At 38.5% G+C, this 144,179-nt stretch overlaps 1 long non-coding RNA gene across 1 annotated transcript; it reads right to left on the bottom strand.

Moving 5' to 3' along the window:
• Positions 1 to 54,568: 54,568 nt before the first annotated feature.
• On the bottom strand, positions 54,569 to 125,206 carry LOC140697893 (uncharacterized). The gene is made up of 6 exons (XR_012075273.1): positions 125,147 to 125,206; positions 116,330 to 116,450; positions 113,556 to 113,664; positions 98,633 to 99,264; positions 96,803 to 96,976; positions 54,569 to 54,686 (listed from the first exon to the last, which is right to left on the bottom strand). It is a non-coding gene; the product is annotated as an uncharacterized lncRNA (long non-coding RNA).
• Between the last annotated feature and the right edge of the window lie 18,973 nt (positions 125,207 to 144,179).

Genomic DNA, 144,179 nt, shown 5'->3' with positions numbered 1-144,179 from the left:
CTGCCTTAGAGGACCCCTGAATTTCTTTAACAGCAACTTTGGGAACACGTTCCCTCTGTGCAACATTTATTGAACAATTTTTGAACATAGTGGTTCAAACCCTGAGGTTTGGAATCAAGAAGAAGAGAATTTGTCTCTTATCAGAAGTGAGACCTAGGATGAGCTATTTAATGCCTCTAAGCTTATCTCCTCACCTGTAAGATGTGGGGATCAGCAGTTATCATTTATTCTCTCTAGGGTGCTGTGCTTCCTTACACTAATGCTTATTCTTCAGCATTTAAGTGGCACTCTACAAAGCCCTTAGCACCTTGGCAACACACAGAATCCCTTTATCCACACAATAATGATTACATTGTTTTAAAAAATACAGGCAATAAAGCTATTCAATGCATTTGTCATACCTTAAAATATAGCAAATCAAGCTGTATATAGCCAATATGCAAGGAAAATATTCTTGTTTTGTTTACAACTCCATCTCTCCAACCCATCAGAGCAAATCACAGCAGAGTAAAAGGAGTATGAAGTAAAGTGAGCAGATCCACACGTCTAGTCCCTTGAAAGTGCCCATCTACAAGACAGAAGACCCAGTGTTCTGAGAATTCCATCAGTCTGTCACTGTGGCCATGCATCCCCCCTCCCAGCTGTCTTTTCCATTCCCTCATGCTCAGGCTCTTGACCTCTCATACAGCCATCACTCAGTCTATGTTCTTACCTTATGCAGATCAGCTGCAGCTTCAAAACCACACCTCCCTCAACTGTGATTACTCTCTAAATACCCTTGATGGGCTCTTGGTCCTTGCCTGACTTCTGAAGGTTTCTGGTGGGAGAGAAGAGGTCACCTCACTCTCCACTCTGTCCTTCACAGTACCCTCCTACTCTGAGAGGACTTTGTATGACATAACGAATATGTAATGATACAGTCTGAGGCATTTGTATTTGGATTACTTTACCATATCCCAGCTTCTCCAACACTAGTAAGTGAATATTCTTTCCATAATTATATGACTATGGGTGATTGGTTCCCTTCTAAAGAAAGACAGTATGCTCCAAGATAACTTGCCATCTTTATCTGCAGCTAAGTTTTGCCATCAGTTTTAATGCAACTGTTTCAGAAAGGGCAATAGGTAAATAGCTAGGCAGATGGAGAGAACAGCTATAGACCTAGGTCTATTAGCTGTACAGATGTGCACATCGATCCTAAATATAATTACGGCTAAAGAGAGTTCAAGATTACCTTCTGCCTCATCAATCATGGACTAGGTCAGAGTGGAGAAGGCTTCTGTGAAGATTGAGCAAGGGCCATGGGGGCCTCTGCTATATGGTGCTGGAGGAGTCCTCTAATGGAGGCACAGAAACAATTTTTGCAGCCCAAGTAGTTCTCTAGACTCATAAGAAACTGGTTTTCCTGCTCAGTATGTTAATATATTGTTCTAATTGTAGATAAACTTAGAAATGAGGATGATTTAGCCACATGTAGAAGGCAAATGAGTGATCATATAAAGATGCATGGTAAGGAAACTACTAAAAGAATATTTGCCATAAAAATATTTGCACCAAGTCAATATAGTCTGGTAATTTACCTTTGTACTCTAAGGATATTTATATCTCAAGGACATTTTGGCCCAGGGACACCCTGCATGAGCAGATAAGGCTGTGACTGAGGCTGCATCATAGCTCCACATTTTCCTCTGCTCCATCTGACTTTTATGTAAACTATACATAAAATATGTATTATTTCCCCTATATTATATTCCATTTGTTTTTCATGTATACCTGTCTGTGATGTTCTATTCAATACCTATCCATTCTTTTCCCCTTTTCTCTAAAGTCTGTTCACTTTGAAGACTGTCTCTGTTGAAACAAGGAACATCTAAACTCATCATTTTAAAAGTGGATCGTTCCACAGGTTTCATTATGGAGTTTTGGAATTGATGCTGATTGCACTGGTTATCTTAATTAATGGAACTATTTTCATTTTACAGATTTAGACTTAGAGCCTCTTGAACTTGGTAGACACATCTGAGCAAAAACATTTGTACGTTTTTCATTTTCATTAGGAAATGAGAGCACTTGAAGAAAGGCCCATGGCAATGGCTACCCATAAAGAAAATAATCCAAACATCGATGGAACAGAGATTCTGAAAATAAAAGGAAGTTAAGATATTTACCCAAGGTCAGGAAGCACATTTGTTGTAGTGCTGAGAATGGAACGTCACCTAACTCCTTGGCCAGCATGCTATGCAATAGATCCCTCTGGTCAGTATTTCTTATCTTGCTGTGAAGGGTAGTAGACAGAATCTCTTTAATATAATAAATGTGAATCCTGGTGCCTTGGCTGTTTACTTAAATTTACTTCTATCCTTAAAATCTCCTTTCAATCCATTCTCAGGAGTACTTCAGTCTTAAGCTTTTTGCTATTTGAAAAAATTATTTACATTTTTTGAGTTTAAGGAAATGACAGGTAGCCCTCATTTTACAAATCAGTCACATGTATGAAATTTCTATCATAATTCTAAGGCACTGTTCAAATACTGAACAATTCTTGTTATTCTTTCTCCAAAATACCCAAATTAATTATCTGCCCTCCATAATCCCATAATTTTTATCTTATTTATTTTAATTATCTGTGCGTCTGGTTTCTTTAAATGCAGGTGATTTTCCTTATTAATATTTGAATCTCTAGTTTTTAGTACTTTCCTGGTATAAGTGTGAATTTAATAAACGCTAAGAGAAAAAAAAAACTGTAAGATATTTTTGTTTTAGTTTCTGTTATATTTCCAAGATGTATCATAGCAGAAAGAAATGGAAATCCAATGAGGCAACCCATAATAAATATCACACTTAGGGCTTCCCCCGTGTGCACTTTCTATGGCATTTTCTCTTGTAATTATGCAGCATGGAAAGAAAAATCCCTTGGCTCTGCCAATGATGGGGGAAAGTGGTGGAGCATCGGTAGGACAGAGGAAGGAAGAAGCCTCTATGTCTTGACTATTTCTTTGTAACAGATGAGACAGAATCATTTATTCAGCTGCTACCCATTGTTTTCCCTGGGAGTGCAAAAAAATACTGTAGGGTTCAGAGGAAAAGATGAAAATGGAGGGAGAGGGAAGGACTTCAGATGTTACTAAAATTTCAGGATTGAGGCTCTCCAGTAGGGGCAGAGCGTATTTTAATTTATTTCTGAGATTCGCAGGGCAAATTCAGAGCCATTTGGACATCACTAGGTGGGTGGTTCTTCGTGCTTCTGCAGACCTGAGAGGGCTGCTACATGGAGGTAAACTGTAACTCGTGTCTGATGAAGGAGCTGGAGTAGGTAGTTCACATCTAGCAGCAGATCTGAGGGGTGAAAGTAGAACTGAGGCAGGGTTCAAAGCAAGAAGGCAAAAGGTTGCCAGCCTGAGTGATATGGAAGACAGTAGTCTAAGCTGCCATCTGTGACCCCACAGCCACGTCCCATGCTGTCTGTCCTTTAAAAGGAATGAAGAACTACAGTGCCAGCTCTACCACGAGGTAATCTGCAGCATCTGACCAATTATGAAACCTTAATCGCTGAAGTTTTTCCCAGCTCCAAAGTCATTTGTTGAGGAGACTTGTGTCTCTGTGATGACACAATATTTGATTCAGATCAGTCTTCCCACCAAGAAGATCTATAAGGACTGAATAACACATTTAAAAAGTAGCTGTTTGAAAAAAATAAGAAAGCAACTAAGGCAGCCAGGACTTAAGGACAAAAGATCCTGGAAAGCCATGAGCTTAGCATCCTGCACCACTTTTTTCCTCAAGGTATTTGCTTATTTTTGAGCTGCAAGAGGCAAGAGTGGATATTTTAACTGGATGATTATGAAAAATATGACATAACATAGTTAATCTGATGCAGCTAAAACTACACTTACAGGAAAATTGATATACTTAAATAAATGTATTATAAACAAAGAAAATCTGAAACTTACCTAAGTGTCCACCTCAAGAGGTTAGGAAGACAATGGTAAATTAAATATGAAGAAGTAGAAGAAAATAGTAACTGTAAGGATAGAATTAACTGAAATAGAAACAAGTGTATAATAGAAAAAATTAACTAAACCTAGACTTGGTCTTCAAAGAATAATAAAATGAGTAAACCCTGGTAAGAAAGATTAAGGAAAAAAATGAGAAAGTAGGAACAAATTATAAATACTACCAATAATTATATAATTATTATTTATATTACATAGTTAATAATTTAACTGTATAAAGTTACATAAATGATATAAATACACATCTATGTACATTAAAAATATGAGAACATACTATTAATATTGTGACAATACGTTTGAAAATTCAGATAAAATTCCTTGAAAAATATAAACATCAAGACTGACACAAGAACAATTTATATTTTTAACAAATACACATAAAATTCTGAATTTAAAACCTTCCAACAAAGAAAATTCCAGGTTCAAGTAGTATCGGTAGGAAATTACTTATCACATAGACAAATAAACCAGTTTAGCAGAACCGAGTACCATATATGGAAATTTATTTATGACAAAGTTGACAATAAAGTACAATGGGGTTTGAATGGCCTTTACAACATACAGAACAGACTAATTGGATGTCCATATTGAAAAATTGGAATTTTGATCTCTACCTCATACCAAACAAAAATGTCATTTTTAGGTAGCTTGAAGAATGAAATGTGAATGGTAAAGCAGTAAAATAGACATAGAAGGGTATCTTCTTTATTTTGAGATAAGCAAAGTTGTCGTAAACAAAGCACAAAAAGCACTAACTATAAAGGAAAAGACTGATAAATTAAATGTTATTGAAATCAAGCTCTGTTCATCAAAAGATACAATTAAGAGGGTGAAATGGCAAGTCATAGAATGGGAGAAGGTATTGGCAGTGTATACACCTTAAAAGGGCTTTGTGTCTGAAAATACATACGAACTCCTACAGGTCAATAAGAAAGAGACTGCAGCTCATCAGGCTAGCCAGACCAGTCTCCAGTGCAGACGGAGCATAAGGCTATATTTGGGGTATGGTTTCACTAATGGCCAACTACCACCCTGACAAAACTTACTTCCCCATCAGCAACTACAGTCCCTAAAATTCATGCCAGCAGGTCAAGACAGCAGTTTCTAAAAGTGGGTCTGAGATTTCCAATAGAATTTTCTAATTTTGTTTGTTCTTTTATTTACATGAAAATCTTTGAATACTCTGTCATTATAAAGACTAAATTTCTCTTTGACAGTGATGATTTTCAACCCAAAAATATTATTGGAGACTAAGACTTAATAATTTCTTAAACTGGTGTGTGTGGATCTCTTGAAGTCATGCTACTCACTCTCCAAGGTCCAAAAAAAATTTTTTTACCTGTAAAGGGACTGTCTCCAGAATGCTGCAACTAATGTAAAATTAAACTACCAAAGGAGGCTAATTTATTTATTTTTTTGCCAAGTCAGTCAATTTTTTTAATACAAACAAACAATAAAAAAATCCTTCATGTTTCACAATTGCATCTGAAAAAATTTCTTTTTGAAAAGAAAAGAGAGAACTTTGGAAAAGAATGTTGTTTCTAGGAAAAACCCTTCCTAAATTCCTAATTTTCCTAATATATATGAAACAACTTTCCCTGCAATCACAATGAAAATCAACTTCAATCAGATTTGGTAGAAAATTTTATTGTCCTCAAGAAGGCTAATTTCTTAACTATTACTATATATTATCATATTATCATGTTAGCCTAGATAAAGTGTCAGCAAACTATTGTTCATAGAACAAGTCCTGGCCAATGCCTGTTGCTGCAAATAGTTTTATTGGAAAACAATCATGCCCTTTCATTTACATATCGTCTGTGACTGCTTTCAAACCACAGTGACAGAGCTGTGTAGTTGCAGCAGAGAACACTTGCGGCCTACAAAGTCTAAAATATCTACCATCTGGTCCCATGCAGAACGGATTTGCCAGCCACCGGCCTAGATTTAGGTATTACCTTCCTTATCTCAGGAGAAAGCATGGTCCTATGAGAATAAAACTCAAAATATGTACTTTTTTAAATGCCAGAATCAATTAAGTTGAGATGGAGAGCTATCAGAAAGATCAAGACTGAGCAAACAGCACAGCAAGGGGCACTGCTCACATGGAGAGTCAAGCAAGCCCAGCAGACATTCCTGATGTGGAAGGATGCTGATTCTTTTGTAGATAAAAAAAAAATATACTATTAGACAGAAATATTTCCAAAAGGTATGGTTTTCCTCTAATGTCCTAAATGGTACAGTGAATATGATAACTAAGTGCAATGTCTGATACTTAACTGGATCTTAGACTGAAAAAAAAACATAAAGACATTATTGAGATTAATGTGGAAATGTTAATATGTTCTATAAATTACATAATAACATAAAACCAATGTTAAATAATTGCATTGTAGTTTTGTAGGCATTCATCAGAGGACTGAAGGTTCGTGATTATCTGCAACTGATGTTAAAATAGCACATCAAATAATCGGAGAGAGGTTGAAAGGGAAAAAGAAAATGTTAACAATTGGTGAATCTAAGTAAATGACATATGGGTGTTGATTGTACTATTCTTGCAAATTTTCTGTAGGTTTGACAGTTTTCAAAATAGACTGTCAGAGGAAAGTCTTTTAAAAATAGATGTTGAAAGTGTTTTCCTCCAATACTTGTGGAAAGAATGGAAGAGAAAAGATAAAGAAGATCTCTTTTTTATTTTTTTTTAACTGAGAAGCTAAATTTGTCATTAGCAAATTTATTTAGATATTCACACAAGATTATATTTCCTTTTCTTTTTACCAAGTTTTATCTCAGGCTCACTGCATCCCTAAACTTTTCATTTGATTTCCTACACAGAAGAAAAAATTGTGTTACATAGTTTCTCTAGGAAAATATTATACATATTACACATGAGTATACCTAAAGCACACATTACAACCATATCCCTCAAATAAACATTCCCTCTAGTTAAACAAACCTTTGTTTTAAAGTCTTTTGAGGAATTTGTCACATTATGACACAAACAGAAGATAAACAAACCAGCTCCAAAGGGATCTCCAACACATGTCCCTCATTGCTTCTCAGAAATATGGTAGCAGGTAACCTTCCAAGACTGACACATTCATAGACGACAGTAGAGAATTACCAAGGAGAATACAGCTACTTCTGGCATCATAATTTATGTTGTTGCCAACTACTGACAGATATTCCACATGGGGTTTAGCTATTGTGGCTTTAATATGAATTTTGAATTGTATTTGAGAGTCTACACCTCTTGAGAAATAAGAGCAGTTTTCTCACTGTCCTTCACAGCCATCCCTAAATGTTAACGTGGCCACCTGCAAAGAGAAATATGATCAGCGGCCTCTTGGATACCAAACGTCTTGTAGAGAAGGGGGCCACTGCCCAGGTAGCTCAGACCTCACCTGAGTTGTTAAAGATACAACAGTATAGGTCTCTGGTTCCTAAACCAACAGCCGATGTCAAAAACTAGGCAACTCTGTCTAGGTTCTTAATTTGAATTCAGTTCTTCTGTGCAGAAGACATTTTACTTAACTGACTTGGAGAAGCAATCTTCCTATCCTCTAGTTCTAACTTTCACTTTTTAAAAAAATTTCAGGGCTTTCCAGTAGACACCACATTTCCTTAGAGTTGACAGCTGGAGCAGAAGTACACAACAGCATTACACAGGTGGTCAAGATAAATCGAAGGAGAGGAACAGGGAAGGAGTTTTAAGTGGAACTGAGTGAGCAGTAAAAGCTCTATATGTGTCTAATGAGGCTAAAATTGATAGGTTGCTTATGTATGTCAAGTGAGCCAATATATCAGAATGACAAATTTTGCCCTGCTGCATGGTAAGACTACAACGTGGACAAATGGGCCACGAAGTCATAACATTAAACTGTCACAACAGTACGAAAGAGCAAGGATGCTCTGTTACTTCATAGTTGCTGTTCCTGTTCCAAATGTAAAATGAACAATCCTAATAATAAACACCTGTTTGATGAGGTGGTCAGCAAGGTGTATCCTTTCTGGGTTAAAATACTGAGAGCATTTCAAGGCAATATACTCCTTTTTTAAGACAGAGGAAGTAATTCTTTATCTTAAACATAAAGTTTGTGGATTATTTTCTTACCTTCCAAAATTATCGAGGTAAGAACTAAGTGCTTGTATTGATATAGGCAGATAGTCAGGATAATGATAAAAGATGCCATCTAAACTCCTACTTATTTGCCAGTTACACTGTGGGAAGAATAAAACACAATGTTGTTTCAGTGGGGAGGGGCTCAGAGCTAATTCAAATAAGCCAAAAAATTATGTGGCTTCTTCAAAGGCAGAATAGTAGAATACTGCTCTTTGAAAATAAAAGAGAAGATTTTGTAAGTCAGGTCATGGGTACTAAATAGGAGAGAACTGTTGAATATCATCATTTAAGTTTTCTTCTCTATTTCTTCAGCCAAAATGTCTAAGATCAAAACAATTCCTACCTTCTCCACTGCCCACCTTTTTTTTTTAAGAGCTTCCAAATAACAGATACTGTTCATGACTTATAAGGACAAGAAATGAGATTAAGAAATTAGTCTGAAAGCCTTGGGAAAGCAAAAGATGTAAGATATAAGTGAAGTCATTATTTGTTCTAACATGAATCCTTGGGAACAATTACCACCTTGTTCAAAGAAATAAATATGAAACTGTAAAACCTGCATCAGGAGCTATCTGCACCTGTTGGCAGACTTTTGTCAGCAGCCAACAAAAGAATATGCAGACCAAAGTCTCTTTAGAATTGCCTGCAGTAGATAAATCTCTACCTCAAGTTAATTGTTCTCATAATTGGAGAGGAAATGAGACCTATTAAAAAAAGAAGGCAAGACTCCAGAGTGGGCTGACTAGCTGACTGACAATGAAATAGTCTATGTTTTGTTTAAAACTTGAGCTCATGACAAAGGTTCGATTTTGATGATTTACCACATTACTAGCATTGATCACAGAATTCACCCTATCCACAATATTCACCCCTTTCTCAAGACCCTATCCTATCTAGCTTGGAGCCCTGTACATAGTAGGCACTCATGAAATGTTTAATGAAATTAGGAAGGTGGGGGCGGGGGGTAAGTGAATATGTGAGTGAGTGAATATGTGAGTGAATAAAGAAATAAATGCTGAACTGATATGAAATACAACTTGAGAAAAATCATTCACATTAACAAATATCACAGCTTCATTATAAGAATTTGTGGACTGTTCAGTCATTTGTAACAGGGAGATTAATTGCTTAAGGTATAAAAAAAATACATATATTGTGCCTGGACTTTAGAAAAACAAAGCTTGGAAAACTGTGTCTATCATTGCTGTCAGTTCAAAAAGTGCCGTGAGCAAAACTGAATGAGAATTTTCACAACCTCTCATCATGAAAGATTTGGTTTGCATGACTAATTTGTCTCGCTAGGTCAGATCACTGCCCTTGACTTCTGAAGGAGATGCCATGGGCACCAAGCTCTGTCTGGAATCGCGGTGGGAGGCGGCAACGGAGGGGTGCTACCCAGATCAGAGAATAACCAGCTACCCTTCTCAAGCATTCGTGTTCATTTCAGGCTTTTGTGTTGGAGTGGTTGTTTGTTTGCTCGCTTGCTTGCTTGTTTTACAGAGCCTTTAGCTCTTTGGGTAGCCTGCCTTCTCATCAGATATGGTGCTGATGTTTTGATCCAAAATATTTCATAACAGTCTCCCATGATACTTCTGTGCAGCAATTTGCATTTCTTAGCCTGAGAGTTGTCTGATTTCTTTTTCTTTGCTTGGTGTTTGGGTTTCGTTTGTTTTACTGTCAAAGAAAGAAACTGCACAATCTGGTAAATCTCCTAAGAAAAGCCACAGAAGCATCAGCAATCTACTTTAGAGAGCATATGGGTGATCAGATATGGTTTTCCACACAGTTAACGGCAGCACTGAGAAGACTGAGGAGTCCGTACCTGAAGATGCCATCCAATAGCTTTTCAGCCTTGATCTTGACTTAATCTCTCTAAATCTCCTTTTCCTTCATCCTAAATGGTTGGGGGAGTGAGGGGAAAGGAGAAGTGTGAAGAAAGGGTGGCAGCTAACTTCCTATCTTAATTCCAGGGACCACTGTGGAGATTAAAACTGTGAAAGGATTTTGAAACAAGAAAGGGCCTTACCAATCTCATTGGGGTTGTTTTCAGTTGGCAGGCATTACTCACTCTTTGCCTGCCGTATTCTCCCTAACGATGGTGCCTACTGCTGCTCATCCTTTAGATTCTTGGCCTATAAAAAAGGCTGAAATTCCCCCCACATTCACACAGTGTCAGGCAGGAGATCTGTAGCTTCCGAACTGGTCTGTTTTTATTTGGGAGTATGAATAAACCTCAGGAGAGAGGTGACCTAAACTGGGGCACTTCAGGTGACCCACCTGACCTCATCTCTATTACTCTGTCCCTTGCCCACTGTACTATATCCATCACTCCATTAAGGGTGATGAGCAGAAATTGGCCTGGATATTTAGGTGACAATTTTGTGGTAACAGGACTTTCCTTCAAGGATACTATTGATCAAGACAAGACCAAAACATTTCTTTCCTCTCCAGGTACAAGTGGTTAAGAATCTCAGCTCATAAATGCCCACAGCCATGTCCGCACTGTGTGGAGAAATTACTCTGAGCTAAAGAAGATGACCACAGAGAGAAATCAATGGGAGAGACTGAGAAAAAGTGTCCTGCCTGAGACCAGCATTGCCCTGACTCTTTTCAGTTTAGTTTCATGATTTTTTTTTAACTTAAGCTAGTTTGAATTGGATTTCTCTCACCTGCAACCAAAGGCTGGCTGACAGAACAACATCCAAGTTTGCAACACTTAGAAGAAATCAGAGTGTTTACTGAGCCATCTCCTTATCTCACACCTCCAGATGCAATCCATCAGTAAGTTCCAGCTCATTCCTCAGCAGATACCCAGGATCCCCCTACTTCTCATTTCCAGTCACCATCACCCTTCCTCTGGATTTCTGCCTACCACCAGGTCTCTTGTTTCCACTCATTCTCTGCTATATTCTTCTCACAATGGCCAGAGCAATCCTTTGAAAACAATCACTTCTTCAATCAAAATACTTCAATGACTTTTCATCTCACCCAAAATAAAATCCAAAATACTTACTATGGCCTCTAAGACCCTCCATGATTTAGCCCCTTCTGATCCCTGTGACCTCATCTCTATTACTCTGTCCGTTGCCCACTGCACTATATCCATACTGGCCTCTTTAATGCTCCTAGAACGCACCAAATGCTCTCCCACCTTAGGGCCTGAGCTACCTCTGCCAGGAAGGCTCTTCTCCCAGATAGCTGCACGCCTCCCCCTACTTCTCACTCAGATCTCTGCTCAAACACTGGCAGAGAGACATTCACTGCCCACCCCAACTAAAACAGAATCATCCCAAGAGCTCCTGCCCTACTTCCGTCTCTATCATCTTTACACTGCCGCATTTTTTTTCTGGTTTGGATTATGTATTTATTATCAAGTAGTAAAATAGAACTAATTCTTGACTTACTTCTATTCTATGCATTGTCTTTTTTTTTTAGTTTTGAATTTTTGTGTTTTTTCAACATTTTTTATTGATTTATAATCTTTTTACAATGTTGTATCAAATTCCAGTGTAGAGCACACTGCCTCATTTTTAAATAACACTTAGCACTATTTATTATATTAAACATGCACTTATTTATTTTCTTTCTCTCCCTGGACTGGAACCTCGGTCGTCTGGCTCACTGCCGCATCGTCAGCACCCAGAACAGCTCCCGGCATCCAGGAGTGCTCCGGGGGTATGAGTTCATCGCGCACGCACACAAGGCTGAGCAAATCCCTGTGCTCACTCCAGAGAGAGATCGAACTACAGACAACTGGCCTATGAAAGTAAGCAAGTGCAATCAGACCTTCGTCAGTTACTGCACATTAATCCCTGGGAGGAGCCCTGGGAAACGTGCCACTCTGTGGACAGCATGAGTGATGCTGGTCTCAGGAAACACTCCTCAGTCTCTCCCAGGAGGACAGTGGGCAGTAAGTTATCCAGCCTACCCAGGTGACAGTAATAACAGTAATAACAATGATCATAATGCAAGATCACTGACTGAGCACTTGCTTTACACCAGGCACTGTTTTAAGTGCTTTACTTTTGTTAACTTCTTTAAACGACCACAATAACCCTGTAAGAAAGGTCCTGTTATTTCACTTATTTAAGATTAAGAAATTATGTCATAAGTGACCTGAATAACTTGCCCAAAGTCCCAAAACTACTTAGTTGCATAGCTGGGGTTTGAACTATCACACGCTGGTGCACAAATTCAGATTAACCACGCCACCACTGGTCTGCAGATGCTCTTTACCACGACCTACATTTTGAAACATAGTTCTCATTGTCTCTTAGTACACACACGCGCACACACACACAATGTATAAATAAAGTAAAAGCTTCACAAAACAATGCTTGCCCGCCAATGGATTATGGCCAGCAATACAAAGAATAAAGCAAAGGGCACTGTTTGAGGTCCTCTCCACTCCCCATCACACCCACCTCCACCTCCAGTCCTGCTTTTCAACAGGTTGCAGGGAGGAATTACACTTAAATCCCCACTGGCTCAGTGAAGTACCTTATTAGACAGCTCACTCAAAAGGAAAAGGACACATCTAGGAAGACCCACCTAGACAGAGGAGGGGAAAACATACAAAAAGAGCAAGGAGGAGATATTAACTGCTATTACACAATTTTGCCTAAGGCTAGCCCCACCCTACCCCTTGGGGAATCTGCCTTCTACAGAAGTGAGGTCAACCACTATTGTGTAAATAGAAAGGTTACTTCAGCTGAGGCTTATTAACATTCCTCCAGGCGTCATTCAGCCCAGCTCCCTTTTTGCCACTCAGAGGGCGGTGCCAACAGACACTGAGGTACCCTGCTGAGAGAGGACTGGACAGTCAACTATGTTTTTCTTTAACTTCAGTTATCTAATTGGGGTTTTATCCTGCTGTTCTTAGCATTACTACTAGACCTTTTAAATATTTTAATTAATTGCTTTGAATCTTTCATGTTTGTGCCTTAAAACAGTTTATAGATGAGCACTTTTAAAACAGCTAAATAAATGATGAACCTCTAAACAGAGTATCAGTTTTTATAAAACCACCCCTGGTTTTCATTTGTACAGTCACTGTGTCCCCAAGACAGTTTTAAAGTCCATTCCTAGATGTTCCAGAATACAAAGTATACTTTATCTGAATGGCAGCTGTTAATGAGAATATTGGGATACATTAATAGGCTTTATAACTCACCATCCTAAAGCTCGATCCAAAGAATCAAATCAAAAAATCAAGAATCTACTTGGAAAATATTTATCTAGTTGTATTTATGGCTAGCTGGATTTATGGCTTTTCGTCCATTTTTGGCTGATTTCCCAAAAATGGCACAGGGCCTGCAAAGACCCCAAATTCTGATTCTAGGTACTATGCAGAAGTGTCTTTTGTGTTGCTTCGGCTTTCTTTTCCCCCTAATATTTCACCATCTACTTTTAAATTCCCAGGGGCCCTCTTAAAAGACCAACCCTGGCTGACTTCCAACTCACAGCTTGCCTCCGAGTTACAATCAATCCCCAGTTACAAACACCCTGAGAACCTAGTCCTAAATTTAATTTGTTATTTCCTCTGAATATGCAAAGTCCCTTAGAAAGTTTTTTTGGAAGCTCTAGAATTAGCTCTTAAATTATTCCTCCTTCCAAAATAGATCTGAGTACACAGTGAAAACTTTAACCATCTTGGTGGCACTGAACTGAGTAAAACTGTGTGGTCTTGAAAAGAACAGAACTCAAAAGCTCAGAGTTCACATCTCGGATCTACTACTCATGAGCCATGTGAGCTCCAGCCAGTTCCTCCATTGTCGTGAGCCTCTCATTTCTCACCTAGAAATGGACGGTAGTAACACCTCCTTCACAGCTGTGGCCAGTATCAGCAAAATCACACGGAAGGCACCTGGTGCATGTGCTCAATTAGATGACAGGGTGCAAAGGAGCCTGGTTCTAAGTGGACAGATTCTAGAACAAGCCCAGGTTTGAACACTCCCTCTACTGCTTAACAATGGTGGAGCCTTGAGCAAGTTATTTCACTCCTTCGTGCTTCCATTCTTGCATCCATAAAATGAGGATGATAATAACAAAAGCGTATAAATCACATGAAGGTTAAAAATATTTTTAAACATTCAAAACACTTCAACAAATCCTGTCACACAGCAAACAAAAAGATGTTAGCTATTAGATCCTAATAAATAATAATCCATATTCCTCGATGCACTCCAGGGATAACTTGAGGGACTTGAATATCTTCTTCAAAATACAGAAATTACATTTATTTTTCTCCCCAAAGAGGCATTAAAAAGAGAAACACTGAAGGAAAAATTTCTCTGCATCTCTTTTCTGTGTTTGTTTCCTGAACATAAGGCCATTAAAATCATTTAAGTTTACAGAATGTTAAAATATATACTAGGCCAAGGGAAATGCTGATGGTGAAAACATTTGCTTCCATTATTTTGCTGCTTAAATAAAAGAAGCGTTTGGTTTAGCCAGTGAAATACTGCTCCCTCAGAGAATGCAGGGAAGATTAATTACCCAAATGCCCCCAAAAGTTGCCTCTGCATAAATCCAATCTATCCTAGGGGCATAACTGACAGCAGAAAAAAAAATTTTTTTAGCAAAAGCTGAGCTTAATGTGTACTCTACCTGGTGGTAAATAATTTAACTAATCTCCCAGTTTTTGAGAATCATGAGAGGAAAAGTTTTATTGTGAGTATGACAAGGTTTAGTTAAGCATGAGTGAAAGCTAAGAATATTTTCTCCCTTTGGCAATAATAGAAATGTTCTAGGTTAACTGATTTAGAACACCTAGGGAAATGTTTTTGTATTTGTACTAGCTTAGCTTTACTTCTGCCATCATAGTACAATACACATTTAGGACTTTAAAAAAGTACTGTACACTGGTATGTTTTTGAATAGCAAGAAATATTAGAAGAACCGAGTTAAGCTGCAAAGAAAAACTAATCTCATTAAAAGCTGAGAAGAAAAACTAACCTCATTAAAAGTATAATTTAAACTATTATCTTATGTGTTTTCAAATTACATGCTTTATGCTCTCAGAGCATTATTACCATAAACTGAAAATGACTAGAAGCAGTGTTGTAGGCCAATATGCTGTTTCACCTTCTTGTGGGTTTGACTTGGCATTTGCTTCCGTCTTATCTGGAGCCTGTGGAATGGGCTATATGATTCCGGAAGGTCCCCGCCTGGCCTAAGCAGACTTGGCTCCTTCTGTCATGAACAAAGGTTAGAACCTGAAGGATCTCTACAAGGATGGTGGTCACTGGAGTCCCATGTGTATCCTAAGCCCCGCCTACTCTCAGAAAGCTCTCATTATTTCCCACTGCTGCCTCTACCTGATCTCACCGAACCCTGCACTCCAGATCTGACCTTGTGTGCCTAATGGTATACCTGATGCAAAGCTGAAACATTTAGGTAAGACTCTCTTAAACTCTTAGCCATAACAAAAGGAAAAGGAAAAAAATCCTTAGAGTAACATGACTGCAGATACTTCTACTTAATAGATATTACTTGCTTTCTGGGGCTTTTAGTATCTAACCCATCCTCTTTCTGGCTTCACTTCCCCACAGTGAGTACCAGAATATCCTCCAAGTCTGCTGGGGACATAGAACCAGATACATACATTCTTCTGTTTAGAACAACGAGAAAAGACTGAGAGAGACGAAAGTTGTATTCTCTCCCCTGTACCTAAGATTTACCTTCACAGTCTTTATTTCGTATCTAAGAACCTCCTCCTGCTCTTGTAATTGACATCAGAACAACCATTCCCTTAAAAGAGGCCGTAAACTCTCTACAAAGGGGAGCAGCCTGACCGCCATGGATCTCAACTGAACAAGCATCTCTCAGCACGTTATGCCTCCTGCACGAGAACCAGCACACATATTTTATTTCACCCTTACAGCACCCCCTTGATTTGAACCATTGGCCTTTTTTAACTAGTAGATTTTTACATTCTAGAGGTTAAAGCCTGTACCACTTTGGAAGAACTGAAAAAGTTCTGTGATACTAACCTAGGAAACGTACTTCAAAAGGAATTTGCTATCAAATAAAACTTTTTACACCATAATATCTTGTTTGGTATTAAGTCATAGCACTATGCATGTATCATTTAATATAAACTAAAAAGATCAATAGAAAAAAACACCTTCTTTTCCCAGGCACATATCAGTATTGCTTTGATAGGAACTGGGTGTTTGGGTGGGAGGTGCCAAATTTCTGCTTTGTCTGTCTCTTCAGTGTTCTGGAGCTGACGAGAGATGGAAGCCAACTCTTGGCAGCCTTCTGTGACTTGATGCTCCTGACGGAACTAGATCCCAGGGCTCTGAGAAGTACCAGGAGTCACCTTCCGCTCACAAACAACAATCAGATTTGGGCATGACTTTATCACGGCTCTGCAAGGCCAGCAGCTCACATTTGTGGCCCCTGACTGTCACATTGCCATATGGGCAATATCAAATGATTGAAAGATTGAAAGCCTCAGCATCTACAGTCTAGGTTCCTAAAATATTCAGATTTAGAGAACAAATTGAAAGAATGTATATGGAAATGCTATTTATAACTTACAAATTATGACATGAATATGAAAATATTATTCTCACTTTTGACTTTCTACAGTTTCTATTTCCTAGATTTCACTGTATATTACCCATCACTAAAAATACTTGGGGGTTAAGCCCCAATAGTTAGAGAAACATAACTTAGAGAGATACACTAAAGATTAGCTTATAAAACTTTGTGCTTTTTCTTTTTAAGATAAAGAAGTTTTTACTCCAGGCCTTGGCTATGATGAAATCAAATTATACTGAAAATACCATGATATGATTACCAAGACCACAGGGGAAACCTGGAAATAATTCTTAAGAAAGAAAGAGAAAGTGAGAGAGGGAAAAAAAGAAAATGAATTCATGAAGTTTCTAGATGTACTTCATAATTGAGGTATATTATTAACTAAACTGTAGTTTGCAGTTGTTCCTTGTTATGGTTTCTGATTCATTTACTTCTGGTTAATTTGCTTGTCATAAATTCTAGAGCCGCAGAGTTACTGCAAACACACTGCTGAATCGCTTTTTGCCACAGTAACCTTCTACCTCACTGCTTGAGGCGTATATTTTTATGATGTAGATTTGTCTGGGATAACACCAAGTAACGCAGACATAGCACAGGCTCAGTGGCAGCCAATGAACTCTGTAGAATTCAGACAACTTCCTACTGCCTTTAGCCCCATTCTTCCCCTAAATCCACCATCTACTCATTTTCTTTGCCATCCTCACTCACCTTCCTTTATCATCAACACTTATCCTCTGATGCCCGAACTCTGGGGACTACGAAACTACTTAACATGTTCAACCAGAGAATCCTTCCTTCTTTTATTCCTCCCTCCTTTCCTTCCTTTTCCCTTTCTTTGCATCAATCCTTCCTTCTTCAGTGAATATGGAGAACCAACAATTGGACAGATCCTGTGCTATGCCTAATAGATACACATACACCTGTGACACAGCCTCCGCCATAGAAGATTTTACAGTCTGATGGAGAAGACAGACCTAACATATGATTACAGTGAATTATTACAAAGATGCATGAACACACTGCTTTGGGAGCATGGACACTGGTGGTCATGTAACTCTGGAAACAAGAAGACTTGTTTCCAGGGTGTGGGACATTTGAGCCAGTAGGAGAGGTGGTGCTGCAGAGGCAGACAGGGGCAAGACCATGGGGAGATCAACTGTACCAAGGGGAGTATCCTTTCTCCTGCGGACTAGAGGTCAGCAATCATGGCCCTTGGGACAAATCCCCAGCCTGCCACCTATTTTTGTAAATAGTTTGGTTGGAACACAGTATTCAGTATTGTCTTTGGCAGCTTTCATGCTATAATGGCAGGGTTTAGTTGAGACCAAGACCATATGGCCCTCAGAGCCTAATTATTACTACCTGGTCCTTTACAGAAGTTTGCTGACCTCTGCAATAGAGCAATGTTTACCAACATTTTTCCTCCTACATCATGGTACGCAAGAAAAATGATAACATTAGAACAGTAAGTTGCCTTAAACGGAGATGCTGCTTATTGCCAGAGGCAACCAGGCTGTGACCCTGAGTGACCCAGAGCCCTCTGTGAGCAGTCTTAAGCTGGAATGAGGGTCAGTATTTTATCAGGCTGGGACCTGTTATTAGCACATGGGGTGGAAAAAAAAATCCTTTGAAATGACAAGTCACTAGAGAATATTTTAAGCAAAAATGTACATATGTAATATTTAACCCCCCCTCCAGAATGCAATGGAAAATTCAAAAGTAATTTCCTTAGGGAAACCAGAGGTTCAAGGATTTATAGTTCTAACCAGCAAGTTGAAATCAATCAAGCGAAAAAAGTACTTATTTAATAACTTCTATCTGGAAAAATATTTTGTTAGGTTCTGATAAGAAACAAAGACATGGGCCTGAAATCACAAAGCTTGAGTCCATGCTTCCCTCAGAGGACTGGAAAGAAGAGTGCCCCCTGGCGGCCGGCGTGTTCTGGAGCTGACGAGAGATGGAAGCCAACTCTTGGCAGCCTTCTGTGACTTGATGCTCCTGACGGAACTAGATCCCAGGGCTCTGAGAAGTACCAGGAGTCACCTTCCGCTCACAAACAACAATCAGATTTGGGCATGACTTTATCACGGCTCTGCAAGGCCAGCAGCTCACATTTGTGGCCCCTGACTGTCACATTGCCAGAAATTCTGTCATTAGAAATTCTAACTTGAAGAATCTCTTATTAAATTGTAAACACCCCTAACCCCAGAAGTGGCTGAGATACTTTCATCTAACAGTTTATTGAAGCTTCATTCACTCATGAAAGATTTATTGAGCAGCTTCACTATTCCAGGTGCTGGGCTAAGCCCGGGACACAAGTTAAAATCAGCGGCCCCAGCTTAGGTGAAAAATAGCTAAATCAGGATCTGTAGGAATACGATCCAGGACAGCTGCTGCTGGAGGAGGGGGGGGGGATAGCAAGGTCTTTAGATGAGAGGTAGAAACAGGTGCAGAAGCACATTTCTGCCTCAGGTAAGCCCTGTAAAATAATTTCTTTTTATAACATGTCACAAGAAGCAGCACCACCCATGCCTCACATGCCTGCATGAAACATATGTATTTTCATCAGTTTTGTTCTCTGATGCCCAATTACTAATTTCCTACTTTAAAAACCTGTGCATTCTGACAGCAAACCAGGAAAACGACAGAAACAAGAGCAACAGTCTTATCTTGGCAACTGACACACAAAGCCAAAATGGCACTTTGATCAACAGCTGATGAGCAACTTGGTGACACAATGGCCTTCGAGGTGCCATTCTGACCATCATCATTCCTCTCCATCTTTAGAGCTGCCCTGTTTCTGGTTTTAGGATGATAAAACAAAACTTGCCAAAAAAACCTGATTTCTCAAAGGGTAGTATTTCAGCAGCTTTTGAACAACCACTTCAGGGACTTCAAAAATAATGTGTCATAAATGCTGTGATGCACTTGACTTACAGGTCTTTCCAGCTGAATCCGTTTGTAGTCTATCTTCATTGTCATGAGACACATAAGATGCATTCTGATTCGTAGCCTGTTTCTTTGCCAGGAGTAAATTTGGTGTCACGTTCCTTGCAGGTGTGGGCCATTAAGACTAGATTGTTTTCAAGATTATTTACCTGATAAATGAATTCCATCATACTCCAGCAATATAGCCAATCCTTTATACAACTGCACGGTTACAAAGGGAGCAATTTAAAGTCTTTGCCAGCATAGGTGTATCCAATTCGATGACTAAATTTATTTGGAGTCTTCACCATACCTTGTTGGTTGTCCTTCAATCCCACTCATAGTTATTGCACCTAAATTCTCCTAAATGTGTCCATTTTAGTGTGCCAGCTTTTTCCTATTGACACTGTGACTCTGATTCACAAACATTCAACAAAATCTCCTCTTCTCCTACTTTAATAAAAATAAAATAATTTTGGAATACAGAGTACACTGGAATCCAATGAGTTGGTCACTATTTCCTGGTGTCTATGAATTTTTTTACAGGTAAATTCTCTTCAATGACAGCATGTTTACAAAAAAAAAAAATTTTCCAAAAAGTTTTAGAGCAAAAAGGCAACTGATTAATCATCCAGTTCAATCATGATCCAACACAATTTTCACGTTGAGGAAATTAAAAGTAGAGAGCTGAAAGGACCACACAGGATTATACACATAGTGTTAAGACCGATTCTTAAAAACATGTTAAACTTTAAATTGTTAAGGAAAACTTTATGTCTTAAAATCAATGATTTCAAAAAATATCTTGGATAAGGAGACTTGTTCTGAACAGTGTGTGTAAGAGCTGATATAGTCATTCTGCAGACAAAAGGTGATCTCACTGATGAACTCCTGCTCACTGAATGAGCCAAAACTGTATTTTACTCTGCTTGCTCTAGTTACAAGTATTTTATTCCAAAGTATTGGCAGCTCGCCCTCTCAGCATAAGTGCATATTCATCTGCCCAAAGGCCTATAAGTGCCCAAACACAGAGACTTCCTCCTACCATGATATAATACAATTAACAGATAATGACATCCATGCCTTGGGTGGTGGTCAAATAACTAGTAAAACTGCACAACTGGTTTCCATCTTTGCTTATTTTTAATCTGGTTTATCAGTATCAGAAGCCATATTAACATTTATAATTTCTGATAAGTTAGGTAAGCCTATCTGTTATGGACTGAACATTTGTGTCCCGCCCCCAAAATTCATATGCTGAAATCCTAACTCCCAATGTTATTCTGTTAGGAGGTGAGGCCTTTGGGAGACAATTAGGCCATAAGGGAAGAGCCTTCATGAATGGGATTAGTGTCTTATAAAGGGCTGAAGAAATGAGAATTCTCCCCTTCTGCTATGCGAGGACACAGCAAGCACCAGGACGCAGGACCTCATCAGACACCAAATCTGCTGATGCCTTGATCTTGGACTTCCCAACCTCCACAGCTGTGAGAAATCAGTGTTTGTTATACACCACCCAGACTCTGGTATTTCTGTTACAGAATCTTGAATGAACCTATCTAAAATAGAAACTGTTTCCAAATAGAAATCTTAATACAGCTGTAATAGTTCACATCTGGGAAATTCTCTTTCGTTAATGTTTTCAGGAATTTGGAGCAGACACATGTGACGCTGTATCGCGTAATTGAGAACCCAGGGTAGACTTTTTTAGAGATCTATAAAATATTTGTCCAAAAGAATGCAACAGCCACCCACACTCAAGTCTCATAACCCACTGAACAGCTGACAGGCCTCCCTGCGATACTCCTGTGCTGCCTGGATCAAAACCACTGAAGCTGAAGCTGCTGTACTACACTTGCTAATCCCTGAACCAGGCAGCCCTCCCTCCCTGTAAAAGAGCTTTTTCTAGCTTCCCGAAGTCTCCAGGGGAAAAGAGTTCATTTAGATTTAGATAAGGCTGAGAATCCACCTGAGCCCCAGAGCCGCAGGAGGCGGAGGCCCCAGGCGCCTGCCTCTCAGTGCCCCCGGGAAAAGGGGATGCAGCTCCAGCTGAGCGGGTCATAGTGGCTCCTCTCCTTCCCTCCCTCCTCCAGGGTCCTGCCGCTCCTGCCACACACTTTGTCAGTACAGATTAAAAACTTGTAATTCCATTTTTAGTTAAACTGTATTTTGTCAGCTCCCATGTTTCCTCCCAGACACCTGAGTGGAGGTGAGCTTGTGATTTATCATCAAGTCCTGCACAGGGTAACAGGAAAGAGAGTTTCTGAAGCTGACCTTCAGTGCAGTGCATTAGGCTGCTTTCTGGGAAGAAATGAGTGATCATTTAACATAAAGGAAACGGCCATTGGCCTTTGCTTCTTTATCCCGAGACTGCCCTGAAATCAACCTCCACAGAAGATATGATGCTGGCATCGTGAGAAGCCCAGCACATGTTCCAGGAGGACAAGAACCACACCTGTGTTGTTTCAAATGCTCTAATCAGGTAGGAAGAAAGGAAGGAAGAAAAAAAAAAAAGAGGAAGAAAGGAATGGAGTGAGAGGGAAGAAGGAAAGAACAAAAGAGGGATGGAGGGAGCTCACATTTTCATACAATTCATTTATCTGACTTTCCTAAAAAAAACTGACCACTGCGATAAGACCAAGCCAACTAGACTGTACCTCTCCAACCTGCTGAAGGGGAAGGAAGCTAGCATGCTGAGTGTTTGCCGCAGGTTGGGTGCTTCTGCTTCACATATTCTCTAAGAAAAATATTAGCTAACATTTCATTTATTAGGCTCTATGTCAGGCATTATTGGGACACAGTTTATATACATTATCTCATTTAATGCTTACAGCCATCCAAGTACTGTTTCATCTCTGTTTAAAGAGGATACCCTAGGACTTCACTAAGTGCCCAAACTGAAATTTGGACATGGAGCACTACAAAGTCCATCACCTTTAAGTTTAAAAACTCCTTACTGCCTTAAGAATATTTAGTCCTGCTTTAAAACAGAACAAGAAAACTGAGATTGAATACAGTTATAACTCTTTCAAAATCAGGTTTCCACTGAGTGGTGGGAACAGGATCTGAACCCAGTTCTATACAACGCCCAAAGCCAAGTCCCATCCACTGCACCATTTTACCTCTTGAACTCTGACTGAGATCCAGATATTTATAATCATCTAAAAGGTGCTGGGTGATGGAACCTTTGAATTGCAGTGTTCTCTGGCTGGCCCCACTCCCACCCTACTCCTCCTGCCCTCTCCCATATACAAAGTCCTGCAATGATCTTGTTACCGCAAAAAGGGAAGGGGAAAGACCCCAGTACTTGTCTTACCCAAAAGGTAAGAATTCAGACAGGAGATACAGTATTGTGTAGCGAAAGATTTTAAAGGATTTATTTAGCAAATGAAAGTTCACCTCCAAGAACAGGAGGTGGGCTGATCCAAAGGAGAAAAAAGCAGCAGTCTTCATTTGTCCCTTCTCTTATACCCTAGCTTAGAGGTGGTCTTTTGATTGATTGATGGCTCTTGCCCCTGGAATGCTTGGTCATGTTTGTCCCCTTTGCCCATGTCTTCACCCATGATGCACACAGAAAAATCCACAGGGCTCCTAAACCACAATGTTAATTATATTACAACAAGCATTGGGTCATATCCGGTTAGGTCCTTACAGCTACCACGCACTTGCATCTGTCAGGTTCTGACCAGTTTCTTGCTGGCACTCATTTAGAGAAAGTAAAGCCCCTTTATGCTGAAGGTGGGCATAACACCATCTTCCAGACCATTGTCCCTCTCCTCAGCCTATCTGCCCGGTGCCCCCATTTATCTACCTAACAAGTTGAACTTTACCTCACCTTTACGGCCCCCTGGGTGCCACTCTTCACCCTGCTGGTGTTCTGACTCTCGTTGGTAAGACTGTGATGTCCAGTACCCAAGGAAGGAAGGTTCCACCAGTCATTCAGCAGTTTTGCCCTACGGTAGATGCCAGGCATGTGGCAGTCCTGGCATTTCTCATGAATTCATTCCACAAACATCTATTGATTATTCCAATATGAACTATGAAAAGTCTTAAGGCTACAGAAATGTATATAGTGCAGTGAGATCTCCTGTCTGCAAGAAAACTCAATGTCCACATGCTAACCAAACAATTATAAAAAATAAATGCTTGAGGGGCTTTAAGTCAAATCTAGATGCTATAAATTAGACCTAAGTGGACATAGACCAAAAAAAAGTACTGAAGTTGTTTTATGGGAGTCCCAGAGAAGTAAGCAACTAACCCACCTTGAAGGAAAACCAAGAGTTTGCCAGACCTAAAGCAGAAGCACCAGGCAGAGGCCCTAGCATATGCAAAGGCAGAAGTAAAGGAACACAGAAGATTCTGGAAATGCTATAGTTCTATGATTGGGGTAGGATATAGGAAGAGTGGCAGGATCTTGTTCCGTGAAAAGTTTTTTATTGTATTTTATAGGCTGCTGAGTCATTAAAGACTCTAAATGCCTGGTTGCAGGTCAAGAGGACTGAATCGGTCATCAGCCCTGCCTGAGGGCAGGGCGTGGGCTCTCTGAGACGGGGTGTTTCGCTGCTGTCCAGCTTCATCTCCCTTGGGTCTGAGCGGAGGGGATGGGACCAGACGTCCCATAGCCTCTCACCCTTCCAGTATGCTAGAACTTCCCAAAGTGTCCACTGGCCATCATAGCTTCTTTGGCTGGGCTCCCCTCTCTCTCTCTCCTCCCAGCAACATTTTGAATCTAAAATAAAACCAGCTTCTGCCCAGTGTAAATAATTACAATAATAATGGTATTTCTAAGAGCTTTTAGTCTCCCTCTCCCTTCTGTCCAAAAGAGGCCTCAAGGGATTAATAAACTCAGCAAATTTTACATGATGTGAAAACCAAATCATTTATCCAAAAGCTGCCTAACGAGGTTGCTTTGGAAAGGAACACCAGCCAGAAAACAAATCAAAATGCCAAAAGTCAGAGAGAGAAATGTTTCAGTAGCTGCATTCCTGCCACCCACAGGCAAGGAAATACGAAAGGACAGGTGATACTAAAAGTTATCAAAATCATGATGTTATTTAAGGCAGATCATCCCACAGATGAGACTATAAATAAGAATACCTCTTTACATTTCCAGAGCAGCATAGCTCTTAGCTTTTCCCAAAATGTTTTCACAAACATCATCTCAGTTGAGGATCACAACTGTTGTGCAGAGGATGCATGCTCAGAGAAACCAGGCGTCGGAGTGTTTGAATAATTGCCCAAAGTCATGTGACCTATTGGTGGTAAAGCCTGGACAGAACACAAACTTCCTGCCTCATGGTCAGCATTCTTAGAATAAGCTGAATTTGATTTTTATTCCCCTGGAAGAAGCTTATATTATTTCACAAACATGTTAACATAGTGCTGATTGTATGCCAGTCAATATTCTAAGTGTTCAGTGATATTGATACAATTAACCCTGATAATATTCCTTGGGGCCCAGAGTCAGTAACTCGTCCAGGCTGCCACAGCAGAGCCAGGATTTGAAGCCCTGTGGTTGGATTCCAGAAATAGTGCTCTTAACCATTACATTATGCTGCTTCTCTGAGTTCATATTTATAATTTTTTTTAAAACTTTTAATTACATCTATTTACATATGAAGAAACTGAACTTCAGAAACATCAGAATCATATAGTGGACAGGGCTTAGCTTTTTCTTTTTTTAACGAAGGAAAATGGTTCATCTCTAACCTATTCTCTATTAACTTTCTAAAGATTGATTGACATTTTAGAGGTTCATTCTTGAAAGTTCTTCAAAGTTAGTGCATTTTAATGTCTTAGACCAGAGGTCCTCAAATTCCTTTCATGGGATCTGTGAGGTTAAAACTATTTTAATAATAACACCAAAACATTATTTGCCTGTTCACTCTCATTCCATACACAAGGGTACAGCGGAGTTTTCCAGAGGTTACCTAATGTATGACAGTGCAGTAAGCTGCCTGCAGAAGCAGGTATGATCATGTAGCTCTCACCTGTTAAGCCAGGCATTAAAGTAATTGGCAAAAATGCAGAACAATGCCACTCTTCTCACTACATTGTTTTATTTAGGAAAACAATTTTTGTTCATAAAAAAATGTTAGCACGTAATAGATCTCTTATTGTTTCTCAAATAAGTTTATTTAAAATTTTTCATTTTTCATTTCTAATAAGGTAAATATCAAAATTTAATTCACATAAGCATAAGTTCCTTGGGGTCCTCAATGATTTAAATAGTATAAAGGGCTCCTGAGACCAAAAAGTGAGAATTCCTGTCCTAGACGTTTAAAACCCACCATCGTAGGACCTAGTAACAAAGAGCTTCAGAACAAAGTTGAAGAGGTGTTAATATTGTAACGTTTTGGAAGTGACGTCTTCACTGTCATATCTACTCCTACTCATTTCTTTATTAATAAAGAAACCGAGGCCCAAACTGACTAAGGGCTTGTACATTAAGTACAAAACTGGTACTAAAAACCATATTTTCATCGTAAATTAAACTGAATTATGTTCAAACTTTTGTTGAATAACAAGTTTGAAGGCAGAATGGGAAATTAGAAAATAATAGTAGGCAAAATGAAGCATATGGGTTGTACTTTAGAGTTTCCCAAGTGCTTCTGTTCTCGTATGTTCCAGCACACACACACTCACAATGTGATTCTTAGGCAGAGTAGATACCCCTATTTGGGGGGATTTTTAACTTAATTTTTATTTTTATCAAATAAATAAATACATTAAGCTTTAAAAATATTTAGCTTTAAATATATTTAGCTTTAAAAGTGAAACAGTACTATAAAACTTTCAACAAGTAACAGGGGGCCCCATCTCACCTACCCCTATTCTTCATATCTTACTTTCTAGCAACAACTACTTTTATCTCTTCGGGTTATTTCTTCTTATATTTATACTCATGTTTCTAAACTCTGAGTTTATACTTCTATTTCTTGGTTTGTGCATACTCTGTTCTTTGACTTCCAATTATGGAAAATAAGAATTTAGCACTTGTTTGGCTCACCCATTGCCTTATTAAAATCTACCCCCAAAACATAAATGCTTAATGCAGTCATCAGTTCTAATCTACTTCTCACAGTTCTGTGGTTCCACTAGGCTCAGGTGGGCTTGTCTAGGTGTCTCACGGTCCTTCGTGTGGCTGCAGGCAGATGGTGGCTGAGGCTGGAGTCATCTTGGAAGAGGTATCTTCTGCAGTCATGTATCTAATTTTTGCTGCAACAGCTAACACGGCTGAGGGCTGCTCCAGCTGAGAGGCTTGTGGACCTCTACACAGTCTCTTCAACACTGTGGTCTCAGGGTAAGCAGACCTCTTACATGGAAGGTAAAGTTTCTAAAAGCAGGAATTCCAAGAGAACAAGACAAAAGGAACACGATCTTTTCTGACCTGGTTTCAGAAGTCATTTAGCATTGTTCCACCGTATTTTGTTGGTAGCAATTGGGTCCTAAGGCCAGAGGGGAATAAGACTCCATCTCTGGATGGGAGATTGGCAAGATCACATAGTAGCAGAGCACATGGTGGGGGGGGGGGGAGCACTGATAGAGCCATCTTTGGAAAACACAATTGGCCATGGCTCTCTTATTCCACCCTGGATATCCACCCTTCCCTCCACTGTCTTCACAAAATTCAGTGTTCACATAATTATTCCCATGTAAGCATTTTCCACAGCTGAGCCATGTATATACAATGATTATCACTTTTACATGATTTAGTTTTTGTGGGTTAGTGATTTGAACTTTCTCCTTTTTTTTTCTTAATTTCTCTGTTCCTATCATTAACTCTTTTCCAAATCTTCAACAGAACTGCAAAATTCACCACACCATGCAGTCAAACACCTCAGGGACTCTAACGTGTCCATTTTTTTTCTTTTTACAGATTCTTCTAGAGCTTAGGCCCTTCTGACCCAAGGTGTGCTGTGAGCTAGTCGCTCGCTCTCTCCCTGACATCCAGTAGGCTACATGGGGACTTCCTTTAATCATTACCTCCTTTCCTTTCTCCTGTGTTGAATCATCTGTTTTATGGATGATATGCCTTCCTCTTTGTTGGCTTAGTGAGTAATTGTTCCATTAGCTTGACAAGCAGGGCTGAATGAGAGGTAACATTTTTTGAGAGAGAACTTGCCTATATGAAAATGAATTTATGTGATACTTACACTAGTTTTTCTGTACACAAAATTTCAGGTTAGGAGGAATTTTCCCTTGGTGCTTTTAAAGTCATTGTTCATGATCTTTTAGCTTTAATCTATTGTTGAAAAGTCAGGTGTCAATCTGATGGTCAGTCCTTTGTGTGAGCCCTAGTTTCCTTTCTTCTCTTCAGCTATTTTCTGATATTGTATGATGATGGAAGTCCTCTCGTATTCATTGTGCTGGACACACGGTGGGTCCTTTCAATGTGAAATCATATTCTCTATTATTTCTTTGATAACAACCTCCAACCTTCACTATCACTTTATTTATGATTTTTAAAAATTTATACTAATCAGATATTGTGCCTTCTTCATTGTTCCTGTAAATTTTTATTTCTTTAATTTTCATCTCTGATTTTAGCACTACTTTCTGGAAGATTTTACCAATTTTTGCATTCCATACTTCTAAGGATCTCTTTGAAATTTATACCATCATGTTTTTTATTTTTAAAAGTTCTTTCTAGTTCCAACTACTTTTTTTCAGGATTCTCTTCTCAGTTAATGGAAACAATATACTCTGTGAAGAATATCAACTATAGGTTTTTAGGTAACATTAGTTTCCTGTTTTTTCTTATTTATTTTTCTGAATTTTTTTTGTTTATTTTAGTTACTTTCATGTTGGAAGATTTCCTCAAGCATCCAGTACATTTGGTTTTTCATTCATACTTGAGAATGCGGTACTACAAATTCAACAATTGCTTTTCTGTATGGTGACTGAGAAGGAATGAAGTTCTTTTCTGAGGGTGATACCCAAGTGACCATATCTATTGGGTTTTTTCCTTAGCTGGTAAAGAAAAGCTGAAGGTCATAAACCTGGTAGCCAGCACTTTGGGAACAAGGTGGAAAGAAGATGGAGCAGGGAAAATAACATTTCTATTGCAGATTTTTCTTTAATCCCTTGGGTTTTTTTTTGTTTGTTTTGTTTTGTTTTGTTTTAGCATTTTACTCCTGCTTTTCAGTTTTCCAGGTGCTATATGCTACTGTTTCTTTTTTATTTAGTTTGAAGTCATTTTTCTCCTTTGTTTTTATTTGTTTGGTTTTTGGTTTTGCTTTATTTTCTGGATCAAATACATAGCTTGTTTTTAATGCAACTGGAAAAAGTTTAGTTATGCCAGCTCAATGCATAGGTCTGTGTAGAAACAAGAATATGGTTGAATGGACAAATGTGCTGATCTTGCACCTGAGTGATGCTCTCCTGAAGCCGTGATGATACAGAGTCAAACAAATGAGAAAAACACTTTTTTTTTTTTTGGAAAAAGGTACTTACTGGTTTTGACTATAATAAATGCCACTCAGGAGGTGGTGGATGGTATAATATGAAAGGCTTCTGATGGCACTAGTTTTAAGGGATGAGAAACAGAACAGTTACAAGGGATTTTCCCAACAAAGACAAAAATCTATCAGCTGAACTATGGTTAAAGAACTAACTGGCCTTTGGCTCTATTTAATAATGTCTGTTTTATAATATAAGAGATTGCTTTTTCACTAAGCTGAAAGTACCTAGTTGAGTAGTGGGGAGAAAAAAAGAACAGTGCAATCAAGTATTATTTTCTCCTCTGAATGATGACTTAATTATAAATTTTTAAAAATTATTTTCTTGCTCTAATTAGACTAGATTTAGATTACACTAATCTAAGTGTACAATTCAATGAATTTTTCATGTGTGTGTACCTGTGCAACCTCTACCTTGTAAAGATAGAGAATATCCCCAGAATCCTAGAAGTCTGCCATATGTCCCCTCCTAGTCAAATACTCACTCAGAGGTTATCACTACGTTGACTTCTAAATCCGTAGCTTAGCTTTGCTTATTCTTGGAAGTCATAAAAATGTAATCAAACAGTCTGAACTGTTTTGTTTCTGGCTTCTCTCACTGTCACACTGTATCTATGAAATTTATCTACGTTATTGCATGTATCTGGAGCTTCTTCTTCTTGTATTTGTTTCTATTTAGTGTTCCATTGTATGAATATTCCACAATTTATTTCCATTTCTATTGATGGAGATTTTGATTGTTGTTTCCAGTTAGGTTATTACGAATAAAGTTGCTATGAATATTGTTGCACATGTGTTTTTGTGGGTGCATGCATTCATTCTCTGGAGCGTACCCATAGGAGTAGTATTGCTGAGTTGTAGGTTAGGCATATGTTAATTTTGGTAGATACTGCCAAATCGCATTCCAAATACAATTGGTATGTTTTTCACTCTTACCAGCAATGTAAGAGACTTTCAGCTACTCTACATCTTCTCTAATATCTTTTTAAAATATTCATTTATTCTCATGTTCCAAAATTATTCTATCAATTGATCTTACTCCATCAAATTTAAATTAAGACCAATTGATCGAAATGTCCTGATTTTAATGATTACTGTAGGATAAGTTTGCCGTATTAGTACCTATCATCCACTCTCTGAAAGCTAGAGTTACTTATAATACCTCCTACATGACTTCTGGGGCTTTTTTAGGCCCGGCACTTGCTACTCCCTACCCTTTTCAGTGTTACAGTTAATTCCCTGAACTGTCCTTGAACACTTTTCATAGAAGAACTTTTTGAGACTAAGTCACAATCTTTAAACCTAAATCACTATTTCTCAACAAGCAACTTCTTATTTCTTGGTCACTGAGCCAATTTTTTAAGTTGATTCAGTTACTTGAAAGAGTAAGGAAGAAACTGTGATTTATTGACCAAATGAGAGACTGTAGATCAGGAACAAAAAACCCCTTAATACTCAATACGCTTTTATTTAACATTAAAGGGGAATTATTCCTATAAAAAGTGCTCTGCAGAGTGAAGATCTGTCCTATTACCTGGGAGAGATTATCTATTCCATGTTCAAATTGACTTCTTTCTATTGTTCCTCTTTCTCACTTTACATGTAAAATTATAAACCTGAATTTAATTCCAATAGAGTCTGATTATTTTTTATTTGGGTTGAATGAGCTCATGAAGAGGGGGCAGTTACTTGGATCAAATTAAAATTATAAAACATTATTTAGAAACAACTCTGTTATAGGTGAATTGCTCTTTTTTTTTTGAAGTGTATTTTATTAATACGTTCAAAATGTCCCCAAAAGAGTCACACAGGTAATTCTCCTTGAACCTGTATGAGTAACTATAAATACTGAAGGAAAATCTCATGGCAATATCAAAACGTCATCAAGAAATGGACTTAACTGTGCATTTACAAGAGGTCAACTAATTCAAAAGTACACAACAAGACCCAGTTTGTGATCCTAGCTTTTAAGCCAGGCATTTTGATTTTGTCAGCACACAGAGAGTAAATTCATCTCTAAGGACTAATTCATAAAAAAAGAAGCTCACAAAAGACTTGTGCAAAAAACAGAATTATAATTTATGAATTAAAAATGAGCAGCATAACTGTTTTAGTGCCTAGAACACATCAGCATTTTCAGTGCATTTTCTCCCAGTAGACACAAATGATAATCATGATGCTGTCTCAAGAGCAAGTGAGTAAGTTAAATGTTTCAATGGCATCAGACTCTGCTAATTCAATGCATACATTTCCAGGAGGAGAAGAGCAAGTTGCATACTTTATCCCCAGCTCTAGTTGTGCAAATAAAAAGATCTATTCTAGCTAGCTTAAGCAGAATAACTATTTATTAAAAGGCATTAGTTAGTTGATGGAATCTTGAAAGGGCCAGAGACTTGGAGGCTATGAGTCAGGGGCAACACCTATCACCCCATGCAAGAGCTCTGATGATGTCACGGCTTCTGCCCTCACTGGGCACAGACACTGCTGCTCACACTGCTGATACTGGGCATGAAAATCTAACCCACTGATTTCCAAGAAAACAAACCTACTCCACCACCTCCCACACTAGGAAAATGGAACCTGCTTAGCACCTGCTTCCTCATGTCACATTCTTCTGATGGAAGCTTTGCAGACGCATTTGACTGGTGAAGCCAAGGTGACATGATTGCATCCTAGCTGCAAGGAAGGCTGGGAAAGTGAATACATAGCTTATACCTTGGAAGATGGGAGTCATAATGTGGGAAGTTCCCAAAGATCAGAAGGTGTTCAACAAAAGTTGGGTAGACATATAACATGACAAGATCTCTGGAGAGGACATTGCCAAAGTTTGGTTAACCCTATGACTTCCTGCTAAGAATTATTTTTAACTCATTATTTTTATCTAAAAATTAACTAATGCTTATTGCATAAAATTTAGTAAATATACATACTTTGCACATTGAACAACAGGAATCAATAAAATACAGTCTGAAGATAACTTTATTCTTCTCCCTACTGTCTATTCAAGTTCATTTCTGTGGCTGCTTCTTCCTTACACCTTTAGTAAAATCTAAGGCAGGTTCTGTGAAATTTGTTATCACTTTCAATTAATAAAAAAGGTTCCAATCACTTTTAGTCACAATGATTGCCTCATTGCAGTGATGTAAGTGCACAGGTCTGTGTAATGATCAAAATCCTAAGCTTTTTTAATATATAAATCTCTCCTCTCATGCTTGCAGTTGGAAACCTGTAGTAAGTGATGGGATGAGGTGGTTGACTTCTCTCTTTTGCTTCCATCTCCTCGCATTTTTTCCCTTCACTGCCCAGCTAAGGCACCTGGTGCCTCTGAGGTCAGAGAGGCAGAAGAAGGAAGGGTCAGAAAGCCCTGCCCTGAGTGATCCCAATGCAATTGCTGATGATTTCTTCCAGGCCTGGTGGGTGATAAAAGCTGACCCTTTTTCTCAGGGGCACTCTTCATGGATTCTTTTGAGTCCCACTAGGACTATTAGACTGTGTTTTTTAATAAATCAGTGATGTTTTCCTTGAATTGGTCACTAATTTTTCTCCCCCTGGTCCTGAGAATCCAGCTGTTTCCCTCGCCAGCTAGTTCCTGCAGTCTTTTAGGGGAGAATGTAAATGGCCTCAGGCCACCATCAATTTCCCCAGGGTAACCCACTAAGCTAAATGTAGAAGCATCCTTGCCCCCCTATTGGTGGACATGGACCCAATTCTCAGTGTGACCTTGTCCCACCCTATCCCTGCTCTGCCATCTTGGGCCACAGCTTCGCACCTTTAGATTCCTTCAGCTTGTTTCAGACATTGGATGGCTGTGACAAGTATGAAGTTTTTCAAGTGTTCTTTATGAATCTTCTCTCATGAATCTTGAGGTTTGGAGAAAATCACTCCTCATCCTGCTGTAGGAGGAGATACCTATCCCCATATAAATACTCTTGCTTATTTCCAACCTTCCAAGGTAGTTTGCCTTCAACCCTTTTATAGGCAAAATGTGGTGAGGGTACCCATAGTCATGGCCTGACTCCATCTATCCTCATACTTCAAAGTCTTTTAATCAAAACTGAAATAGAGTCTCATTTCAATATCCTTTCATGCACAATCCTGTCTATTGTCCTACCATCTGAATAAGCGAGTCAATTCTTTCTTACATTTTTTTCTAATCTTTATTTCTGTACAGGTGAAATTTTTTTTAATTGTTACCAAACTTTATCTTACTTGTGTTACCTGATTTTTAAAATTAATTCTTTATTTTTAATATTTTTTAATGTCATTACACTTCAAAAATATGATTTAAAAAGAAAAAGATGAAATTTCATTCACAATAAGTCCAACACCTAGAAACAACTCAAATATCTACCAACAGTATAGATTAATAAGTTTTGATACATATGTAAATCAAACACTATGCATGAAAGAAAATGAATAAGCTATAATCACATTCAGTCACATTATAGATAGCAGACACAAAAGACCGCGTACTGTGCAATTCCATTTACATAAAGTTAAAGAACAAGTAAATCTAATCAATGATGATAAAAATCACAATAGTGGCTACCTTTGGGGAGTGATATTGACTAGGAGGGAGCATGAGGAGTCCTCTGATGTACACTTTCTATCAGGGAGGTGGTTATGGATGTGGCTTTAAAAATATATAAAATTTGTTAAATTTTTAATTTAAGATTGGTACACTCTATATATGTTATAGCTCAATTTCAAATTATAAATGATGAGCAAGAAAAAATATGCCTTAATTTTTAAGGGCTGGATGTTATTTCACCATGACTCTTTATTAATTCATTCCTTAAGTGATTAATTTTTATTTGCCCATATTTCTAGTCTTTTAGGGGAGACCAAAAAAGTTATTTTCTTGTTTTAATCTGCACTTTCTGATAACCAGTCCTGTAAACATCTGTGAATGAATATGAAAAATGAATATGAATGTGAAAATGCTTTCTTTACTGTTAGTATATGTCACCCAGAGAGTAGAGTACAGCCACGTCATTTATTCTATTCTCATGAGATGGCTTATATAAATCTTAATAAGAGAGAAAAATGATAGTGTAATCTGTTCTTCAGGCTTCATCTTGTCATAAAAATTTTCAGGTCTGTGCAACTTCATATCTCTGTTGGAAGACTGAGGAAACCTACCTCCAATGCTTTAAAAACAAAAAAGGAAAGTTGTATTTGATGACATCACTAACTGTCTTCTGGTCCTTGAAGAGGGAGGCAGGTCCCTCTGGAGGAGAGGCTGTGATTACACTCTCACAGGAGATGGAGGAATAAATCTCCAGATTTCCTCAGACATTTAATAGAATTCCAGGAAAAAGTTACCATCAACAGAGGGCTGAGAAATCAATTCAAGTGATACTTTATTTTAACTTAATATCCTATTAGGGAGAAAATCAAATAACTTTGTTGAAAAATCCTTCAAACTGATGTCTGCCTGATAATTCTCACATTTTCATTTATTTCCCTATAAAAAAGACTTAACTCAATTAATTTGGGACCTGGCAAGGAGAAGAGACACTCCTTGATATTTAAACAACAATAAAAATTCCTGAAACAGTTATTCTCACCTATAAACTTTCCCTAAAACTTTATGATCATTTGTCAAGTTAAAAAAGAGAAGCCATACGAATTTTAACTGTAGTAGTGTTATAATATTAAAGAAGCATTTATACCTTTAAAATAGTGAGTCCTTCCATTCAGCTAAAAACCCAATCTCATTTTGTATCATTCTTAAGCTTTTATAATTTTCTTCGTATGGGACCTACACATCTCTTTGTATTTGATTTGTTAGTTAATGGGGTTGGGGTGCTATTGTAAATGGAATTTTTTTCCATTATGTTTGCTTACCAGTTGTTGCTGGTATAAAGAGGTATTGACTTTTGTGCATTTTTCCTGATTCAGATGCTTTTTCAACTGTCGTTAATTTAAAATCTTTCAGCTGATTCTCCTGGATTTTCCAAGACAATTTTAGATGTATTGATGCTGAAGGCAGGTCAGTCTCCTGCTTTAAGATGACTCTGCCTCACTCTGTTCTGAGCCATTCCATCCTCATTTTTACAACAGTCTCATTTCAAAGCTAGTTGACCCTTGATGTGCTCACCCACACTGAATACACATGTGTGTGTACACACACACACACACACAATCTTGCCCAAACAATACCTAAGAGATTTACAACATGATAGCACCAAGAATATTCTTTATCCCCATCAGGTCCAGTTTTAGGTCAAGTGTCATCCAGTAGCCCTGACACTGTCACCCAGGGCCTAGTTTCTCTGTCTACTTTGCATAGTGTCTGTTTTACCCCACACTGAGATCCCTACTCCCTCCTCCAAGAGCTCCAAGTTTTCTTCCTCTGGAAGCCAGAGCCGAAAGCAATCAAAACAAATTAAAATTTAAAAACAAAAAATAGCAATAATAAAAGACAGCATCAATTCTGGAACTTCCTTACGCTTTTCAAAGAAGAGAGAAAGAAAAGAAGTTTCTTTCTTATAAAAACTTCTTCCCTGTAGCTGCTTCAGCAAATGTCTTCTCACATTTATTTCTGTCCCCTGTATGACATGAATATCCCTGAACCAGTCACTCTCCTGAGGGAAAGGGACACACTGATAGATTCAAGACCATCAAGACCATCCCTGGACACAACAGTGAGGTCAAAACCAGCCCCTTGATGGCTGAGAATGGAGAGTGGGGGTCAAAGGAAACTTAGGAGAGAGGACGAATGCTAGGCAGCAAACAACGGATATTCACCAGGGGTGGTAGCTGCTGGCTATGATTTTGTTTAGTTCCTACAGTCTACATATCTATACCCAGCCCATGCTGTCTTAAGGCAGAGTCCCTCGCAAGAATTAAAGTCCCCAAATTAGTGCTCAACCAGCATTAATTCATAGTTACTGGGACTCACACTGAACAGAGCCACAGTATTAGGATGTGTTTATGACTCCCCAATTCCTGTCTCGCCTCTTCTGAGGAAGTGAAGACAGAAGGCTTTATAATTTGGGCGTCTTTGGATTCGCTCTCCACGACAGCCTCAGACTGCAGCACTGCCCCTGCTATGCCCCAGTTCCCAGAGCCTGGGAGAGACCAATAACTCAATTCACCACCCACTACTGAAAACATAAATAATCACCCTCTCCTGCTTCCCACGGGAATGCCTCTCATTATAAAGAAAACACTGCTTTTAAATAAGAGTGTGGGCTTGTTTAATTCATGATCAATTTCTACCTCTACCCTTGAAGATGTCACCAATCCCTTCCAGATGCAGCTATTCCCTCTGTGATGTGGGACCCCATTCCTGGAACCACCCCTTACTTTTAGGTCTGATCATTTCCCATCAGGTTGTGCAGCTGATTCTGGACAGGCTTTATCTCAGGATCTTTGCCTGATTCATCTGTGTCTTCTCCACAATACTTTTGACAATGCTATAAACATTCTATGCACTCAATCAATATTTTTAATGGCTTGACAATTTCATTCTCTTGGGAGAACGAAATCCCCCTTGAAGTGGAATAAAGCAAGCCGAGACTACATTTCCATGGAATGTTTCCCATATTAGTCATTTTTCAGTAAACTTCCTCATACTTCAATATGGAAACTTCATAAAACACACATATCTTTAAACACAATGTTTTCCTGTCAATAATGATAAAGGAAAAATTTATGTCATCAAAACTCAGTGCAACATTATTAAGAACATGAATGTGCATATAAAAGTCTTAAGTTATATTCAAAATACAGCATCACACAGAGCATAAAGGGTGTGGGAATACCTTGGTTACTGCAGGTATAAGTGGGTCCTAGGAGAGGATCATAGCACAGGGGGTCATGTAGCTGCAATGACAAACATTATGCTGAAACATATTGCTGATATGACAAGAATCCTTCTTGAAAAACTTGTTTCTTTTAACTAAGCAAAGATGGTTGCTTTTAGTGTATTTGCATCCTAAAACCTCAACCAGATCCTCGAAGGCTGATCAAAGTCTCCTGTTCAGGAACCTTTAGAGCAGCCTCAGATATGTGGTGGCTCTCTACCAGTTCCTCTGATTCTGATAATTTGCCTGAAATTGCCTTTTTCACCTAGTCATGCCGACCCCGTACACCACCTCCTTCCATGACCCTTGATAAACAATGGCTTCAACCCTTCTCCTCAATTCCATTCTCAACTCTTTGCAACATGCAAATAACAAAGAGTTAGCTACAAGAAGTAAACTTTTTATCGTAAATTTTTGTTTGCTTTTCTGCCCCTAACAACTATATTTATTGCTGTGTATTCATTTCTATGTCCTATCACAAACTTAGTATTTATGACATGGAGTAAAAAACTGTACATGTTGCTGCATAAAAAGCATTATTAATAGTCTTACTAAGTATTTGCTGATCAGGAAAGGATGGTTAATCTTTGTATTTCTTAATACGGTAGTTACTTCTACCTAGACCTTTTTGTGGGTTTTAGTTACATTTCAGAAAGTAGGTTGGTGGTTTTGTGTTGACATGTAATGGATTACAATTTTTATCCTTTTAAAATAATGGGCAATAGGATTTCGTTAGCCTTTTCATGCAAAATGCCTGACGTTCAGAAAAAGATTCCTGTAATTATCATCTTATTATATTAGATTGGACAAAACAATTTTCAGCATTTTTGAAGTTTCTACCATACTCAAAGCACTGGGTTGGTGATACAGGGAACTCCAGGTGATCATTATGTGATTCCCCCACCCTCCAATAGCCCCAGAATAGGAGAGGAGATAAACATCTATTCATCAAACTACAACATAGGTCTAATTGTGGTAAGCAATACAACTGAAGCAGAAACAAAGCTCTCTGTGAGCAGAGAGATGCAGTAATTCCAATTGGAACAAAGGATAGAGATTTGAAAATGAAGCCTAGAACTATCAAGTTAAAAAAGAGAGTTTACAAGCATTAGCAAATGTGTTTGTGCATATTGATCACAGCATTAGACTCTGAAGAGAATGGAAAATACGACAAATTCTCACTTATCCCCCCAGTAGCAGGGATGAGGTAAAATTCTGCATTGCTGATGAGAAGGGAAGTCTACTTAAAAAACAAACAGAGTAAGCAAGAATATGAATGAAACATCTACTTCCTAAGCAAGAAAGTGCTTGGATTATTTAAAAATTATACTTTAGTCATATGACCTTGAACAAGAACTTAACTTCTGTTGGCATCATTTTTCTCATCTGTAAAATCAGGACTTGAACTAAATGATTTCTGAATGTCTCATAAGGTTGAAAATGCTATAATTATATTATTTTCATACAATTCAAATTTTTATTGGGTGCCTGCCATGTATACAATGCCATGTGCATTGGAAAATATTAAATAAACATAATGCCCAGCCTCTGACCTCAAGAAACACAATCTCTGTGGAGAGGTCCATCAGGGTCAGGCTCCATATGCCTCAGTGCCAAAAGGCAGGATCCCAATAACAAGCAACTTGGGAACTGAGAGAACACGAGGGTCTTGGAGCCAAGGGAAGCATCCTGGCAGAAAAAAAAAAAAGTTCTTAAAATACGTCACAAAAGAAGTTAGAATTTGAGGAGGAAGTTAAGAGGAAGAAGGCATCCAATTCCCCTACTTCCCACCCCTGACCAAAGGCAACCTCAGAGGGAGCTCATTAGAGCTCCAGATCACTGTTTTGAAAATACTACCTTATCATTCAGCAGTTACCCACTGAATGTAAGTATCTAGGCCACACATTAGAGCAACCTGTAAGGGCTGGTTTTCAAGGCTTCTGTAATATGTTAACTCACAATCTGTTACATCTGTGAGTACTGTTCTTAGTTTTATATGGTCATCAATTCAAACTCTGAAAATAAATCTATAGTCTGAGCAACAGCAGTAATGATGAAAACCTTATTACCTTATTCCCAGTGTTTATTATTAATGACGGGAAGGTCTGTTCAATGAGTCATACACCTTCCTCCCCGAGTGCTCAAGGCTGCTATTAGCTCATTGTTATGGGTATTGTCACTGGGCATAGTATTCTATGAAGTGTAATGGTCTTCTGATTATTATATTGTGGCATGTGAATAATGTACTCCAGCGTTTCATAGATTATCTTAAGTGAGAGTCTATTACTATTACTTAAGATTTCTTAGGAAATGAAAATGAAATTTTAATACCAGAAATGCTTTCTGTTAAGCACAGTGACTTGTTCCCAACACAGTAATCACATACATTCATTGCATATAACAAGTTGGGAAAACTGAAAAAAAAAATATAAAGTTACCTGTGTTATTTTTTGTGTAAAAGTACATTTTAAAACATTCACCAAAAAAGTAAATCAAATTATGCAAGGGTTTTGCAGGCTTTATGCACAGTTACAAAGATAGTCTATTTTACAACATACGTACTCAACACTGTAATTTTTTACAACTCACTGCCTGTGTGGCCTTTGCCAACCTTCCCTATACACTGTGGACTTATGACTAGTTACTTCCTGTCAGTCTGTCTTTTCTTCCAACTTCATAAATCACCATCATTACAAACACCTCTAGAGATTGTAAAATAAGGAAGGTTTTTATTAATATAAAAGGGATCTGAGAGCACTCAGCTGTTCATGTAAACATATTACTTCACTGTGTAGATCCAGTGAAGTTGATCAAATTCTACCTTGAGGGACTATGCATCATGAGGACAGGTCTAGCTAATGGCTGGATCCCACTACATACCATGACTAGTTCCCTTTGAGCTCTGAATTTAATTCAAGGCTTGTTCCTGATTTTTTAATCTCCAAACCTTAAATCCACCTTAGAAAAAGTAAGTGGAAATGGAAGACTAAGATTTCAAAGGTAGCAACAGCTGTAGTCCTATTCCAGCCCCCTTGTGTTAATTTCTAATTCGACAGGAAGCACCAAAACCCCTTTCCCTGGATAAAGGGAAAAGCTTGAGGATTAGAAAGAAATTTGGGAACAAGGTGCCATTCATCTGAACTGTGGAAGCAATGTCAATTAACGTCTGCTTTCACTGAGATTAAAGGTGGAGGGATGTCTGAAAAACGAGGTAACCATGTGCTTTTGTACAGTAAAAAGGCCAAGCCTTTTATTTCATAAAAAGTGTGACTAAGATTTGTTAAAAGAAGGAGTACATGTTTCTGATGAAAACTAGACTTGGGTGATTTTTTGAACAAAAGAAATTGATTCTCATAATCTCCATACTGTTTGTGTGGAAAACTTGAGAAGATGAACCCATGATGGCTCCATCACTGGGCAGAGGTGTACCAAGAGTTGTGTGCCTTCCATTCTCTCCGCTCCAACTTCCGTACGACCAGTGGGCGCCCCTCAGCCACGAGGAGATTTTAGAGCAGGTGAAGCGCCACTGACGTTCAGCTAAGACACCTGAGAACTGGACAGGAAAGGCTCATGAGCAAGGCCTCTGAACATCCTGATGTGTCCAGAGGGAGACTGTGGAGACACTAAGTTGAAAAGGGTTACAGAGAGCTGCGTGGGAGGGTTAGAACACGGTAAGAATTGTCACGGAGAAGGCTAGCAGTATGGAAGTAAGGAGCATCTATGTGAGTCACCCTCTGAAGGCAGATCTACTGAGAGAGGCCCTGTGCTATACCAGGACTTAATTGCAAATCCTCACACTCTGCTCTGGTTCAGGACGCTGATGAAGGAATCTGTAAAAGGGCAACTCAAACCTCCTTTGGAGACTAGTGTGTATTCATTTGAGGAAAACGGGCAAGGAGGTAGTATCTGGAGGGCACTGGCCAGCTCCAAGAAGTGTGCCAATCTGGATTCCTCCACCCAGCCTGAGGGATTTTACCTCTGATGTCTCAGACTCTTCACCGTTCCCCTGCACAGAGGACTCTCAGGAACCACTCTCCAAATATCAAAAGACCTGGTGCAGGAACATACATTCCAGTCTATTTGGTGATGTTCAAGCAAATCTTAAAACAATCATGTCTTACAGTATTTTAGAATAAATTCACACATGGTAGGAATTTGAACTGGATAACTTCTTTGTGTAATTATTCTATAACTTCATTGGGTAAAATCAGGGTCCTCTTGAGGAGCTCTCGTAATTCTGCACAGGCACAAGGAAGAAGTAGCAGGAGGAGGAGGAGGAAGAGAATGAGGAGGAGAAGGAAGAGGGAGAGGAAAACACAGCACAACCACATGAGAGTACTTTATTTAGCCTTAAAAATCCCAATGTTCCAAAGTCTATGAAAATTAGGTCACTTCCCTTCTCTAGGCAAGATGGTACTTTGACTCTTACTTACTGCGCTGAGCTTGAAAACCCAGAGCACCAAGAGAAAGTGAAAAGGGTTCCACTGAGCCTTTATTTCCTATCAAATGTAAACCAATTAACATCCAGAAATAACTTTTACTGCCTGAAGGTTGGATTTTCTAATTGTCCAAACCATCTTCAACCCACATAGAGAGATTTTTCAGTGAACTTCCTGATACCAGGGACAGCAAAACAGTCAGCAGTTTCTTTCAGGAAATCTCTCCTAAATTCAGCATGTCCTCTCTCAACTGGCCTTGGTGGCTTGGAGGCGATGGTAGTAGTTCTTTCTCCTCCTCTATGGCACCCTCAACTGACTTTCTGGGCACTGATTAACCAATTTAAAAAGAAATGCCACGTCTGGGTGCTGATGGGAAATGAGAAGGCCTGGAACTGTCTACACCACTGCACCCACATCCCGTACGTTTGGAAATAACGTGCTTCCTAAGGTAAATGGCACTGCTACCCAGCTTCCTGTGGGTCACTGTTGTCTAACACTCATGTCAATGAATTAAACACAGGTTTTCACACTAAAGTCTCCATGCAATTTCCCTATACTGCCTCCCTTTAGGGTCATGATTTTTAACCTCATTATGAATTTGATTAAACAATCAATCTCTCTATAGAGAAAAAGTGAACAGATGCAAAAATACACACTATTTCAGGGGGTTTCTGGGCTCCCTGAAGCTCATGGACTGATCCCCTAGGGGTCCAAGGACATTTAGTTACTAACTCCTATGTAACCACATTGCTTCTGGAAATACCCACACCATTAAGTTTTCTGCAGTTAAGCTCTGAAAAATTAGCAGCTCTGACTCATTTAAAAACCTTCAGTCACTTGCTTTGGTGCAAATGTGTCTTTGAGATGAGGAGATGACATTCTCCTAGAGAATGGAAGGAAATTGCCCTAAATGTCAGTAACCAGACTTTAAGCATTACATGCAGTATCACAAGAAACTGAGTGATAGGACTGCAAAAGGATGCATGCCACAGATGCTTGGGATTACATTTAGATGAAATCTGTGTTTTACTGTACTTTACATATATTTGACATCATTGAGATTCTCAAGAATTACAAATACTTGTCATACTTTATACAGTGCAAATATGTATTATTATACAGCCAATGTAGAGAAGGTCTTCACAGAACTACTTTACTCTAGCACTAAATCTCACTTTATAATAAAACATGAAGCTCAACTTCAATAGCAGGGTTTTAGCTGTATTTCTGTATTATGTTGACGCTAAGCAATCAAGTCAATAACACAATATCTTAAAATAGCAAAGAACAAGAATACACACAATCAACTGGAAAAGAAAGGAGAGAAAGTGAATCCAGAAAGAGAAAAATGTCAGATACAGAAAAACACGTGACTCTGGTCCTTTAGACCCTAGAAAAATGGACTTATTCCAAAACTAGGAAGGTATGACATATATATGAGGAGCTTAATCCTCTAAAACAAACCTCAATATTACCATAAAGCTCTTGGAAGGATTTTCGTGGAGAATCAATTTAACTTGTAATTTAAGGTGAAATTTAGAATTGAGGAAAAGCTGACAACCAAAATTCTTTCCTCAAGTTGGTATCAGATTTCATAACTTTCTAATGAAGAAGACCATCTGGCTTGCTTTATTTATGTTTGCAATCTTTTCAGATGTGGCACTCCTTGCTTCTGCTTAATTTTGTAATATTCTCTTTTCTTCCCGTACAGCTTTCTTTTCAAGTATGCCTTAGAGAACAACATTCTCTAGACTATTGCTGAATTGCATGAATTCTGAGATTCTTAGGGAAACACTTCATTGTTTTTACTATGAGAAAACTTTTGAAGAAAGTTATTAGTGTAGTACATTAAAAACAATAAATATTTATTAGCCCAAGTGAGTAGGAAGCTGGACTAGAGTTTTACACAAGAATGTTTTATATAAGAATCTATGGCTCTATCACATGTAGGTTGGAAAAGATTCTTCCTGTGTTCAGCAGGCTTCCAATCTGGCCATCAGAAAGAATAAACAGTTTTGAAATTTAAGGCAGGAGATGATCAGCGTCAAGTAAGTGGTACACACAAGTGTACAGAGAAAGCAGGGAATTGTGCAGGGTTGGGGTGATCATGAAAAAGTTCAAGGATCAGGTAGGAACTGGCTGCTCTCCACGTAGATACCTGAATAAGATAGAGCTGGATGAAACATACTGATTACAATGACAGAGACACTGAACCTCGTTTCTTAGTCATTTTCCTAGTTCAACTGCTTGTACTCTTGGTGGCGAGTTCTACATATCTACCCAGAGAGCCAAATTCCAATACAATTATGGGAATTGAGAAATTCACATTAAAGTCAACCTTACACTTGCTCACTTACTTGATATAATAAACACAACATGAGAGAAGGGAAAAAAAGACAGTGGGAAAAATATACTAAATGGTGCATACTTAATTATATTCCATTAGCCGTTTTTCCCTTCTCAGATGATGCTAAGAGGCTCTGGGAATAAAAGGTTATAGTGACTTAGTTTTTTTTTTTTTAAGCTTTGTAAATTTGTTGATTCGGCAACATATCATCTTACTATTAGTGTACTAGTGTTTTGAGACTCAATGAAAAATGGCTTCACTACTTATTTTATAACAAGGGGAATGTCAATCTTTCTTACACAGTGGTGGACCACCTAATGGATGAATGGTAACTAGAAATGGCTCTGGACAAAGGAATTTAAGAAAAGCCAAAAATACTCATGAAGACTTGAATAGGATGATAGAGAAACATATACATCTTCTGTACTCTGCTACTCCCTTTTGAAATTTTTCAGTTTGGTGATTTCTGTTTTTTGACCCAGATTGAATGTAGCTGGTCTAATGAATAGAAGAAAATGGATCCAGTCAACTCAGTATGTCAGGAAGATATTTGTAGACTCCTTGTCCTGGGTGCATATTCTAGTTTATTTCTAACAGGAAAGTGTCTAGGAAACAAATTTGGTTAAAATACTATAAAATACTTTGTAATTATAGAATTAATATGTTTGTCCCAGAAAGGTCTTTTACTATCATCAAGTAAAATTTACCAGGTTTCAAGGGGACGCACAGATAAACTAGGAGCAATAGTGCAAAGTAAGATGCTAACTCATGCTTCCTACTCCACATCTCCGTCCCGCCTTCCATCTTCTACCATCTGGCCCTTGCGGGGAAACGTGGCCATGTAAACCTCAGCTGACACCTTCACTAAAAACTACCTGCAGCTGAGGCACTGAGGCTCCGATGTCCTGGAATCCAAGGCACTGAATTTATAATCCCCATTCCTAAGATCTGAGGCAAGTAGTAGCTCTTCTCACCAAGGTACATTCACCTGGGAAAAGAAAACCAGACCCCCAAGGCATCTGACATCCAAAGTCAATGCAATTCATACAACACTACTTTCAGTAGGTTGGGATTCCGAGCATCCCTGTGAGTAGCGATGGGGTGGTGGGCATTTCCAACAAGTTCCCAGGTGATGCTGGTGCTGCTGCTGCTGCTGCTGCTCAGGAGACTCCCTTTGAAAACCACTGGTCTATCAATAAACCCCCTTTTTCCCATCATGTCCTCAGCCTTCTAATACTTCTTTTTGCAGACGAGCTAACCAAGTCATTCACTACTGCCCATGTGTTTAATATGTTTCATCCTTGAGCCACAAAGTAAAAGACTGGATGCACTGCCTGATGTTCTACCCATTGGGAGGGCTTTTTATCACCGCTTTTTTTCAGGAATATGCCTGAACGGCACTACAGTGCAACCACTGTTCATTTTCAGCTGACCCTCTCATTAACCATGCTTAGGCTTTTCCCTCTTCTGTCACCTGGTATAAAAGATGACCCACGTTACCAGAGGCAGACTGAAAGAGAGCCACCTAGGACAACAGTGGTAGAGAAAGTAGGCATCTGGCCTACATGCGAGTGCAGACTGCTTGTGCCCCTAGTTCTGTTTATGACCCAAGATAAATGTCTCCCTTCCTATGAATGGTTAGTTGGTAGATGTACCTGACCTTACCACATAATGGGTCTGATAAAATCCAGTTCATAATGGACAGTTATGTCCAAATGAGTGTTTGGTGTCCCACGGTCAGGTGTTCTGTCTCCACTAGGGTAATACGCCAGGAGCTATTTTCCAAAAAATGTATAATTCTCTGTGTCAAATGGCATAGCCTTTCTCCAATGCTCTGTGGACCTGTGTTGTGGTTTCCCCCAGTAAGCACTTACCATAAATTCCACATGGTATGGCTTTCCACCACCAACGTCCATCATACCACTATATGGCCTGACAGATCACATGGGTCAAGTGGCAGGGTACTGGCACTGCAGCCCAGACTTGCTGCAGAACTCTTTCTTGCCCAGGGCCTAATTCAAAGTTGGCAGCCTTTTGTATCACCCAATACATAGATCAGAGCAGTATTCCCAAGTGTGGAATATGCTGCATCTAAAACTCAAAAAGGCCCACCAAGCACTGGGTTTTCTTCTTTAATGGCAGAAGTTGCAAAATGAATAACCTGTCCTTTGCTTTGGAGGAGATGTACTGATGTGGAGGATGTGAAGAGTCCCTGAATGTCTGTTGCCTTTAGTCCACATTCTCCAGAGAACATGAGTCCTTATCTAGTTCTCCAGCATGCTAGCCATTTCTTGCTTATCCATTCTGTTTTATATGATAGCATCAGTATAGTGGGCCCAGTGTAATGTTCTATAGGGTGTTCATCTGGTCCACATTATGACAGCTGAACACAGAGTTGATATAACACTGGAAAAATGGTAAATACTACTGTCCAAAGTGAATACAAACTCCTTCTGTTTCTCTTTTTGGATAGAAATGGGAAAGAATGCTAAGGAAGAATTCCTAAGGAAGACTGATGGCTGAGGGTCATCTTCTGTCAGCCCATCAGCTAGGAATACGCACTCCAGGAGAGAAGGATTCTGGGCAAGACCATAAAATATGCACTACACAAAAATTAATATTCTAAGAATTACTAGTATTAAAACTATTTTTAATAAATAATGTTAATCAAGACACCTTACTATTCATGAAGTATTTTGAAGAAATTACATTTTTCTTCACAACAACTCTGTGAGGTCATCAGATTGAGTATTATCTTTAATTTACAGATTTTAAAATTTTTGAGACTCAGGGAATTAAAATTTATTTCTTCTATTAGAAAAATTATCACTCACTTGATGTTTGATGTTTTCACAAATATCAAACATTTGATATTAGTATAATTACCAAGTGATTACAAAAACACACACAACCCGACTTCAAGTTAAGAGTGCTTTCCATTTTTCCACCAAGGATTCTTATATGATAAATAAGATGAGAGGTTCATTAATAAGAGTATAACATCAAGCTTTCCCTCTAGAATAGGTGAATGAATTTTTTAAAACTTTTCATTACAGTTCTGATCTTTTACACTAAGAAATAATTATAAGAATTGACACTCAAAAAACAGGTCAATCGGTGAATAAAAAAGGGATTATTTTTTAAAGTAAGAGTACTTGACAGTTCTTGTGGGCTGGAGGGAAGCATCTCTTCAAACTCTGAAATAAAATAAATACCTTCTCTGAGATTTAAAAAAAATCAATGCCTAAAGGATTAGAAAAGAATTAAGCAAATTCATCTAAGAAAGACTAGTACCTAGGCCCGCAAATTTCAACTATAATCAGAATGAAAATACAGTTAAATCTAAAGAAAAATAGCAAGCCATATTAAAGGGGCTTAGTTAGCCAGGGAAGGAAAGAATGAGTAGCTTCAGTGGCAATAATGGCATTACCAAGCCAACCCTGTCCCTATTAGAGTGTGTCCAGCCCAAGAACCAACCACCCAGCCCCCCCGGGAGGCAGGTTCAAAAGGTGAAGATAGATGTATTAGGCCATTTTCTCTTGACATCATCAAATATCTTTATAAAAATAAACTACGCTGATGTTGGTGATGATGATGTTAAAAACCTACGGCTAGTAAAAATCCACTACTAAAATTCTACTGTCAGGGCTCCTTGTGCCTACCTCTCAACCAAAAAAGAAAAAAAAAAAAAAAGGTTATTAAGCCATCATGTCTTTTTTGCACAGCAGCCAAAACATTGGTGGAAACTCCCCAGCTACTGAAATTTTTAGACTCCTAATTTTTCACTCAGTTTGTTCTTGGCACCTAGAGAGGAGGAGCAATAACTATCATAAGACCCATATGGCAGGAGAAGGCCATTTGCTTTACACAGACTGATGGATGGGCTTATTCCAGAAAGCTTCAATTTCCAGGCAAAATGACAAGCCCAAATCTGTATTATTCTCTTCTGAGGTAGTCAGGATTTCTTTAACAATACCCAACCATCACAAAAACCCTATAGCAGGAAGATCATGTGCTCACCGCTGGACTGGACCTAGGAAGAGTGAGGTTGCAGAAAAGCTTCTCCTTCAGAAGGTTCTCCTTTCATCGCAGCCCCACTAAGGATTCTCCTAACTAGAATCATAAACGTACAATATCCCAACTGTATGGCTCCTCCTCCAGCTCAGCCCCTAGTCAAGGCTCATGCTCTATAATCAGCCAGGTTCTGGCAAGGAGTACTCTATACAAGCTGTTTCAGTGGCTGTAGTGTCCTCTGCCGATTTGTAGCTGTGGGCTAAGGAGTATCAGAGGCAGCAGCCCCACCTAATGGTGATTGTTAAACGCCATCCCTTGGCTTCCTCAGCTACAGCTTAACACCTCAGGCTATTCCAACATTCTTCACCAAAAGGGAAGCACAGTGACACAATAAAATAAGCCAGTCAGGGGGAAGAAAGGAAATACTTAACGCCCTTTTTGCTACCTCCTCTATGCCATTTACCATATAATTTGATTACTTATATTAGTGCATGATAATTACATGTTTAATGTTGTCTCTCCCCACAAGGCTGTGAATTCCTTGAGGAGCTAGGGAAATAAACACAGACAACTCTAATGAAAACAAGCAAAGTTTATCTATTTAGAGCTTGCTATAGCAAAAGAGTCAGCAATCACCACTTGTACTCTGTAGAAACTCAAATGCAGGCAAGGGAAGAGAGAAAGCTTTATAAAACCAAAAATGGAAGGCCTCAAGTATGCTCTGATTAGAACCTCTTGTAATGAGGAAGCAGAGGTAGGCTAAACAGAAGTGGCATCTTATATGACTAGTTTGGAGAACATGTATGGCTTTCTGGTTGCTCTTGATTTGGAAGAAGCAGCAAAAAACAGGGAAGCTGGCACTCACAGATGAGGTCCTGACCACTCCTGGCTGACTGCTACAGAGCCTGTGTGTTAGAATTCTATCATCGTATGTAGTCTGGTCATTGTGTATTTGTAGATCAGTCTCTCAGTCTCCCCATTTTATCACTGACTTTTTTGCAGAAGGTTGACCAGTTCAGAAAAGGTAGACATCAAGATCTTCACCTTCACTGCCGGAGGATTGTTCAGTTTTCTCCATGGTCTGTACAGCATTGCAAAATATTTTGACTTCCTGTTGTCATATCATCATGACAATAATCTTAGTAGGTTGTGCAGAAATATTTAAGACTCTGGATAAACTACAACAAACTAGCATCATGACTACTATGACAAAAACAAGAATAATAAATAGTTCCTGTTAGATGAATCAGAATTAGAATCAGGACCCCTAGCTGCCTAACCCAGGCCAGGAGAATAAAACCTATATGCTATGAAGATCAGCCTTAGAGAGCCAAGTAAATTTTTCCTTAAGGCTTTTTCCTTAAGCCTGGTCTACCTTCCTTGTACCTATTTCATTGATCCAAGTATAGCAAGAAGTATTAGCAACATCACAGATGCCACCACAATTAGCCAACAAGAAGCAGCAATAGAATTGTGCATCACTACTCATGCCAACCAACTGAAGCCGATCTGTTTTCCATCTAACGTAGAGGTGGTACTGTTAATAATGTTTGGCTATTTGTCTATTTGTCTGATTTCTACCATTGTGAATACTGTTCTGTTTGCATAACAATCAATTTATGCAACAATTCTTCCAGGTATAGTGTCTGAATAACTATGAGTGTCCTCATTTAGGAACTCACATCTGATTTGTAGAATTATAAATAATATAAAATTTCATTATTTATAGATTTGTAGTAATACAATGTCTTCTCTCCAGCCTTGGTGACTTAGAGAATTAAGTTATTTGTGTACAGAAAATTCTCAGAATATTATTCCTGAAGTAAATGAGATGTTAGTGTGAAGCAAACAGGACCAGTGTCGCAGCCACAAAGGAAATAGTATCATATACGGGCACATGGAGATTCAGGGGAAAAAGGAATCATTTATGACACAAAGTTGGAACCAAGTCATTACATTACCTGAGTTAAATATTTGGATCTCTGTTAGTCTTTTCCAAATGACAAGTGTTTGGCCATTGCCCTTCAAAGGTTGCCAATTTAAAATTTAGAATTATCTAGGATCTGATCAAGAGATTATAATAATTGGTTCTTTTTTCTGGAAGAGAAGGACACTAGCAAAGTCACAGGTTGATTTTTTAGGGTCATCTGTTCATGTAGATGCAAGTGGAAACATCACCAGCTGTAATTCCCTATGGTCTCATTTGATGAGACCAGAATTGCCCAGAGGTTTTGATGATAGGGGTCAGGTGATAGATGGCATATCTAGCAGTCAGTAAGATTGAGAGGATAGAATTTGGGGTAATTTAAGAATGGCATTAGGGTGCAATCTAACTAACAACTATTATTAGGAAGAAAGGAAAAAAGAAAAATAGCCACAAGTAGTCAAAAATCAGTGATCTTTAGAAAATGAGAAAAAGAGTCACTATACACAAGCAAAACAAAAACAAAGTGAGAATTAGGCAGGTGTTTTGGTCCAGTGTCCTGGGGAAATCTATACATTATTTGAGGTCATCGGTTTGTTTCAAAGGTCTTGGGTTAGTGTCTACTTCAGAAAACAAGGCTGTCCTTAAAGGATTTCTGAGAATCCTTGGTTTGAGGTCCACTATTCAAGTAGTGCTCCAATTATGTGAAATTTTGAATTGCCTCTTTAGCTGTGAAATGTGAACCTAAAGATTGACTCTCTGGAGTTTCACTGCTGTATCTGTTGTTAACACTATCTGATAAGGCTACTTCCAGGGAGGTTCAAGGATAGTTTTTCTTTGATATCTTTTCCAATATATGAAACCTTCTGGTTGAATATCATAAAGAAGCTCTTTGGGAAGATGTTGTAGGAAAGTGGCTTTAACCTGTTGGTGACAGGGGATGGGTATAGTACATGAGTCCCTTACAACATTTTGTCCTATTTGCATGCAGCAGGGAACAGTTTAGTATTGAAGATGAAATCACTAAATGTGTGAGCCTTCTAGTTCCCAATGCATCCCTGAGAGAGTAGATCAAGTGCCCATAAGAACTAGTGAGAACAACTTTGGCCAAGGAGCTCAAGGGTTTCTGAAGCTTCTCCTAATTTTAATTTAAGAAAGCCTTTGGTTCTTTCAACCTTTCCAGAAGACTATAGGTGGTAAGGACACTATACGTTTTGAGAAAGGAGTAACATTTTACAGAGTTCTTTTTTTACTGTTTTTCATAGAGTGTGTGCCTTGGCCACTGACATAAAAGTTGATATGCCACAGGTTGGAAACACAAATTCAAGCAGATTTTTAGCAACTGTAGAGGCTGTAGCTTTTCAGCAACGAAATGCTTCATCCCATTCTGAAAACAGACATGCAATCACTAAAACATATTCAAATCCCATGGAGGTGGAAGCTGGTAAAATGCATTTGAGGGTGTTCAAAAAGCCCCTGAGGCTTTGCTTTCTGACCATGTCCTACCCTCATCATCTTCCCAGCATTATGTTGTTGACAGGTGGCACATGACCCCCAAATAGTCTCAGCACAGACAAAAGGGCTTTCTGTAGTTCATGATGTCTAAGTAAGGCTGTTGAAGAGCCCTCTTCAGGTTACAGAAGGCCTGTTAATGTTTAGAAAGTCTCTCTACAGGGAGACTTTCTTACTGTAGATTTAGTCAACTCCTAAAAAGCTGTTGACATTTCAGTAAAATTTGGCACCCATTGTTTATTATATCCAGTTAAACTTAGAAATTCTCCTAATAATTATTTTTGAAGGATCTAGGGAAGGTTTAGATTATTTTTAGTCTATTAGGAGAGAGTGTTTCTTCCCTTATTATGTAGGTCATACCCTAAATAACAAATTGCACTTTAGAAAAATGTATCTTTTGAAACTGTGCATCCCTTTTCTGCTAAGGCTGAGAGAATGTAACTTGAATACATTTTATGAGTTTCCTTGTTCTCTGAACAAGGTAGGAGACCATCCACATACTTTTCACAATTGAAACACAAGGAAAGTTTAATCTTTTAAGTACTGATTTGAGGAAAAAACCCTGAGATATGATTGTCCAGGTGTATTGTTGTTCTACTCAGGTAAAGGCAAAAAGATATTGCCTATTCTGGTCTAAAGCCACACTGAAAAAGGCAGAGCAACGATCCAATACAGTAAAGCAAGTGGCTTCAGGCAGAATTAATGACAGGATGGTATTTACAGTTGGTTCTATCAGGAATCAAAGGATAACAATTTTACTGATGGCCCTGAGGTCTGAACAAACTGATATCCTCATCTGTCTAGTTTCTTTACTGGCAGCAAAGGAGTATTACAAAGGCTACTGTGTAGTATAAGACCTTTGGATATAAAGCTTTTAACTGTAGGTTTGATCCTTTTTTTTGATTCTGGTTTCAAGAGATACTGAGGAAGTCTGGGTAATAGTTTGGTAGGATCTACCTGAATTTTGCTAGGTTCTGCTTCTATCATTTTTCCTTTGTCAGCTGAAATTTTAGCTCATAGTGTCAGGGATGATGTAAAGACCTTTTTCTAGTTTACATATCAAATATAATGAAGAAGACAAACAAATATCCAGAGAAGATACAACTTGATTATGAATAAAGGTTTCTTCAAGAAATGGTCCCTCTGGTGTGTATTTAATATTATAGTCTCATTTGCAAAGTAAATTCTTCCCTATTAAGTTTTCAGGGATAGTATCACAGTACAAGAAGGAATATTTTTAGTCAAGGGCCAAAGGGTTACAGTTAAGGGCTGAGAGATAGGGAACATTTGTGGTTATCTGAAATACCTACCATCTAGATGGTATGTTTTCTCTCAGGAAGAGGGTAAGCAAACATGGCAGAGTTTCACGTAGAAAGAGAAGTGTCTATATCCACCAGTAATTGATGAGGTTGACTATCTATATTTATATTTAATTCACTATGAATATTTAAGGTTAAGACAAAATACTGAGCTATTTTTCCTTCTTGAAGCAGCCCTCATTCATCTGACTTAAAAGAATTTTTCTTTGCCTTTTCTTTGGTTGGATGGGACTGCCTTTTTTTCCAATATCATTTCTATTTATAAATATCTGAAAGTGTCCTTGTCAACAGGTGGTTAGTTGGAAGGTGGCCACCTGACTGTTTGATCTATAGGACCTTGAGGTTATTTTGGGTTCCATCTTGGTTTTTTGTTCCAAAGCCCTTTCAAAATTTTCTGTCAGGTGTAATTCAGGTAGAAGGACTATTTATCATTCCAATTTCATTTTTGAATTCGATCTCTAATTTCATGTTTAACTCCATTGTCAAAATGAGATGAAACGCCTGCCCCTCCTTTAATTACCAATATTTTTGGAAGGTATTTTCTAATCTTTCCAAAAATCTTCCATTATTTTCTCTCTTTTCTGTTTGCATGATTAAACCATGGTTCTATCAGATTTTAAAATGTCTGAACATTTTTTTCTTAAATTTTAAATTGTGGTTAAAAAAACACATAACATAAAAACTTTCTTAGCCATTTTCAGGTGTATAGTTTAATAGTGTTAAATACAGATTGTCAACTGATTTTTATTGGAAATATTATGAGTATGGCTTTTAGGAGAGTTTACTACTCTATTAGAGGGGGACACATTGTTTTGACTCTCAAGTTTATTGTGGAAGGAAGGATCCTGTAGTTCCCTTTCTGGTTTAGTCCAATCACCTTCTGGAATTCAAAATTCAGCATCTGAGGTTCCAACTAACATGTGTACAACTTAATATAGATCAGGTAACTAATGCACCTCGAAGAATTTTAAATTCTATGAATATTTGCTGGTCTTGTCTGAGTTTAAGGAAATTCACAGTTTTAGCTCTTGATTTATTTTCATTCCAAAGTTTAAATTCTACAGTTGCCTACATACTTGACTAATGAGAGGGATGGCTCTCCAGAGGAAACTGGAGTTTGGATTCTTAAAAAAATTAGGTGATCTGGACAAGAGAAAGAGAAGGAAGGAGTCAAAAGAGGTATAGAAGGGAGATCAGAAGGGAAATAAAACAGGAATATTTCAATAGTGGGAGGCAACTAGAGGACAAGGATGGGGACAATTTACCTGAGGAATGGGTCTAATCTTTTGTTATATAAGTTTGTCAAACTGCTCATTAGAGTTGGCCAAAGAATTTCCAGTGAAGAAATTATTGATAAGAATTTTATTTAGAGGCCTTTGCTACCAATAAAAAAATGTTGCCCATTGGGCCTGAGAAATATTATTCCCTTTCTAAGGTGTCCCTCAAATGAACAATTGTGTTCAAGTCAAATGTTCCCTAGAGTGCCACTGAAAGTCAAATCATCCTCAGTGAAGTTATGCCATTAGAGAATAGGTACAAGAATTAAGAGAGTGTCTATAAGCAGAAATTTTTCCAACAAAAAGAAATGATTTAGACTTTGACAGCATGAAAGCAATGGTTGCTCAAAAGTGATAATTTTGCACCTCATGCCTTGGATGGACCCTAGCTAATGTCTCCAAACACAGACTTGACAGTCTGCACCTATCCCAACATGCAGAAAACTCTCTAAAAGCCACATTCTCAAATTAAAAGTCAAAAATGGAAAGAGAACCTTACCTGGTTTTATTGTTGACATACAGCAACGTTCTTTCCAAATGTACACTGGCTTGATAAGAAAACATACATTCAACGGTCGATGAAGCTGGCTTTTGAACAACAGGCTTATATCCTATAAAGGTCTATGCCTGTTTTCTATTTGGTGAGTCTCCTTCTGATCACAACAGTTTTAGACACATAATAAAAAATGGAAGCACAAAGGAGAGCAAAAGGGGCTGAAAAGGAATGGCTTGATCCCACCAAGGATGCCAAACCAATGGGAACCAATAACAAAACCTTGGTACCAAACTGAGAATAAATAGCCAAGTAACACAAAATGAGCCAAGGTCAGACCAAGTGCTGACTTACCGCAATGGCATGGATCCAACAAGCCTCAAGCAGCAAAGCACAGGGGCCTCCATGACTATCACACTTGGTCAAAGTGATGGGCAGTGCAGAGTGGGTCTCAGTGGAACCTCCGGGGAAACTGTGGAAATAAACAAAAACCATCCAAGTGAGAACAAATGGGCCTACTCATCCTGGAGCTTACTATAGCAAGGGAGTCCGTCACCATCACTTGTGCTTGACGGAGACTCAAAGGCAGGCAAAGGAGTGAAAAACTTTACAGTGCAAAAAGAAAGGCTCTAAATATGCTCTGACTGGAGGGTTTTTGGCACAGGGAAGCAGGAGGTGGGCTAACTAGAAGACAGATATGTTATGTGATTGGTTTAGAGAGCATATTTGGCTTTCTCTTGTTGGTCCTGAGTTGGAAGCAGCGACAGAAAAAGAGGGAAGCTGGCACTCATAGACCAAGTCCTGACCGTTCCTGGCTGATTGCTGCATAAGTGGTGATTTGATTTTCCTGGCTGGTTGCTGCAGAAGTCTACTGCCATATATGGTCTATACATTGCCCATTTGTATGTTTAGTCTCTCAGGGAAAATCCTATGACTTGTTTTTCTCAATGGCCTCTAGCCCCATTCCTGGTAAATAATAGAAGCTCAATAAATATTTGATACAAAGAAAGGGAATGAGGGAGAGAAATAAAAGGACCAAATAGCAGTGAACCCTAATTAAGTATGATAAGCTAAAGGAAGTGTCCATGTGATGAAGTCATTGGCGAAGGTTATAGGAAGCATGCCTTCAGGTGGCACTGCTTGAGCTGTGACTCACAGGAACAGCAGTAGAAACTTTGCAGCGTGGTATGCGGCAATCCAAAACGACGTCACTTAATCAGAGACAAGCTATCAGACACCAGGTGAAAATGAAAAGAGTCACAATTACTGACAAAAATATTACCCTCCCAGGTAAAAGGGATGATCTTTGAGGTAATGTCCTGTGGGACTATCTGCTCAAGTGTCTTAAATCACTTGCCTCTGAGGAGCGAGCGCTGTCAGAAACTTCTGAGACTTAGTAATAAACAAGAAGTGGCTGTTTACTTCTCGATAAAACTTTATATTGCTCTCATAGGTACCTGAGGCAGATAGGACATTACATGACATTAATCCAATGCCTTGCTTTGCACCTACGCCTGCATACACGTACACTGCCCACCCCTGTGCCCCTCAACCCACACACAAGAGACAGAGAATTTAAATAGATTCTAACATTACCTGGAGAAAAACAGTTATGGGCTCTTGAAAAAGAAACTAATCAGTGCCTAAGGTATTTGTCAGAGGCCAAGTTAAGAAGCTGGAAGTAAGCCAGGGGAGGTTAGCAAAGAAATAAATTGTATGTTAATTTCAAATTAGCATTTACACTGGTTCCAGGCTTCAAAGGGTAAAGATCTGAGGAAGAGGAAGTAGTCAGAGGAGGAAAATTACTCGTCCTAATTGAAAAAGGGCAGTCTTGAGGGATTTACACTGGGGAGGCAGGCTCTCAGGAGTGTTGTAATTACCTGTACCCCATTTTTAGCAGAGCTGCGTGGAGCAAAATAAAGCCATCTCCTCTGGGCAAAAAAACTGAGAAGCTGACTAGCCCTTCAAAACAAGCAATGGTCAAGGGCATTAAGAGATACTAGTGTTTAACTCAGAGCTAAAAGAAAACCAAGGAAGTTTTAATGCCTGGCACAGCCAAGAGCGATCTTAAAGTGTTGGAACCATAGAAACCAGAGACTACAAAAGACTAAAATGATACGAAAAGTAGGAGAGGAAAAATAATTTTCCCTCTACCTTTCTGAGTTCTTGACCAAGACCCCTGTAATAAAAGAGATTATTAACAAGAGAAAAACAAATAAATTTGTTGACATGTATACCTCATGTATGCCTGGGAGATACCCAGGGAAAACTGAGTAGCTCAAAGCGATGGCTTAAAACTCCAGCTTATACAGCATCTTCAACTAAGAACAACAAATCTGTGGAGAGATGACAAGAGAAAAGAAAGCAGCTTTTGACTTCCAAAGGCGGCAAACTGTGGAAAGGTAGATCTATGGAAGGAAACTAGGTGTAGACACAGGTGAGTTAGTGAAGTTTGTTATGTAGGTTCCTCTGGGGCCTTCTGCTAGCTGATAGGGTCTCAAGTTGTTTCTGGTGATTAATTTTTGTCCTTCCTGGTAGAGAGGAAAAGAGGGACACATTCACATGCTGCAAAATGTATTTAGGCAAATAGGGGGAGGGCAGGGAGCTTTCCTGTATCTGTTTCTTCTCAGTTGCCTCAGCTCAAAACAATTCTTATGCCAAAATGGCATATTTGGGGGTGGCATGTTCTGCTACCCTTCAAGGGTGAAGGATTCTTTATGCCTTATACTGGGTTAAATAGTGACCCCCAAAATTCATGTCTACCCAGAACCTTTGCAGATGTAATCAAGCTAAGATGAGGTTATACTGTAAGGGTGGGCCTTAATCCAATGACTGGTGTCTTATTAAGAAGAGGGAACATGACAGTCACAGGGGAGTAGGACAGAGGCAGAGAACCTGCAGTGATGCAAGGCAAAGAATGACAAGGATTGACAGCAAACACCAGAAGCAAGGAGGAAAAACGGAGGGACCGTCCTCTGCAGTCCTCTGAGAGAGTATGGGCCTACCAACATCTTGATTTTGGACTTCTAGCCTCCAGAACTATGAGAAAACATATTTCTGTTGTTTTAAGCCACCCAGTTTGTAGTAATTTGTTACAGCAGTCCTGGAAAACTAATACAGGCCTGAAGAGAAAACTGGATGAAAAGTTCAAAAATGGATGCCAGACAAGTTCAGCTGTGCACCTCTTTACTGCACATTAACTATGCCCCAAATTGGGGCACCAGAGAATACGAAGATATTTATGACCAGATCCTCCTTTGGAGGAGCTTAGAATCAAAACTTCCACGGACTTTGACCAAAAAAGATAAAAGAAGAAAAGTTTTCTTTTCTTTCCAATAAACCTGTCAGGTTAGCCACATAGGTGGAAGGATGACCCAAGAGGATCAAAGCTGTACGTACTCGGCAGGTGGGCCATACTGTGAAATGGCTTTGTAAACCAATGCAGACGAAATAAGGATAATGATAACTTCAGGACAGAAAGGTACAGTGCAAGTCAGCTGTAGAGAAACTCCACAACTCTAGCTCTGCAGAGGAAAGTAAACTTTCTGAACTAATTTTTGTTGGATTCCTTTCTTTTCCTTAATTAAGAAGCCAACATGCAGCAGCAGGAAGCAAAGTGTTGGTGGGGAGGTAACCACTAACAGCAACATCAGTGCTGACACTTGCTGGAAAAAAACCTCTGGCATTTTTTACCTGTAACAAACCTGTCATCAGTGAGGGCACTTAAGAGAGCTTCCTTGCTAGTCTTCCAAACACTAGAAAATAATTATGGTAACGTAAGACATTTAACAAACATTTTGTGAATGAAAAACTGGACTCTTCTTTTGCCCAGTTCCTTCCCAAATTATTGGTTCCTAGGGATGGAAGCTGACTTCTCTTTTCCCCCAAATAATCAAATTAGAACAATTTCATCTAGTTTTAAATCCCTGAAATTAAAAAAATAATAATAATTTATAAAGCCTGGAACTGACTATTCCTGGAGTTAATTCTTCAAGTGAACTGCCACATCTCCTTATGTAGATCTCTTTCCAACACGGTGTGCCTTTGGGGTATGTGAGAGAAAAACTGCACGGCATGGAGTTAAATAGGTAATGAGGACTGTTTTCAATACTACCTCAATAGAGGCCAAGACTACTGCAATAGGGGAGAGAGACTGAATGCAACTCTGAATCCAGCCAGCGGCCCCTGGGTAGTTGTAGCCAGTGGGCAGGGTGAGGGAGTGGATGGAAAGTTATTAAGAGGAACTCGGTTTGATATCAAGAATAGAAAGACTCCTGCTAAACTGGATTGGCAGGATTCTTGCTGAACTAAGCTGGCAGGCCAGGGATGAGGGCTCAGAGCAGCCTGACTAAAGTTTGGCCCAGGAGTGAGAGCCCTTGTCAGCGGATACACCCAAGCAGCCTCTGCACTAATGGAAGTATGTTAACTCACGATCTGAGAAATGACCCACCCACACATTTGGTTGTGTTTGTTTTATTTTATTTTGATTTATTGGTCAACTGTTCAAGATATTGTAAGGCATAATTTAGAAATCACCTGAGTAATTTGTACTAATTGGTATTTGTGAATTTATAGAAAGGCTGCAATTCAAAGAATTCATATGCTCATATCAATAAAACCGAAACCATTAACAACAGCTTTCAATGTAAGTTTGTTTTGTTTCTTGTTGTTCAATGGTTAGGATACATAAAGGAGAAAAGAAAGAGAAAGAGTAGACATGAATCAGGAACAAGGTCTCCTGAGGTGCACACACAGCTATGTCCTGAAGGCTTTCTGATTCCTCCCATTAGGAGAGCTTCAAATTCAACGCCTGACTTGCTCAAGGTCAAGTGTAGAAGTCAGGATTTGAAGCCAGATCTGTCTGACTCCAAGATAAGATTCTTTCCATTACACAAACACTTCACAAGGCCTTGGATGTGGGCCAGCTCAAAATTAAGTTATAAGCTGTCAGAAGTAAAATGAAAAATATAAGGACAATGTAGTGTGTTTTTTATAATACAAATTGGAATTCAATTTAAAGCACGGTTCTTTTTTCTGAGTTTATGGCCTACTTGTGGTGTTAAAAATGTTCTGTCTATTATGAAATAATATTGGTTATGGTGGTAATTATTTGTTTTGTGTGTTTTGTTCTAATGTCCTTATGGGATAAAATTTAAAACTTGGCCAAGCTATAAATGGCACATGAATGTTTCTGATATTTTGGTCAATCACGGCATTCCAGAGCCTAGAAACCAGGACTGCCAAAAGGTAAATTCCCATGAAACAGAGGAAATAGGCAGGTGGGCATGTTCACTCTGTGACTCCCCACCTCCATGTTCACTTCAAGCTCTGAAACTTCGAAATCATTCCAATTAGAAGTTAACATCTCTAATTGTGATCAGGGAACCAAGGACAGAAACCAAGGCACAGCTAGAAAGGATGATTCTAAGCAGGAGAAGAAAACAAGAAATGCCAAAGGATATTGCTCAGACTGAGTAGAAATACTACACTCTCGCTCCCATGGAAAGAATAAGCAAAATCATTGTCATTTATGGAATCTACCTTGTTCTTTACCTCTCCAGGGTTTTGCCCGCTGTGGGGATGCTTGCTTTCACCAGTAAGGGTGCATCTTCCTCCACGAACAGGCAGCAGAAGTGCGGGCAGATTAGCATTCCTGAATGTGCAGGAAGGTCTTACTTCCCAGGTTCCCATTTTCAAAGGTGACCACTCTTAAATTCTTAGGCGACCATTTTTAAAGATAACCAAATGTCACCGACAGAACAGGAGGTGTCCTATTTTTCCACTTTTGCCCACTTGCTTACTTGAAGCAGTTGGATAAATAAAGGAGAGAAAGCTCTTGTTATATGTCATGTTTAAAACTTACAGTCAAGAAAACCGGGTGTGTAATGGCCCACGTTCCGTGGGTAACTCAGGACAGTTCTCTAAACTCTTGATGTCTCTGTTTCCTTGCCTGTAAAGTGTGAATAATAATATCCCCCACTTCATAGAGTTCCTGTGAGAACTGAAATATGTCTGTTCAGGACTACATGGACCTCCAGGTGTATTTAGTAAATGTTAGCTATTATTATGTGGATTATGTTTAATGTAAGTAGGATAGCTGACATGTCCCAACTCAAAATAAATAATAAGCATGTACTGTTAAAGAGAACCTATTGACTAAACTTGAGGTAAAAAATAAAAAATTGTTCACTACATCAGCAACATACCGAGGGCCTAGCAAGCACCTCTAACTGTTGTTCTGACTCCCCCACTGACGACAGCTACAGAGGAACAGGAATGACCTCCATCCCACCCCCTTCCTCCTCACTCCAGAGGCTCAATCTTTAACACAGCCCCCAGGGTTTCCACATTGGCATTGGGGGCAGTGTGCAGTGTTAGCGCTGTGCCTCAAGAACTCTAAGAGTGTTGGTCCACTCTAAGCAGTAAAAAGCACTGTCCCAAAGGCAGTAACTCTGTCCTTAGGTTGACTCAGACCCTGAGAGAGGGAACACCATGACAGATGAGGGCTAGGGCATGGGCAGTATTATTCCTGAGACTGGACAGATAGCTCAATCCTTGTCCTAGGTTTTGGTTGGGCTTTTTTGAGGGAATCCATTTTCCAAAGCTGTTTCAAATTCTAGGTAGTTCTTCCAAGTTTATTTCTAACTATCAGTGTCTTATTGCTTCTGGATTATCTCATACACAACCTTTATTTCTTTTTAAGATATCATCAGAATTCATTTTAAGCCAAATTTTCTTTTTCTTATTAATTTTTTTCCTTGTAAACTTGATAATCTTATCAATGTTAGAAGATTTATGAAGTAAAGTTGGATTACTACTGGAGGTCATCTAAAGCCAGATTCCTGAAGTCAGGGGTCACTATACTACAGCCAGCTGGCCAAATGGGGCTGCAGTCTGATTTTGCAAATATGCTTTTATTGGAACACAGTCATACCCATCTATTTACAAATTCTCTGTTGCTGCTTTCATACTATAAGGGCAGAGTTAAACAACTGAAACAGAGATTATATGGTCTCCAAAGCTGCAAATATTTACTATCTGGCCCCTAACAGAAAAATTTACTGTTTCCCTACTTTATGGAGTCAGACCACTGTAAGAAAAGTTGGTCAACTCTCAGAAAAGTTAGTCAGCTGTCATCATGATAATTAAGTCAACAGTTTTGCACCAAATTTTCCAAGATAGCAACATGTCATAAGGAGATTTGACACTAAAAAACATTTTCTATTTTGATGGTTCAAAATGGGGCCACAATTGCTATCTTCCAGTGGGCATTACGCAGATTCTTCTATATGAAGCATCCTCCTCCAGAAATTACCTCCAGTTAATTAACGTTGAATACCTAAAAAGCCGAATGTACTCCAACAGGGGGTAATTTGGGTGGGAAAATAAGAGGATGGGACAGTCATAAGTCTAGATTACATTTAGTGACTGGGAAGAAAGTTCCAAATTTGAAAATCTTTGGAAGAAAACTTAATGAAAAGTTTAGTTAAAAATAAAGTTCCTGTCTCTTTTCTCCTCACAAGAAGCCAATGGTACCTCACAGGGGCATCAGCAGTAATATTTCTGAGCCAGTTCTGAAACCAAATAACAAGCAGTTGGTATTAATTTGCATTAATAATAGAAGTATATTCTTGATGGGTTGCTTCGTTTGCTGAATAAGAAGCAAAGTTTGGGGAAATGAGAACATGAGATGGAAAGCCAGGGAAGTTATTTCTGGCTCCCTATGCAAATTTTTAAACTTTAAAATAAATAAGGCATACTTAAATTAAAGAACCAGAGAGAATTATATTCTATTAAAAACAAAGCTTTCGAATACATTTTTATTTGCTTATTTAGCCACACGTTCCATGCATTTCTCCTTTTCTGTGTGTGGGTTGTGTACAGCTGGGTCCCACACATTCTGAATGAAGTTTAGCTTTCACTGACTTTCCTTAATTCAATCATCGATGAAATTTGCCACCCAGTTAAGTGTCATATCCCTCGTGGAAAGCAATTTGGAAAAACATTTTAAGAGACAAGAGAATGTTCACAGCCTTTGACCCAGTTATCTCACTGCTGGGAATTTATCTTAAGAAAATAATTCAGAAGAAGGAAAAAAAATTCTTATTAACTGAAGAATTATTTATAATGACAAAAAACACTTTACATCCAAAAATATGAGAATAAATAAATGAATTATGATACATCAACTAGAGGAATTGTTAGTTATACAGTCATTAAAATAATTATGGAAACTACATAACAATACAGAAAGTATTTATGGCATAATGTGAAAGTAGAAGAGTAGAATGCAGAGTTATATCTGCACCATGATTACAACATGAAAAATGATGTCTGTACAGGAACTAGGACTGGAAGAAACAAAAAACGATCTTTCATGAATTGAAACAGAGGATTACTTAGGGTGGTGGGATGAAGGCTGCATTTCTTTAATAAATATTTATTTCGATGGTGTTGTTTATAATCTTAAAAACAGAGAACATCTCATTTTACCCTTCCTTTTAATATTTAAAATAAGTACGGAACTGTATCAGTCATGGTCTAGTTTCAAAGAAGAGAAACCATTCCAACTAGATTAAGCAGAATGGCATTTATTTCTGGATCAAGGCAGTGGTTAAGGAAACAGACTCTAGGCTGAGCTTCCAGGAATAATTCTCAAGGCTCCAACACAGAACTAGGCGCCCCAAAGAGCTGCTTCTTCTGCCATGATCAGGAAGCAGCTTGCGAAGCTAGAAAGCTCTGCTTACAACTGTTAGCTCCCAGAGAACATTGCCTTTGTTTGATCTGCACCAAGAACATTGTGCTTCACACTTTCTTCTCTTACTGTGTAACCCAGTTCTGAATTTAAGTCTTGGACAAGTGTATCAGATCAACAATACCTAAATCATATGCAAAATGCTTTACAGCTTCCATGGTACAGGGAGCCACAAAAAGGAGGCTGACCAGGTAGCGAACAAGCCAGTCTCGTATCTGCCACACAGAATCCCCAGATAAAATATGACACCCAGTCAAATTAGAATTTCAGATAAACAACAAATAATTCTTAGGATTTCCAAAATATTGCAAGAGGCATACTGATACTAAAAAAGTATTCATAGCTTACCTGAAAATTAGACTTACTTGGGCATCCTGCTTTTTTTGTTTTTCTAAATATTGCAATCCTACTGCAATAGAAACCAATAGCAACTGAAATTACTTCCAGTTTATACAAAACTTTGGTAATATTTATTCTCAGATAAGGATTTCGGAAACAGAGTAGCCACAAATATCTAATGGTAGCATTTTCTTTTTTTAAGCTAATAAACATTCTCTATATTCTTTATAATTTCTCCAAAAATAGGGAGCAAACAGGTATATGTTGATTAGACTCTTATAACCAATCAGAAGGTATCAGTGCTAGATGGCCCCTAGAATGACTGTATTCCTTAGAGATAATTTTTTCTTTCACCTTCATTTAACAGCCAAGAAGCTGTTAGAACAGGGTCAGAGTTAGAACCCAGGGCTCCCAGACTTGACCCTTTCAGTTAGGTGCCTCTGAAAAGAATAAACTTCCCTTTTCAGTTGTGATTTAGATTCAAACTTTGCTACCACAAAAACATGGAGTCCTGATTAACCTCTCATGACAAGTGATTGCCAGGGAAAGCATGAGTTGCTACTCAAGAACTGTAGTAGGGAAATCTCTGGACCAGGATGGCCTGGATTTTAGCCCTGGATAGGTCTCTACTCGGTAAGCTTGAGCATGTGATAATTTCTCTGAGTCACAGCTCCCTCATCCTTAAAATGAAGTTATTGATACTTTTCCTGTTTCCTTTACACATTTTCCATAAGGATCAAATAAGTTCACATCTGCAAAATAATCTCAAATGTAAGAAGTGCCATATAAGAAACTTCACATAGTCTCATGATTGAAAGTTACTAAAGTTTAAAATATTCAATATTCCAACCATTGTCCATCTCCAGTGGGCTTCTTATATGCAATACTTTCAATTCTTGCTCATTTTACCCTTGAACAAAGTAGGTTTAAACAGCGACAGAAGCCTCAAAGTAGGAATGGTTTAAACAAGATAAATAATTATTTCTTGCTGAAGTAAATGAACCCTGGAGGTAAGTATATCCATGGGACTTAATGATCCTCAGGGACTCTGGTTTCTTCTATTTAGTTCCTCTGTCATTCTCACCATACAGGTTCCACCTAATTGCCCAAGATGCTGATCAACTCCAGCCATCACACCTGCATTCCAACCATGAGAGGGGAAAAGTTGTGAAGAAGGCATACATCTTCTTTTTGAGTTGAACATGCTTCCTGGAATGTGAACACTATTTCCACTTACATCCTTCTGCCATAACGTCATCAAGTGGCCACATCTAATTATAGAAAGTAGAGAAATGAAGTTGTAATTTCAGGCAGCCATGTTCTTATCTATAATTAAGACCTCTACAGCTGAGCTGGTCAACAGTCTCTACCATGGTAGGTAAAAGCGAAATATATTTCCTCATGAATTAGAGACAGTCTTAGTCTGGGCTGCTATAACAAAGCATCATAGACCAGGTAGCATATAAACAGCAGAAATTTATTTCTCACAGTTCTGGATGCTGAAGTCCAAGATCAGGCTGCCATCATGGTCTGCTTCTGATAAAAGTCCTTTTCCAGGTTGCAGATTGCCTCCTTCCTGTTGTATTCTTCCAAGATGGGAAGAAACTGAAAGAGCTTTCAGGGGTCCCTTTTATAAGGGCACTAATCCCATTCATGAGGGCTCCACCCTTATGACCCAATTACTGCCCAGATGCCCCAGCTCCTAATAGCATCACAGTGGGAGTTAGGATTTCAACAAATGAATTGGGGGGGGCAGGGGGATACACAAACATTCAGTTCATTGCAGAGGGTGATCAATTAAAGATTAGAATCGTTTTTGTTTAAATGCAGGCATGGACTGGAAAAGCCAAATAAAAGTTGCTTTAATCATATGATTAAATCATTGTCTAGCTAGATTATAAGCTCCATGTAATAATAGTACAGTACCTGCCACATATCTGATCATTTATAAATATTTGAAGGAAAAAAAGCTGCTAGAGGCTAAGAGGGAAGAATCACAAATTTTATCTCTCCAGAATCAAGGTTGTCAAAAATGAAATTATTTTGTTATCAAGAATTGAAACAGAAAAAAAACCTGCAAAACTGTCTTCTGACAAAACAGGTAAACTATACCAAACTGTGGTACACAAGAAAATTATTTAAGCTCAAATTTCTCACCTCATTCAGTCCCCATATGTTCCAAGATAAAACCACAAACTAATTTAACTTTGCCTGGATTTATAAAATCTCTAACTGAAAACCTCCCTAGTTATAAATTCTGACCAGTTCTGGGGAATCCCAGATGTGCGATCACCTCCAGCCACTAACAAGTACATTTCCCTAACTCCCTCTTTTCTGAAATGCTCTACAGTTACTCTGGTATGTATCAATAATAACGCTAATGAATTTAACTTTGATACAGGTGTATTTCTAATGTTCTTTGGTCAGTAGCAATAGATCACATTTTATCCAATGTCACACTTATTAATGTCTGTTTTCATAGATTTTTCTTGAGCAGTAGACATGTCTTCATATTGTGTACTGGACAATTTAAAACCTTTCTGGAATAAGACAGTGTACTAATATGGATAGATAATCAGCATGAGAAATAAAGAAGTTTTTTGTAACATAAGTTATATATTATTTAAATATCCCTGATATAAGAGGGAAGAAGTGGGCTGAGACATAGTATCTGTTCAAAAGACAAGGTCAGGAGAGGGAGCAGGTTCAACAAAGAAATATTTTGCAATCACTAAATGAATCAACAAATGTCAGTACAGAAATAAGATAAATTTTATCCTTTTGAAAAATATTGCACTCCAACACATTTGGTCTATTCCACAAGCCTGAAAGTCTTATAACTTTAACACCAGGTTTGCACTCAGAATATATTAGGATACAATTTAATTTTGTTCCTTATAATATATGACTTGGGGCATATATTCTCTAAGTTTTAATTATTTTGTTTATAAAGTGGAGATATTATATTACATTTAACTTTGGATGTTCAACCAAATGGCTCTCTTTTTCATAATTAAAAACACTATAAAATCCATCTTATATTGGCATACTTCATTAAATATAATCATACTGCATACATTGTATACTGGTGATATCCACATTACTATGTATACTTGTATACACAAAACCATGTTTATTACACTTTATGAGCAATTCAAACAATTTTTCTCATATAGTTTTGACTATATGCAGTATTTGCCTGATGTGCTGATTCTAGAAATGAATCATCAAGTAATTTTTATTCCACTGCAATACCTACAACACAGATGGGTTGATATAAACACATCAAAAGAAAAAAGTGGTGAAGCTGTCACCATGCAGCCAGTTCTCCATTTTGTTGATCAAATCTGAATTTTTATTCCTGAAGCCTAAGACAAGCATATTTTAATGATATAAACAGTTAATAGAGTAATCTGTATAGTAAAGAAAATGACTATGCTAATTATGGTCACCTCACTACACTGAAGGGCATCAGAAGATGGCAGTCTCATTTCTTCAAGGACTAGGATGACTGAGACAAATGGCTGGGATATGAGACGACAGACAGAGTGCAAGATGAAATTGTTCAGGTCGCTGCTGGTTACTGCCTATAGGTGTAATTCTTTCCCCAGGTAAGGCCAATGAACTCTTTGCAGGAACTGCCAGAAACTAAAAATCCTGACTTTCAATGCTATGGATTACACCACAAAAGATTATATAAGGAGAATAAGAAAGAGTTCATAGATCATCTTTTGAAACTTTTTCACCACTAGCTTTTTCTCATCTTTCTTGGCACGTTCCCCTTTCACGCTGTCAGGATACATGAGTGCTAAGATAAAACCTAGGGCATTTCTCTGCTGTTTTTTCTAGACTCATTGATTGAAAGAGAATATAGATTAACTGTGGTCAAGAAGTGACACTGAGGCCAATTATCTAGTCATATCCATGTCCTTTAAAGAAGGTATCCCAAACTGAAAAAGTCTAAATCCAAAAAATATATATATTGATCAATCTCTTTCCCAGCCCCAAGGAGTTAGGCATTAAGGCAGCAGACTGGTCCTTCATGCTGTGTGTCTTCAAAAACCCTCTCATTGATTTTTGTGACTTTCAGATGCACCACCATGAGCAATAGGCTAAGCACGAAGAAATCAAAAATTCTAAATTGAAATTCTATAATAGTTACCCTGCTCTTTTATTTCCTGCCTTTTGATAAGCTGCTTCTCTCCAACCTATGCATACAGAACAGAAACAATTTGCTTTGCCCTTGAAGAATCCCTCCCCCACCAAAAAAGAACACTGGCATTATTCACATTTTCCCAATGTGGATTCACGTAATGTCATTTTTTTTTCCAGTTCCATTTTGAAGGCTTGGAGAGTGGTGAAAGCTCACATTAATAAGAATAACCATTTAATTTCCAAAATTAATGAATGGAGCTCAACAGATTGAGTGCATTGTACTGGAATATCTGATTCCTTTGGAATTGCTCTGAAACTCAGAGAGGGTATGATGACCAAATGGTGCTAAACTAATGATCTTTTCATATTAGGGTATGAAAAGAGAGAAGCAAATATTGTAGCATGCATAGCAATACTGTTTCAATTTGTTGATGACAAAACACATTTCATCTCAATTAGCAAGTAGACTTTTTACGAAGTGCTAGCCAGATTGCTAATAATTAAAGACTTAATGTGTCTTCAGTCATTACAATAGGACAGTGATGAGAGGCTGTAAAAAACATTTGAATTCTATTTGCTCTGTTTATTTGAGGAAAGAAAAAAAAATCCCTATCTTCATCACAATGAATTAGGAAATAGCGCATATGATTATTCTGAATCTTTCGGAAAAGCTGAGATATCATTTCTCAGTGTTTGCTAATAATGATACCCCAGTACAGAAATGATCTTCGGAAAATCTCAGGCCAGTTCAGATCCCCTTCCCCAAACAATTAACTCCCTGGCCCTTGCTCTATAACCGGGAAGAACAAATCCGACCCCATACTGGATTTGTTTCTTTAACTTTTGTATTCTGTTGCTTCTGCCACAAGTTGAGAATGTTGCCTTAGCGTGAAATATACAGGTCCATTCTTAAGGCTCTGACCTTTCCATTAAGGCTCTGATTTTTCCATTCATATAGAGATAAAAACAGAGATAAAAGGCGGAACAGATAATAACATTTGTCATGTTAGAGGTTTGCAACAACCTGACTTATCATGGATAGCTGCAAGAACAAAGGACTCTGACACCAAGAAGTTTGCAACAACCAACCACACCTCTTCCCCTTTTAATATAAAATAAGCCTGAATTCTAATTCAAGTTAGGTGGTTCTTTGGGACACTAGTTCACCATCTTCTCAGCCTGCTGGCTTTCTGGATAAAGTTGCTATTCCTTGCCCCAGCAACTCATCTCTTGATTACTGGCCTGTAGTGCAACAAGCAGTATGAGCTTGAACTCGGTAACAGTTCCAAATTCCTGTCCCCTCCAAATCTTCATAATAGACTCACTTTAAAAAAAAAATTGAGAATGTAATATATTTATGCTTTCTCAAACCTGTTAGATTCTTGGGTAACTGGCCTATATGGCCAGTTTTACTGTTTGTTTTGATTTGGACAATCTAATTGCTTTAACATCTCATGTTGAGGTTAGTCACCCATTTCGTCCTTCTTATCCTGCACTTTAGGCATGTGGGCATAATTCCATGCATTCAAATTATCACTGGCATCAATTCTTTTAAACCCAAATCAGTTTAAGATGTTTGTTTCTAATATATTTTATGCTGAAGCCAATTGCTAATGACTTGATATATATTGAAGACCTTCTTCCCCCTAAGATTTTTAAATAATGAACAATATTTGCCACTTCAAACTCCATGTTGTGATGTGGCTTCTTCATATCTTCTGAATGGGCTTTCATTCACCACCATAACCACAACAAAGAAAATGGACTGACCGACACATGCTGCCCACCCATGACAGGTGCTGTGTACAAAAAGTCCAAAGAAGTGCTCTTTGACCCCTCAGGGCTTTCTTTTAGAGATGAATTAGATTTCAAATAGGATTACAAAATGACCATTCCTGGCTGAAAAATGCAGACTGAATTTTCTGGCACAAAAATTGCTTAAATTTACTTTTATGCTGATCCAGAGCTCATTCTCTTACAAAAAAAAAAAAAAATGAAGAGATCAGCAAATGTTAAGGATGTTTTTTACCAGAGTTAGACAGCCATTGTATTTAATTTTCATTCACATTATACACATTGCATTTCCCACTTAATCCCAAACACAGAAAATTTGCCAGTGAGTGATTCTAATTGACAAGTATGACAAGACTGGGTTTTCTATACTCATGCTGATATTTAATACAATTGGGTGAAGAACTGATCCAGAACATAAAATTTTAAACTATAATAATCATGGTTCAATCTATGTGGAGTTTTATTTAAAGGGCCAGAAGCATATCCCAATGTTCTCGTTTATTTATTTTCTCCAATCGCCTAGAATTGCAGAAGGGAAACTGTAATTGATTTTGACTTGTGTTTTTCTCACTGGCCTTGTGTGGCACGATTTAGTTTAGTTGACTTGCAGTGGTTGTTCATTCACGACATGGATTTGATCAATATGTATTGAGCACTTATTTCATGCCAGGGACTGTGCTACATGCTAAGGATAGAGCACTGAACAAAACAGACACAGTCCCTACTCCTGAGAAGCTTTCAGATACGTTTATAGCCAACTGGAAATGAACTCTAGAGATGCAATTCCTTACATTTCTGATCGTTTCTTTATCCAGTAAGATATGATTACCTAATAGATTTAATTACTGAATTGAATTTAATTATCTGATGTTTCCTCAGCTCTCAGTAGGGTGTAGAAAATGTTCAGATATCATTAATTCAGTAGCAAAAATGCTATGAACTGTGATCATGTTCTGAAAGTAGAGTTCACAATCCTAGTTAAAAAGTTTTGTTGTTTTTTCTATTGGCTCTTAACTGAATGAATAAAAATGAGAAATCTTTAATTTCCCCATAGGAAAATTAAGAAAATATCCTTGGCTCAAAAACTTTTTTTTATCATGCAGATGTCTTTTAAGAAATATCTTGGGCATTATAGCCAGCTAGTAAATGGCTTTTTGAATGAATGTAAGATCAATAACAAGAGAGACTTTTCCACTTTCCTCCACTTAGCTGTTTCCAGCACATAAAACTGAGTGCCTACTATGTGCTGGAAACAGAGAAGTGAATTTATTTATATTTAATGAATAAATATGGCCTCATGATAGCAGAAGACTAATTTTTACTATTTAATTGGAAAAGAAAAAAAATCACATGAAATTCCTCAGTGAAGAAAATTTCTGTGACAGTTTCAGTCTACTAAATTTTACTGTAAATACTGGCTCATTTAGATTTATTTCAACCAGTGTATTTGCACTTTCCATTCTGTTTTTATGTTCCAGGCATTTTTTTCCTCTTTTCTCTCCTTGTTGTTGAGAAATCTGCTGTCAGTTAATAAGAGAGGCTGCATCGTAAGTAATCTGTCTTTTCTTTCTGGCTGCTTTTAAGGCCTCTGGTGTTTTACAGTTTCATTACAATGTGTTTATGTGAAGATTCCTTTTTTTAAATGTACTCTGCTTAGGACTATCTTTATTTTGTATTTGTATCTCTCGTCAATTCTGGAAAATTCTCACTCATTATCTCTTTGAATATTGCCTCTCATTTCTTCAGTTTCCTATATCTGGATATAAGTTAAATGTATGTGAGAGCTTGTCATTCCCTTCCCCTTTTTTAAGTCTCCCTCTCAGGTTTATCTGTCTCTTTTTGCTATATTCTGATGAATTTTATTATGTCTAGCTTTTAGTTTGCAAATTCTTTCTTCACTCTGAGTTGAAGGTAAAGAAGAGAGAATGGGCAAACGTTTACCAGGTGCTGGGACATCTGTACTCCTGCCAGAAAAGACATCAACTTGCAGGCTCCTCTCCTAATGGCACTGCTGCCTGTACTGCAGGGTGTGACAAGAGTGAAGACTGCACACGTACAGATTCACACTGCTGATCAGCCTATGTGTATGTTACTGAATATTTATTCCCTCTCTTGTTAATATTTCTGTCTGCCTTTCTGGTGTCCCCTTGACTTGCAATCCTCTTTGAATCAAGGACTTTTTTCTTGAGAAAAAGAATCAGATCTCATCCAGTCTGAGTAGCACAGACACACTCATTATAGGACCATACCCACAGACTAGGAGGACAAACTCCTAAGTCATTCAGAGAGAGACAATACGTTCCTCTTTTCAAGCACCTATTTTCCTCCAACCAATTTCAAGTTAAAGAGCATGTTTTTGTTGTTTAAAAGGAAGCTATGTGCTTTAAAGATAGGAATAGCTGTGAAAAGAAGAAAAACCAGTCTTTAAAAACATCTTCCGGAATGGAAGACTCCCACAGCATTTGGAAGTCATTCAGTGATCCTGACAAGTTAAATCAGTGGCCTAATTATTTTTGCAGAGGAAAGAGGATAGGTGACTTAGAATGAAAGAGGAATGCTTACATAAATCTGCATATTTATCTTATTCTTAAGCTTAATCTTTTCAACTCCTACTCTCATATTTATGGACAAAGGAAAGGGTGAAAAAAGAATTTAAAAGGCCACATGATGTACAGGCCGATTAAAAGTGAAAGCCAGATCTGCTGATAGATGACAAAAGATCAGGTAGTCATTTATTTAATTGGACTTCAAGTGACATGAAGGAGAGATGATTATCAAGGAGATGAGCCTTTTGTCCCAGCCTCACTGTTTAAGTCATTTCAAATAGACAAGGAACTTTTTCAATTTCTCCAGGACACCAGCCTGAAGAGATTTTTCAATGTTAATCCAGGTAATCAGGATCAGGAATACTATTTGCCTCCCTCACAGAAAGAAAAGATTATGGGCCCCTGAAATGGAAGCACTGGGAATGCTGACGGTATTACCTCAGCTGAATGTCAATGAGACACAGGGAAGTGAATAATCAGTCTGTGCAGGTTGGTTCTTTCCAGTTTTGTTCAGTGGCATAAAAATACAGTTCAAAAGAGAAACCCCCAACTTCCTCCCTATCATCAGTGACCTAGAGAAGAATTTATTTTCACTTTACAACTGTTAGAATTCTGACCCAGGAGCATTAGGGTTCTGGTACACAAAAACTGGATACTGGATATAAACATACAAACATATTTTCATCTTCTTTGCATTAGATTTATGAGAGAGAAAAGAATTAAAACATACTGAGTACCCAAGCAATGTGTAAGGCACATTACATCTTTTATTACACTCTCACAATAACCCTGTCGTAAGAAGAAAATATCCCAACACTTCATATGGCTAAAAATACTTTGAAGACACTGTTATTCATGTCTCCAGTACTCTGGGGTTCAATTTAAAGAAAAGAAATAGAATCAACTTCAAGTCAGAGTGATGCAATGGTCTCCACTTAAAGTTCAAGTATTGGTCACTCTGAGCAAAAATGGCTGCCCTCAAGGGAATGTTAAACATCTGCAATGCAGATCAAGTCACTAGCAATTCCTACCAGCTAAGGGCACCTTCAGAAAAGCAGAAAGCGGGGACCCATACTATGATCCTCTCATGACAGGTGACATGGTAGCGTCCCACCACACGAGATAATTCATTTCCGCAATATAGGCTTGGAATACTTCTGGATAGGCTACATCAGAATGGAAGCAAAAAAAGATTTGGAAGAGTGTTGCAGTATCAAGTGATTAGTAATGGCATCAAGTTCTATGATGAAAATAAGCAGGGCACATTAAAAAAAATATATGATCAGAGAAGGACTGGAATGGAGCCAATCCTTAAAGAATGAGATGGAGCCAACCATAAGAAAGCTACAAGCAAAGGCACATAGCAAAACAAATAATGCCAGATGAGTCCGAGTGAGATGCTATTTTTATTTTCCACACTGAAATCATAAAGTTATATTCCTGTCTATTCCAAGGAACTTCCATCAATGAAAGAAACTTTCAAATTCAATAAATTATCTTCTTGTTATTCTACAATTCTGGAAGTCAATGTTGGGCTATTACCTTTAATATAAGTTTCTTGCATTATCCTGTTTCTTTCCAAATTAGTCATCAAATTTATTTCTTGTTCCATATCCACCTACCTTGATAGATTCCATGTTAAAAGAGAATAAAGATCATGACTGTCTTATCTCTTATCATAAAATAGATGTTCAAATATCATTTGTTAGGTGGTTAACTTATTTTTCTGAATAATTATTTTGGCCCTCAGGGATCTGAGCAAAACACTATAGCATCTACTACAAATATCTTCCTTTTGGTTGATATAATCTTCATATCCAGGATATTTGCTTTACTTTGCTTTTAACTATGAACGATATATGTGTCATTGATTTGGGTCACAAAATTTAAATAGATACAAACACAATTTGTAAGTTAGTTAATATCTAATGATATTCTTTAAAACTGAGGTAATAGAGTCCATGGGTATATCCCTTTCTTTAATTAGAAAAATATTCAAGGTGATGAATGTGCTTTGAAAACCTTTAGTGTAGGATTATTGTGGCATATATTTTATGAGCAGTGTTCTCGGTAAGTACGAATATACAATTTTTCAAAGAAGGACCAATGATTGAATAAAAGTCACTTACATCTCAGAGTGAAAGGATGGGTGACCAAAAAAATAACCAAGTCTGGCTGATTCAAAAACTACTGTTTCGAGGGAAACTAAGACAAAGACAAAAAAAGAACAATAGAGGAAGAAATTTAATCATAGCAGATAACTTAAAGCAAAGAGAACTCCAAATGGACCACTGGACTCTTTTGTTCAATGGATTCCCTGTAGAATAAGTGCTTCTGAGCCATGGTCAGACTCTGCTGAATCTCTGTTGAACAAAACATTTCTAAGACGCATTTGCTCGACTCACACTTCACAGAGAAGAGCCCTCTCAGCTCTTCTGGATGAAAGAAACCTGAGAAAGTCTTTCTGACTCCTTTGAACAGACTGCCATCTCCCTAGAATGGTGTTTTGTAACACAACTGTCACCTCCAAGTCTTCAACAACCTCCTGGGGTGAAATGGCTTTGGGGAACCGAGGCCGACAAGCAATGCATATGAGGACTGGGCTCTGAACGGAAGAGGCTGAGGACGTTTGGTGTGTTTGGTGTTTTATTACTGTTGCCTTCTTTTCAGATTTCCACAAAATTCACTGTATCCCACAGAGCAGGAAAAAAACAGCGATCTGGGGCCATGAGTAAAGTATACGCAAACTGCTACACCTAAGCGTGAGCAGATGGCAGGATGTGACACAGACAGGGGCATGGCGGGGAAACACTGACACTGTTCACGCTGGCTTAAAAACTAAGCTCAGGAATCCACAGCCAACGATTGTGACACTTCTTCTCAGCCAAGTAACTGACAAACAGGAGAATGAACTAACACTTACAGGGAAAGACGTCTCATAACTAACAGGCCACTCTGCCATATTAGAATTTATCAACTGATCAAAAGTGCTGTCATTTTCTAAAGTCAAACAAAAGCAAAGCAAATATATTTGGGATTTTCAAAACTGCCATAAAATAAACAGAAGAAATTCTGACAAATATCCTAGGTTCAAAGCTGACTTTTTTGATGGTGTGTGTGAGTGTGCTTGCATGTGAATGTATATATGTGTGTGTATATATATATGTGCGTAAACTATGTATGTGTGTTGTGTGTGTGTGTATAAATATATATATATATTTATTTATTATTACTATTTTTTAATGATCCCTCAGTTGGTATTGCGGTATTCCTTTGGCCGAATGAACATGTGGTCTGTATATACTTTTGCCACCATTTTATCCCTTAATCTTATGAGATGCATGGTGTCAGAATTCAGATGTGGAATTTCAAATGCACTGATGTCCTGGGAACACAGAAATTCCTGAGTACTTGCTTAACAGTGAGGTGTCCTCTCGGTAAATCTCTTTAGAGGGGCATATATGAGAAACTGAATCTGACTCAGAGTATGACTCATCCATTCCAGCAGCTGAGTCAAAAACTCCCAGCACTTGAACAATATCCCCCACAGCAAGGCTGCTTTTTAAAACACTGTGTTAAGCACAAAGCTCAGACCTTGAGGACTAAGTGCTATCTTTCACTAACTCTCTCCAAATCTGACTCTTAAAGCTACCAAGTTCATTTATTTCTAGAGAGACAGGGAATAGCCGCCTGCCCAAGGTAAGCCGGGTCCTGAGTACTCCTCTAACCTCTTAAGGAGAGGAAGGAAGCAGGAGGTGCAGGTTCTGGAGAGAACCAGAAAATCTTCATGTGTGTTTTAACACAGAATGACTCTGATTCCCAGTCAGAAGGTGGTTTAGAATGCTAGCCTTTGGCACAGCTAATGCTTTTCCCCACTAGGAAAGCTGGTAAAACGCATGCGCTTACACAGAAAAAGGATAGAAAAGATTTACAAATAAAATTTTAAAAGTGGCTTTCTCTTGGTGGTGAGATTATAGCTACATTTTTATATTTTCTGTGCTCTTCTGTATTTTTCCCAGTGGAACTATATCATTTTTAATCAGGAAAAAACTTTTGTTAATTCTCCTTTTTCTTATTATCTTTGACTTTTAGTTTATAGTCATGTTAAAATGATATTCTAAGAATCTTGCGAAAGACATTATGACTTTTTAATTGCAGTTTTTACTTTCAATCAGGCAGGGAAACAAATATTGATGAACTCTTTAGTTCCATATTGTTAATATAAATCTTTCACAGGTACAGGAGTTCTGATTTTTTCAAAGTCTTATCAGCAGCTTCTGGTTACAAATTTTTTTTTTTTAAATATTTTCTTGAAAAGAAGGAAAAGTATTCAAAATTCATTATTTCATTTATTCCATTATTGAGTTCATTTACTGACTACTACAAGATGGGTTTACAGAAATGAACAAAATATAGTCCCAAGAATAAGAGTTAACTTGGCATTCTAGAAGGGTATAGATCCGTCCAGAAAAAAGGAGTGTTTGCAAAGACATCAATCGATGAAATACTTTGGGGTATTTAGGAAATTTTCACTAATTCAGAATGGTTGAAATAAGGAGCATATGTGAGTATGACAGAAGATGAGCCTGGAATTAGGTCACAAAGATTGTATAAATCCATTTTGAAGAAACTTGATTGAACTCTTTGGCAATGGGAAGCCATCAAATACTTTTAAACTTAGAAATCTCAAAATCATTTTAAATTCAATGCATCCAAACTCAATATATCTAGTTTCCCTCCAAAACTAGCTCTCATCTGATATTCCATATTCCAGTGAATGTCACCATCATCTGTGCTGTTTCATAAGCCAAAAATACATACATAGCATCCTTGATATTAAATGTCTTTATCCCCATTTTCATCCTGTCACCGAACCACTACTTAAATGTCTCTCTAATCCATCAATTTATCTGCTCTTCCACTGTTGCCACCCTAATCGAAGTTACGACTATCTCTCATCTGGACGATAGCAGTAAAGCACTATCCAATCTCCCCTAAGTCACTGATTCTCCTGCAATTTGATACTTTCATCAAAGCCAGATCTGCTCAAAACGCAAACCTAATCCCATAGTTACCATGTTGAAAACCTTTGCTATGCTCTTATGATGAAAAAAAACCAAAGACCTTAAAAAGGGCCTACAAGCACCTGCATAGTTAGGCTCTTGCTACTTCTCCCAACTCTTCTCACCTCTCTCTCTCTGAACTACAGCCATTCCAGCCTAATCTCAGCTTTGCAAACATATCATGCTTCCTCTCCCACACTCCTGTTGTACATGCTGTTTCCTTTGTCTAGATTAACCTCCCTTTTCTTCTCTCTGCTTCTCACTCCTCTCCTCTATTGTCAGGCTAACTTTCCTGACATCCCTGTGTAGGTCCTATGTCCTTTCGTGTGATTACTTGATTTTATGCCTTTCCCATTGAACTTTTTTGCCAATTGTATTTCTGGCATCTAAGATAGTGTTTGACAAACAGTTGGTGCTCAATCTTTCTAAATAAATGAATGAATAACATTTAACAATTTTTTATTTTAAAAGTTCATTCTGATAGCAATACAAAAAAATTTGCATGAATAAGATGAAGGGTAAGGAGAGGGTTAAGAAGTAAGTTTTATAATCAGACTAGAGATGATAGTTGTTTGAGCCACACATGGCAGTGAGAATGGAGGAGAGAGCAAATCTGAGCCCTATCAAGAAGTCAGAATCATCCTGTGTGGCTAAGATTTCATTTTGAAACCAGAAAATATCTATGGGTATTTTAGAAATTTTAGGAATTGCTAGATGGCTGTACAGAAATATTTAAATGCTTCTAGGTCTTTGGATCAGGAATATTTCCTCAAAGCAGAAAGCTTGATTCATTTTTCATGTCTAAGGTTCTTTTAACAATTACAAGAATTATCCTAAAGTAAATTCAAGTTGGTTGTATTCTGGGAGGGGTGCAGTGGAGAAAGAAGAGCGATTTCAAAGCATGTGTATTTCAAAGGGTTTCTTGTGTGATATTGATATAACCTCACTCCTACTTCTCCGTCCCTTTATTGGCCTCTGATCTAAGCGATCTTGATTCAATCAGTTGGGGGGTCAGAGATGACTATTACCAGGATGCTACCTATAGCTTCACAAACATGTCAATGTTGAGGATCTAGAGTTTTTAATATTGTAAAGAGCTTATTTTAGATGAATAGAATGATATCCTGTCTCATGTCTGTGTCAGATGTCTTAGAAAAGACTCGGCCTCCATAGTGTGGTCTTTAGGCCACGGTGAATTCCTCAAAAAACCTGGCACTGTAGTAATCTATTTCAAAGGACTTAGAACAAAACAGTCGTCCTTATAATTTTCAGGAGAGACTCTGAAGACTTGACTATGACAACTCCATGTTCTCACTCACAAATGTTAAAAACCAAATTCAACCAAGTAAATATGAAGATTGTATTGGCTTCATTCAGTGATTCATGCGTCAGGCAGCATCCCACGCAGCAACCAGAAGAGTGCTCCCAGAGGCTGTGCCAGTAGGAAAGGTTTTATAGGAGGAAGGAAGGGGCAAGAGAGCTATTAGCAAAAGCAAAGAAAGGATCATTTTTAGGTCAAGACGTCTCTTTTGGTGAGAGTAGGAGAAAGGCAAGGGTTTTATCATACAGATCACCTCTTCTTCCCCTGGGGAAGCGGGAATGGAGAGGGTCGGCCTGACAGATTACTTTATTGGTGCCTACTAGAAAATTTCACACTGGTTGATTAACATTACATTTCTGGTGAAGGTCTAAACTGCAGTCAGGTCATTTATTACAGCTAGGTTTGGGATAATGAGTTTAGCACAAGTGACGCAATTTTGGGCCAGCAGGTTTTTTTCATTTAACACAACCAATCACAAGCATTGATTCAGCTCTTGCATATACATCTTTAGGAATTTTCACTATGCTTTGTAAGCCATGAATGTGGCTATTACCAACCATTTGCAGAAATTTCTCTTTCAGTTAGTGTGCTTCTCTGTGAATGGGCTCATCTTCTCAAACGTGGAAAAACATTAGAGCCATTCAGAGTCTGTATGATGTCCATTAGGGATGCAAATGTGCAGGATGTGAATAAAACCAGTAGCTCTACTTGTGAAATGGTTGCATTAAGAGAATTTAACTTCGAAAGCACTGCTGCTTGAGAAATTTGAGAAAAGATTTTTAATTTTCATTTCTGCATATTCGGACTCCATTTCCTCCCTTAACCCCAGATGTGGTTATGCATTTAGTCCCTGGCATTCTAACTTTCTTGTTCTACACAGTGTCGCTCAGAGCTCTCAGTCACTTACTTAGCCTCACTATTAACCTTCCATTTAATCTTGATAATGAGTCTCTCAGGTCAGTTCTGTGATCACCATCCCACTTTGCACAAAAGGGAACAGCAAGGTTGATCCGCTTGCCCCAGGTCACAGTTGGTGGGTGGCAGGGCCTGGTCCAGAACCGGCACCCTTAACCTCTGACTTTTAATTTACATCTGCTCCTTGAAGACTTAGTCCAACATCTTCAACTGCACGCTAAAAATTTTCAACTCACGCTTAAGCCATACACCAAGCATATCATCTTTCACCTACCCCACACAGAGGAACATTTTCTATCAGTGGTAATAAACTTGGTGTCAGCCTTCAATTAACCTTTCCATGTTGCCTCATTCAGATGGGTAATCAAGTGCTACTGACTTTCTCACCACCTCCTACTACTTCTCAAACCTATCCTTATCCACCAGCATTCCCTTAACCTTACTAATCATTTTCCCCGCTGACAACCTGGCCATGGATTTCTGGTTCTCTAACCTTCATCAGAAACACTTATCAATACCCCACCTCCCTCACTCTCAACAGAGGTCCAGGCTGTCTATCACAAGCCCCTTCAGCTTCCCTACTCTCCATCTCCAAATCTTTCTCTACCTATAAGTATGTTACTCCCTATTTCAAAATAAGTATTTTACATTTTCACTATTGTATCCACTCCCTGTGCTCCGAACCCTGTTTTTGCTCACTTTTCCCAGTATTTAATTCTATCACTTAATCTCTGTAGTGTCTTCATTTTCATTTATTCAGTATCCATTGGTGTTTTTTCCTTAATCTACAAATTTGATTAGATCTTAACATATCCTAAAAAGTAAAAAGTCACCTATTATACTCTTTTAGCTACTGTTCTAACTCTGCCTTTCATTTCCAAAAAAAAAATTCTACAATTAAATTATCTCTAGATACTTTAATCTCAATTTTTCCTTCATCTAAGTAAACATTTGTCAATACGTGATCAGCCATTACACCACACTTTCAAGATCATCAATAAACTCCTTATCACCAAACTCAATAACCTTTTTCAGTCTTCCCTTCCCTTGACTACCCTGTATTACTTACCATTTAATTATTTTTTCCTTCTTTAACTCTTTTACCTGGTTTCCAAGACATAGCCCTCACTGCTAACCAGATCTTTTCCCTAACTTTGACTAATCTTTCTAATCCTTTATTGGTACCCTAAAAGTCTGTCTCAGTGGCCTCAAGTTTTTCTCCATAACATTTTATTTTCCTTCATTTTCTACACATTCTTGCTTAATAATTTTTCTATTCCCATTGCTTCTACTTCAGGACTTACTTCCATGTAAACAGATCTCAAGTTTTGTGTACCCAATCCCAATCCTCTTCCCATACTTTAGCCAATGATTCTGTAGTGGTCTATGTTTTCTCAAATTCTACATCTCTAAAACCAAACTTACTATCTACATCAAATGTTTCCATGTTTGCAGTGGCCCCAGGATTTTTCCAATTCCCCAATTACTAAGCGTATTTATTCAACAAACATTTACTAAGCTCTTACTCTATCAATTTGAGGATCCAAACAGGAAACAATAGACCGCTCAAAATGCTTTACACAGAGAGGACTTAATACAGGAAATTGGTTACACAAGTGATAAAAGCCAAACAGGGGATGATGAGGCAACCCATAGATTAGCAATAGCTAATCCTGGCTAGAAGAATGAGGAGAGGAGGTTTTGGCAGAAAGCTTAAGATTTAAGGTCACCCAGAAGAAGCTGCAAGCATAGCAGAAGCTACAGCAACAACAACAACAACAAAGACGCAGCTGGTGCCAGAGATGCTGCTCAAGCAGGAAGAGTCAGAAATACCCAGGAGTCTCACTTCTCCTTGTCCTCCAGTGTCTGCTAGTGCCTCCTTCTGGTAAAACTGATCCAGAAGCCAATGGTCATTTTAATCTGGAAAATGCAATCCATAGAAGTTACCCCTCTCCCCACAACCTCAGGGGAGGTCATATAGAGCAGAGTCAAAGAAGAGTGAAGAATGGATTTGAGAGCAAAAAAGCAAGCCAAAGACGGACCACGTTATATCTATTCTTGCCTTTCTACCATATTTTATTTCCATACAACACCATCAAGCTTCCATCTAACACGTTGCAACTCTTCTCTGTAGAAAGTTGTTCTCATCCTCCCCTCAAAGAAAGGAGACACAAAGTCTCATCAGTTATTATTTTCGTCTCAATATTTACTGAACTCTGGGTAATATCCAGTCATCTAACATCTCTTTTGGATACGACTTCTCATTGGTCTAATTATTTGTGAACTAAATTGTACAGTTTAGCACCACACACTTCATTTTATAAAAAAAAAAAAAGAAAAAGAAAAAGTATAGAATGGAAAAGGAAAAGGAGAAAGAGAATATCCGTAGCTCCTACAGTCCTCATTTCTGTAACTGGTGCCAAGACCATAGCTGATTTTTTAAAAATAGCAGTTTTATTGAGATATAATTCACATAGTGTACAATTCACCCACTGGAAATACACAATTAGATGGCTTTCAATATAGTCACAGAAACACACATGCAACTGTCAGCACAATCAGTTTTAGAACATTTTCACCAACCCCCCAGAAGAAACCCTATATTCATTAATAGATACTCCCTATTTCCTCCCATCCCTTGTTGAACATCCCTCCATTTCTTTGAAGATCAATTTAAGACCCAGTTACCCCAGCTTTCAGGCACTACTCCAGATGCTGAAATTGGAAACATTTACTGTCTGGACTATTCATCTGGATTTCCCATAGTGCTATTCATCTTTCTATGTATATGCTCTGTTTCCCCAATTAGATTATAAGTCTCGTAAGAACAAGACCCTTGTCTTGATTGAAGAGATGGAAAACACATTTAGATATGTAGCTCCCTCATTGAATTTAATCCTGTTTTATTTGTTCTTTGATTAACTCATATTACTGAGAACTTTTCCCTTAATAGAGATTTTCTTCCTTAATCATTTTCCCCAAGAAAATAATTCAAAACTGATGGCATAGCTTTAACCAGCAAATTTGAGTTTGTTAAAACACAAAAATGGAACAGCTGAAAAAACACATCAGAAATTATTTGTTATTCTCATCTATTGCCAATATACATTTAAGATGTTCTGGAAAATGCTAATGTTTCTTTTATTTCCACATTACAACAATGCCCTTTCACTGCAGTATATTACAAAATGTGATACTAACAAAGGCAGGGAATAAAACAGTTTCATTTCCTCTAATAAATGTTAAATTTACAAGTTAAGTATGTGGTGTTAGATCTAGTGCACTTTAAAGTAATTATTTCGAATATATAAATATTTATATATGGTTTTAAATATGTAAAGATACCTTTCAGTTTCCTGAACTACAACACTTGAATAATTAACACTTTATAAAATTTCCTTATTTTTTAAAATAAATATCAGTGTATTGGATACGTAAACTTTCTTTTCTGTATCTACCTTTTTCTTTCTCTTCCTTTTCCTTCATTCTTTCCTCATTTTTTCCTTTTCTCTTTTCTGTTCTTACTTCCCTCCCACTCCTTTCATTCCCCTTAGGAAGACATTAATACAACTTCTTATATTTGTTAGGAACAATCTTGAAAAGCTAAGAGAATTAAAATAACTGTGGAAGAGGAAGTTCATATAAAATTAGTATCAGGTTCTCCCCATCTCTACATCTTATGGTCATCATGAAAATAATAATAGGTCATGTATCCTGGTTTATATTAAGCTCTGAAATATATCCTTATGTTGAACAGCATTTTGAAATAAACAAAAACTTCCAGATTAGACAACATCAGGTAACATTTCAACATGACTTATTTTTTGTCTAGAATTGTGTAAATGTTGGGATGTTTCACAATCTAGTAGAAAAAGACATATAAGTGAACTAATGACAACACAGTGATAAAAACGCTGTGCAAAGTACCATGGGCGCACTGAGCACAGTCATTCGTTCCACCAGTATTTCTGAATGCCATGTTTGTGCCAGGTACTATTTTAAACGCTGAGAACACAAAGTATGTTCCCTCAAGCAAGTCATGGTTAATACAAAATTACCCTACAGTGTAATAATCAATTGCCAGGTTAAAGCTGAATACAGAACACCATGGAAACTGGAGGGTAGAACCAGGACAGAGGGAGAGGTTTCAGGAGTGTCAGGAGAATTTTTGAAAGCAGTTCACTGCAAAGTGGAATCTTAAATGATGAGAAGGAGTAGAATATACTCCATCTCATAAGAAAAAGGGTGTGTGGAGATGGGAAGGGTAAGGAAAAGGCACTCCACGCAGAAAAGATCTTTTCAGAGAAGCAAACAATGTGCTGCCTTAAAGGGCCGAAAATTGGCATCTCTGAATTTCAAGGTGCTCCTGAGGAATCTGCAAGAGGTAAGACTGCAAGCAGGACTGAGAAGCAAGCAAGAATCAGGTCAATTAGGTCATGAAATCCTTCTGTGCCATGCTTAGGGACCACAGATTATATCCTGAAGACAGCAGAGAGTCACTGAAGAATTAAAACAGGAATAATGATCAGCTTTGATTTTCTGAAGAATCAGTCTACCTCTGCAGTGACAGGATATGTTGGTGGATTGAGGGTTGGGGGGAAGCTGGGGGGAACAAAAGGAGACCCACAAAGAGTCCCTTTTTGCGGCTTTCCGGGTGAGAAACAGTATGTGCCTGAATTGAGGCCGTGGTAATGGGTATGGAGAAGAGAGTAAGGCGGCTAGAGAGAATTTAGAAACAACAGTGCTTGTCTCTAATTGTGTAAAAAGGGTATAGAGGAGGGGAAACTTAAGGATAATTCTCATACGTCTGGCTTGCGCAGTTTGTAAGGAATTGCGCAGAGGAATATTTGGGGTGGAGGAAAAATTACTTAAATTTTGAACATACTATACTTAACACTGTAAGAGAACATTAAGAAAGAGGTTGGTACTGGATCCATGTGTGATGCGATACGGATGAGACCACTAAGACCAGCAGAGAGAATATACAGAAGAAGAGAAGAGAAGAGAAGGAGATTTGAACCAAAAAAGGACCCCAAGATTTCCACAGAGGAAGAAAGAACTGATAATGGGCAGGTAAGGAGTTAGAAGGAAAACCAGAGAGAGTGCTAGAACCACATGAGTAGTTTCAGGGCATAGGTGATCATGTCAAATTCCACAAGGAGATACATATTTATTCCTTTTCACTTCTCTGTTTTCTACATTTTTCTACCCTGAGCCTGTGTTTTAATACATAAAAACTCTCATATATAACCACTAGCGCTCCGTCTTTATTCTATCAGGAAAATTATTTTATTAGGAAAAAAATCTATTTTGAAAGCCATGTGGGATGACAAAATTTATGCTTTAGAAAGTCATTCTAATTGAGAGCAGTTTGGAGGCTCTAATAATAGTCCCAGAGACAACAGAGAAAAGGGAATGTTTATTGAATTGATAGGATTTTATATTCAAACTAGAGGTAAAGAGTGAAGGAGATGAAAGAGTACCACAGATATTTAGAGATACCAGGCTTGAGTTACCTGGAGAAGTGAGACTTGGAAAACAATGCAGGTAGGCATGGGGCTGGGAAAGGGAAAGGCAGAAGATAATGACAGGCAACACAGTGTGTTCTCCTATGTGTATTCTATTTGCCTTTCACTCCAGACATCATCTGGTAGTGACTGGAGCTGCTCATCACTATCTCTGGCCTCCACCTCCCCAGCATAAGGCAGAATTGTACTTCTTGCCCACACAGGTGGATGAGTGCACCTCATGATAAGCTGTACCAAATAAATTGTGAGCTAAAGGACCTCGGATTACCTGCAGACCAGCACAGTTTCTTGTTTATGTGAGACTCCCCAGAGCCCCTTCCCTTGTGACACTATAACTGACCACCATTTAAGTCGGCAGCTCTTCAGGCAGCCTGAGGACTAAATGATAACAATGAGCTGCTAACCCATCAGAGACGCATATCAAGAATCACAACTTTGTTGCTTAAACCCACTAAGTCTTGGGGATACCTCAGCATAACCTAGCCTGTCCTGACATACACATACTCCCTGGGTAATTTCATAAACTCCCATATCTCCAGCTGTCACTTATGCACTGATGAAATCAGGTCCACAACTTTAGCTCTCACTCCTGCCTTATTTCTAGCTGCCCTTAGGATGTCACAAGCATTTCAAGTTGACCATGTTAAGACTGAACTCAATACTAACTAACATATATAAATAGATAAACAAGAAGTTTATACTGCATAGCACTGGGAACCATATTCAATATCTTGTAGTAACTTATGGTGAAGAAGAATATGAGAATCAATGTATGTATGTTCCTGTGTGACTGAAGCATTGTGCTATACACCAGAAACTGACACAACATTGTAAACTGACTACCCTTCAATAAAAATGTATTTAAAAAAAAAACTGAACTCATTAATAGTGACTATATTTTTTGTCCAAGCACCTACTCCGTCCCAAGTGTTTGTCATACCTTTTATGTAAATTGTATCATTTCATTCACACAATAAATCCAAGGGCAACATACCATTATATCACAGCTTTAGACTGTAAATCCTAAGAAGGGGAATTGGTAAAGGAGATGGAGTAGGTGCTGTTAGAGCAGGAGAAGGAGAACCAAGAGAGTCAAAAGAAAAGGGAGTGATAACTAACGCTGACTACTACAGAGAAGTTAAAGGAGGCAGAAATAAAGTGATCTCAATTGCAATTAGGAATTCACTGGTGACTTTTAAAGGAAAATTCATACTGCAGTGAGGTATGGAGCAAAGGAGACAGGAGAGGGTGGAGAGTGAATACGGAAAACTCAAGAACCTTGATGATACTTAAGGGAACAGAGGAGAAAAGGTATCAGCTGGAAGAAGGCTCAAGGCCGAAAGGTTTAATTTGGGGATTGTTTTTAAAGAAATGCAAGCATGTTTATAGGCTGAGAATTTAAATGTATCACAGAGAAAATGAAAGAAGAGCTGATGGTGCAGATTACAGGAAGACCTAGACAGAGTTGGCACCATAAGCACAGATGAAGGATTTACAGTTAGGCAGGAAGAAGAATTTCTATTCCTCTGAGGTTAAGTAAGAAAGGATACAGGCAGGGTTCAGTCAAGGGAGGGACAGGGTTTTAAACAGTTCATGCTGATGGTCTCCAGAATCCTTGTAATATGGCAAGGACATCTGCTCAGAGTTCCAGGAGGAAGGAGCAGGGGGTACACTTAAAATATTTATTTGAACTTAGAAAAATAATGAGGTTAAAAATAAAATGTTACAGATGCAAATTGGAAAAACGCTTTTTTAGAGAATAGTAAACCTCATAATGACTGAAAAGTGAGTGCTGATTCTTGGCCGTGACCACCTTCTATTTAACGATTCATGAAGCTGTGTATCACAGGATGATTGGAGCTTACAAGTGATCTTGAACTTCACTGTTGTCAATAGTTTAAATTTTCTCTAGGAATAAGTTTTTTATTAGAGCTACTGATTTGTCCCTGATTTGTGATTTAAGTGGTTTCTCAAAATGGAAGAAGATCAGTCAGGTAGAAAGATCACGGAACAAAGAATTAACAGATCTCACCTCTAAACCTAGTTCTACCACCAGCTAGTCATCATTGCCTGAAAACTGCCTCACTTCTTCATCTGTGTAGTTATCCATAAATCCATCCCAGCTCTAACTACTTCTACTCCATCACCTCATCTATCATCTCCATGTATCGCAAAAGGGCTCCTTACCTTTTAAAAAACATAAGACTCAAGAGAGCAAAGCATTTCTCAATAAATCCAAACACTGCAACATCAGTCTTTGCTAACCGAGAACAACTTCTCCTAACTGTAAAAATGCCCTCAAAGGCCCAAAGAGGTCTTGGACTCAGTCAGAACGGCTATCAACAAAAAGAACACAAATAACAAAGGTTGGCAAGGACGTGAAGGAAAGAAGACCCCTGTACACTATTGGCAGGGATGTAAATTAGTGTTGCCACTGTGGAAAACAGTGTGGAGATCTCTTAAAAAACTAAAAATAGGAGGCATGTGCAGTTCAGTGGTAAAGTGTGTGCTTAGCATGCACAAGGTCCTGGGTTCAATCCCAAGTACCTCCATTTAAATAAGTACATAAACAAAACTAATTATGCCCCCTTCCCCTCCCACCCACCCCCAAAAATCTAAAAATAGACCTACCACATGACCCAGCAATTTCACTCCTCAGTATACATCCAAAAAAACCAAAAACATTAATTTGAAAAGATACATGCACCCCAATGTTCCTAGCAGCATTATTTACAATAGCCAAGATATGGAAGAAACCTAAGTGTCCATCAGCAGATGACTGGATAAAGAAAACGTAGTATAAAGGAGCTTTAAGTAGACGCAAGAAGGAGACAAGGTCTTAAATCAGGGAATGCTCATTGATGTGGGAACTACTGATTGCACTTTGTTAGAAGAAACAGTTTGGGTTTATTTCCTTCCATTTGCACAACATTCCAATCAACAGACCCAGTGAGGTAGGGTTTAATGTGGTTTTTTGGAAGAATACCAGTATTGTTAACATGTCCAATATCTGTACTTCTTAAGGTTGATTCAGAAAAGCTTGCCCTTTTGTCCCAATAAAATAAAGCTTTTCAGGGAAAAAAAAAAGATGTGTATATATATATATATATATATATATACATTTACACACACACACACACACAATGAAATACTACTTAGCCTTAAAAAAGAATAAAATTTTACCATCTGCAGCAACATGTATGGGCTTGAAGGGCATTATGCTAGTGAAATAAGTCAGACAGACAAAGACAAATACTGTATGATATCATTTTTATATGTGGAATCAAAAATAAAACAAACTAATAAATATAACAAAAAAGAAGCAGACTCAGAGCTATAGAGAACAAACTGATGGTTACAAGTGGGGAGAGGGAAGGAAAGAGGGGCAACACTGGAGTAGGGGATTAAGAGGTACAACTGTTAGGTATAAAATAAGCTACAAGGATATATTGTACAACGTGGGGAATAGAGCCAATATTTTATAATAACTATAAATGGAGCACAGCATTTATAATAACTATAAAATTGTGAATCACTATATTGTACACCTGTAATTTACATAACATGCAGTAATTATATTTCAATAAAAGAAAAAAAAGGGAAGTGTGTGTGACTTATGTGTAGGTATGTGGCTGAGAGTAGTTGTGTATATGCATGTATGGTGTCTGTATATGAGGTATGCATTAGTATGGTACAAAGTGCTATAATAAATAAACTCTACATTGTAGTGGCTTAACATAAAAGTCATTTCTTTTTTCCCATGACCCAGTGCAGGTATTCCCAGCTGGTGGATGTTTTTCCCTTGTGCAGTGAGTAGTTCAGAAACCCTCACTCCTTACATTTTGTGGCTCTGCTATTCCCTAAGGTCTCATGTTCACTGCATCCAGGCAGAAGGGGAAAGAGAGGGTAGATAAGGCAATTCTTAAACAGGAAACGATACAGTTTAAGAAATGATACACATCACTTCCTTGGTAAAGTACTGATTATGCGACCTAACCTTGAAGTGAGGCAGGTAACAATGGCCCTTAGCAAGGCACCATTTCCCAGCAACAATACAGAAGGTGAAGCACAGAGATTTATGGACAGCAAGCCATCTCTGCACAGCCTGTCCCTCTGGCACGCCCTCCTCCACATACATAAAACACATTCACTGTCTCCCCGAAGACGTCAACTCAACTCCCCATCCAGTCACTGTATCTAGGACCAAGTGCAGATACAGTACTGTGTGGTGTTCTTCACCAGGGACAGGAGTGTCTCCTTGTGGGCCAGTGACCCCCCAGCTCACTTAAAACGTCTTTTGTGCAAAGGGAACAATGGGGGTACTTAACAGCCATGGCCCACAACAAGGAATATTTCCAGGAAGAAATAATTAAGACACTTTGCCTCAGCAATGGGAGGAGCTCCATGCTTTGACTGCTTCTGCTTTTTCTGAGAAACTCCCTTGTCCACAGCCTCCATGGCCTCTGGTTCTGTTCCCTTGGCGTTTCCTTTTGTCTATTATCCTCCATGGTCACCTCTGAACTGAGCGTTGGGAAATCCCTCCTTGGGGGCTACACAGCTTCTTCAGCCCATGTCCTGAAGGCACCTTCAGGCTGATTTATAAGCACAAGGCTTTTTCAGTCCAGGCTTGTGACAACTTTGACAGTACCATTCCCTTAAAAGCTTACTAGGCTTCTGATACAATTGCTTCTATTCAGCTCCACGTGCCAAGGGCCTGTGACATTATTAGTCAGCATTGCTTAATTTTATGACTTTCTTGCCCCTATGTAATGGAAGCCTCTTTGAGGCCACCTAAAAAATAGATTTGAGTGAGAAATATCCTTAATAAGTTCTCTGTTGCAAGAGTAAGGTTTCTGTTTAACCACAAAAATCCTTGTGTCTTTGTTCAAACTTCTTTTCATTCTCACTACTTAGTGTTTCAAGTCCAAAAACATTAGATTTTCCAATCCTGAAAGTCCCCAAATTTTGAGACTCTTCCCTATTATTTCTGCTCAAAAACTCCAGGTCTTGCCTATGCTCATCTATTAGCTTCTGATGGCTGTGGCAATCCTTGACTTGTGGCTGCATCACTCCAGTCTCTGTCTCTGTAGCCATGTTGCTTCCTCCTCTTGTTTGTGTGTGTGTGTGTGTGTGTGTATGTGTCTGTATGTGTGTGTAAGATTTCTTGCAATCTCCCTTCAGCATTTCTTTCACTTCCATCATGACTAATATTTGACCACAAAACCCTACACAATCCAGATTTGGTCACAATCTAAAATAATAAAAGGAGGATCATTCTCAGGGCTTTCAGCTATGAGGCTCTCAGCCCCAGAATCCTTATTAATTAAACAGTTTCCTATTTTCTTATGCTGCAGAAGGGATCTTTCTACCCCTCCCTGCCTCGATGTCTCCTTGAGGGCTTTGGGAACTTATCAGATAAGATTGCTCACCCTGGCCTCCTACTAAGAACTCAAGAGTGAGACAGTTTTTGGGACAGAACTCTAAGCTTTGCCCTTGAGTGAAATAGACGAAGTTATCCCAACCCTGTAGTTGCCTTATTAAGGAGGTAAACAAAGTGAATGAGTGGACTGGGGCTCTGAGAGGAGGGGGAATGAGGAGAATGCCTGCTTGCTTTGTTTTCTCTACTTTGGTAAAGCAAACAAAAGCCCAAGATTTTCATATACATGAGGTTGTCTTTGTTGCAATATCTTGTCAAATAAATTGAGTCTTTAATGTGCAGTATATTTCCCGCCCTCTCTCAAACTTTCACTATCAAGAAGACACAGTATCAAAGTCGCACGCACTCAATTTCACGAACCAATAAACACAGCTTTTGCATTAATTATCATTTTCAGCTCCTTGGAAAAGAGTGACAAGAGTTATCAGGATGATGTTCATTATTGCCAGGCTTTATCAGATGGTAATGGAAGTCTAGCCAGTCACAAATTGAAGATCCCCGAATGAGGACCGGTTCTCAATTGAGAGATGGGGCTGGCTGCTCCCAGATAGTTCCTCATACATTTTATTAGCAAGCACAGCTACAGGTAAAATTTCTCCTTTGTGCAGCTTTCACTCCACTGGCCGCCTCACTCAACAAGATGCCAGCACCTCTGGTTCTGATCCTGATACCCAGTTCAGATGTCTGTTGGTCATGACCATCCTCTGTGACCTGTACCCTGGGCCATCACTGGAAGATCCAGGCAAGGAAGGGCTCAATTTTGCCCAAACTGGACCAATCATAGGCTGTCTCCTAAGTCTAGTGGTGAGGTTTGGGGACTGACATTCATCGGAGCTGACCTGAGGTGACGGCAAGAATTGAAGACAGAAAAGACGTTAATTTCTGCATCTGAGACTCTGGAGTTGCACTAGGACCATTCCTGCCAAACTCTAGGATGTTCACTTTTTTCTTTAATTTCATGAGCTTCCCTAATAACTTTTCAATTAAGTCCTTTTTTTTTCTTTAAATTAGAAAGGATTGGTTTTTGTTTCTTGCAACTTAAAGAAATCAAATAAATATTTCCTTTGGAATGTAGCTTTGAAACCACCAAGCTCATTATATTTTCAGCATATTGCTGAAAATGAGCCCTAAATTCTCCTGGAGAAGGGCCTCAATATTTTCAGCATATATATTACCTTCCTCACTCTCTTCTTAGTTCCCCTGACTCTTCAAAAATGGAATTTATCACACTCTACGTAGAGACTTGACCTGTTTCATATTAGAGTACAGCTGGAGCCAGTGACACCTAGCAGAAGACAGTACATTAACTAGAGCACAGGGTGAGAGAGAAACCTGTGTTCTGGATGCATATCCAGAAACCTCCCCTGACACCCCTTCCCCATGTACCGCCCAAGGCAGCTTCACAATAAATTCCCCTGGAACCTCTGGATTGCTAGCAAAAGAAGCTACAAGCATGACTTCTACGCCACCCAGTGAACCAAGTCATGCCCTCTCCAGTGAGCTCTGGATCTCAGTACTGGAGGGTCCTTTTCTGCAGAAAATATAAAATAGGTCTCAGCCTCAGTTTAGTTACTTTTTCTTTGGCTGATTCTCCTTGACTACCCAACAGAGGCATGATGTCAAGGGGCAGGAAAAGACCTTTTGGAGAGAGTTTGGATAAATTCATTTATAACCCCGCCTCTCTTATAAACATGTTGCATTTAATAGAAATTCCCTGGCCAAAGAAATGAACTATCCATATAATAACAGTTTTGCCTTAAATTTCCTCTTAAACATATTTAAAAGAAAAGAGTTTTTTTTTTCTTATTAAGTCATATGAGCTGCTTATATATTCTGGAGACCAAGCCTTTGTCGGTTTCACTTGCAAAAATTTTCTCCCATTCCGTAGGTTGTCTTTTTGTTTTATTTATGGTTTCCTTTACTGTACAGAAACTTGTAAGTTTCATTAGGTCCCATTTGTTTATTCCTGCTTTTATTTCTATTGCTTCAGTAGACAGTTCTAGGAGAATATTTTTGAGATGTATGTCAGATAATGTTTTGCCTATATTTTCTTCTAGGAGGTTTATTGTATCTTGTCTTATGTTTAATTCTTTGATCCATTTTGAGTTTATTTTTGTGTATGGTGTAAGGGAGTGTTCTAGCTTCATTGCTTTACATGCTGCTGTCCAGTTTTCCCAACACCAGTTGCTGAAGAGACTGTCTTTATTCCATTTTATATTCTTGCCTCTTTTGTTGAAGATGAGTTGACCAAAAGTTTGTGGGTTCATTTCTGGGCTCTCTATTCTGTTCCATTGGTCTCTATGTCTGTTTTTGTACCAATACCATGCTGTCTCGATGACTGTAGCTCTATAGTATTGTCTGAAGTCTGGGAGAGTTATTCCTCCAGCCTCTTTCTTTCTCTTCAGCAATGCTTTGGCAATTCTAGGTCTTTGATGGTTCCATATAAATTTTATTATGATTTGTTCTACGTCTGTGAAATATGTCCTGGGTAATTTGATAAGGAAAACAAACAATCCAATCCAAAAATGGGCAGAAGACCTAAACAAGCAATTCTCCAAGGAAGACATACAAATGATCAATAGGCACATGAAAAAATGCTAAATATCACTAATTATCAGAGAAATGAAAATCAAAACTATAATTAGGTATCACCTCACACCAGTCAGAATGGCCATCATTCAAAAATCCACAAATGACAAATGCTGGAGAGGCTGTGGAGAAAAAGGAACCCTCTTACACTGCTGGTGGGAATGCAGTTTGGTACAGCCACTGTGGAAAACAGTATGGAGATTCCTCAAAAGACTAGGAATAGACTTACCATATGACCCAGGAATCCCGCTCCTGGGCATATATCCAGAAGGAATCCTACTCCAAAATGACACCTGCACCTCAATGCTCACAGCAGCATTATTCACAATAGCCAAGACATGGAAACAGCCTAAATGTCCATCAACAGATGACTGGATAAAGAATTTGTCGTATATTTATACAATGGAATACTACTCAGCCATAAAAACCGACAACATAACGCCATTTGCAGCAACATGGATGTTACTGGAGAATGTCATTCTAAGTGAAGTAAGCCAGAAAGAGAAATAAAAATACCATATGAGATCGCTCATATGTGGAATCTAAAAATAAATAAATAAATAAATAAATACATACATACATACATACATACATACAAAACAGAAACAGACTCAGAGACGTAGAATACAAACTTGTAGTTGCCAAGGGGAGGGGGCAGGGCATGGGAAGGGACAGAATGGGATTTCAAAATGTAGAATAGATAAACAAAATTATACTGCATAGCACAGTGAAATATATACAGCATCTTATGGTAGCTCACAGAGAAAAAAATGTGACAATGAATATATGTGTATATATATATATATATACACATATGTTCATGTATAACTGAAAAATTGTGCTCTACACTGGAATTTGATATAACATTGTAAAATGATTATAAATCAATAAAAAATGTTAAAAAAAAAAGAAAAGAATATTTAAGCAGATTACATATATTCTTGTCTTCTTGATTAAAAGACATTAAATATAATGTTATTTTTGAGGGGGACAGAATCAAAGAACACAAAGACTATGCCCCTATACTCAATGGAATGGACTGGAATTTTTTATGTTTAAAAAAGTTCCTTATGGAAAGAAATATATATACATATATATTATATATATTATATATAACTGAATATATATATTATATATATATAAATGAATCACTATGCTGTACACCAGGAATTAACACAACATTGTAAATTGACTATTCTTCAATAAAAATTTTTTCCTTATGTTGAGGTTTAGCATATTTGCAATTCATACTTTGAGACTCTATTTTTTCCTAAATTATAATTGTTTCCTTTGCATTTGCAACAGTAAGTTCTTTTCCTCTGATATTTACTCCTTTTCCACTGACATAAGCAAATAAAACAAATAACCAAACACATTAGAACTGTGTCCAGAAGAAGGATAGATAAGTTCTGAATGAAAGGTGAATTACTCTTCAAGAACTTTAGGTTTTTGACATACATTACTTGACCTTTTATTTGGAATAGCATATTAACACTCTTTCTCAGAGATTATAAAAATAATTTATCTTTATCATAGGAAGTTGAAAATTCAAAATAGGAAGTGTAAGTGATCATAATGCCACTTCCTGGAGACAATTTCATTTCTATATCCCTGAGGAGGACTTCAGGGGGTATCACATCCAGAGTCTGCCTGGTACTGTTCACCTGAGACAGGCCTTAAGAAGACTCTTGATTCCCAGGAAATGTGGCTCTTCATTCCTGCAGTCTATAATTTGATGTCTTAAAAAAATTCTACCCCATTCATCAGTCTCCCATTCCCCAGAGAATCCAAGTTTATAATAACAATCATAAGGCAGAGAGGTACACCCTTTCAATTTGCTGTTCACACATTAATTTGCTATCCTTCAAATTCTGGCACTTTTCAAAAGTACAAAGTCATCCTCATTTTAGATAAATGTATCAAATTCTATATAAAGAAATGTTGTCACTTTCAGTCTTAAGAAATAAGCTGGCTTATAGCTACTTTTTGATCAGTGGTTCCTGTAGAAATATAACTATTAAGGAAAACAAATGTTCGGCCTTGGGTAAAATTAAGAGAAAATGCAGCACCCAATGGTATCTAATAAGCCTTGGGAGGAAGCAGCCTGCTGACATAGGTCTGTTATAGTTGTGTGCTACAAAGATAAAGTATAAAAAGTGAAAAAATAGCAACATTCCTTGAAAACAGGATCACAGTGAACAAAGGGCACTGATAAAAGATGATCCTGGTGAATAAAAGGTCTCTCAAGTTATACCCTTACAGGTCCTGGCTCGTTATCTCTACTGAGAGCAAGCAGCGTGCTTCTAAGGTATTTAACTGTTAACCATGAAGTTCCTGTTTAAACTCTCAGGAATGTAACCTTCAAACACAAAGCATATAAAGATCACAAAGCGCACAAAAATTTCTGGTTTTTGAAATATGATTCATTCCCATAATTCATAGCGGAGCACTCCAAGTCTTATTCTTCGTAACTCTTTTTATTTGGATATCATTCACTACCTTCTGTTAATCAGCTACACCTTTGCACCTAGTTCCCTCCATGAAGAAGCATGAAGTAAAAAGTGCAGATTCTAATCCAGATGTACAACCAGAAGCCCATTTTCTTCTAAATTCCTAAATACTCGTCTGCAAAGTTTCATTTGGCCTGCATGTTTATTCAACAAACAATTATTGTGCACTTATTTTGTGCCCGGTGAACATAGTCAAATCTTTTTCCCCAACACTAAATTTATTTAAATTCACAGACTTATCTCTTCTGATATTACATTCTTCCTCCTGCCTTGGGGTTGAAATACGGTGATACAAAATGAAACTGCCTCTTTTTAACATCCTTACTCGGCAAAACAAAATGTTAACAACCCAGTGCCAGCCTCCACATCTGTATTTGCAATATTTGCTCCATGAAATCCAGAACAACTACAACCACTGATCTTGTTCCTTCCTGCCCCTATAAATAGACTATATCTCTTTATAACTGTACCTTCAGTATCTGAAACTGTGACTTCCAATTTATGTCTATTGAATTAATGATTCCTGGATGGATGGATAGGTATGGCCATCTCTCTGAGCCAGACAATTTATTGATTAGAAAGACCCAAAGCTGAACTAAACCAGGGAACCAAGATGTGCCAGATGTGTCTAAATGGACCACTGTCCTTCAATAATAATAATAGTTATTGGTGTTATTAATCCCCAGCATACGCTGTACTGTTCCAAGTACTTTGTGCATGCTAACTTAGACCCCAAAATGAACCACTAAAGAAAATAATTTCACAACCCCGTTTTACAGAGAAGAAACTGAATTCACAGAGAAGATAAAAAACGTGCTTAAATGGAGGAATCCCAGATTCCACTCTTAATGACTGCATTATGCTGCCCCTCTGTCACGAGAACAGTAAGAAAATAAACCAGAAAACAGTACAGAAAATTCACCAGTGACCTGCATCCAGTCCTCACCAATCTCACTCTCATGTGGCATGAGCTAGAAATTCTAACTTATAGCAATGCTACGCTACATTAATTGAAACATCAAGTAGCATTTATATTTATTTCCAAATGTTATTAGTTATAACATCAAGCAATGCTTATTTATGTCCAAATTTTGTGCTGCATTTTTTAGACACATCCCTCAGAATCCACTCTATCTTTTACAGGGCCTAGCATTATGTCATATTAATACTAGGCACTCACAAAATGTTTTTGGATCCAACTAAATTGCTTTGGAGTTGCTAAGATTTGAATCTCACAGGTGCATTCTGCAAACCCACAGGACTGAGGGAATTCAGCATGAGATTAAAACACCAAGAAGCAAGGGGATGATTCCTGACAAAATGGAACATCTTGAGGGATTAAAATAAACATGTAGAGAAGTCACCTGAGGCTCTGAAAACTCAATTAATTATTTCAAAAAAACCAGGAAAATACACCAACCCTAACAAGCACTGAGCAAAAGCCTCATTATGTAGTACTTTCTTGGTGCATTGAAAGTACACCAGTAATAGTACTTCTTAACCAATGGCTGCTCAAAGTTACATAAATTATTGCCATGACAACTATTTCTCCAGCAATAAAATTATGAAAACCACAATTTCTCTGAAAGATAGAAAAGCCTTATCATTTGCTATTCACAATGAGTTGAATGCTTACCCTTCAGGAGTCATCACAGACAAGGCATCTGTGTGGCGACGCAGACACTCCTCATCTTAGAAACAAGGTGCTCCCAAAGACCATGGGAAGTGGGCTGCTTGAATTCCAGGAGGCTGTGTCCCTTAGAGACACACACATAATGTTGGTTGGAGTTCCACACGTGTCCACAGATACCTAAATTATGCATAATTTGGTTAAAATGCACGATACTGGGGGAGGAGGAGAAAATATCATGTTCATATCCATAATTAAAAAGCAAGAAAAGAAATAAAACTGAGAAAAGAAACTCACTCTGAAAAAGAACCCTTGGACAGTGTCAAGGCTTCAAGGCTAACCGTACTGCCTTGCTTCCTCACTCTGTTAATGGACTTCATCCCTAGCCGTCTCTGCTCCTGTCTCACAGACTTTTCTTTCTTCCTCAATCTTTGCAGGCTCCTCTGAGCTCAGGATCTCTGGACACACTGCTGCTTCTGTCTTTGAAGCTCCCCTCCTACACCCAGCTTCCTCACAACACCTGCTACTCTTTCCTCATCTTCAGATCTCAGACTAGGGGGACATCCAGGTGAGATCGGGCCTTCATTAGAACACAGCATAGCATCCTGAGCTGAGAATACATGCATTTAATCTCAATCATAATTATTAGGAATTAGTACAATTACTTGTTCTGAGTATTTCTTTTAACCCTGTCTCCCCAACTAGATGGCACGCTCCATGATATCAGGGACATTGTCCGTCCTTGTCACCTCTATGTCCACATTACACAGCAGAGCCTGTGCTCAATAAATATTTGTTGTGTTCACATGTTTTTAAAGAAAACTTCTCTTTTCTTGATAAAAATATAACATTCACATGATTCTCACAGCATGCTGTGGTTTGACGATATCATTTTAGAAATGCAACAAAGGAAAAGAAAAGGGATCTTCCTTAGATGCCTGAAAAGAAGACGTTAGATTTTCCACAGTGGAATAAGTGTTGGAAAAACAGTCATAAGAAATGGGCTAATACACCCTCTGAATTCTCTCACTTCAAAGGGAGGAAGCGATTGGTAGGGAAGAAATCACTGCATCATACAATTTCCAGAACTGACCAGAAGCACCATGCAGAAAACCTAAGGCTCTCTGAATCAGGGGAGGGGAGAGGGATTACAGGGTGGAACGAAGGCAAGGCATACCTGGCAATTCATCTGTTTAGTACAAATGCAAATTAAAGGTCTATAGCTCAGGAAATGGCTTTTGAGGGAAGTATTCCTTTGAATTGACAAACATAGCTTAGTTTTGTTTTTAATTTTAATTCATTCATTTAATATTTTTTCCCTAGCAACTACTATGTTACCAAGTTCTGAGCTAGGTCTCAAAGGTACAAGATTAACAAGATAAGTGCTGGTGGAAAACTCATGAGCCAACTGGACAAATAGTTATGAGATAATGTCAAAGTCCTGTGCTGAAATTGATCCAAGTGAATAAATCATTGCACAAGCTTGCCAGAGGGAAAAAAAGATACGTGAATGGGGTCAAGAGAGCCATCACTGAGCAGAGGTGGCTGGCTTTTAAGCTGAGACTGACTGAAAGGAGTTTGTCTCTCCAACAGGGAGGGAAGAGTGTGTGCAAGGTGTGGAGGGTGCAAACCCCTGGTGTGTCTGAGAAAAGAGCAGCAGTTCTCTGTGGCTGGAGGAGAGAATGCATATTGTGGACTAGCAGACAATGAGCTTGGACAAGGTGACAGACTAGATTTTTCAGGAGCCTTGTGAGTCCTGAGTTTAGAATTCCCTCAAGACTAATGATATTCGAAATCCTTCTAAGCACGGACGCATTCTTTGAGAAAACCTCATACCTAAGTCCAGCGTATAAAGTAGAAAATAACATTGCTGTTCTGGGCTGCTGAGTGGTGACCTGATCCCTCACCTCCAACCACCACACACAGCCTACGGTCCTTCTTTAAAGCCCCCAGATCGTTGAATACTCCTCCTGCAGCAGTGCAGAGTCATCTACACAGGGCAGGTGCTCGATAATTAAATGAGTCCAAGTCACACGGTAAGTGAGGCTTTCATTTGTTGCTTTCATTTTTGCTTTTGAGACCACTCTGACTTCAGCAGGGAATGAACAGAAGGTGGGGCGCTGGCAGAGCAAGGCGCAGACAGTCCAACCAGCAATCCAAGTGTGGCAGGGTGCTAGATGGAGGCACAGTCTTGTTTCAGCCTCACAATATTTTCTCCACTCTCCCTGACACTCCCCCTCTCTGTTGGGCTGCAGAGCTGCAGGGGAGAACCATGTCATGGCTCCTGCAGCAGAATTTGCCTTTTGACCTTCTCGGCTTAAATGTAAACTGCAACTGGTTCCACATAAGAAGAGAGGTCTGAAGAAGGAGAAAGATGAGAACTTCTCAGTCTGGAACGAAGTCTAACATGACAGGGACAGACCAAAGTTTTCATGAGTCTGAAGTTCATACAATTGGAGAGGTCTTCTCTAGGAAAAAAATGAAAAGTTATGAATGCAAAATTAGATTTAAAATAAACGTAGAAGGAGAAATCACAACAAATTGCCAATTTTAAAGGCATCTGAAAACAGAAAACATCACAAATTCATAAATATAATACTTTTATTTGTGAACTGCCCTATACACCTGTATGATAATGCTTTTGCTTACGTATTTCATCTGCATACTCTTCGGTGATTTCTTCATAGGACAACTGTGTACCTTCTATAGAAAAGGTAGATAATTCAGTGTTTCTTCTAGTATGGTCAGTTGAATTTTGGTATATCATTATCTTTGGTTATTTAAAGTTTAGAAAATTTTTCTTTCAGGTTACTCCTTTTGGGAATATCATGTAAATTTTTAGAATCGTCAAATTCAGGAAATCTCTATCAAGGCTCTTTCATATATGAGCTGAAGATTTCAGGTCAGATCAAGTTTCCTTTTGCGGTCACAAATCTTAAGTACTCTTTCAATTGATGACACCCATTGACCAGTTTGTCATATTTTTGTCTTCATTATAGTGTTGTATTATGCATTTATAATACGATCATTGAAGTCACTATTGTATGTCAAAACAACAAGGAATTTAAGTTGTTTTCCAATGTGTTCATGAGTCACTCCTCTTTATTAATTGGATTATTAAGCAATCCAAGGTTATATTCATTATCTCTGTTTATCACCTCCTCTCACACAGAGAGAATTGGGCTGACAAAAGAATTAATAGTTATTCATAGGGTTTCAGTGAGAACAGTACACAATAATGGCCAACTAACCTTGTTTAGCGAAGACTCAACAATAAAGTTGTAATACTGGTATCTGGTTTACTTATTGAACACTTCATTTTTACACATCTCCCCACTATTTAATTCTGATAAATGATTTGGGATAATTAAATCATTAATTTTTCATTTTGACATTTTTCAATGTGCACATACAAAAATGAATCAAATCTACTGATCTGTCCAATAGTTCCCATGATTAGAGTCATTATCTTTATTTTAGAAAACATCACTTTCCATTGTACCATCTGAAGGGTAAACTCCATTCACTTAAAAATTTATTAGGCATAAATACTCTTTTAAATATTTAAAAATAATAGTTAACATTGTCAATAAAACTGTTCTCTCTTTTCTATTCTTCAAGCTGTTCATCTAGTGCATTTGTATTTGATCGATGTGTGATTCAAGTATATTCTTGTCTGTGAAGTCCTCCTGACTTTCAAGAAGTCATATCTGACTTATTAAAACATTTTATAAATTATACAATATAGACAACATCTTATCTTGGACCCATTTGCTGGACTCTCATAACAGTTTGAACATTGTTCTTTTGTTGCTGTTGTTTTCATAAAATGTACTTGAAAAATATTTCTCCTATCTGCTGTATGTTCTGTTTAATTCTCTGTAAATATTTCCTACTGGCATTATGATTTTGGAGAAGAAAAAACAGTTTTCTTTTATTAAACAATGCTATCAGGACAAACATGGTAATTATCAAAGTCAACGAATTTTCCCAATAAAGCTGTTGCTGGAAACCCTGCACACTCTGGTAATCAGACAAATTTTTAGTTTCAGTTGCAATAAGACAGGTTTTGGTGTACCAAATTTTATCTCTTTGTGTCAAATTGTCTGTTGCCAAAATTGCCTATTACATTTGGCAACTAGAATACTCTATTCCCATAGTACCTAAATTTGGGTATAGTTAATAATTCCAGGTAACACTATTTAATTTATGTGAAATTCAGGTGTATAAAAATTCAAATTTAGTTTTAGTCTGCTGCCACACTGTAGTGACCTATATAGTTATATAATATTTCTCTATTACTAATACTAAATACATTAACATATCAACGAATATGTGTAGGAGTTCTGTCATTGGACCACCTGCTTCTTGAGGATGTTTTGCATACGTTGGAGGTAATTCTGCATGCCAATTCTGGAATCCTCAGGTTGCTTCAGAATAATATACCTCAAATAAACTAAGATGTGAGCTAATATGCTGGGACGGATAAAACGCGATTTCACGTACAGAAGTACTTAATGTTTAAATTACTGCTACAGATTTATGCTATACAAATACAGAAATTCTGATAAATACTGTTTTTTGTAACTTTCATTAAAAATGTATGTTACATTTATAAATGTACCTAATGCATCACAAGTGTATCTCCTTATAGAGAATGTTCTGACTAGGCATCAGTAGGAACTGCTTCAACACCAAACATACGACGAATGGAAGGATTTCCCATAAAAAAGCTTCTGGCTCCAGGCTTTTCAAACCTCATTTTTCCTCCACTGCCCACATATTTCCAGTGCCTTAGGATGTAGTTTTATCACAGCCAACCTGTGGCCTGCACCGTTGTTTCCCAATGCTGAATGAGTCCAAGGAAGATTCCCAGAAGCCATTCCAACCCTGCACCTACAGCTAGCAGTAGCACAGTCATACACAGAAGGCACTGAACATGATCTAAACGAACTAAACACTCCCTCAACTCAACTTCCCTGTCGTGTGACTTCCAAGATGTCACCTAACATGAGAGGGAATCAGAGTGGAGGCAGCAGTCGTCACTGGTCATGGTGTAAATACTTTAGAAAGTTTCACAAAATTTATGACCATGTGAACACACTGATAACCTCAGAGGTGCTCCTTGAACGTGAGGCACTATGAAGCCAGTTTTAATTAGCTTCATAGTAAACCCACCTCCTGTCAGAGGAATACAACCACCTCAGGGTCAGAAAGCAGGGGGAGCATGGCCTGCCCAATGAGCACCTCCAAGGAGAAGGACTAAGACGTGTTCTTGGAGAGTCTGAATTCTTGGCATCAAAATCTCGACATCCCCTTGCCAACATGAGAAATGAAGTCACATAGACACTGACTTTTAAGGGCCTCAAAAGCTTGAACAGCTACATTCTTATAGAAAACTAGAGGGTCATCCTGAAGTTAGGTTTTCTGTTGTTGTCATTCTTGTCATGTCTATTGCCACTGCCCTTGTTGCTTCCTAACAGACTGGAAACCTCCTAGTTTCGCGTAACAACAAGCTTCTCGCTAGCTCGACAAGACAGGGGCTCAGAATAGACTTTTTTGACAATAGAGAAATATGACACACCTTGCATGCCCAGGTAGAGACTGTAACTGCAAATCTAAGCCCATTATCATGTCAACATTTCATGTGAGATACCTGCTATTTCTGAACACCACCTCAATAATCAGAAAGATTAATAACAAACATGTATCATTATAGATAGAGGCATGACACTAGCTAACGAAAATATTAAGGTACTATTTTTACTGACAGTAATTTCAAAGGAGCATCCATTACACCCTAAAGATATTTATTCATGTTCCTTTCAGAAACACTGTAAAAAGCAACTGCCTTAAAAATCCTGTAGTTATATTTTATTTTCTTCATTGTTTAGGCCAAAAATTATGGTGGGAACATTTCACTGAAAAAGAAAAAGAACAAACAGTGTTCTGCTTTGCACTTGGGTTTTTCCAAGACCCCCTGCTGCACAGTAATCAGACCCAAATGTGGTCTTGCACCCCCATGAAAATTTCTGGATGGAATCACCATTTGTACAAAACTCCTCAGGTTTCTGACCAGCACTCAGAAGGCAGTGAGCATTGCACTCGTGGCTTTTGCAAAGAACACTGTAAACTACTGTTACAGAAACTGATATTTGACCATCAGTTCCCTGAAAATTACCTCACTGAGTTGAGTTTCTAGAACTGAATAAAATAACTTATATGTTTGCTGGCCAATCTGAAGTGTGAAATATGTTGAGTCATCCAGCACGTGACATGTAAAATCATTTCAATCTGTGACTAGTATGATGCTATGAATGTGGAAGACTGGGTGAGAACTCGGAGAAGGAAAAGGGGGACGACACATACACTGCTACTCCAACTTCCTGAAGGAAAAACTGCTAAGTGTCTGAATCAAAATTAACTGCACAGAACAGGATGTCAGATGTTTATGTTGAAACATAAGTCCCAGTTCTATTCTGTCACAGGGTAAAAATATGTTGTTTTTTTCATTCAGAACAAAAGGAAGACTATGAGGGTTTTGTTATAACTTAAAGAATGCTGACATTACAATCTTGCCTTTCCCAGGGAGACCTAACTGTAGAACCTCTAAGAAGCCTACGCCCTTGCAAATGTTTCGGTCACTCTGAGCCTGTAATACGATGTGCACACACTGGTGTCTGGAAGTAACTGCAGGCCCTCAGCCGCTGAGGTAGGAGACAGCGTGTGATTGACTACTCTGCGCTCGCCCTCACCTGGTATCACAGATACCTCAGGCTGATGCCTAAAAGCACACGACTCACCTGGAACCATTTTTCTCAAAAATTAGCATCACTCACTTCTGTGTTGGGCCCACTGATTTGAAGGCAAGCCCATGCACCAAGAAGGTAGGATGTCCACAGCTGGAGCTGTGCCAATGCTATTCCACTGTCCTCCGTGCCCCATTTCTAGCAGTTAAGCATGGCTTAATCTGAGCTCACACCTTAACTCTTGTCACTTTGTGACTTTGTGCAAATGCTTGTCCTCTCAGTCTCAACTTCTTCTGTATTAATAGAGATAATGCTAGTGCTTTCCTCTTATTTTAGACAAGATAACATATGTAAAGTGCCTGGCTCGTAATAAATGCTCAAAAAATGGGGCTAATATTATTTTCCAACTCCAGACAGATTTCCAGCTTTGAGTCATCCATTCAGCCATTCTAAATAACACCTACAACTTATTCATGAAATATGCATTGAGCACCAGTTCTGTGCCAAGTGCTATACTGGGCACTGGGGATACAGCAATGGATAAGACACAGTCCCTGCTTTCTGTCCTGCCACAAAGAGCCAAGTCAAGGCATGTCGGAGCAGGACAAGCAGTTGACACGGTACGTGTTCTTCTCCTAGTCAGAGAGAAAGCCTCATGGAGACCGAAAAGGCAATCATCAGAAACAAAGATCCTCTTGAAATTATAGACAGATTATTAGAGAAATATAGAGAAATAGAGAAGACAGTTTTATAGTTTTTTTTTTAACCTTGAAGACCATAATTCAAATACATAAACAAACTCAGCTTTCAAAGTCTGGAGGCATTTCTTCAGGAAACTGCATTATTATTAAAGTAAGGTCCCTACCTCCACAAACTCTGCTCCCACGCATTTCAGAAGCCTGCTAGCATGTGTCATAACATAGTGCCTCCACACATCAATTTGTCAAAATAAGTCTGGATTCTGAGTCCATGCTCCTTATCATCACTCATTTCCCACGAGGCTTAGCTACAGATGGAGAATATACTCCCCCTACAGACCTGAATTCTGCAGACAATAAGATCAACTGAGATTTCTCATCACAAATTAATAAATTACCGATTTGTTTCTTAAATATGGACATATTTTACAAATTTTACTGAATTCCTACAATGTACCAGGCAACACTGTAGATGTTGAAGATATGAGTAAATAAAACATAAATTCTAAGTCCTCTAGAAGCCTACATTTTGATCATCAGAAATAGTAGTCGCTCTATTCTTCAAGGCATTAGCTATGGAACTCAGAAAACAGTATGAAGAATTCCACACTGTAACATTAAACTATCTTATTTCATCAATTCTAAGATGCACCTTTTTTTCACCTGTTAACATCTCTGAACTCAAGGTGCATCTTACAGTCAGTAGATTCTTATAGTCACTGCCATTAGTGATGTAGTTTGTGAGGGAAAAAAATTCTGATAAGTTCAAGAAAGCACTAGTACACTAACAATAACTAATAATAATAGCAGATAAACCTCAAATTTCAGTGACTCAAGATGATAAAAGGTTATTTCTCTCTGTTTTATGCTAATGTTCCATTTTGGGTAGCTTTCCTCCAAGCACTAATTTAGGAACCAGACTCACAGTGAAAGCTCTCCAATCTAGGGCTCAGTGTTTCCTTGGTGTCTTTTCCATTCTGGCCAGGCAGAAAGGAATGAGTATAGGCAATTGTGTGGGCCAGGAAGCAGCCTGTGTCACACAGTGCCAGCATTCCACTGGCCAGAACCCAAACACAGGGACCTCTTACTGAGCTGGCTGGGCCCCGACAGAAAGTACAGCACCTGCACCAGAGAGCAAGAACTGGGCTCAGCCACAGAAATCTACAGACACTCGATCTTGCTAATCCCAGGGCAGAAGCATGGAAAAACTGGAAGCTCACCTACCATGTTACACTCGATTAGTATACTGGGCTTTAAAAGCTCTTTCATGTTTGTACTCTTACTCCTCAGAATAACTTTGTGGGATGGGTATCTGTAGGCAAATGGGGAATGAAGACACAAAAGGGTTAGTTATTTGCCTGATTCTACATGATTTATAAGTAAAGGGACCATATTATTTATCTTTCAAACCAGGGCACTTTGGGGAATGAAAGGGGGGCACTGTTAGAAACTGCACTGAAGAGCAGGTATAAACTGGGACAATCCTGGGCAAACTGGGATGTGTTGTCCCTCTACACACAGCGGGCAGAGTGTGGACTTAAGCATGGAGCTCCAGACCCAGGTCTGACGTTCTTTCCTCTACACTCTGTCTCGCCTTTCAGTCTAACTGAATCTAAGAAATTCTTATGGGAAACAGTACTTAGTCCATTGTGGGGTACTCTATTAAAATTAAGGTTTTAATGATGGCAAATAATATGTTTGCAAAATTTAAATCAATCCCCGAAGATGTGTAATAAAAGTCACAGGTGTTTAATCCATACCAATGAAACAAACTGAGCTTTAATTGCAGGTAATTTGGTTATATAGTGAAGACGAAAGGGAATACAGATATAATGGATTCTGTTTTACACATGATGGAAGAAACTGGACACACAATTCCATGCTGTGGCCAGTGGTTCGTGTGAACAGAGGGAATCTGCCACCAAGTGTCTGTGTGTGCGGTAAAAAGAGTTTCCCCCGGACTTGTGAGTACAGTGACAGTACAATTTATCCTCCAAATGAGAACACTTTTAATAATAAAGAGGAGTTCAAATAATAATTATGTCAAGGAAGGAGATACAAATTTGTACTGCCTATGGCAAACTGGTCATCCCGTAAAAGAGGAGAGGGTTTTCTCCTCCTAAAGAGTTTCTCTCTCACCCAAGCCTGGACAGGCTCTAAACAGGGACACCAAAATTCATGGCTACTTCACTGGTCCACTTTCTTTTTAGAAGAAAACTGTAGATAATGAGAGTTCCCTCAGAAATGTAATTATTTCCTTTTCTTTAATCAAGCTCATGCTGCTCAAAAACCTCTCTGACTTCAGTAATTATAGGAGGAACACTAGATGGTAAGGCAATCATAATCCCTGGAAATGTTTTAGATAGCATATAATGCAAATGTTTAAGTTTTATGTTGTTTAATGTTTGTTTACTTATATTATTAATAATATGTCTGCACCAGACTGTAATCATGTTACATAAAATAACTGTTTCATCAAATAACACTGATGAATGAATCTTAAGAAATAAGATACCAAATATTTAGGGAAATGACCAATTGTTGGACTGAATAAGTAGGCGTATTTAACCCAAAGATTAATTCAAACAGCTTACTTGCATATAATAATGCTCGAATCAGTATCTACTTTGTCTTTCAGTTCTTAAAACAGTAAAATTTCACCCATAAGCCATTCAGCAAAATATCAATAGGAAACTATATGTAAAAAAATTTAACATTAATATTGATACAGTTGTAGAAACTGAACATCCTTCACACATTTGTTTTCAACATGCAGCTCACTTTGGTTAAATCAGCTTGGAAGTTTGGAAATAGAAATTTCCTACCCTCAGAACACAGCTTGCCTAGGTCTGATCATGCCAGGAACCGGAGCAAGGGTCCTTTGGATCTCACCAATTGCACTCCTAGAGGCCCCTGGGCAGAAACCAGAGACATGAGCCATTTGACCCTATATTTGATCGGGGCCAGGGTATGGTCACTGCCTGTGCTTCATGTTGCCATTGGGCACACACAGATGCTTCACTGAATTCTTGCTACTATTATGCACCCCTAAACTCTCAGACTCAAGTGTAAATAGAATAAGATATAGAAACGATCCCAAAATACTAAGCCTTTGAAACATTCCAAGATTCTAATACAGATGCATTGCAGTGAAAACAGATGTCCAGTATCATTATTATAGGGATTACAATAATAGTAAAGACAGTCCTCATTCTTTGGTTGTGTTGTTTCTTCTACCAACTTAAACTTTAAATGTTAGGCCACTGCTGGTTTCTTAGACGCTGATGAAAGGATTCTCATTCAAGGAAACTTCCACTTCTCCAGGAGCCAAGAACTTAAGCAACTCTTCCCTCTGAATGCACACAGCAATGATGTGACAGTGATTTCTGCATATGCCAGGTGCACAGTTATGCTTACATTTGTGGAGATCCTTCTTTGGTATGTGTTCCAGTTATCTTTGCAGTGAAACACACCATCGTTAACTTAGTAACATAAAACAAAGATCTTTTGATTATGCTCACAGATTCTACAGGTCAAGAATTAGGAAAGGGCACAGTTGGGACAGTTTTTCTCTGCCCAACAGTGTCTGGGGACTCAGACCAAAAGACTTGCAAGGTTGAAGGGAGGTATCGCTGGAGTAAAGGGATGTTTCCAAGATGGTTTCTTCACTCACACGCCTGGTGCCTGGGCCGAACTGACTTAGAGACTGGCTCAACTAGAACTGTGAACAGAGCACCTACAAACTGTTCTCCATATGGCTTGAGCTTCCTGATACTGGGTTTGAGTGGAATTTCCTAGAGAGTAATCCAAGAAAGCCGCCTCTTCTGCCTTAGCCTCAGATATCACGACCTGACCTGTAACTGTCGTGATAAATGCACCCAAATCTACGTGGAAAGGACAGACTCCACTTCAGAATTTAGAGATGAGGAGCCAATTATTACAGTCTTCATTCTCGGTGTCTGGGACCCTGGAGTTTGATAATCTTTTGGTTATTTGTAGCACTTTGTTATTATGGGTGGTGGTAATGGTAGCATTCAATCCAGGGTTTTAATGGTGGTAGAAATAGGTGGGTGGGTCTTCCTTTTCATTCTGGTCATAGATAAGTATTCCAGAGGTCCTCTCCTCTCCATTGCTCTTTATCCTATCTAAACAGTAGAACACAACCCCGTTCTTCTTCGTTCCAATACATGGGCAGCTGATGGAGAAAGTAAAATGACTGTGTGTGTTCATGATTCAAAAGTTTGTGTTTTCTGTGGATTCCAGCTCTGCCCTTTTCTCTCTGTATCACTTTGTGCAGCTATCTCAATCAGTTTCCCTATATGAAAAAAATGATGAGGAAAATAATATCTGTTTTTCATGGTGTGGTAAAGTTAAGTGAAATTATGCATGCAAAATGCTTAGCATATTATAAATATGCAGTACATCAGTAAATGTTAACTGTTCTTAGCTATTATGTCTCCAGTCCCAGCTGGAGTTGATGATTTTAACTTTTTCCTCCTCCATTCTGCATAATCACCATTTTGAAACTTCATTTCTCTCCTAAAGTTTTGCTATTTCCATGCTTACTCTCGGCCAATTGCTTCTGAATATACAGCGAAAATATTCCTCCTTGGAGGAACCCAGACATTCCCAAAGCTCCAGACTGCCCTAGGATTTAGAGTCCTAGGTGGTAGGATGCAAACTCCCAACATCTCCCTTTTTCTCTGCCCCACCTTCCCACACACATGTACATGACATGGAGCATGACAAACAGACACAGAAGGTGGCCTGGCCCTCATGAAGAGCTGCCAGTACTCCCCTGCCAAGCTTCTGCTTGGAAAGGGTCAACTTATGCTAGAGATGCTTTCACAGTGATTCATTCCACCAGAATCTGGGAACCAGGCCACAACCTCCTCTGCTGATAGTTTCCTACACAAACCACAACACATCAGAGACAGTGGTTAAGATTCTTCCAGCTCTAATTTCCCATCATTACAATGTTTCTGAGCTGTGGCCAGTGGTGTTTGGAGCCCACCTGTGCTGGCCTACAAGAACTGGTTAGTACCTTTTAAGGAATTTTGTGAGCCAGTTGTTATACTGAGCCATCACTTAAAATTGCACTATATAAACTTACATATTAAACAAAACATTAAAAATCAGGGTTAAAAATACTGAAAATGCATCACATCCTAATTATTGTACTGCATTCTTCTATTACCTATGAATGTGAGGTTATTTACGCCCATTCTAGCTGTATGGTAGAGAAGATTTATGATGATGTGCTACTGTGCATCTCTTCCCAACTTGCAGTAAGTAATGTTATGTTGGTAGCTTTAAATTGATCATGGTGGCTACCAATCACAGCTTGATTTATTTTTTTTGTTGATCATCTTGACATGAGAAGTAATGGAGAAAAATGTTAATAATGTAGATTAAACTTGTAAGTGTCAGTAGATATTACAATGTGAGTAGCACAGAAAATTGAGGACTACTGTCCCAGTGTTTGAAGCAAAGAAGTTGCTCACATCATTGACACAATAATGAAGTTCTGATAAACATCTTCATTGTTGCACTTTCCTTTTAGTCTTACTTATTAATGTAAATAAAAATATCAACCAACATTCCTATCAGAACGAAATTCATTCATCAATTACAACCATGGGTTGGCTATAAACAGAGTTCAGCAAAAATCAACTACAGCATTCAGTGAGAATCAATATGGAATTAACAATAAAGAGTATTGTGGGTTTTATTGTTGTCAGTTGTGTGCTACACATCCCTTTTATCAGTAAAATTTGTAATATACTTATGCACATATATGTGTATAAACATTTTTTTCAAGAGGGTCTGTTTTTAAATGTTTACTGGCACACCACTGGTGCTGTGACTGTTACTATTAGTTTCTCACAGAAGGACCAGACAGAGCTCAGAGAATTTGGATCTATTTTCAAATGTCACGTGTAAGGGAGTCCAGAATTCTCAAGAAATCTATCTCTACTACTTCAGATACGTGTGAGAGCATCTTTGCCTTATTCACAGCATGACTATGATGTAATGAGGCTGATCTGATAACAAACAGACTGGAGCCCTTCACTAACCTAAGGAAGAAGCCCTGGATTTAGGACACATCTAAATCCAGGATCTGTTTTTCGCTTGGTTGTTGATGAAGCATAGGAGAAGGCAGCAAAGGTTCCCTGCAGAATGCCACAGAGAAAGAAGGCACTGGATCTGTGCCTCTGGACTATTCTCTCACCACCTCATTAAGCCAAACCCAGTGGTATAAGTAGCTCTTCCTGCCCCTGCCACACGATGAAGATGTACAGGGCCTAGTGGTCTCCATCTAATCCGAGACTTGAGTCCTGGGTATACAAGGAGACATGGGCTGCAACTGATTGCACACAGGACCTCATGACATCTCAGCTCCCAACTATTTGGCCAATACACATAATAACATCACCCTAAAGACGCAAAAAGGGGAAACCCAGAAAGGTTCAGCAGTCAGATGCAATGACATATTAAGAGCCTAGGAGAGCTAAACTTATGTAGTAGAAAAGAGAATACTCAGAAGAACAGAGTTATAGCCTATAAATTCTTTCAAGGTAACAATAAAAATACAAGAAGAGTATTGTTGGTAACACTGGATAAGTGGGAGGAAATGGAGATACTGTGATGTAAAATAAGAAAAGCTTTGCCTTTAACTACAGAAAATGTTTCTGGAAATAAGTAATTCCACAATTTTTCTTCTCAGGTAAGTAATTTAGGATTCTCTTTTTAATAGGTGTTAAATAATGGATTAAACGACTGGATGGATAACACCAGGAAAATTATAATGAAGAACTTTCAAAATGAATGATGTTTTTACAGGAATACGTTTATGATTTTATGCCAACAGATTATATAAATATGTAGACTAACATTGAAACTATAACTTTCTTTTGCACTCCTTGTATCTGTGATCGTGTTTTCCCTAAGTCTACTTGCATAACAGTAATGGAAGCTTGCATCTTTCTGCTTTATATTTCTCATGATGACAAGTTTATCATGTATGACTTCACTGAGTCACTTAACTGGGAGTACAGATTAATTTCATTATAATTGTGTGAGTTATGGGGTGTTAGATTTTTTTACCTACCAACCACACAATTAATAGGAACACCCTGTTTAATGACATGCACATTTTGCAATTTCTAAAGGTTGGGCTCCAGGAGAATCTGGAAAGGGTATGTCTGTCTCTAAGCTTTTTCACAAATAGACTCCTTGTTCCCAAATGGCAGTGAGTGAAATGTTTGATGATTTTTAAACAGTTGGTTATAAATAAGCATCTTGGTTTTAATGCTGAATGTCGAAGTTATCATGATATTCTTTAGGAAAGTAGTTTAGTTTGAAAACATTTAAATCTAGGTTCTAGTTTTAATTAAAGTGAAAGACTGTTTGATGCTCTGGAAACTCACAAGTGGAAGGCAATGTAAGAGAGGGCCAGCACTTCATAGACCTCTGTACACCCCAAACTGAAATGTTTGGTCAAATATGAGAAGGTGGGAATACAGTTAAGGGTGTTGGATGGACTTCTAGAGCCTAATCATTTGCCCTCAGTGACACACATCCCAAACTCAACATCAACATCAGGGTACTATTGCCTTTGTAACATAACTGGCCCAAGAGACTCACACTTTCTTAGTAAACCTTATTTAAATGTTTTATTTTGTCTAATCTAAATCTTTGGTGCTGTATTTTATGCTTAATTATTTGGCTTTATCCATAAGAAATAGGAAAAGAAAAAATTAATTACCCTTCATTTACATACTTCTTCCTGTATTTGGAGATCACCTCTCTAATCTCTTCTAGAGGGGAAAATCATCTGATTCTTGACAATTGCTTGGGACATAGTCCTAATATTCTCCTTATGTGCCCTTCATGACACTTCCATCAGTTTCACAGAAGCTCTAAGGTTCCATTGCTTGAGGGCATGTGAGCCTCGTACACATTATGTCACTATGGGCTAGAGCTCCGGACCCATCTCAGAGCCAGTCTCCAAACAGGGAACATCAAAATTCTTTTATAATTGTAAGAAATTGAATAACCATCCCCAAGAAATTATTCAACCCATCACAGCAAAATTTTCTCTATGCCCATGTGCTTTATCTACACTCGGGCACATAGCCAGGCCAAAGTTTACCTAGATTAAGAGACCACTACACACGATCTAAGGTAACACTTGAAATAAAAGAGTTCTCCTGAACGCCTGCATTCTTATTCAAAGGAAGACAATGAACTTCTTCGTAAGTCTCAACAATGTGTAATGTTATGTAAGGTAAGATTCTAACAAGGACCAAGGCCATGAGCCATTATCTGAATTGCTCCAAGTTATATTTCTGCTCTCGGAGAGCATTTTTATTTGAAATACTGCCTAACTAAAAAGAGCTCATGAACATCTTAAGCAAATGCTAGAAAAGCTTGTAGTGGGTATTCAAATCTTCATTATACAACAATCCCTTCAGATCCAAGTCATTTAGAATCCCTTTTTGTTTGTTTAAGGTTCATATGCTTAAGGGAGTCTGGCTACATGGGCTTCTCATCAGAAGTGAAATAAATTCATGCAGAGTTTTGGCAAACATTTATTGATGGAACATATAACTGATTTATTGAATAAGTTGGGCACAGTAGAGCATGAAGAGAAATAATAAATCTTTATTCTTTCTCCTGTATACATTTTTTTCTCTCCGGGCAATTTCTTGGACAGATCTCATAGCTTCTCTGGTGCCTTTCAGCTAATAATAAATAGTATCATTTTTAGGTATCAAATAAGTCTAGTCCTGCCTAATACCAAGTTTCATGGTCTCAACTGATTTAAAGTTTTTCTGCCTCCTCTGACCTGAATCTGAGGCTTAAAACCCACAGAAGGGCAGGAGTAGGCTCTGCCCAGTCCCTTCTTCATCTTCCTCATTCACTCCTCCTCCTCTCACTGTGCTGCCCTTGGAATTGGGGAGGTGCAGGGGTGGAAGGGTGAAGGGTAAGAAGTCTCCCTTGACTATCATAGTGGCAACCTATCACCAGAGTCCTTTCTTCTAACATTGCTTCTTTCTTTCTTGGGGCACTTCTGAAGGATCTTTTGCCCCTTCTCCAGAGATTACCCCAAAATAGTCCCTTTTCTGGCTTATGTAATCTCTGGCTGGACACTGAGAAGCACCCCTCAGTCCCAGTGCTGCTCTCTCTGCTGGGTTCTTCCTGGTAGCAGGGAGGCCTGTGGAGTGCGACCCTTTCCAAGATGAAAAGCCTGGCCCTTGCTCCCTGCTTGTTGTGGCAGTCAGCAAAACACTCAGCCCCTTTCCTTACCAAATGCAGATGTGCAGGTGGCCCTTCTCTTTGTGTTGCCATCAGAGGCACTGTCATGTCAGCCAGCTTCTTGCCTTTACACCTTCCGGGTGAGAATCAGACCCAGGCTCTGAAACTCCAAAGTACAGGAGGCACAGATTAAGTTCCCCAAGAACTTTCTCTCCATGCTTTGCTCCCATCCAGGGTAATCCCTCAATGACGCAGGAAGACAAGTCTCCACATTTTATGTACATGTCACGAGGAAGGGACTGAAATGACAGTCCCCTTCCTGACAGACATCCCTGTCAACTTTGAGAGGGTTTCTTGAGGCCCTTAGCTTCTCTCCTGAATTACTGGGAAGCAATCTTAGCCTTTCCCCAGGGAAGGAGAAGGCCACGGCACAGTCATCCATTTACTTACCTCAAGGAAACCCTCATCTTCTGGATATGATCAAGTATCCTTTTCAGAACGTTACCACCTACTGTTCTCAGCTCTGGGGCCTCAGCTAAGTGAAACAGCAGGAAGAATCTTACTTAACACCCTGTTACAAACATGTGCTTCATTCAGGCCCCATTCTGTGAAGGTCTTTGTGGGCTATTTGCCTTCCCTTGTCCATCCCATCCAGGTTATCTATTCAGAGACTCCATTCTTGCCATATGGCCCACATTCTTCTACAATTACCCGAGGCTGAAAGGAACGTCTTTGAATGCCAGTCGCATTCTCCCATGGTTACTGGAAAGCCCACGGGTCATACCCAGCCTTTGGCACACCCAACAATGAGAAAAAAGGAGCCCACTACCCTTAGCTTGAAAACAAGGTTTCTTTCCCTGAAAATCTGGAAATAAGTTCCAGGGATGCTCAGGCTGTTGGCAGAGGTGAAAAATCCCAATTCCCAGCACATAAAATGATTGTTAAAGCAAACATAACAAAATTCACCAAGGGAAATTCCACTTTCTGTGGGTGTGTATTAAATATAGGAGAGAGAGAAAATAAGAGCAAAATTTTGGGGTGGTGGCAGGAAGATTGGGTAATGGTGAAATGAGAGTTTTAGAGCGAGATAAGGTGAAAAGACGTTTTTGGATTTTGAAACTCAACATTTCTTTAGGCTTGACCAGAAAAGCTAAATGAGGAAGGCAGAAGGATGTACATCTCCTTAGACAAGGTACTGCTTAGAAAATAATGAGCCAGATTTTTTTTTTCTGCCAGAATTGGAACTCCTCAAAAATAAAGGGAAAAGTGTCCTCTAGATCTTTCCATTTTGTAATAAACACATTAACTCTCATGTAGTTTCATTTTTAAAAAATATCAATGGCAGAACAGAACTGCTTCATAGGAAACAGACCTGGCCTGAATATTACTGGCAATGGTCCGGCTTCTGGGATGATGTTATTCAGACATTCTCAATAAAATTATACACAGAATTCCAACAGAGACTTTGTTGAATTCCCACTATGTGCAAGGTACAATGTTGGTGGAGGAGATAATTAAATAGAATATGCATGCTATGCTATGAGCATTAACTCTGGGGGAGCTATAAAGAGGAAATTACATAAGGAAATTTTACCCTTTATCTTATTATCTTCAGAAATTTCCACTTTGCCAAACAAGAGATAAAACTTTACCTCTTAATCATTCTAAATCAAGAGTTTTTGAATATATTTAACACTGTTTTTTTTTTTTTAAGAGGGAGCTGGAAAGGAGAAGGAAATGTAGAAAATGAAATCAACAAATAGATTCAATAATTTACCATCAGAAATTCCCTCAGAGCTGCCAGTAAATCTCTTGCAAAGTACATAATTAATATTTATGAGTGAGACACTGTGGGGCCTACATCTGCCATTGCTTGGTAATTCACTTGATTTCGCTAAGGTTTCATTTTCTGAGCACTCTGGCAGAATCAATTGATCCCACTCTCTTGGATAATGGGACTGGGTTTGGTGTGAAAGAAGGGAAAAAAATCTGAATTTTATAGAAAATTAATTAGAAATAGGTCATCCTTCTTGGATGACAGACAGAAACAGGCTTGCAGCTGGTGGGGGTTCTGGTAACCCGGCCCAGCTGCAGGGAAGTCAGAAGCCCCCACAGCAATGCCACAGCTTACTGTTCTCAAGAGGCAGGGCGACTGTTCTTTCTGCACAAGGCGTTTGACTGTATTATTGCAGAGAAAGTAACCTGGACTGTGACAACATGTGCCAGCATCCCAGGTACACTAGTGAGGAAATTTACTTGGCTTATGTCTGCTGAAGAGACTGAAGTGGTTCTGAAGTTCCTATGTCTATCAGCACTCGCAGGATTACAGCCCATTATCTTGCCTCTGAATAATTAATGATTGCACAGACAAGAGCCTCTTGAATTAATAACTGGGCCAAGTGTTAGGAAAGTACAAAGGGCGGTGGAAGCATCTTCACATGGAGAGTAATGGAGAGTCTCAAGGCAAGGTGCAGGGGATTGGAGGAAAGATTGAAGGGGGAGGCAACAGAGATGAAAGAGGTCAGGAAAGAGAGAGTTTTGCATGGTTCACCCTTCTTTTGAAGGCCAAGTCCTTAGAGATACACTCTCCTCTGAAATCTGAGCCATTAGAAGTCTTCAAGCACCATCATAGTTGGGGGCATGATGGGTTAGAGAAGAATAACCAGATGGTGACAAGGAGGGTGACGCCCAGGGGGTAAATAGCCACCTGCCTCCCTCATCTGCAAAGGCTTGATCACAGACAGAAATGAGGAGAAACTCCTCCATCCCCACCACTATCCCACCCCCAACCTGGTGTTTTCTAATCAGGGCCACCAGTCACCTACAGAGTGGAGAGTCCCACGAAACTGCAGCAGCAGAGAAGACACCACTGGCCTACACGGCTGCCCACCATAGTTTAGTAAGGAGCAGTCTTCAAGACCAGAATAATAAATCTTCAAAGGTACACTGTGGGTATCAAATGAGACCATTTAAGTGAAAATGCTTTTCACTCTATAAAATGCTACACAAAGGTATTATTTTCAATTATGCATTATTCATTCATTTATATATATCTTGATACAAAGTTATTGGTCCAGCCTTCTGTCTCTAATTCCAAAGTAATCTTTTTTAATGCCTACATATTATCATTCTGAGTTGAAAGCCACCTTGGATTAGGTATATTTTTTCTTATTTCTTTTTTTTAGATATGTATTCTTTATTAACCATTTGGCTTATTCCCAAGATAGGCTAGGACAGAGTATGAAGAGACATCTGAAGCCCAGAGCATAAATAAGAAGGAACTATGTTCATTTACTGAATCACTGTAGAGATTTACTTTGTCCCAGTCAGTGTGAGAAGTATCAGAGACAAAAAAATGAAAGAACAATCTGTACTCTTAGGAGACCTCAGTCTAGGGGGAGGAGACAGACAACAATTCAGCTGCACTTAGGACAGGATGTGCTATGACAGAGGATGACTCTTCTTAGGAACAGGTCAAAGAGAAACTTTGTATTCTAAGGAGCTGGCCTGCTTATGTGGACAGCAGGGTCGGCCTAACACTCATGCCTATGAAAAGGGAATTAAAACTGGTTGCCTAGTGATTGAGATTGGCAGATCTGCTGTTGCCAAGAACTAGATTACATAATTAGGAACTCTGGGTTGCAAGGAACATAAACCCCATCAAGAACCTGGTGTGTGTTGGCAGGGGCAGTGGGGGTAGAATGAGCAGTACACTAATAAACGTGGGAACAGAGAAAACAAATCTCAACCACGCAGAGTAGTATTGTACGGTCAATTAGAGTTTGGGCTTTAAATCATACTGCCTACATTTGAATTCCAACTTCTATTTCTATTCACTATGCGACCTTATAGGCAAGTTACTTAACCTTTCTTGCCTCAGTTTTCTTATTTTTAAAATGGGGCTACTTAAAGAACCTACTTTTTTCTTTGTGGATGAAAGAGAAAATCCTTGAAAACTTTTTAAAAAGTTCAGGCAAGAACTGAGAGCTCAATAAATGTTATCCATCGCCAGTATATTGCTACGCTTCAGGAAAAGCTAAATGGTAAGAATTCTTGGTAAGAATCAATCTCAGTCAGGCAGGCCTCAGGAAGTTTGGAGTACCATGAACTGGTAAGTCACCGAGAATCTGACCAGTGCTAATGACCCAGTTACTTCGTTTCCATCTCTCACTTAACCCCACCTCAGCTATAGGTCTGTCTGTTTTCACCCTGTCTTCACCAGCAATATGACTCACACCTTCTCCCGGATTGTGTCTACTGCTTCTTTCCTTGACTTTACTGCTTCTACCTCTCCAGCTTCTGCTTATTCATAATGTCCTCATGCTGCTTTCTCTGTGTGGTATTTAACTTCTGTCCCCAATACCTACCCCCAGTTCTCTGTGTTTTACATTCGGATTTCCTAAGGGAGAATCGAATTAGTCACTAATATCCCTGTCAGGCAAAACAATCCTATCAGCCACTTAATAGGTGTTTGGCAAGACAAGGGGCTTCCTTGAGTTAAGCATCTGATCCTGGTGCATTCAGTAGGAGCCAGCTTGAAGGCATCAGCTGGAACAGAGTATGGTCATCTGAATATAAGGATGATCTTGGGTTGGCTTCCTATTGAAGGGCACAGGTCAGACCCTTGCAGAAGTGGGCATGAAGAAATGTGAGACTTGAACTCTATTTTACCAGTACCTCCAACCACCATCTGTCAGGAAAAGGTAACTAAACACTTTTTTTAAGTGCACAAAACACACAGTAAAATATCAATAGCTTCTGATAAATTTCAAACACAATAATTAACATGGTGGAAAGCCATTCTTAGCCATCATATCTCCTGAAATACAGCACCTGGGTCCTCTTTAATCAAACAACCTATAAAGTTATAAATTTTTGTGCATACCTAAAGGATCTAATTTTCCTTCTCTGAGATGATTATACTATTCTTGATGATCGCCAGCTCTGATGTTCTATAATCTATGACTCTCTGTAACACACCCTGTGCTGCAGCCTGCATCTAACATTTGTGTGGCCCAGAGCTAGAGCACAAATGTAGTCTAGAAAGGAGGGCAGGGACTTGAGCCGGGCATGTCCTCTTAGCCTCCCAAACTCCTCTTCAGTGTGGAGGGACTTAACCAGAGGAAACTGCAGAGCAGGACCCTCTAAAGCATGGCTCCCCCGGCAAAGGCCACCCTTACCTATGTGTCAGAGAGGTACTGCACTGCACATGGCTCTGCAGCCCACAGGTATCAAATTAAGGCAAATAACCTACCAAATAACTGTTTTGTCCCTAGTTCATTTTTCTGACCTTGAAATTCGACACATGTAACCTAATAAACGGACAAATAGAAACGTTTAAGGGAACAATAGGTTTATCTGGTAAACTTTGGTTTGTATTCTTTTGTGTTCAGATCTGCTAGAAAGAAACTTCCTTTGTCTCTATAGTGATAAGGATTCTTCAAGTTCCCAATTCAGTCCCCTAAAGTCTGACCTAGATTTCATTAGGAAAGGAAAAGGGGGCCTGAGATATATGAGATTTGACTTTTACTTAGAGAGGTGAGTGTACTTTTAAGGTTATAGATAGTTTGTGTGTTACTACGTTTTTAAATACATCTTCTTGACAGTGTGAAAACTTACAGAAATGCAGAGGAAACAAACACAAAAGTCAAGCCATGAGATAATGATATTAATGATAGTTAACATTTATCATGCATTTACTACATCACAAGCACTGGTCAAGTACTTTATATGCAATATCTCATGTAACTTTACAAGAATTAGAAAAGTGTTATCCACATTTACAGATTTCTGAGTTATAAATTTCAGAACAAGAGATATAAAGAGGTGACATAGTTTGACCATAATAGTTTGGAAGTGGTAATACGGGATTCAGACCAACTCTGACCAACTCCAAAGTCCAGATCTGTAACTATTCTCAATTCCTATGAGATGAAATATGTTCAAACCACCCCTGGCCATATTTCACCTTTTTGGTATAAGTCAAGTCTTCTGAACATATTTTGATTTTGCTTATTTATTTAAAGTAATATATTTTATGCACAACTGAATTCCCGTGTTCCATGAATGCAGAATGAAAGAAAGTATGTCTTTAAATTCAAATCAGTGGAGACTGCCCCAGGACAATAAATCCATTTATTATAGAGTAAAATGAAAATTGCGAGAGCCAAGAAGGCAAGTAAAGTCTTCTCTCTTCATGTTAAAACATTTCAGTACAACCTTAAAGTTCAGCCGAGTCCAACTAGACACACACACACACACAGACACACACACACACACAGACACCCACTCAGACACACACACTCACAGACACACACACACAGACACACACTCATGCACACACAGAGGCAGAGTACTCTTCTCCCTCGCAGGGAAGGCTCTATTCTCTGAACTAAATAATGGAAGTTCTACTTTCTAAAAAATATGGGAGAAAAAGAAACTGCCCTTTAAAAGAGAAAATTTTACATTCACTAATGCCATCCTAGATAAAAAAAAATTTCTAACTTCTAGAATTATTGATCGTAGTTTTGAGATTCCAGAGAAGTTCTGCCAATGGCAAGTTTGCTTTGCTTTCTGGGTGAGGTTACAGATGAGCCCTGTCCTCACCCAGCCGTGAGCCCACGCGCCTCTGCAGGCCTTCAGGTCCCCTTGTCAGTGAGCTTGGCTCCCTCTGCAAGGAGTGCCTGCCTTCTTCTTTGACAACTAGTAACTTAAACCCCTAATATGTGGACTTCTGAGAAAGGTTTGTTAGAATGTATTTGATAAATATTGTGTGCCTACCTTGTGATAAGCACTATTCTGGCTCTGAGAATAAAGCAATGAATGAAACAGACAAAAACCTTACCCTCATGGAGTTTACATTCCAGTAATGGGACACAGAGAATAATAAACTAAACAAGTAAGGTTAATAACTGGTAGATGGAGAGAAGTGCTATGAAGAGAATAAAACAGGGAAGAGGGATAGAAGTGTCGGGAGTAGGAGCTTTTACTTCCACGTAGGGTGCCAGGGAAGACCTCACTGAGAAGATCATATTTGTGTAAAGACCTTTGTGAAATCAGTAAGAAAATGAGAACTGTGTGTATTTATGGAAAGAGTATTATGGGCGGAGAGATTATATGCAAATATTCTGGGGTGACCGTGTCTATGAGATTACTAGGGCTGCCATAACAAACTACAGGTTGGATGGCTGAAACAACTGAAACTATTTCACCACAGTCCTGGAGGCTAGAAGTCCAAGACAGAGCTGTCAGCAGGGCTAGTTTCTACTAAGGCCTCTCTCTCTCTCTCTGACATGCAAATGGCTGCCTTCCTGCTGCCTCTTCACATGGTTGTCTCTGTGCACTCATGCCCCTGTGTCTCTCTGTATCTCAGTCTCTTCTTATAAGGACACCAGTCAGATTGGATTAGGGCACCCTAATCCATTTTCATTCATTTAAACTGAATCAACTCTTTAAAGGCCCCATCCCCAAATTCTGTGGCACTGCAGGTTAGGGCTTCAACATAGTAACTGGGGGGGGGGGGGCAGTGTTAGGGACACAGTTCAGTTCATAACACTGTACAAATGGTGTTTTCAAAGAACAACAGAGGCCAGTAAGACTGGAGTGAAATGAGCTATGGGCTGAGTAATAGATTAGATCAGAGAGATAAACGGGAGGAAAGTCAGTTGTGTTGGGTCCTCAAGGTCAATATAAAGGTATTTTCTTTTAACTCTGAATGATACAGGAAGTCATTATAGTGATTTGAGCAAAGGTAAAATGATCTTATTCTATTATAAGACACGGGCAGGTCTCTTGCAAGTAGAAAGTTCACACAAATTATGATGCTTGGTAGTTCCAAACAGGGTCTCAGAAAAAAACCTGTGTAAATTTGTACCTGCTCTACTTTTGCTGCAGAATCTGAAATTTTTGTTTTCACTAAGTAAATCCCTGTCTTAGAAGCCCTGCTGGTGAATTCTTTTTCTTCTTACAGTTTTGTGAAGTTTTGCTTTATTTATCTTGAGGCTTGTGTTACTGAGTGAACACAAGATTAGAATGGTTACAGCTCTAAGCGAATTGAATACTTTATCATTGTGAAGGGACCCTCCTATTTCCAGTAATGCTTTTGTCTCAAAGTCTATTACATTTGATGCTAATACGGCTACAGTCGACTTCTTTGAATAATATTTGCCCAGTGTGACAGTCATTCCTCCCTGCTTATTACCAAAGGCCTCTGTTCTCCTCCCTTGGGGGCACAGATTAGGACCGCACTTTTTAGACCCCCTGCATTTTGCTAGCCTATGGAACAAGTCCCAGCAAGTGATCTGTAGGTGGAAGGGCGGTGCTTCACTTTCAAGGAGTACACAATTGCTGGTGTGAGCACTGCTGCCACCGTGACTGGCCCTGTTCAAGGAAACGGCCACTTTGTGATCCTGGGCTTTGAGGCAGGAAACAGGGAGCAGAGCCCCATGTGACCCATGGTGAAACACGTATTTTTGTTTTAAGCCACTGGGATTCTGGGATTGTTTGATACCACAACAGACCAATCACGACTGAGATATCTGGGATATTTTTAAAACTTTTTTTACTTATAATCTTTCTCTACCTCGGAGTTTCTCAATCTCAGCACTATCAACATTCTGGACTAGACTCTTTGTCCTGGAGGACTGTTCTACAGCACCCATGGCTTCTTCCCAGTAGATATCAGTAGCACCCTCCCCCTATTCCCCAGGTGTGACAATCAAAAATGTCTCCAGACGTAGCCAAAATCACCCCTGATTGAAAACCACGGTTCTATCTTTATAATTTAGAGATTCCTCTTATAAATGACATACAGCCACCTTTGCTTTGTCATCCAACACAACATTTTTTAATTTTTTAGCTAGAGAGTTTGGTTCATTTAAATTCTTCATGATTACTGATAGATTCAGATTTGTTTCTATGTTGTGCTTTCTATTTGTCTTACTCTATTTCTTTTTTCTCTCTTACATCCCTTTTTTCAAATTGTATCAGAAAGACAAAATTTTCATTTTCTCACTCCGTTCTATTCTCTCCAAGAAGTTTGCAAACTATATACTCTATACCCTAGGTCTTTTAACATGCGTACTCGCTGTATTTAAAGTCAAATTTGTCCCATTTCCTGGAGAATACACGACTCTTTGAATATTCTAATCATCACCTCCAAATTTATACGTCATTTTTGTCCAACAGTTTAGTTTCATCTTGTTTTATAACCCCACAAACTATAAGTTAGTATCATTGTTTTTTGAAATCAGAGTTTGTTAGCGTCACCCCATATTTCCCACTTTCTCTGCTTGCCATTCATGTATAGATTCAAACTTTCCATTTGAGTTATTTTCTCTCCACTTATAGTACATCCTTTAGAATGTCTCTCAGTGAATGCTTACTGTAATAAATTCTTTCAAATTTTAACTTGACTGAAAATGTCTGTATTAGCCCCTCATTAACGAAAGGCAGTTTATTTGAGTGCAGAATTCTAAGTTTATAGGGCTTGATTTTCTCTCGCGTATTAAAGATAACATTCCACTGTATTTTCAATTTCTTGTTGCTGTTGAGATACTAACCTTCTGCCTAGTTGTTTTTCCTTTGAAGTGATTGACCTTTTTTTCTCTCTGCATGTATTTTAGATCTACTTTTTAATCATTGATGTTCTCCACTATAATGTATCTTTTTGTTTGTCCTGCTGGTAATCATGGATTTGAGGTTTCATGTCTTTTAACAATTCTTACAATTCTCAGTTCTTAAAATACATCGTCTCTTCAAATATGTCCTCTTCTACATTTCTCTATGTCTTCTGGGATTAGGTACATATTAGAAGTTCTCATTCTATGCTCCAAATTTATTAACTTCTTTTGTTTTCTCACTAGGTTGAATTAGGAAAATTTCTTCAAAACCGTATTATATTTTCTTGATTCCCTCTTTAGCTGTTTCTAAACTTCTATTTAAGCCATCAACTTTAATTTCAATATTAAAGTTTTTCGCTTGTAGAATCTGTTGTTTCTTTGACAAAAAGTTTTTAGTTATTTTCATAGTCTCTTGATCTTTGCTAATATTTAAAGAGTATCTTTTAAATCTTAAATCATGCTAAATATACTTATTTTATATTTTCAGTCTGACAATTTCAATACCTGAAAATTTTCAGGTGTGATTCTACTGACTGTTGGTTGTTCTTGTCCTCACTCGTGGTGACTTGCTTCTTTGTATATTTTGTGATTTTTTAAAAATTAATTAATTAATTTTTTGTCTGGGGGTCAAATCTGAGACTATTTTAAATAAAATTTTTGTTTTGAGGCTTTCACACCTACCTGTGGGCAGACTTGTGATTATGAAGTCTCAGGAGGAGACTACATTTCTTCTCCACCCACAATAAAGATCTGTCTACACAGACATTTTCCCTTGCTGCTTCACTCCTGAATATGTTCAAAATCTAATTATTTTTGTGATATGTAATGAGTATAATAGGTAGATCATAAATTTGGATTATGAGAGACATGGTGTGAATTCCCTACTGATTATGTGTGTGGTGGCAAGCAACCTAATATCTATAAAATGTGGATAATAACACTTACCTCACAAGTCTACTCTTAAAGATTGAATGAAGTATATGTGTGTGTAATATCAGGCATAGGGTAGGCCCACAATGTTAGCTTCCTGATTTATGAACTGTTCATATTTTGCTTATGTCATTATTTTTTCATATGTCATCTGCAAACAAATCTCCCTTTGCCAGTTAGGAAATAGGGAAAACAATCTGTCTCCCTACTCTTTTTCCATCTTTATTTATACAACTTCCCTCTTTGCTTACAATGCCCTAGTTATAGGCTACAATAGAACAGTTTTATCTTTCTAGAAGTACAATTCCTACATCAGAGTATGCAGCCAATAAAAGTAAAGCAGTAATAAAAGTTATTCTTCCATAGGGAGTTGTTTGAGATTAGGGAATCACACACACACACATATACACACATCTATCACAACTTGCCTCTCAAAATCTATAAAAACTCTTGATTCCTAGACATCAAAATTCAGATGAATTCGGTTTTGGGGTTTTTCTCTCCTAAGTTTAGACCAAACAAACTTCATTTCTGTGGACTACCACAGGAGACATGGTTAAAGATTTACAAATTATTACATCTCTTAAATTTGTGACAAATATTCTAGAAAAACAAAACTTTTCAAATTGATGACTTACTCAGTTGGAATTTTTTTGGCATTAATTTTAAAAGGGAAGAAACAAGAGAAAATACATTCATACTAATAATTAAGGATCCAAGAAATGAAATTTTCAGATGATGTCCCTGGGTCTGTAAACTATTTATTCCACTCTTTCACAATTTCTGTATTTGCAATTATAATTCTAGAAAATAAGAACTAATACTCATGGCTTAGAAGCATGGGGAAAATATCCCAACATTCAGGTGAAGGGATTATCTTCATAGTATCAAATTTACTAAATGTGGAGAATGTACACGTTCATATTAGAAAGAGCTCTACCTAATGTTACAATGCTAATATTTATATATTTGTAAGCATATAAAAATATCATAATATGTATCATATCTCTTCATTCAAACTCAAATCTAAGAATAGCTATTCACAAAAACTGTAGAGGTCCTGAGTGCTAAGATGGTAAGAGATTTACTTACTTCTTCACAAAGAGGAGCTTTGAATCTCGAAGCAGTGGGATGGCAGGATATCGATGAGGCCCTCTCTGGAATTGGAACAGTTCTGCTTTTACTGAATTTAGAAGCTCTTCTACTCAGAATTCTAAAAGGCTTAGCAACCATCACACTAGGCATGAACCAAAGCAAATTAGACTTGCCCACAAGCATCCTTCAACTACCAGGAATATTAGGCCCAAATCTACTTTGAGAAAGTGGTACCTTTTGGACATTTGTCTTTTGCACTGTGTTGTGGACACAAAACAGCCCTGCTTTGGGAATATTCTGATGCTCTGTCCTTTGTAGTGTCACTGGGAAATGTACCAGACCACATCCAAAATCATTCAGAGGAAGAAACATGAATTCATAAAGAAGTCTGCCAACTGTAATACTCTGACGGATGAGGCAAGAGAGAAACATCTTTCAACTTATCCTGAAATGGTGATTGGTTTACTCTCTGAAGCATGAGGATTGAATTCCTCACAATATTATTTCTGCTAGAATTCTGCTGTTGCCTTTTTACATCAAAAAATAAAAAGTTCCCTTTGTAAAGCTTAAAATATTTGCCTTAGAAGAATCTTCCAGAAATGCAGGTTCATGATACAAGAATTCCAGCATGTGACTAAAGTGATTAAGGTTATGGTTATAAATCATTAATCTTCATAAAGTATTTCTTGGCCACCTACTTTGTGCCAGACCCTGTGCAAGGAACTGAAGCCAGAGCAGTGTCTGGGGTGAAAATAGCTTCTAACACCATGAAGTCTGTAGTCTAATAAAGAATGAGGTAGTTAAATAATTACAACTAAAACAGTGGCTACAAAAATATGTAAGGTGCAATAAAAATAAAATCTCAGGCACCCTACCTTTGGAGATATCAAGCAAGAAGTTTCTTCCCAAAGTGACATTTTAGCTAAAATCTGAAGGATTGGCAATTGGTCATATAAATATGCAGGGAGGGGTGTTCCAGGGAAAGAGACTCCAGAAAGAGGCATAAGCAGCTTGTGCAATTCAAGAACCATTGAAAAGTTCACTGTGCTTGGAGCACTATGAGCAATGTATGGTGGCAGAAAATGACTAGTGGATTCGAGTCATGCTATGACCTTGGAGGCTCTTAAAAGTGTTGAGCATTACTTCAGGAGCACTGGGAAGCTTTGAAGGTTTTAAGCAAGAGAATTAAATGACCAGATTTTAATATTTTAAAAGATTGCTTTGTGCTCATTCTGAGGTTTATCCTCAATGTGTAGAAAGAACATACAGGTCTTTTCCCTGGGCATAAAATGCAGGCTAAGGGCCATCCTACATGGACAAATTGGGTAAATGTGCCTATCACAAGGCAACCCATCTTTACTGTTAGGAACAACTTCCAAACATGTGCTTCTATGACCACACACAGACTTACAGCCGACCATATGTCATTTCTCACAAGAATAGAAATCTTATTTGCCCTTCATTGACACTGACCAGCACTAAGGGTACAATAAAATTCCCCTTGGAGGTTTTAATGCTCTGTTCTATAACTCAGGTCATAGCCCGACTTGCAAATAAATTTCTGTCAAAAATCAGGCACCAATATATCATCCCAGAGACTGTATCCCTCTCCTTCAATATTTACGCCAAGAAACGCAACTGGTCTTTGGTTTATGTTCCAATCTGGGATTGCTGATTTCTTCCAACCTCAGAGGCTGGTGTTTGGTTCCAGCATTATTTAGGGAAGTGTATTTGGAGAGATCATGTCAGGCTCTTTAATATATTGTCAGAGGAAGGATATTATATTCTTTTCTTTCCTTTGACCCCAGCATCCTTTCTCTCACCCCTTCTTCTGGATTCAGTAGGACACCCAAAGGTCTCAGGCCATTCCAGTTTCGGTAGCTATCCCCATGCTCAGTCATCAGTCTCAAATGTATGGCTCTCGATTCACATTGCCTAGACTTGAGTGTGGTAAATTCCATCTAGAACTAACCAGTATATCTTTCAGAACACCTGAAAGCAAAGCTCTGGGCTGTGTCTTCAGAAGCATAAATGTCCTAAGAAAGTGTTCACCAACCATGAGTTCCATACATTCTCTTGGCTCCCAAGATCGGGGTGATGAGACAGAGGTTAGCTGAGCGCTGAGTTCAAAGAGCGTGTCTCTGCATTATTAAGACCCATAGCCCACAGGCAGACCAAGTCTAAAGTCTTTTCTGGCTCCAGGATTTAGCTAGTCTCCCATCTTAGGAATTTTAATGCCATCAGATAAGACAGAACTTTGGATAGTTTTTGAGACATCAGGACTTCCAAACTCATCTTCCTCAGAGTTTCACATGTTTGAACAACAGTGAGAAGGCCATTATGTGTGAAGAGGAGTGAACACAGATAAGAGTAGTAGAATTTAAAGTAAAATTTAGTGAGAAGCCAGATTATCCAGACCCTTGGAGGCCACTGTAAGGACTCCGGCTTTCACTGAAAATGAAATAAGGAGTCATTGCAGGCTCTTGAGCAAAGCAATGACAAGATCGGGGTTATGTTAAAATCTGCTGCTTATGGAGAATAGACTGAAAAGGGGGCAAAGGGAAGAAGTAAGTACCAATTAGAAACAACTAAAATAATCTTGGTGAGAACAGACTGTGACTTGGACCAGAGTGATGGCTATGAGGATGATGAGAAATGGCTGAATACTTCTCAGTTATTCTGTGTCTGTCAATCCAGTGTAGATATTACCTTATGTTAACAAATAATAAAATAAAGTTATAAAGTAAAATGAAACAAAACAAAAGAATGAAAAGTTTGCTGACAGCCCCTGGCCATAATGATGTACAAATTCTGGATAAAATAATCACAGGCTCACTCCAGGGTGTGTCTAAGATTCCAAACTCAACAGAGTGATCACCTGACAGATCCTTTTACCCTCTCAGTTGGGGAAGTAAAAGTTTGGGGAGCTTGAATTTGACCATAAAGAGCAACAGAGAAAGAGAGACAGATGGACAGGCAGGCAGAGACAAAAACTGGAACTTGTGAGACTTCAATGCAAGTATCAATACGGCCATTCACTCCTCAGTTTGATTGTCCTTTATGGTCACCAGGTGCTCTCCTGGTCCACAGTGATGTTACTGCTCTACATGGAACTCAAGAGACAGGGGAAAGATAGAGGTACAATGCAGGTACCATTAAACCTAGAAAACCTCCACATGGGGCCTGGAATCCTGGGAGAAAATATAAGAATTGGAAAACCCAGCACCTGATTCTACACCCTAGAAAAGTGTATTCTCTGGTTCCCTGGGACAGTCAGGCACATTGTTTTTCATGCATTTCTCCTTAGTATGACAAAGGCCTCTGCTCTCTATGGAGTCAATTTCCTTTAGGCTTCATTCTCCTAGAAAACACATTGCTTCAATCATTCCCACTTTTTAAAAGTCTCTTCTAAAAGTCAAAACGGAGTTTTTTCAGCCAGCTGAGACAGAGTTTACACTCACTGCAGCTCTGACAAGATGGGAAGACTTCTTCCCATGTGCTGGGTCACCGAACATCACCTTCCCTGGTGGACTTACTTAACCTAATCCAGTCCACTGAGGCCCCTAAACTGGCCAGTCGGCTGTCATCACTAATTAAAGGAACATTTTAAAGTCATTTCATCAATGATTCACAGACATATCTCAGTGTCCTTTGTATTTGAGAAGACTTCGCAGAAGTGAATGCACTTGAAAAATGTCCCACAGCTCACCAGGAATCACTTCAATCAATATTTACTATTTTTTGCTTGTCCTTGGCCATATCAAGTCACCTTATCCTTGAATTCTGGAAGATTTTCCTCCCATTTCACACAATTTACTTCTAAGTAAATCATCCCTTCACCATTTTCCCCCTAAATCCCATGATTTCTGTTCTATTATTTCTATATTCCTGAATTCCCTGGCACATCATTCCAAACCATCTACCTAAGATTACATGGCCATCATTAATGCCTTTTACAAAATGATCTCCAAAAATATTTAAAAACTCCCATCACCAATTCTAAGGCCAATGAACCAAGCCCATGAGAAGTCATTAAGCAACTGAAGAGACATTCCTGAAAACCATTACCAACTGGGGTTCCACAAATTTTTCACAGCCATAATCCAGAATGCAGAACAATCATTTGGCATTGAGGTTGACAGCTTTATTACTGTACTTTCTCAAGCTATCAAATTATCTCAAGATTCCAGCCTGCTTATTTGAATGCTTACATTGCTTGTTGAGAATTCCATGCCTCCCAACAGGCAGCTCTACAACTTGAGGAAGAGTACCATCAGCTCCTTTTGTGATGTTTCCTCTTGATTCACTCCTGCCTGAGCTGACAGAGGGAGCACTGCTCTGGGCTACCCCTTCACTTACCTGGTTTTCCCTGCTGCTACAAAGAAATAGCACAGGGCTTTGGAACACCCCAACTGTACCTCAAATAAAGGGAAATATGTGCTTCAAGAATTAAGGCTTTCTGACTTACCTCTTGATATATAGGGTAGATGCCAAGACCAGGTACAGAACAGTCCATGCAAGAGAAACTCAAATATTTTGCTAACCAGTCCTATGTTATCAGCATTATGTAGGTAGTGGTTACAGAATGTGTGTCTTGACAGTTTCAAAAGTATGGTGGGACAAGCAAGAAAGGAATGAACAAATGGAAAGGACTTTACTTTCAGAAGGCTGTTTTATTAATTATGTATTAAATACATAAACTATCTTGAATTGTCAATCCTTAAGCAGAGTACCTGACATCTGTACTTTAGATTATACTTAAAACAAATCTACAGTCAGTAAGAGAGAACAAAATAATAACAAATGGCTTTTTCCCTGAGTCAGCCAGGGATTTTCTGTCTCAGAATTAGATCTTTAGAATTCTGAAGCTTTGGGCCATGGCTTTATCAACCATACCAATGAGATTTCCAGGTTCTAAAGAAGGAGCAGGTAGAAAATAAGCCTACATGATAGGCTAACAGTTTCTGAAAAATAAGCACCAGATAAAAGGCATGGGTTACAGGAGGACAGCCACCAGAGAAAGAGGCAATGGAGGCAAAGAAGTGAGGATGGGAAGGATGTAATTAAGGAGGGCAATTTCTTCTTCCATCACTGAGCCAAGAAGACACTTCAAATTTATACATTAAAAAAAACTCAGTGGATTCTTATCCACAAGTTACACATATTTTGAGTTCAGCTGCCCTTTCCATGAGGCCTTGCTCACCATTCTAACCAGTCTCCCTCTCCTGCACTCTACTTCATGTGGAACTGAAGTCTGGAAACTATCACTTTATGCTGTGGCACCACTGGTCTACAGATTATAGTGCACATGTGTCCAGTTAAAGAAAAAATCTTTAGGATCAGAATAAGTCATGTCTTTTTATACTCCCTCCAAATGCATTCTACTCTTGACTTAAGGGGGTTTCATAATTGGATTCAAGATCACACAGCTGCTAGGCAGCAGGGTGAGACTTAAGATCAGCTCTAGATGGCTGCAAGTCTCAAATGTAGCACCATGTCTCATATAAGAGGTGATCAGCCAATATCCTTTGATGGATTAAGTGGTAAAACAGTGAGTAATTTTTTTAAATGAATTTAAGTCTAAAACACTAGCAATTTGAGAAGAAAATTTCCATAACATCCAATTTCATTTTCTACTTTTCTTAAATAGGACATAGGAAAGGGTCCAGGACTAGATATAGGAGCAAACATTTCTTTCTAATTAATCAGAAATTTAGAAATCTCCTTTGGTAAGTCATTGAAACTCATGTGCTTTTGTTTCTCTGAAAAAATGAACATATAACATTAGGTTATGTTTTCCAATCAGTTTAGAACCTTAGATGACTACACTGTACCACATGTTAGAACAGTAACTACAATTGTAGGGCATGTATTCCAAAATTCTTGATGATTTATTTGACAAATAGATAAATGGAAAAAAAACAATCATAGGTGTGACTTCTCCCACTTGAACTAACTGGCTTGTAGTTCACTGCAGGGTCTCAGCCCAGAGATCAGAGAAAGATCTAGGAGCCCACTTGTAGCCTTCTCCTCCCTCAGTTTCCTCAAGAGATGAAATTAGGGCCTATTTAAGTGTGGCCTGTCAATATTGACCCCCAAACAAAATCTGAGAGAATAAGGCTGGTAAGAGGAAGAAGTGTGCTATCTAGACACAAAGCAATTTATTATTTAGTCAATTATACTGAAGAAATACTGATTGATTGCCTACTATGTGTCAGGCACTCTGCTCTGTGTTAGGTATACAGTAATGAACAAGATGAGGTTCTGCTCCCAAGAACCTTACAGAAAGCCTAACTGAACCCCAAGCTGACACAATGATGTTTTTATAGAATCAAGTGAGGACAGAAATAAGGGATGAATCAGTTCTACTAGAGAAAAAGAGAAAGTTCTAAGACTTGAAAGGTGAGTAGGAAGAAGGGAAAAGGCATAGAAGCAGTGGGGACAGTGTGCACAGAGGGACAGTGGCATGAAACACAGTAGATGTAAGAACAAATAATACAGTGAAGATAAAGAGAGCTGGCTAGCGTTGGAGAGGTAGGGAACATGGTAGTGAGGGAGGCAGAGATCATATCATACAAGACCTATAAACCTGATAAGAAATTCAGGTTTTAACTTGAAAGCTATGGGGATTAAAGAGGTTTAAGCAGGAAAGTGCATTTTAAAACACAATCTGGCAGAGCTGTAGAAACAAAGAAAGTATAGGAATAATCTGTGAGAGTTTTGAGGGGCTAGACTAAGACTTAGAAGAGGTTGGAAAGCGTAGGCTAGATATCAAGGTAGCAAAATCTTCATGATTTGAAAATCAACTCAATATATGTAGACAGAAGAGAAGGAAATTAAGTAGGTGAGAATTCATCTTAGATGTTGGGTTTGGATAGCAAAATGACAGGTGATGCCATTCACCATGATAGACAACACATGGGTGCTGGGGCAAGATAATAAAATGAGTGTTTGACACATTGAGTTTGTGGTGTCTGGGGAATGGAAATCCGCGTGAAGATGTCCAAGGTCTTGAATAAACGGAGATTTGGTCCAGGGATCCAGGTCATCATGGGTCCACAGTTAACACTTTGAGACCAGATGTCATCATTTAGGGACAAAAACAGAGTAAAAGAATCAAAACCTGAGGACAGAACTCTTAGAAATAGAGAAGGAATAGGCAGAGGGAAGCATCAGAGAGAAAGGAAGATAACCAGAGGAGAGTGATGTCCTAGAAATTAAGGTAGGAAAGGGTCTGCAAAAGGAGGTGGACACTAACAATATCAAATCTCACAAGGCAGATGAGAAAACAGCATTGTATTTGTCAAATAGAATACATAAATACTCATTTCTAGGGGAAGAGTGAATGGGTTCTGAAAAGTGAAGACAGAAAATAGAGTCTACTTTTTCAATATGCTTGCTTATAAAGGGATGCCTTGACATAGAGCTTTAAGTAAAGGAATACAAGCATCTGACACAGGTGTTAATTTCTAAGTGAGAACAACTTTAACATGTTTCCAAGGTGTTGAGAAGCCAGCGAAGAGGATAAGTTTAAAAATACAGAAGACGGGTAAATATAGAAGAGATGAGAGAGGATGAATGAGCTTAAGATCAGCTGTAAATAGAAGCTTCCTTCCCTATGGCTAGAGGGGAAGAAGTGAAGATGTGAGTGAGCATGAAGTTCATCCCACTTCAATTATCTTTGGGATGCAGACAGCAGCTTTACTAGCTAGAAGAGGAAAAGGGAAAGTGCAGAATAAGGAGCTTGAACACAGTAGTTAAAATCTATAACCATAGGATGAGTGGGAAAGGAAACTGACCGGAGGCAAAAATCTTGATAAGTAGTATAAATGGCTCATCTGAGGATGGAGACCATTAAATGATCCTGATACCAAGAACTCAGAAGTGTGATTTTCTCTAAAGGTTACATTGATTACAAGATCTGTGTGATGGAAAAAGAGATAATCATTAAACACTCAGGGGAGAATTTGGTTGAAGTAACAAACTGTGGAATCTGTTCTGAATAGATAAGAATGCTAAATAATAATAATAACAAACAGGGAGGAGAAAAATGAAAGGGCTGAGGGACTAGAAATCTCAGTGCTGGTGAAGAACAAGCAAGTGTACTGAATATTTAATATGCAGGAAGGATGGGATAAATTCATAAAGGAATGCTACTTTTGGCCTCCACTGGCCCTTTAAACCTGTTGGTTAGGGGTTGGGGTAGAATGTCCTCTGCTCCTAGAAAAGCAGGCTTTCAACTCTTCTGTCCTCTTAGGTCACGGAAAGTTCTACAGATCTTTTAATTCTCAAGCATTCTAGTAATCAAAAATGTCTAGTTCAATATTGATCCACAGTTCAATTTTCATTGAAAGATGAGGCTTATCCCTCTCCTCACCTCGAGTTAGAGCTAGTTATAGGTGAGCTGACGCCACGTAGGAAGGTAAATTTGTGGTTGGCTTCTTCTTTCTTCCATTGACTATCTGCTATTTCACCCTTGCCAGAATGGAAGCAGAGCCTAGTTGAGGGAGAGGTAAGTGGGGCTGGAAAGTTCTTATTTGACTCTTCCGGTTTAATGAAAGCTTCATGCTCTCTGAATCTGGCAAGTATTTTGAGTATGTCATTCTACTGTCTTCTGGACTCCACGTTTTGGATGGGAAGTCAATTATTTACTGTATTGACATTTCCTATATATAATGAGTTATCTTTTTCTTACTGTTTTCAATATTTTCTCTTTGTTTTCAGATTTCATCAGTTTCACTATGATGGTCTACGAGTGAGTCTTTTGTGTTTATCTTAATTGGTATCTATTAAACTTCTTGGATTTGTAACTTAATGTTTTTATCAAATTTGGGGAGTTTTCAGCCATTACTTCCTCAAATATTTTTTCTTCACTTTTATCTCTTTCCTCTCCTTCTGGGAGGCCCATTACATGTATATTGCTACACTGACATTATCCCATAGGACTCTTGAGACTGCTTATTTTAGTTTCATCTTTTTTCTGTATGTTCTCAAGACTTACCTAATTTCAAGTTCACTGATTATTCCTTTTGCCATCTCAAGCTCTTCTTGAGCCCATCTACTGAATTTCTCATTTCAATTTTTGGGATTTTTAATTCAAGAATTTTATTTGGTTCTTTTTTATAGTCTCTATTCTCTCTTAAGTTTCCCTGTTTGTTGAGTGATTGTCACATTTTTCTTTACTTCTCCGAACATATTTAAAATAGCTGCTTTGAAGTCTCAGTCTATTAAACCTACATTTGGACCCACTCAGAGTCAGTTTTTTTTTTTTTTGAGTATGGGGGTCGCACTTTTTTATATCTGTGCATATCTCATAATTTTTAGTTGAAAACAGACATTTTAGATAGTGTATCATAGCGACTATGGATTCTGTTTTATTTTTCTAAGAGTTACTTTTATTTGACTGGACAAAAACTGCAATGCTTATTTTCCCAAAATGTTCAACTATTGACATCTCTGTTTGGCTTTCTTCTTACTATTATTATTATTTTAGCCTCACTTTTTAGGTGTCAAACTTTGGGCCTGGACAACTTTGTGATCAGCCAATAATTTGAGTAGAGGCTTTCTGCCTATTAATCTGTATATGGACTGGGAAGTACATTCCAAGTTGTACCAAGTTCTCAAGTCTCCCTTGACTTATACTTTATGCTGCAAAAAAGCTAGGATAAATGTAGTTTTCCAGTAGGCCAAGGGTTATGCGTGGAGTTTATCTCCTCCACCCTTTTAGAGCTTTCTCTTCTCCAGGACCTCCTCATTAAATTTCTTGCTAGTCCACTGCTTACCCTAACCAGGACCATAAACTCGGGCAAGCAAAGCTACAAGTTTTCCCTATTTATTTTCTATCAGATTCTTCACTTTTAGCTGACAGGGCTATAGATTTTTGCCTCCTTCTCCAAATTAATTCTGCACCCTCTGGCAATAATGCTGCTGAATTTTGTGGCCAGCTCTAAGCTGGTAAAACTATCTTTTTTGCCAGTTGTGCTAGAGTGGGAGAGAGAATGAGAGTAGCCCAAGCAAAACAGCCATAGACACTTGCTGTTCTTACCCAAAGCACTCCAGTTTTTTAAAGAATGCCTGCTTCTCAAATTGCAGTCTCCACAATTTGGGCTCTGTGGTCTGGAGTCCTGAAATATAGGCTTCATAGTAACCTAAATAGCAGTCCCTCTAGGCTAGCCTCTTTACAATTATTTCAGATTGGCATTATCTATTTGGTACCACGTTTGTTTCCTCCAATTTATGCCCTGTGATCTGCAGTTGGAAAGGAGGCAGTACTTGTCCAGACATAGCCTACTTCCATGCCACAAGATACTCTAGCTTTCTGAAGCATAAATCAAGCATCATTCATCTTGTCCTACACCTGTAGAGATTCCACACCAAGCTCTTACTGTGATCTCACTGGAGTTCTTCTCACTAGACTTAGGATTGGGAAGCACTTTCCTCCTGTATACACATACTTTCATATTTTGGTGGGTGGACTCAACAGGGTAGCTTTCTCCAAGGAAATCTTCTCCCAATTCTCATTAGGTCCAATAAATGAACACTTTGTACACCTTCAGTGTGTGGTTTGTGTGAGTTCAAGCATGGTGATTAGACTTACAATTTACTTTAGAAGGAAGCATCTATTGTTTTTGGCCTCAATTAAAATTGAGATAGGAAGAGTCCCATTTTAACATCCTGTGTCAAGAGTAAACTGATGAAATATTTGCAAATTCATAAATGATGTAGATGGCAACAAAAATACTATAACATGGGGGGCTTATATATCAAGGGCTTACTTAGCTCCCCACAAAATGATTCTTCTCCTAATTTAGGCACTTTCAATTTAGTTCATTTTTATAAATGATTAGACATTCTCCTTTCTTTGTGGAAGCAGGCAACTCTTTTCATGTGCTACTCATGCAGACAGCTAATTAAATGAAACAGAAGTGCCCACAAACAAGGAAGGTTTCATCAAGAGGCCCTTGTGGATGTGTCAAGTAATTATGCCTGTCAAGGGAAGATACTGCAGGAAGGATGTTATGTTCAGAAAGCATACAGTGTTACTAGTGTTATATTTTGGCAACCTGAGACATGATAGCATCCCTTAATGTATCACTGCCCTTAAGAAGATCAAAGGAGAAGAAACCTCTCTGTCAGTCTTTTTCCAAAGTTAAAAGAGATTTAAGAATGGAAGAGGTTGGTTGTAATTCAGTAAGTTAACAACGAATTACAAAAATCTAACAATTCCTGTTTTACTTTCCTTTTTACTCAATTAAGTAGGCAACAGACAAGAGTCGTTATCTCTCAGAAGGCAGTGCTTCAATATTGCTGGTGTTGGTCAAGAAATATTTGCTGAATGAATGACATATCCAGCCTCGCTAGGGATATCTTCAATCAGAAAAGAAGACTTCAAATGAACAATCATCTCTATGGGTCAGGGGGACAGATATTAAGGGTATGGCATGCACACTTATAAAAAGCACATTTATTTTACACATATAGGAATGAAGCTGTCTGCTTGGATAGTTTTGAAATCTACTGGAAACAAGTACACTGTTAGACAATTTAATTTTCAGGGTCTCAGTTTCTCCATTTGTAAAATGAAAGAATTTAACTAAAATCGCAGATAGGAAATAACATTTGCCCACTAAAACTGAACGGTAGTGGTTATATGAATACCATAAAGAAAAGGTTTTTGAGGCTATACAAAGGCCTAGTGGAAAAATACACTCTGATGGATAAGCAATATTTCCCATGGTCAAAGGATAGGAGAGTGGTGATTTAAGTTGCAATTTTGCCATCCTTGGAAACATATCTAAGGATTCTTTTACTTTAACATATATGATTTTATAACTCAATGTTATAGTCTGTATTGTATCTTCTAGAACAAGGCAGTCTGGTATGTAAACAGAAATAGATCTACTCCACAGAGAATTGAGGATGAAACTGGTTTCAATTGTAGGTAGATACATCACTCATTTATGAAGAAATCTGAGGAAGCAAAGTGGACAGAAGTTCTCTTGCATCATTAATTCTAGACATGTTTTTCATGGGTCAGATTTTTCTCCTATAGGTTATGTGCAATCACCTCTAGGAAACTAACTTATCACACTAAAATGTAAATTGAGTAAGATCAATGAACCCATATATTTTAAGTGAAATTTCAACTTTATAAAATGCTTTCATGTTCATTTTTCTCCTGCATTGTTGTTATTTCACAGTACCCCTGTAAGACAGACATCTTTACTCTTATTTCAGGGGAGGAGGCTAATGTCAAGTGAGGTTAAGTGAATTGGCTGCCAAGCCTCACTAGCTAGAGGTGGTTAGTGTTAGAGATGGCACATGAATGTGGTGCATTTAAGACCTCATCCAGAGATTCTTATACCACACCACAGCTAATCCTGCTCAAAAAGCTCAGTAGGAAGACGAGAAATGGCATATGGGGAGAAGGTACTGGACAAGGCAACTGGAGAAGGAAGAGAGGCTGGTAATGATGGTGGCCAGATGTTTAGGGAAGAGAAAAGAAATCAAAGTCTCTGAGCCATGCATTACTGATTCCCATATTTGTATTTCAGCATCCTTTATCTTAATCTAGAGACTCACAAACCAACCACCACCTCCACATCTCCACAAGGAGAACTGTTGATTTTCAGCACACCCTTCCACCCTGCCAAATCTACTCCCTTCACAGTTTTCTATATACCATTACAAGGTGTATTAGCCTGTGAGGGCTGCCATAACAGAATATCAGGGACTGAGAGGCTTGAAAAACAGAAATTTATATTCTCACAGGTCTGGAGGATAAAAGTTAAGATCAAGGCATCAACAGTGTTAGTTCTGGTCAGAGTTCTCTTCTTGGCTTGCAAATGGTGACCTCACTGTGTCTTCATATGGCCTTTCCTTTGTGTGGGTACAGAAAGAGATCTAAGGTCCTATCAAATTTGGTCTCTACTTTTGTGGCCTCATTTAACCTTAATTACCACCCCAAAGGCACTATCTCCAAATACAGTAACACAGCGAGTTAGGACTTCAACATATGATTTTGGGGGGAACAATTCAGACCACAGCACAGGACACAACCTTTCACCTATTTGTTTGTTCAGGCCAAAATACAAAAAGATACCCTTGATTTCTCTTTTTCTCTCACATCCCACATTTACTCAAATCTACCTTTGAAATATATCTCTACATCAGTGACTTCTCTTCACTTCCATAACTATAACCGAAGACCAAGCCACCTGATCTTTCACCTGGACCACTGCAATAGCCTCCTAACTGGTCTCCCTGCCAAAGCGGTCCTTTAATCCTATAAATCAGATGATTCTTCTTTTGAAAACCATTAATACTTCCCGTATCAGTTAGAATTCAACCCAAATGCTTCCTTAGGGTTGGGAGGTTCCTGAAGAACCTGTCTCCTGATTACATCTCCAAAGTAACTTCTTCCTTGCTAACTAGGTCCCAAGCCACCCTGGTTCTCCTGCTGATCCTTGAACATTCAAAAATCATTACCAACCCAGGGGCTTGGCCATTTCTCCTCCTCCTACCTAGAATGCTCTATTTCAGAACTGCTTGTCATACCAGTCAGGCTCCCAGTTAATTGTCATCAACTAGAGAGGCCTTCCCTGGCCACACTAACTGAAATGGCCCCTTGCCCTCAAACTAGCTTATTAGTTTGCAGCAACAGGACTTTACCATCCTAGAAAACTCTTGCCTAGGAAAACTGATTTGCAGATAACATCATTGCTTATTTCAGCAACTTCTCAATATTCATTTATCCAAACAACTCTAGACTTTATTCAAGTAAATTAGCTGGGCTCATCAGTTTCTTCTTCAATTTCAAACCCAAGCCTCCCTGTGTTCAACAATCCCAATTTGGACTGACATTGAAAACGCTGCCTTAAACTAGTCCTCCCAAAACTCATCAATATTCCACCTTTTCCCTCCCAATCCAAGACACTTCTAAGACTGTCAAGACAGCGCTCTTCTTTTCCACGCTGAAATCACAGTAGCGATTAACTCAGTTTTGGTTTATCAGCAGGTTATTTTGATGACTTGGAAGAGGAGTTGGCACTTGACTCTGCCTACTTTCTTTCTACTTACCCTGCTTAATGCTATTCATATCATTTACTACTAACAGGTACATATATAATCATTTACTTGTTGCTCGTTTATTATCTTCCTCCTGGAATAGAATATAAGATCCATAATGGCAGGGAACTTTTTTGTCTTATTCTTGGCAAAATTTCTGGCAACTGGAATAATGCCTGGCACACAGTAGGTTCTCATTAAAACTGTTTATAAATGAGTGAGCTCTGTAGGTTTGTTGAGCCAGGATCAAGGACACAAGGCAGATAAAGAAGCCTCTCCAAATTCAGTAAGATGAGACTCCGTTTCTGGGTCCCCGGAAAGACTGCAGAGGCTACAGAATCTCTCTCTGAATCCTGCACAGCACTGAACCATCACAGCATAGATGCCATGGGTGCCCAAGGCTGGTCTCCTGGAGATTCTATCCATTCTGGTACCCCTACCCCACCTGAGCAAACACAAACATCACCACTATCTTCTGTGCTTTCCTCTGTTACCTTTGTTCTAACTCTTTCCTTCCACCCAAGGAAAGAGGAGCATGACAAAGTCAGATATCTAGAAATATTTTGGTCTTGACTGCCCTTTCTCCTGAAGTTTGTGCCCTACATAAAACCTGACTAGAGTGAGGCTGTGTAAGAGATGTAGTGACACATTGGGAAGAACATAAATGCTGGGACTGCTGGATAAAATGCAGGATGCCAACTTAATTCTGAATTTCTGGTAGATAATGGATCATTGTTTAGTATAATAGAACCAATACTGCATGGAATATATATATACAAAAAATTAATTTGTTGATCTGAAATTCAAGTTTAACTGGGTATCCTATGTTTTTGTTAGCTAACTCTGGCAATCCTAATCTGTTTACTTATAAATGAATACAGGTAATATAAGCAGACAATTGAATGCATGTCCCCGTATATTAAGGATGACTGGGATTTTTGTTAACTATTTTTTAAAAACATAAACCCCTATGAAACAGTGATTTCCCATTAAAAATATCAGGAAAATACAGCCAAATACGCATGGGCATTTAAAGGTATGGCCATGTCTAATGCTCTGGCATTTCTTGCGATTCATACAGGAATAAATTAAGACAGTAAATAAATGTTATGGAGAAATAAAGACCACCCAAATAAGAACTACAAAAGGCTACTTATTCAGTTGCCACAGCACAGGAGTCAGCCACCATCACTTGCATTTTGAGATAGACTCAAAGGCAGGCAGTGGAGTGGGAAAACTTTGTAGTGGGAAAAACGGAAGGCTTCAGGTGCGCCCTGATTGTAGGCTGTTGGCACGAGGAAGCGATAGGAGGCTAACCAGAAGCCAGGCACGCTACATGATTGGCTAGGAGTATATATTCAGCTTTGTCTGGTTGGTCCTAAGCTACTAGTTATTGACCAAGTCCTGGGCTGGCCATTTGGGGCTGAATGTTAGGGGTGATTGTTTGGTTTCCTAGTTGCCACGGGAGTTTGGCTTCCTACATATCTGAGGTATTCCTACAAATCGGCTGGCCTCTTGGGTTGGTTTCCTGGGCAGCTTGCTGTAGGCTGTAGGTAAGAGTTCTGTTTTTATTTGTGGAATGGCCATTGCCTGTTTGTATATTTCAGTCCCTCTGTATGAGGCTGCACTAACCAATATGGTAGCCACTAGCCTCATGTGGCTATTTAAGTTTAAATTAAAATTTAAAATTCAGTTGCTCAGTCACATTAGCTACATTCCAAGTGTTCAGTACCCACATGTGGCTGATAGATTACTAAGTTGGATTGTGCAGATATAGAACATATCAGTCACTGCAGAAAGTTTAACTGAATAGTACATGGGAGATGACAAAACACTCTTACAACTTTGTTCGTTAGACTTTTAAATACCTCTAGGAAAATGCAAGCACCATTATTATCATTCTACTGGAAAATTTCCACCTTCTCCCTTCTCCCTGTGAGTCTCATTTATTCTGTTTTTCCACAACTTTGCATTCTCCATTCTCTTTCTTAATTACCAGACTGTGCCTTTGCACTCTTTTATGTTTTCCCAATTTGCTGGGTTGATGTTTTCCTTTATTCACAAATTGTTTTGAAAAGTTACTCTAGTGAGCACTTTTGGAATTATCTAACTCAACTTTTCTAGAAATTACCTAACCACAAGATTATTCCAGAAGCTGACACATTCCTACAGTGTGTCACTCCACATTCACATCCTCTGGTCTCACTGACTGGGTACCTGCCACAGCTGGGCTGTCTCTTCCCTGGGAATTGGAAGCAATTCTTAAGCCTGAGCAAGCAACAGATCTGTTTCCTACTGGGTCACCAGTCTGCAATAAGTAACTGTTACTTGGGAGCAGGAGGTACCAGCCATTTTCTACCAGGCCATGCAGCTAATAAGAAAGCAGTGAGAAAATAATGAAACAGATGTACTGAGAGAGAGAGGCAGAAATGAGAGATGGTGAGAGGGCTCTTTGGGTTCCCTGCAGCACTGCAATCTTTTGTTCCTAAGGTTCAGCTGCTTCATTGCCCTCAAATTCAATGACATAGTCAATTATCCCTCCAATAAATTTTCTTTTTTGCTTAGAGTAGTTTGAATCGATTTTCTGTTATTTGCAAGCAAAGAGTCCTAATCAATATAAACTGTAAACAAGGGAATTTGGAACTTGCCTATTTAGACCCTTTTTCCTTTTCAAAGCATCACACATGATCATCAAGCCCTCCTCTACTGCAAGCTGGTACAGGATGTTATGGCTAAGGGCTAATCTCTTGAGAAGAAATAAAGGAACACAGGACATAATGTACAAAATGGGATAGATTTATTTTTAGAATAAAGTAGTTCAATTAATAATGCTTACTTCACAAGTCCTGCCAGTAAAAAAAAAAAAAAAAATGAAAAAGGGTGGGAGGCATTTTCTATAATTTTATTTAAATCATCAAAAGTCTGTAATCATTTGAAAAAATAAATATAAAAAAGTCCATAATCACTTTTTGAAACTTAGAAAAAAAGTCAAATTCTTACTTTTTAATAATTTACTATTTATTCAATAAATATTTACTGAATTTCTTTTATGTAGTGGGTACTATAAAAGACACTGGGATTTCTAAAGTATAATTTCTGAAAAGCTAAAATTCTGACTTTTGTATAATTATAAAATACATGCAAGTCAAAGATTGTATTCAGCTCATGAATCAGGAAAGTGATGGAAGGCAGTCCTTCCTCTATTACTCCATATTCCTACATAGTGTGTGCCTCCTGAGCATCGAAACTGACTTGCTAGAACAATAGGGAATGTCTCCTTTACCCCTCACAGAACCATCTGCTCTCCACATTTTAAGGGTATTACACATAAAGTTGCTTGCCTCCCTCATGGCAGAGGCATCTTCTCCCAATCAATGACTAACACCATTCTCATCTCTCCCAAAACCAAATGTGTACTTTTCAGGGTAGAGACCTGACTCCTCCAAGAGAGGATTCGTTTATATTCTTAGTAAAAAATAATCTCTCTCTCTCTTTCTCTAGAGGGGACGTGGGGTGGGTGTTCCAGCCCCTACGTGAGCTCCGAGATTCATAATTTGAGGCTTTCTTTCCTGTGGTACAACCGCCTACGTGCACAGGTGTAACCATCTGGCTCTCATCACAACACTCAGTAAGGTGTTGGGCATGAGGAACCATTGCTACACTGTTACTGCCATGAATAACAAAGGTGTGACATCCTATTCAGTCTGGTGTTTCTGCAAGTAAAGGAACATCTCAGATCCTTCCGACTTCACAGGAAGTAGTAAAATGTTAAAAATGGTTCAGAGAAGAATTTGAAGAGTGAGTATAAATATATATTGATTATATATATACAATCAGAATCAAGTAATGCAGAAATTAATTGACTAATAGATATAAAACAGTTTAATATCCTATATGGCAATAAAACATAATGTTTGAGATGTTATCATTTTAATAAGGCATAAGCTACCAAATTCTTTGCATTCCTCCTGATGAGAATCATTTGCATAACTATCAGTTTTCTGTAACTTTTACATATAGAGTTCTAAAATAACTTAGTCCATAGAAGAATAAAGATGTAGGCCCTTAGAGAGTCAGATAATCTTTGGCAGGACATCCTGCAACCACTTCTGCCCATGTTCAAGTCTTAGACAATTTTTCTTGATAGTTTAAAAGCAAAAGCAGATATGGTCCTGACTTTCTGGAGCTTACAGTCTTATGAAAGAGACTGATATTAATTAACTAATCACAAAACAGATAAATAACTACAAACTGATGAATGAAGATATACAGTGACATGAGAACATATCATGGGGACCCTGGCAGGACTGAGAGTCAGAAAACAGTCCTTAGTAAAAAAAAAAAAAATAGTTATAGACCAAGTTTTTATACGAAATAACTATTTTTTAATTATGGTTAAATTCAGGTGGTACAAATCAAATGCACTGGTGATATAAAACAAAGAATAATTATCCCTCCCACTCCTAATCCTCAATCACCCTGTTTTTCTCCTGGAAAGAACTAATGTTAACAGTTTCTGGCATATTCTTCAATTCTACTCTAAACAAATACATATACATAAATGCATACAAGTCTATTTACGGTTTTCACACTAAAAACTATATACCAATGTTCTGTCTTGCTTTTTTTTATTTAACAATTAATTTATTTTCTATCAGTACATATAGAGTGCCTTATCCTTTTGAACAACTGCAAAATTGTCTGTTGAAAGGATGTATCACCATTTAATTAACCAACTGGATAAATTTTTAGTTGAGGAAAAATATTTATGAGTATGATAATTTTAACTCGAATATATGCAGTGATACTCATTTCACATATAGGATTCATTTTTTGCCCAGGTTTTAATCATCATCATGTTTGAAAAGATATCAGCCCTAGTCTTCCCATTAACTACTAGGTGCAAGATTTTAGGTAAATTGCTGCAATTCATTTACCTAGAAAATTTGAATTAAAAATTCCT

The sequence above is a fragment of the Vicugna pacos genome, chromosome 8 (assembly GCF_048564905.1).
Source record: "Vicugna pacos chromosome 8, VicPac4, whole genome shotgun sequence".
NCBI lineage: Eukaryota > Metazoa > Chordata > Mammalia > Artiodactyla > Camelidae > Vicugna > Vicugna pacos.
Note: the sequence above shows the minus strand (reverse complement) of the source record. Positions and strands in the feature narration are given on the sequence as shown.